Consider the following 125,492-nt stretch of genomic DNA (forward strand, 5'->3'; position numbering starts at 1 on the left):
GCATCGTGGTCGAACCCCGTAGCATGGCATCGTGGTCGAACCCAGTAGCATGGCATCCTGGTCGAACCCCGTAGCATGGCATCGTGGTCGAACCCCGTAGCATGGCATCGTGGTCGAACTCCGTAGCATGGCATCGTGGTCGAACTCCGTAGCATGGCATCGTGGTCGAACCCTGTAGCATGGCATCGTGGTCGAACCCTGTAGCATGGCATCGTGGTCGAACCCCGTAGCATGGCATCGTGGTCGAACTCCGTAGCATGGCATCGTGGTCGAACTCCGTAGCATGGCATCGTGGTCGAACCCTGTAGCATGGTATCGTGGTCGAACCCTGTAGCATGGCATCGAGGTCGAACCCTGTAGCATGGCATCGTGGTCGAACCCTGTAGCATGGCATCGTGGTCGAACCCCACAGCATGGCATCGTGGTCGAACCCTGTAGCATGGCATCGTGGTCGAACCCTGTAGCATGGCATCGTGGTCGAACTCCGTAGCATGGCATCGTGGTCGAACCCCGTAGCATGGCATCGTGGTCGAACCCTGTAGCATGGCATCGTGGTCGAACCCTGTAGCATGGCATCGTGGTCGAACCCTGTAGCATGGCATCGTGGTCGAACCCCACAGCATGGCATCGTGGTCGAACCCCACAGCATGGCATCGTGGTCGAACCCTGTAGCATGGCATCGTGGTCGAACCCTGTAGCATGGCATCGTGGTCGAACTCCGTAGCATGGCATCGTGGTCAAACTCCGTAGCATGGCATCGTGGTCGAACCCCACAGCATGGCATCGTGGTCGAACCCTGTAGCATGGCATCGTGGTCGAACCCCACAGCATGGCAGCGTGGTCGAACCCCACAGCATGGCATCGTGGTCGAACCCTGTAGCATGGCATCGTGGTCGAACTCCGTAGCATGGCATCGTGGTCGAACCCCACAGCATGGCATCGTGGTCGAACCCCGTAGCATGGCATCGTGGTCGAACTCCGTAGCATGGCATCGTGGTCGAACCCCACAGCATGGCATCGTGGTCGAACCCCGTAGCATGGCATCGTGGTCGAACCCCACAGCATGGCATCGTGGTCGAACCCCACAGCATGGCATCGTGGTCGTGGTCTACAGCAAGATCAATGATAGAGAGGAAATTAGAGATCACATTCGAATAAAAGTGAAGACGGACATCAAAAGAAAATGGCAGATAAGAGGAAGTGCGGAACTTATCAGTCAAACAACGTTCCGAGTAACAATATTATAGAAGAACAGATAAAGAAATAGACATTTTTGAACCTTGTATTACGAATCAAAACTGCAAAGAAGATAACGTTAGATCCACAGAAGGAAGGTGTTGTGTAATTATCACCTTCTTGTAAAAGACAGAAATATCAAGCTATTTTGGTTGTGGTTCCACAGGCCGAACGAGCTCTTCATATGAATGAAAACGATTTGCTTCACGTGAGCAAATTCCAAATGTGCACAGAATGTGGAAAGAAAAAGAAATGACAAAGAGGAAGATGAGACATGAAATCCTCTTGTTTTAACAGTTATCATGTCAAACAATCCATCATGACTTGTGCCTCTGACATGAAGAATCAGACTTTCACATTTTGAAAAATCGTCAAAAACACGAACGGCACTCGGTACAGAGCATACCTCCGCCAGGTGAACAGTTTACGTGTTGTATCCCAGAGTAGACAAGAAAATCACAACACACAATCACATTTAATCAAAATCATCCGTCAACAACTCTTTGACATATCCTGCTTTGTATCGTTTTTGGCCCCATCTCCCAATGGTGAAGAATCACTGAAAAAAAAAATCGGATCCAGATCACAAAATTGAATCGATTCTTCCTCGTCAGACACACAACCTGTCCACCAAGTTTCGTCCAAATCCGTCTACAACTTTTTCAGATATCCCGCCATGTATCGTTTTTGGCCCGATCTCCCAATGGTGAAGAATCACTTAAATATTCTAGTAGCCGAATCCGGATCTTCACCAAAATGTAATCATTTCGCCCTTCTCACATACGCTGCATCTCTGCCAAATTTCGTCCGAATCCGTCCACAAGTTTTTGATACATTTTGTTCACAAACAAGCAGACAGACAGACAGACAGACAGACAGTGGTGACAGTGGTGACCTTTGGAGGTGGAGGTAACAAACAGGTTTCTTTTTACTTCTCTTTGTTCTCAACTTTCACGAGGTTGTTATTAGTCCCCTACCGGTGTACACCGGAGGGGACTATAGGTTTGCACACCGTCCCCTCGTCTGTCCGTCTGTCAGTCCGTCAGTCTGTCCGTCCGTCAGTCTGTCCGTCCGTCAGTCCGTCACGCAAAGAACAGTTTTCCGGACTTTTTTTCTAAACGCTTAATGCTAATGATTTCAAACTTGGCAAATGGTTTCCTCATGATAAGTTACAGATCACGTTCGAACTTCACGACGTTTCGATCATTTTTGACAAAGTTATGGCACTTTGAACTTTGGGAATTCTGATAATTCTGATGATCCTTAACTCGGTGCCATTTTAAGTGTTAATTTCATTTAAAAACCAATTTCTCTGCAATAATCAGACCGATTGAGATCAAATTTTCACCTTTTGAGGGACTCGGTCTGTAGAATATTTTAATGGTAATTATGACGTCACAGGTCACGTGGTTCGGCCGCCATATTGTTTTATGTGTAAACACGAAAACCCCTTTTTCTCTGCAACGGCTGAACAGATCGAGGCCAAACTTTGCAGGCACCGTCGCATACCCATGACGAACAAAAAAGTCACCGAGCATGACGTCATGCGTTACATGGTTTCAGAGTTATGACGTTTTTAAGCATGAACCTTTAAAAGCGAGCCACTCCCTCATTTTTGATCCAATCGAGGGGAAACTTCACAGATCTGTTCAGCATGTTAGTCTAGTAAAATGTCCTTTTGGAATTTGCGATAGGGCACGTGGTTTGGCAGATATCGTTAATTAAACGAAAATATCTTTAAAATGGATAGCTCTTGTTTATTCTCGAGTTCTCCTCAAGCCGCACCGCGCGCCCTCAGCCTCGTCTCGCGAACATCAACAGCGCGACACAGCGCGTGCTTTCGGGAGGGGCGGAGCCAAGCCAAGCAACATATACATACACATCGATCATTGATCGTGAACCGGAAAATATCATAAATTACTGATATTTAGCGACTCGAAAGGTTCTTTATCAACAACTTATTTTCTCGTGCTGCTGCTGACCTGTCTGCACGGTGTATAAATCGAAGTCCCGAGTGCGAATCACAGGTGAGCCCATCCTGATGTAATTAGCGATTGGGAACGATTCAGAACCTGTGGGTGAATAACCCTTGGTAATTTCCCCAACAGTTTACCGGACGACAGACTGCCGGTAGGGGACATGTATTGCAGCGCAATACTCAGAATGCTTCTTTTGTATGCAGTGTGTGGCTGCTGGTTGCATCATTTATCTGGAAGCGTGGCTGTGCTGCTGATGCAGTTCCCCTTGTTACCTATAAATAAGTTATTGTACAGTGTTATTGTACAGTGTTGGTGTTCAGTGTTGGTGTTCAGTGTTGGTGTACAGTGTTGGTGTACAGTGTCGGTGTACAATGTTATTGTGCAGTGTTGGTGTTCAGTGTTGGTGTTCAGTGGTAGTGTACAGTGTATAGTGTGAGTGTACTCTGTGAGTGTACTCTGTTGGTGTGCAGTGTTAGTGTGCAGTGTTGGTGTGCAGTGTTGGTGTTCAGTGTTGGTGTTCAGTGTTGGTGTACAGTGTTGGTGTACAGTGTTGGTGTACAGTGTTGGTGTACAGTGTTGGTATGCAGTGTTATTGTGCAGTGTTGGTGTTCAGTGTTGGTGTTCAGTGTTGGTGTTCAGTGTTGGTGTTCAGTGTTGGTGTTCAGTGTTGGTGTACAGTGTTGGTGTACAGTGTTGGTGTACAGTGTTGGTGTACAGTGTTGGTGTTCAGTGTTGGTGTTCAGTGGTGGTGTACAGTGTATAGTGTGAGTGTACTCTGTTCGTGTACTCTGTTGGTGTGCAGTGTTAGTGTGCAGTGTTAGTGTGCAGTGTTGGTGTGCAGTGTTAGGTGTTGGTGTACAGTGCTGTTGTACAGTGTTTAGTGTTGGTGTATGGTGTTGGTGTACAGTGTCGGCGTTGCTGTACAGTGTATATTGTTGGTATACAGTGTTTGTGCGGTGTCAGTGTGCAGTGTGCAGTGTTATTGTACAGAGTTGGTGTGCAGTGTTGGTGTAGAGAGTTGGTGTACAGTGTTGGTGTACAGTGGTTGGTGTACAGTGCTGGTGTACAGTGTTGGTGTACAGTGTTAGAGTGCAGCATACAGTGTTGGTGTACAGTGTTTCATGTTAGTGTATGGTGTGTGTGTACAGTGTTTGTGTACAGTGTAAAGTGTTAATGTGCAGTGTTGGTGTGCAGTGTACAGTGCTGGTGTGCAGTGTTGGCGTGCAGTGTTGGTGTACAGTGTTGGTGTGCAGTGTCGGTGTACAGTGTACAGTGTTCGTGTCCACTGTTGGTGTGCAGCGGTGGTGTTAGTGTACAGTGTATAGTGTTGGTATGCAGTGTTGGTGTTCAGTGTTGGCATGTAGTGTACAGTGTTATTGCGCAGTTTACGTGTACAGTGTTAGTATCCAGTGTTATTGTGCAGTGCTAGCGTACAGTGTTGGTGTACAGTGTTGTTGTACAGTGTTGGTGTGCAGTGTATAGTGTTCGTGTACAGTGTTATTCTACAGTATTGGTGTGCAGTGTTGGCATTGCTGTACAGTGTATAGTGTTGGTGTCGGTGTACGGTGTCGGTGTGCAGTGTTAGTGTACAGTGTTATTGTGCAGTTTTATATTAGTGTTATTGTACAGTGTTAGTGCACAGTATTAGTGCACAGTGTTCGTGCACAGTGTTCGTGCGCAGTGTTTCGCGCGCAGTGTTTCGCGCGCAGTGTTCGTGCACAGTGTTAGTGCGCAGTGTTGGTGCGCAGTGTTGGTGCGCAGTGTTGGTGCACAGTGTTGGTGCACAGTGTTGGTGCACAGTGTTGGTGTACAGTGTTGGTGTACAGTGTTTGTGTGCAGTGTTTGTGTGCAGTGTTTGTGTGCAGTGTTTGTGTGCAGTGTTAGGGTGCAGTGTTAGTGTGCAGTGTATAGTGTTGGTTACAGTGTTGGTGTACAGTGGTGGTGTACATTGTTGGTGTATAGTGTACAGTGTTACTGTACAGTGTTGGTGTACAATGTTTTGTGTTGGTGTATGGTGTTGGTGTACAGTGTCGGTGTTGATGTACACTGTACAGTGTATATTGGTGGTATGCAGTGTTGGTGTGCTGTGTCAGTACACAGTGTGCAGTGTTATTGTACAGTGTTGGTGCACAGTGTTGGTGTACAGTGTTGGTGTACAGTGTTGGTGTACAGTGTTGGTGTACAGTGTTGGTGTTCAGTGTTGGTGTTCAGTGTTGGTGTACAGTGTATAGTGTGAGTGTACTGTGTTGGTGTGCAGTGTTGGTGTGCAGTGTTAGTGTGCAGTGTACAGTGTTGGTGTACAGTGTTGGTGTGCAGTGTTGGTGTGCAGTGTTAGTGTGCAGTGTGTAGTGTTGGTGTGTGGTGTATAGTGTTTCGTGTTAGTGTACGGTGTTGGTGTACGGTGTTTGTGTACAGTGTAAAGTGTTAATGTGCATTGTTTGTGTACAGTGTTGGTGTGCAGTGTTGGTGTGCAGAGTTGGTGTGCAGAGTTGGTGTGCAGTGTTGGTATACAGTGGTGGTGTTAGCGTACAGTGTGTTGTGTTGGTATACAGTGTTGGTGTATAGTGTTGGCATTGCTGTACAGTGTGTAGTGTTGTTATACAGTGTTGCTGTACGGTGTCGGTGTGCAGTGTTAGTGTGCAGTGTTATTGTGCAGTTTTATTGTACAATGCTATTGTACAGTGTTGGTGCACAGTGTTAGTGCACAGTGTTAGTGCACAGTGTTAGTGCACAGTGTTAGTGCACAGTGTTGGAGTGCAGTGTTGGTGTGCAGTGTTGGTGTGCAGTGTTGGTGTGCAGTGTTATTGTGCAGTATTGGTGTACAGTGTTCGTGTACAGTGTATAGTGTTGGTATCCAGTGTTGATATACGGTGTCGGTGTACAGTGTGCAGTGTTAGTGTACAGTGTTATTGTGCAGTGTTAGTGTACAGTGTTCGTGTACAGTGTTAGTGCACAGTGTTGGTGTGCAGTGTTGGTGTGCAGTGTTGGCGTGCAGTGTTGGCGTGCAGTGTTGGTGTACAGTGTACAGTGTTGGTGTACAGTATTGGTGTCCAGTGTTGGTGTTGGTGATCATGTACAGTGTATAGTGTTGGTGTACAATGTAGGTGTACGGTGTTGTGTACAGTGTTGGTGTGCAGTGTTGGTGTGCAGTGTTGGTGTGCAGTGTTAGTGTGCAGTGTTAGTGTGCAGTGTTAGTGTGCAGTGTTGAGTGTTGTTGTACAATGTTGGTGTACAATGTTGGTGTACAATGTTGGTGTACAGTGTTATTGTGCAGTGTTTGTATATTGTGTTATTGTGCAGTGTTGGTGTACAGTGTTGGTGTGCTGTGTACAGTGTACAGCATTGGTGTGTGGTGTACAGTGTATATTGTTTGTGTACAGTGTTATTGTGCTGTGTTGATGTGCAGTGTTGGTGTACAGTGTTTATGTGCAGTGTAAAGTGTCAGTGTGCAGGGTTGGCGTACAGTGTTGGTGTGCAGTGTTGGTGTACAGTGCTGGTGTACAGTGATATTGTCCAGTGGTGGTGTACAGTGGTGGTGTTAGCGTACAGTGCATTGTTTGGTATACAGTGTTGGTGTACAGTGTTGGCGTACGGTGTACAGTGTCATTGTGCAGTTTTTGTGTGGTTGTAGCGACCCATGGGTCCCCCAAGCGAGACCAGCAGCAGAATCTCCTTGCTCCAGCCGGTGACGTCACCGGCGGACAACCTCGGCGCGGGGGTGGCTGGTCACGTGACCACCAAAGCGTGCCGCGCGTGCGGTTATAATCCTTTGCACCTGTCGGTCACGTGACCACCGAAACACGCCTCGCCTGGGAGGCGTGGCTTTCGGTTTCGGTTATGCTTTCTGGTTTGGATATATGTATATGCAGCCCGATAAACGGGCTTTTTAGAGTTCCCGAGTTGGTTTTTACAATAAACATCTTCTCGGACGAGTTTGTGTCTTGCCCGTCACTTCGTCCGTCTCAAGCAAGAGCCCTGCTCTTCACTGGTGACCCTGAATTTACGACGCGCGATGGACACCGCAGTGTCCCTCAAACTGCCCACCTTCTGGGAAGCACATGCCGCCGTCTGGTTCGCGCAGGCGGACTCCCAGTTCGCCCTGCGTGGCATAACGGAGGACGCCACTCGATACCATTACGTGGTCGCCGCGCTTGGCTCCGCGACCGCCGCCCGCTGCCTGAGCTTCCTCCAGAACCCGCCCGCTGACGGCAAGTACGACGCCATCAAGGCACTTCTGCTGGGCGCTTTCGCCCTCTCCCCGGCTGAGCGCGCACGACGCCTGCTCGACCTGCCTGAGCTCGGCGATATGCGCCCGTCCGAACGCATGGATTACATGCTCGCGTTGCTCGGCGAGCACCCCTCGGATTTCCTGTTTCAGGAGCTCTTTCTTCGCCAGCTCCCGGCCCAGGTACGGGTCGCCCTGGCAGGTACGACCATCGTGAACCCCCGTGACCTCGCCAAGGAGGCCAACAAGATCGCTTCGGCAAGCCAGCTCGCCGCAGCGGCGAGCCAGCTCGTCGGGGTGGCGGCCGGGAGCCGTCCCACCCACCCGCCCGACGCCCGCGACGCAGTTTCCTTCCCGGAGGCCGCCGGGCCGGCGCGACTGGCAGCAGCGACGCCGCGTCGCCCAGGCCCAACATGTCGACCGGAGCCCCCGCCGGACCCGACCTGGTGTTATTTCCATGCCAGGTTCGGGCGGCAAGCCCGATCATGTCGACCCCCGTGCACGTTCGGCAAGTCGGGAAACGGGCGAGCCGGCGTTCCCTACCATCAATGAACGCCGGCCGTTCCGGAAACCTGCTGTTCATCGTGGGCCGAGCGTCGGGGCGGCGCTTCCTCTGCGACACCGGCGCTCAGCTGAGCGTCATTCCTGCTTCGGCGGAGGACAGGCGGGCCGCAATTTGCGGCTCCGCCATCCGCACCTTCGGCCCACGCACCGTCGCCCTCAGCTTCGGCAGCCAGCTCTTTCACTGGGAGTTCGTGACGGCGGACGTCCCCATGGCTTTGCTCGGGGCCGATTTCCTGTGCGCCCACGGGCTGCTGGTCGACGGGAAACGCCGGCGTCTCGTCAACGCCGAAACTTTCAGCTCCCTGGCATGCGCCTTGAGCCGTGCCGCACCCACCGAGTTTTCCTGCGCCCCCCCATTGGCGGACGACTTCGCACGCCTCCTTGCGGAGTTCCCGGCCCTCACACGACCGACGTTTTCGGCCATCGCGGTGCGCCACGGCATCGAGCATCACATCCCCACTACGGGCCCGCCGGTGTACGCCCGGGCTCGCCGTCTCGACCCCGCCAAACTCGCCGTCGCCAAGGCCGAGTTCACGGCGCTGGAGCGCCTCGGCATCGTGCGGCGCTCCGACAGCGTCTGGGCCTCGCCGCTGCACATCGTCCCGAAGCCGGGGGGCGGATGGCGGCCATGCGGCGACTACCGCCGCCTCAACGACGCCACTACCCCCGACAGGTACCCCGTCCCGCACATCCAGGATTTTTCCGCCCGGTTGGCGGGGCGCACCATTTTTTCAAAAGTGGACCTGATTCTGGGGTACCACCAGGTGCCCGGCCGACATGCCGAAGACGGCCGTGATTACACCTTTCGGCCTCTTTGAATTCCTCCGGATGCCCTTCGGCCTCAAAAACGCGGCGCAGGCGTTCCAGCGCCTGATGGACGGCGTGCTGCGCGACTTGCGGTTCCTCTATACCTACCTGGACGACATTCTCGTCGCCAGCACGTCCATAGCCGAGCACCTCCTCCACCTCCAGACGCTGTTCGGCCGCCTCAGCGAGCACGGATTGATCGTCAACCCGGCCAAATGTCACTTCGGTGCAGCGACGATCGACTTTTTGGGCCACCGCATCACCCGGACCGGCGCCGTGCCGCTACCGGCCAAAGTCGAAGCCATCGCCGCTTTCCCGCGCCCCCGCTCTGTCAAGGCGCTGCAGGAGTTCCTCGGGATGGTGAACTTTTATCACCGCTTCGTGCCCCGAGCTGCGCAACTCATGCGGCCCTTGTACGCCGCCCTCCGCGGCCAGCCGGCGAAGCGCGACGTCGTCTGGTCCACGGACATGGACGCTACTTTCACTGGCGCGAAACGGGCCCTCGCCAATGCCACGCTGCTGGCCCACCCGGTACCCCAGGCTCCCATCGCCCTCACCACGGATGCCTCCGACTACGCCGTGGGTGCGGTCCATGAACAATGGGTAAACGGGGCCTGGCAGCCGCTCGCATTCTTCAGCCGGCAACTCCTGCCCAACGAGTTAAAGTACAGCACCTTCGACCGCGGCTCCTCGGGCTGTACCTGGCCGTCCGCCATTTTCCCCACCTCCTGGAGGGCCGACCGTTCACGGCTTTTGTCAACCACAAGCCGTTGGTTTTCGCCATGGCCAAGGTCACGGAGCCGTGGTCGGCCCGCCAGCAGCGCCACCTCTCCGCCGTGTCGGAGTACACCACGGACATCCGGCACATCGCCGGGAAGGACAACGCCGTGGCCGACTGCCTTTCTCGAGCCGGCGCCAACGCCATCCACCTCGGCGTCGACTTCACCCTCATGGCAGCGGACCAGGCCACCGACGGCACGGTGCAGGCGCTCCGGGTGGCGGACACGGGCCTCCGCTTGGCTGACGTCCCCTTCGCGGACACGGTCCTGCTGTGCGACATCTCTCAAGGCCGACCTCGCCCCGTTGTGCCGGTCACCTGGAGGCGTCGCATTTTTGCTTCGCTCCACGGCCTCTCTCACCCAGGCCGGAAGGCGTCCCAGCGGCTGGTGGCGGCGCGTTTCATCTGGCATGGGCTGCGACGGGACGTCCGCGACTGGGCCAACGCCTGCACACCCTGCCAGCGGGCCAAGGTCCACCGGCATACCCAGGCTCCGCTGGCTCCCTTCACCGTGCCCGAGCGACGGTTCGACCACGTCCACATGGACCTGGTGGGTCCCCTTACCCCATCGCAGGGGTTCACCCACCTGCTTACCATGGTGGACAGGACCACCAGGTGGCCGGAGGCCGTGCCCCTCACCTCCACCACCACCGCTGACGTGGCCCAGGCGTTCATCGCCACCTGGGTCGCGCATTTCGGCGCACCGGCAGACATCTCGTCGGACCGCGGCCCACAGTTCACGTCCGAACTATGGGTCACGATCGCCCGCACGTTGGGCGTTACCCTACACCGCACCACGGCTTACCACCCCCAGGCCAACGGGTTGTGCGAGTGGTTCCACCGCTCCATGAAGGCCGCACTCATGGCCGGCCTCCAGGATGACGGCTGGGCCGACCGGCTCCCGTGGGTCCTTTTGGGCCTACGCACAGCCCCCAAAGAGGACCTCCAGGCATCCACCGCTGAGCTGGTGTACGGCCAGGCCCTCCGCGTACCGGGCGAGTTCATTCCCGACGCAACCAGCCCCTGGTCCGCCGCGCGCCAGCGCACGGACTTCCAGGAGGCCGCCCGATGTTTCGCCCCGGTGCCCACGTCCCGCCATGGCGACCCCCAATCCTACGTCCCCCCAGCACTCCACTCGGCAGAGTACGTCTTCGTGCGCCACGACGCGCACCGGGGGCCGCTCCAACCACCATACGACGGACCTTCCGGGTTCTACGACGGGACAACAAGTCCTTCATCGTCAGCATCGGCGGCCGGGCAGACCGGATTTCGCTGGACCGCCTCAAACCGGCCGGCCCACATGGACGTCGGCCAGCCGCCACGGCTGGCTCTCCCACCGCGGCGCGGCCGCCCCCCGTCCACTGCACCCCCCGTCCGACCACCCGCCACCACACCGGAAACCCCCCCCCTCCCGCCCCCCCCCCCCCCACGACTGGCCAGGGGTCGTTTCGGTCGGGTCATCTGGACCCCCCTCAGGTTGACCTTCCTGGATCAAGTCCATTCTGGGGGGGCGTGTGTAGCGACCCATGGGTCCCCCAAGCGAGACCAGCAGCAGAATCTCCTTGCTCCAGCCGGTGACGTCACCGGCGGACAACCTCGGCGCCGGGGTGGCTGGTCACGTGACCACCAAAGCGTGCCGCGCGTGCGGTTATAATCCTTTGCACCTGTCGGTCACGTGACCACCGAAACAGCCTCGCCTGGGAGGCGTGGCTTTCGGTTTCGGTTATGCTTTCTGGTTTGGATATATATGCAGCCCGATAAACGGGCTTTTTAGAGTTCCCGAGTTGGTTTTTACAATAAACATCTTCTCGGACGAGTTTGTGTCTTGCCCGTCACTTCGTCCGTGTCAAGCAAGAGCCCTGCTCTTCATGGTGTTGGTGTCAAGTGTTATTGTGCAGTGTTAGTGTACAGTATTATTGTACAGCGTTATTGTACAGTGTTGGTGTACAGTGTATCATGTTGATGTGCAGTGTTGGTGTACAGTGTTATTCTACAGTATTGTTGTACAGTGTTGGCGTTACTGTACTGTGTATAGTGTTGGTGTACAGTGTTGGTGTACGGTGTTATTGTTAGGGTTAAAGTTAAGAAACCTACAGTTAAGACTGTAACTGTAAGCAGTTGGTGCTCTGGCACTGGGTGACTTGAATGTGTGCATGGAATCATGAAATCAGGAGATTACCCAGGCATTTTGGAGCGCAATGTTCAACCCAGTGTCAGAAAGTTGGGTCTCCGTCGAAGGTCATGGGTCTTGCAGCAGGAGACAATGACCCCAAACACACTTCAAAAAGCACCCAGGAATGGTTGAACACAAAATGCTGGACTGTTCTGAAGTGGCCAGCAATGAGTCCAGATCTAAATCACATTGAAAACCTGTGGGGAGATCTGCAAACAGCAGTTGGGAGAAGGCACCCTTCAAATCTGAGAGAACTGGAGCAGATTGCACAAGGAGAGTGGGACAAACTGCCAGTAGAGAGGAGTAGGAAGCTCATTCATGGCTATAGGAAGCGCTTGACTGCAGTTTGTCCAAAGTCTGTGCTACCAAATATTTAGTCGAGGGTGTCAATAATTTTGTCAATGCCATTTATTTTTATTTTCTGATTTAAAAGGATATATTAAGTTCTAAATAAAAAACATAGGTTCTGTAATATTAACAGTGAAATAAAGAATTGTGGAGACCAAATAATTTTGTCAATTTAAACTTATTTTTAGAGAAAATTGTGAGTTATTTGAAAAACGTGCAAGGGTGCCAATATTTTTGGCCACAACTGTATATATATATATATACTAGCCGAAACCCGTGGAACATCCACGGAAGGGAGGATGTGGTGTTTGGATCGAGTGTACCATTATGGATGGCATAGGGGAGCGTTCATGGGATCTTCTTCTTCCGTTAAGCTCCAATTTTTTCTCTTTAAGTTAAGTCCAATCAGTCCTCTCTGCTCGAAGTGCTCAGGCCATGCCTTCCCGCTCTCATACTTTTATTTCCGTTCGGTGTAGAAAGAGATTGACATATCGTTCGTCTGTTTCAGCTCGTTATCTTTAAGCTTCCTTACGTCTCGCCACCTGCTACACCTCTCTGAGTTACGAGGATTAATGCAACGCACCCCGAGTATCGCAACGTCACTCCATTTAACTTTATTAAAATGACGATAAAGACGTTTCCTTATATATCCTAATTTAAAATGTTCAAGGGAATAAAAAGACCATTTGGTTCACACCACCCATGTTCACACCACTCGACTGTCCAATCAGCGGACGGCTCGCTTCGCCTTCGCCCAGCAGACGCCAATACGATGGCGTCGTAAGATGGCGTCGTATCGGCAGTTAATCGGATGCTTTTGGGCCCCAACGTCGGCTAATTCAGATTTTTCGAGTATGGCTGTTCGTGATAAACAAAGAGCGAGGTTCGTAGATCGTAAATCCATGAGTGCCGTGGGCATCGGGTCACTGGGTGCGGCGTAAAAGGGATAACAAAGTCGAGTCCTTACGCTATTATTATATACTAGGGCATGCCCGTACTATATATAAGCTAGGACGTGCCCGTACGTGGGTGCCCGTTCCTTGCAAAAAAAAAAAAACTGCAAAAAAAAAAAAAACTGCAAAAAAAAAACAATGGTTTGGTCCATTCGCAACGACCACAGAACCCCCCCCCCCCCTCTATTTACATGAATGGTTTGGTCCATTCGCAAAGCCAAAGCGAACGACCACAGAACCCCCCCCTCTATTTACATGAATGGTTTGTCCATTCGCAAAGCCAAAGCGAACGACCACAGAACCCCCCCCCCCTCTATTTACATGAATGGTTTGGTCCATTCGCAACGGCAAAGCGAACGGCGAACGGCTAAATCGCCATAGCTCGGTAAGTACTTGTCCGATTAATTTCAACCTTGAAAAGGCACATCCTCGGGTCCCCAGCAATATACCTGGCAAGTTTCAAGTATATCGGACCGGTAGTTGTCGAGAAACAGCTGTCACAGACAAACGTACAGACGTACAAACGTACAAACGTACAGAGATTACTGAATTATAGATAGATACAGTATATAAACTATATATATATATATATATATATATATATATATATATATATATATATATATATATATTATATATATATATATATATATATATATATATATATATATAGATATATGTTTGTAGATATGATAATCGTGAACGTATAAATAAGAAAATGCCTATATTTATTTATTTATTTATCAATCATATACGACTGAGCTTTTCAACAGAACATGCATGTTTGAATGGATTCATAATTAATAACAATGGTGCTTTCTCTGTGCATCCAGTCCTCTGACAGATGCCTGTTCATGGCACATTGAGCCTGGCAGTCAATGCGAACGCATCCCACAAGGTTGTCCTCGCAATGGACGGCTTCGCATCGCTGCGCATCGAGGGTAACTCCCTCCCTCCGTGCCGTGTACCCTCGGCCGCCTACGCCTGACCCGAGTGTTGCTGGAAGGGGGCGCGTACGTCAACGAAAGCAACGATCGTGGAGAGACCCCGCTAATGATCGCTTGTCTCTCGCATCACACGGACCTGCAAAGTGTGAGCAAACTAAGGATGGTGTCATACCTGCTCCACAATAAAGCGGATCCCAAAATCCAGGTAAGAAATGCAGTCGGTATACTAATATGATATCCGGTACCGGTAAGGAATATGGCTAATAGCGTGATGAATAATGTTCGGTATGTTGAACAATAGGAAGTTGAGAAGGTGTGGAGTATCTTGCCACAACTTACCCTACTAATGGACATTATCACCATATCATTGAGATTGAACCCACTACTACAAACCACCCGATACAATTATTCCCACCTTTTGGGTTCGCCATGGGAAATCTTTGGAAAAGTCTTCATGAACCAACTGGCTCGGCCTTACATTCGACCAATTAGGCTAGAGTAGGAATTTGTAATATTTGTTCACAATGCCGGCAATAACTGGCCTACTCTTTATTACTTGCAAAATCGAAGATTTTTCAAGTATATTGGTCGGGTGCGTTTGTGGTTCTGTCTGTCTGTCTGTCTGTCTGTCTGTTTGTTTGTTTGTTTGTTTGTCACCGGCCTACAGGTCACAATTTTCAACCGATCAACATTTCAACAACCAAGCTTCACGAAACTTCACCAAATAGTAGAGTTGGTCAAAAGCAAGAAGCCTATTGTTTTTGGGGTCAAAAGGTCAAAAGGTCAACATAGGCCAAAGGTCACCAACTTTGCTAAATTTCTAAAATCCTCAATTTTCATCCGATTGACTTGAAATTTGAAGAGGACTTGCATGTCTGGTCACTGAATTCAACCACCAAGTATATTTGAGGTCACCATAGGCCAAAAGGTCAACATAGGCCGGATTTCTAAAATCCTCAATTTTCATCCAATTGACCTGAAATTTGAAGAGGACTTGCATATCTGGTCACTGAATTCAACCACCAAGTATATCTGAGGTCAACATAGGCCAAAAGGTCAACATAGGCCGGATTTCTAAAATCCTCAATTTTCATCCGATTGACCTGAAATTTGAAGAGGACTTGCATATCTGGTCACTGAATTCAACCACCAAGTATATTTGAGGTCACCATAGGCCGAAAGGTCAACATAGGCCGGATTTCTAAAATCCTCAATTTTTATCCGATTGACCTGAAATTTGAAAAGGACTTGCATATCTGGTCACTGAATTCAACCACCAAGCGTTTTTGAGGTCAACATAGGCAAAATTTCAAAAAATCCTCGATTTTCATGCGATTGACTGGAAATTTGAAGAGCATTTGCATATCAGGTTACTGAATTCAACCACAAATTATATTTTAGGTAAACATAGGCAAAACGGTCAACATAGACCGAATTTCTAAAATCACCAATTTTCATTTGATTGACTTGAAATTCTAAGAGGATTTATATATATGGTCACTGAATTCAACCACCAACTATTTTTGAGGTCAACATAGGCCAAAAGGTCAACATAGGCCAAGTTTTTTAAAATCCTCAATTTTCATCCGATTGACTAGAAAATTGAACAGCATTTGCACATTGAGGCACTAAATAGGGAAACGAACTATATTGAGGTCAAAAGGTCAAAGGTCAACTCAAGGTCAACCTTCCAAAATCATAATTTTTCATCTGAAAAATCGTCACTTTTCTTCCTATTGACCCGAGCTTTGATCAAGATTGTCAATTTTAATCTTGATGAAATGGACAATTTGCTGTATCAATGGAATTTGGGGGGGGGGGGGGGCGGATTTTGCAAGTATCGTGCTCCGCATGACGTCTTTTTTTTCTTTTTTCTTTTTTGTATACAGACTCGAGGCTCGTATAAGAGCTAACACATTGAACATGAAAACATGCACAGACACATAAAACCTACAATGGAGGGAGCGGGAGACAAGAGGGGGAGAGAGGGAAGCAAACTAGTACAACAACAGTAGAGAACAGGGATGTCGGTAGATCTGTGGAAGGGGGAGGGCTGAGGGAGGAGGGGGGGGGGCACACGGTATAAATCAAATGAACACTTTTAGGAATTTCAGGAAAGAAGTTGGGGATTTAAAGAGGCAAATTTGGGGTGTTTTAACGGGAGTAGAAAAGATCAAGGTTTTGGATGGGGGAAGATAAGAGATGGTGGTGAACAGCTGTTTTAAAGACCTGAAGGGAGGAGAGGGATTGAAGAGAGTGAGGACGTTTGTTCCAGAGGCGGGAGAAAAGAGGAATGAAAGAGTGAAGGTGAGCAGAGAGTCTTGATTTTGCCAGTTTCACCAGAAGAGGGTTGCTGGCAGATCTTATGCGTGCTGCAGGAATATTTGTGGGACAGAGCCCAGAGAGAGCAGGGGGAGCAAGGCCGGAGAGGAGTCGGTAGAAGACAGAAAGACCACCAACCTGTCTGCGTTGAGTGAGTGAAAGGCCTTCAGAATCAGCTTCATCGTTGGAGATTCCAATGATTCTGAAAGCTTTGGTTTCAACAGCGTGAAGCCGAGCTAGGTGTGAGGCAGGAGCACCAGCCCAGAGGAGAGAGCAGTATTCCATTGAGCTGCGGATAAAAGCCTTGCAGGTGGTGAGGAGCTCAGGTGTGCGAGGAAGGACTTCACACGACGGAGGATGCCCAGTCGGCGACTGGCTTTGGAGGCTCTTCATGAAGGACACCTTAGAATCTTTAATGTTCAACTAATGGCAGCAGAAGGTACGCCCAGGTTAACGTCCATCCAATGGTGCCTCACCTCACCTAGCTTGTGGAATACCAGGATGACAGTTTCTAGTTGGGTCGAGATTCTAACCCAGGCTCGACAGCTCAGAGAAGAGTGTGCATACATCAGGGCTATCCCAACAGACTTGTTAAACAAAACTAAAAATACATCAAGGCAGTCGTGAGTCATGGAAAATGCCATGAATGTCACATTATTAATTTGTCACACCGTTTTAGGCCAGTTTATTACCCACAATGAATTATTAAAATATTTAAATAAGTACTGATGCAAGTCCAAAGGCCTGACATGACTTGACTTGACCAGGCTATTTAGTTCACAGTATGATGAAGATCTCCCTCGCCATTTTTACTTGCGAAAATCAAAGATTTTCAAGTATATTGGTTGGTCTTGTACGTTAATACTTGGCAAAAAAAAAAATTTGGACAAGTGTATTGATCACTCCGGTTTGTGTATTTGTTTGTGTGTGTTTGGGTGTGTGTGTGTGTGTGTGTGTGTGTGTGTGTGTGTGTGTGTGTGTGTTTGCTTGTGTTTGTGTTTGTTTCTGTGTTTGTTTGTTTGTGTGTGTGTTTGTGTGTGTGTTTGTGTTTTTGTGTGCTTGTTTGTGTGTTTGCTTGTGTGCGTGTGTTTGTGTGTGTGTGTGTGTTTATTTGTGTTTGTTTGTTTGTGTGTGTGCTTGTTTGTGTGTGTTTGTTTGTGTGTGTTTGTGTGTTTGTGCACTTGTTTGTGTGTGTGCTTGCTTGTATGCTTGTTTGTGTGTTTGTTTTTGTGTGTGGGTGTGTGTGTGTGTGTATGTGTGTGTTTGTGTGGGTGTGTTTGTATGTGTGTGTGTGTTTGTATGTGTGTTTGTGTGTTTATGTGTGTGTTTGTATGCTTATGTGTGTGTGTGTGTGTGTTTTTGCTTGTGGGTTTGTTTGTGTGTTTGTGTGTTTGTTTGGGTGTGTGTGTTTGTGTTTGTTTGTGTGTGTGTTTGTGTGTTTCCTTGTGTGTGTGTGTTTGTTTGTGTGTGTGTTTGTTTGTGTGTTTGTGTGTTTATGTGTGTGTGTGTGTGTTTTTGCTTGTGGGTTTGTTTGTGTGTGTTTGTGTGTTTGTTTGGGTGTGTGTGTGTGTGTTTGTGTGTGTTTCCTTGTGTGTGTGTGTGTGTGTGTGTGTTTGTATGTGTGTTTGTGTGTTTATGTGTGTGTTTGTATGCTTATGTGTGTGTGTGTGTGTTTTTTCTTGTGGGTTTGTTTGTGTGTGTTTGTGTGTTTGTTTGGGTGTGTGTGTTTGTGTTTGTTTGTGTGTGTGTTTGTGTGTTTGTTTGGGTGTGTGTGTTTGTGTTTGTTTATGTGTGTGTTTGTTTGTGTGTTTGTGTTTGTGTTTGATTTATGTGTGTTTGATTGTGTGTGTTTGATTGTGTGTGTTTGCTTGTTTGTGTGTTTGTTTGTGTGTTTGTTTGTGTGTTTGTTTGTGTGTGTGTGTGTGCTTGTTTGCGTGTGTGTGTTTGTGTGTGTGTGTTTGTTTGTGTGTGTTTGTTTTTTTGTGTTTGTTTGTGAGTTTGTTTGTTTGTGTGTGTATGTGTGTTTATGTGTGTGTTTGTGTGTGTGTGTGTGTTTGTGTGTGTGTTTGCTTGTGTGTGTGTTTGTGTGTGTGTTTGTGTGTTTGTCTGTCCGCTCACTTATGCTTGCCTACAGGTCACAAATTTAAACTGATCTTCATGAAAGTTCACCAAATGGTTGAGTTGGTGGTCCGACAGGATTCTATTTATTTTTGAGGTGAAAAGGTCAACATAGGCCAAAAGTCTCAAATGACTCACCAAAAAATTGAGCGCCATATTCGTACGGTCTTCCCGTTTCATCGCTGTACGATTTAACTCAAATTGCAAATGATTTTTGATTTTACAAAATATTCCTCGTCAATGTATCCTTGGTGGTTATAGTGCAGTAATACAAACCGTGATAGTTTCATGCAACACCAATGGCCGAAAGACCCTAAGTTTGCCGGAAATTGGACGAGGTTTGTTCGAAATACCCGAGTGTGGATCGGGCCTACAAAATGTTTACTTTTGTGCTCGGAGCATTTTACAGAGTCCTGTGATGAAACAACCGAGATGGCTATATCTTGTAATTATCTGCTACAATTGAGAGAGGATGCCATCCACCCGATGAAATGGAAGAAGCAGCCGTCGCTTGAAACTGTAAGACAATCACTACCCAGCTACCAGCACATGTACACGGACGATTTAAGTGGTGAATCAAACACCTACACTACATGACCAAAAGCATGCGGACACCCCTTCTAATTAGTGGATTCAGCTATTAGCAGTAGCCACACCCATTGCTGACAGGTATGTATAATCGAGCGCACAGCCATGCAATCTCCATAGACAAACATTGGCAGTAGAATGGGCCATACTGAAGAGCTCAGTGACTTTCAACGTGACACCGTCATAGGATGCCACCTTTCCAACAAGTCAGTTCATCAAATTTCTGCCCTGCTAGACCTGCCCCGGTAAACTGCAAGTTCTGTTATTGTGAAGTGGAAACATCTAAGAGCAACAACAGCTCAGCTGCGAAGTGGTAGGCCACACAAGCTCACAGAATGGGACCGCCGAGTGCTGAAGTGCATAAAATCGTCTGTCTTCGGTTGCAACACTCACTACCAAGTTCCAAACTGCCTCTGGAAGCAACGTCAGCACAACAACTGTTCGTCGGGAGCTTCATGAAATGGGTTTCTATGGCCGAGCAGCCGCACACAAGCCCTTAGAGCACCATGCGCAATGCCAAGCATCAGATGGAGTGGTGTAAAGCTCGCCGCCATTGGACTCTGGAGCAGTGGAAATGCGTTCTCTGGAGTGATGAATCACACTTCACCATCTGGCATTCCAACTGACGAATCTGGGTTTGGCGGATGCCAGGAGAATTATACCTGCCCAAATGCATTGTGCCAACTGTAAAGTTTAGTGGAGGAGGAATAATGGTCTTAAGGGAAATCTTAATGCAACAGCATACAATGACATTCTAGAATATCTAGATGATTGTGTGCTTCCAACTTGTGGAAACATTTTGGAGAAGGCCCTTTCCTGTTTCAGCATGGCAATGCCCCAATGCACAAACCGAGGTCCATACAGAAATGGTTTGGCGAGATCGGTGTGGAAGAACTTGACTGGCCTGCACAGAGCCCTGACCTCAACCCCATCGAACATCTTTGGGATGAATTGGAACGCCGACTGCGAGCCAGGCCTAATCGCCCAGCATCAGTGCCCGGCCTCACTAATGCTTTTGTGGCTGAATGGAAGCAAATCCCCGCAGCAATGTTCCGACATCTAGTGGAAAGCCTTCCCATAGGAGTGGAGGCTGTTGTAGCAGCATAGGGAGGGGGGGGGGGGGGGGGACCAACTCCATATTGATCGCCATGATTTTGGAATGAGATGTTTGATGTTCGGGTGTCCACATACTTTTGGTCATCTGGTGTATGTTGACTTGCCGGCGACCAATATCATCTCCTAGATGTGCTGGCTAACGCCACCATTGCCGGCAGTTACAACAAGAGCACCCGCAAATAATCAACAATTATCAACACAAATTTCTGCAAGTCAAATGAACCACCATCAATGTATAGTGGAGAGAAGGTACGTGTGTATCATCTACTCCTTCGAGAGGATTTGACCTAGGAAGCAAAAACTTTCAGGCCCCCACCACCCAGCACCACTCCCCCCTCCACCATCCCCTCACAATCCCCCATCAACCATTACATTCACAATACCCACCACCATCCCACATCCTCCCCTCCCTCTAGCACCACTCAACACTTCACTGGGGTGGGACATTGACACGGCACAGACACGACATGGCACAGATACGGCACAGCACGGACACAATATGGCATGACCACAGACACAAATGGTGTCTCTGGAAAGTATGAAACGCGACGATCCCATAACATACAGTACATCGTCAGCCTGTGACAGTGGGGCAAAGCATTTGTCGCCCATTTTGTCTGTGGTGTCCGAGTGTGCTTGGGCGATGTCGCCTATCGGGTGATGACGGGTTTTTTCTTTTGAAGTAATATAACTGATTTGTCAATTAATACAAAAATCCCCTATAAACTGTCAATTGAACAGAAAAACAAGAAAGGCGTCATGTAGAGCACGATACTTGCAAGATCCACCTCAACCCCTCCCACCCCCCAACAAAAAAGGTTGCCATGGATACATCAACTTGTCCATTTCATAATATTAAAATTGACGATCTTAATGCTCAGGTCAATCCAATGAAAATTGATTAATTTTCAGAGGAAATTGATGATTTTTGAAATTTGACCTTGGTTTGACCTTTTGACCTCAAAAAGGTTGCTTTCCCAATTCAATGATGCACTATGTAATTGCCCTTTAATTGTCTGGTTAATCGGATGAAAATGGACGATTTTTCAGATGGAAATTGATTTTATATATGTTTGTCCTTGAGTTGACCTTTTACCTCTTGACCTCAAAACTAGTTGCTTTCCCAATTCAATGACTCAATATGCAAATGTTTTTCAACTTTCAAGTCAATTGGATGAAAAATGACGATTTAAGAAACTTCACCTCAAGTTGACCTTTGACCTCTAAGTCCATATGCTTCTCAGTTGTGACTACCTCTACAACTTCGTAACGTTTCATGGTGATCAGTTTAGAATTGTGACCTGTAGGTGACTTCAAAATTCCACTTATCAGTTTCTACATACTATGAGAACCTCCAGAGTTGCTAAGAAGGGTGGAATTAATATCGGAATCTGAGCTCAAAATACACTGTTTGTCTATGCACATGATTGCACAGGTGGATTAATATCACGCGATGAAGCTGATTCTGAGGGCCTTTCACTCACTCACCACAGGCAGGTTGGTGGTCTTTTTGTCTTCTACCGACTCCTCTCCGGCCTTGCTCCCCCTGCTCTCTCTGGGCTCTGTCCCCCAATAATATTCCTTCAGGTCGCACAAGATCTGCCAGCAACCCTCTTATGGTTAAACTGCCAAAATCAAGACTCTCTATTCACCTTCACCCTTTGATTCCTCTTTTCTCCCGCCTCTGGAACAAACTCCCACACTCTCTTCAATCCCACTCCTCCCTCCAGGTCTTTAAAACAGCTGTTCACCACCATCTCTTATCTCCCCCCATCCAAAACCTTGATCTCTTCTACCCCCGTTAATTCACCCCAGATCCACTTTTTTGAAATTCCGACTTCTTTCCTGGAAGTCCTAGCAGTGTCCATGTGTTTTATACTTCTCCCACCCCCCCCCCCCCTTCCCACCCTTTCCCATGCTTCCTCCCCTCAAGCCCTCTCCCTCCCACAGACCTCCCGATATCCCTGTTCTCTACTGTTGTGCTTGTGTGCTTCCCTCTCTCTCCCGATCTTGTCTCCCGCTCCCTTTATTATATTGTTACAGACGCGGTTTTAGATGTTAGTTTACCGAGCGGTTTGGTATTACCACGTCCGAACAGTTACTCCCCGATTAGAACCCGATCCCGCCCGACGTTGACCAAATCGCGCTATGCTAAATCAATGAAGGAAAGGACACAACGGCTGGGATTAATGAAACGACACAAGGGGGTACAGTTCTCAAGACCTCCGGAGGAGGATATAATTGGTGATGCAGAAACGGGTAGATTACACGGTAAGAGGTAAAGCACAGAAAAGATGGGCACTTAGACACAGTCTTATCTATCCCCGACAGACCACAGACAAACGGGACAAGACTGACTTACACGGGGATTGATGGCAGGGAAGGACAGGCAGTCGATAGCGCAAGGTGCAACTTGGCTCAGGGGCAGAATCAACACGGTCCGGTCCAGAGATGCGGGGAGGTATTTCAGCGCTCGGAGGTGGCGTCTTCTCTCTCCAAGCTGAGGGCGCATCTCACGTCACCTCCCTCTTCCTGCGCATGCATCAGCAGGGAGTGACACGCCCTCGGCTCGTTAGCTCCGCCCCAGATGGAATCGGTCCGCCGCTTCTATTGGGTGCGGGGGGTTACCGGGCTCCGCCCTTGACGAGGATTTGACAGCGAGCCCCTGCGTGGTAACCCCGTCGGAGCACATGTTCAATGGCGGCTAACCAAGCCGGAGTGAGGACGCACACTCCCCGCGCCGCCGCCGCTGTTGTTGTTGTTGTTGTTGTACCATGAGGGAGAGCTGCGGGGAGGTATTGGGAGGTCCTAAACTTTCTAACGGTGCCATACAATCACATTCTGGTGCAACGAAGAGTCAGAATTAATGGAAACGAGTCCTTAACTGACATAGACTAAGAATAACTAGCAAGATGTCCTATAGTTGTCTATGTGAGATGCGGTGGACCTGGATGCGACATTTAATTGGGGGAAATAGGGGAAGGTCGGGTCTACAGAGTGTTGTTTACAGAAAATGGGACTAGGGAATGGGGGATTGGGGATAGTTGGGAAGTATTGGGGAAATAGGGGAATATTTACAAGCGGATATGGATGGAGGCCAATCTCATATCCGCAACATTGCACCCTTCTCTACCTCGGGGCGTCCCAACCCGATAAATTTTTACTTACTTTAGTGTGGCACTCAGATGTAGTTCCCTCTACTATTAACTCAACCCTGAGTGCGACAGTTTTACAGATGTTCACAAATGAGTAAATATGTCCCCCTGCGATGTTGCACCCTTCTCCTCACAGAAACACACCCACAGGATAACCGAATCGCGGAAAGAATCCTCAAACTAAACATACAGCCGGTAGGGAGCATTATTTACACAAGACTGCACTGATATCTATATAATTATAAAATTGAAATCTTGCGTGTTTGTGTGTAACATTCGATCGGTCCGGGGGCGTGGCTTACCCCTTTGAGAGAGTAGTAATATCCACCATTTTATTAACTCGCATAGCTTTGAGGCCTGTTTTGTAGGCCCGTGGTGTCTTGCTCTCTCTCCCAGCTTTATTTCAAATCAAATTCGATATATCGTTTCATTTTTCACAGTCGCTAACATAGTTTTAGACTCGGTTGAAAAAAAACGGGAAGAAAATCGCGCCACGTTGATATACGAAAATACACCGCCTAAAATAACAGGCATACAGTATATATCTTCGTTATTTCATTCAACATTATTACCCGGAAGTAAAATATGTTTCAGGAAATTACCGAGAGATATTTCTTCGATTTTTTTTATTATTTATATGCGCATACACTTTAAATAGGTTTATTTGAAATCTTTAATTTTCACAATGTAATTTATTTGTCATTTGATGATCGGCAAAAATATGTTTCAGGAAAGTACCGAGAGATATTTCTTCGATTTTTTTTATTATTACCGCTTCCATCTGATTTCATTTTTATCGATGGTTTTAGACTCGGTAAAAGAAATAATTGAGAACATTCACGCACCCACGGGAAATTGCAGAGATATATTTTAAAAATCGCGCCACGTTGATATACGAAAATACACCGCCTAAAATAACAGGCATACAGTATATATCTTCGTTATTTCATTCAACATTAATACCCGGAAGTAAAATGTTTCAGGAAATTACCGAGAGATATTTCTTCGATTTTTTTATTATTTATATGCGCATACACTTTAAATAGGTTTATTTGAAATCTTTAATTGTCACAATGTAATTTATTTGTCATTTGATGATCGGCAAAACGATAGCACAAAAACAATACTATTTGCAGGAAGAATGTCGTATCAACCCTCCGACGGCGCTACGGACGCGGACAACGAATCACACCTCACGTCTATGGACGCGAATAGCAACATTCCTTCAAGTTCTCGTGCGGAAGCAGTATCTCCGAGGGGTGCTGAAACAGACGATGGGAGATCACGACGTCTTCAGCAGCAACGAGAAAGCCAAAGGAAGAGACGACATGCTGAAACGCCTGAGCAAAGGTCACAGCGCCTTCAGCTGCAAAGACAAAGGGCAAGGATGAGAAGGAGTGCTGAGACGGAGGAGGTGAGAGCGCAGCGTCTTCAGGAGGAACGAGAGAGAGTCAGCTTGCGAAGGGATGCGGAATCTGCAGAGGAGACGTCACAGCGCCATCAAGAGCAGCAAGAAAGAGATCGTATGAGGAGAGATGCGGAATCTGCAGAGGAGACGGCACAGCGTCTTCAGGAGCAGCGAGAAAGAGATAGGATAAGGGAAGTTCTTGAGACAAGGCAGAGAAACGCGCAGAATGCAAGAAATTTCACTTCTGCTGACGTCGGTGCGATGGACAAGATTTGTCCACATTGTAGAGCGCTTCTTTTCCAAGGTGAAACAGCTCATTTTTGCTGCACGAATGGAAAGGTGTCCTTGGGAAATCTGGGACCTTTACCCCATCAATTACACAATCTGTTTGCCGGCGATGGACCCACAGCGAACGAATTCCGCAGGAACATCAGACAATACAACTGTCTATTTCAAATGACATCATTTGGAGGAAGCCAAGTTTCTCCTCGGCATGGTGCATGGAGCCCATCGGTCATAATTCAGGGTCAAATACATCATCGTATCGGTTCCTTCTTGCCAAATGCGGATGAACAACCGAAATTCCTCCAAATTTATTTCTTAGATCCACATGACAGCGTACAGTTGAGGATGCGGATACTCACCAATGCTGGTATTCACCATGATGTAGTTGGAGCATTAGAGACCGTGCTGAGACAAGTGAATCCTTACGTTCACTCGTTCCGCATGGCACGCGAGGAAATAGGCAATTTGCCAGAGGCGTTCGTTCTTATTGATCCCAACAGGAGACCAGCTGGTGAACATGAGAGGAGGTTCAATGGTCAAATCGCTGATGAAGTGGGTGTCGTTGTGAAGAATACTGTCGATCCTCAAGCTACAGCGCGTCACATTGTATTGAAAGCAAGAGGAGGAGCGCTGCAAAGTATTTCTGAGTTGCACCGTTCTTACGACGCACTCCAGTATGTTCTCTTCTTCCCATTCGGAGATGACGGATGGCAGCCCGAAATGAACATGACCAATGGCAGGAGATTGACTGCCATGAAATACTACTCCTACCGAATAATGAACCACGAGGATGAGTTCAACTACCTCCTCAGAGGGGGGCGTCTGTTCCAGCAGTATCTTGTTGATATGGCAGCCAAAATGGAAGGCACAAGATTGGCGTTTATAAGACTGAACCAGGCATCGCTGAGGTCTGCTACATACAGTGGCTTCACTGATGCTCTCAATGACAATGACGATTTGTCCAACATTGGACGCCGCGTACTACTGTCATTGACATTTGTAGGGGGGCCGAGGTATATGATGGAGCGATGTCAAGATGCCATGATGTACGTAAGAAAATATGGTAACGCGACCTACTTCATCACTATGACGTGTAATCCAAAGTGGCCTGAAATCTCCAATAACCTGTTTCCTCACCAAAGTGAGAACGACAGACCGGATCTCATTGCGAGAGTGTTCGAGTTGAAGAAAACGGTGTTCATTAAATACCTCACTGGATCAGAAGGCTTCTTCGGGAACTGTATCGCTCACGTTGTGTGTGTGGAGTACCAAAAGCGAGGTCTCCCTCACATACACTGTTTGCTGTGGCTCGATGAAGCTTCAAAGCCGAGACCACAAGACTATGATCGATTTGTACAAGCTGAAATACCAGATCCCGATGAAGATCCAGAGGGACACAGACTGGTGTTGAAGCACATGATCCATGGTCCATATTGTTCCACAGCAACTGGATGCTGGAAGAATGGAGCATGCAGACACAGATACCCGTGGTCATATGCTCCGTACACACGGTGCGGAGACGATTCGTACCCCATATATAGAAGAAGATCCCCAGAAATGGGAGGATTTGAAGGGCACCAAGAAGGGAGGCAACGACGACCTGTTACAAATCAGTGGGTTGTTCCCCATAATCTCTATCTCCTGAAAACGTTTGATTGCCACATCAACGTTGAAATATGCTGCTCTATAAAGTCGATCAAGTATGTTATTAAGTATGCCATGAAAGGTAGCGATCAAGCTACGTATGCACTGCGCACAAACGACGAGATAACGGAGTACTTGACGGGTAGATACATTGGACCTTCAGAGGCTGTTGCCTCCATTCTTGGATTCTCAGTCCATGACAGGAAGCCGGCCGTTATCCGTTTAGGAGTACATCTGCCAAATGAACAACAGGTATTTTTTGCTGGGAACGTTCGTGAACAAAGAAATAATCCCAATATGGCCAAAACCACGTTGACAGAGTTTATGGATCTTTGCAGACGTGACCATTTCGCTAAGACACTGTTGTACGTGGATGTTCCGAGATTCTATACATGGACCAAGAAGAGATGGCAACGAAGAAAACAGGGCAGACCGGTGGAGGGCAACCCTGGAATGTTTGAGGATGACATATTGGGACGAGTTTACACTGTTTCGCCGCATACTGGTGACCTGTACTATTTCCGACTACTCCTCCACCACGTGAGAGGGCCGACTTCGTTCGAAGTCCTGAGAACGTGTGATAATGTCATTCTACCCACATTCAAAGACGCTTGCAGAGAAATGGGTTTGCTGCAAGGAGACGCTGTCTGGCGCGAGACTCTGGAGGATGCTGAGAGGACACGCCTTCCCAGACCCATGAGGGATTTGTTCGTTGTGCTCCTCACACAAAGTGAAGTCGACAATCCATTGGATCTATGGGAACGTTTCAAGGACGCTATGGCTGAAGATTATCTTCTAGCTCATCGACGATCTGCAAATGATCCCAATATTGCCATCAACGAGCGCCATCATGACTTGGCTCTATCGTATTTGCAGCAGAAACTGCAATTGTTGAACAGAACTGTTGCACATTTTCACTTGCCGACTCCAACGACTGTTCTTCGTCATGAAGGGATTGCCAACATTCACCTACTGAGAGAACTCCAATACGACACGGGGGAACAACAGCGAATCGTAGACGAAAGGCAGCTTCTGCTCAATGATGAGCAGAGAGTTGTCTATGACTTTGCGTGCGGTTGCATCCGCACGAATCAGTCATCAATGATTTTCATTGACGTGCCTGGAGGCACAGGGAAGACGTTTCTTATTAACCTGATTCTCTCTAAAGTGAGAGCGAGTGGAGAAGTTGCCCTTGCGGTGGCCTCATCTGGCATAGCTGCTACCCTCATGCCTGGTGGAAGAACAGCGCACTCAAGGTTCCAAATCCCTCTGACACCGAGGGAAGATGGCGTATGCAACATCGATAAAAATTCCACTATCGCAGACCTCTTTCGAAGTACAAAACTCATCGTGTGGGATGAGTGTCCTATGATCAGGAGAGAGAGTTTCGAGGCTGTGGATCGCACGTTGCGTGATGTATGTGACAAAGACGAGCCTTTTGGAGGGATCTTGACGATATGCTGTGGTGATTTCCGTCAACTTCTGCCCGTGGTGAAAAGAGGGTGTTATGCTGACGTTGAGAATGCGTGCATAAAGAAGTCCTACTTATGGCAGAGCTTTGGAATGTTTCACTTGAGAACTAATATGCGACTGACCGACGGAAGTGGGCAGTTTTCAAGATTTTTGCTCGACATCGGCGAGGATAGAATCGAGAAAAATGCGGATGATGAGATAGATTTGCCAGAGGATATACTGCTGACAGCGAGTGGGCTCGATGAGTGCATCGATACCATATATCCATCATTCGCCAATCCGATGGAGGTTTTTTCAGCAAGGTCTATATTAGTGCCCCTCAACGATATGATGCGAAACATCAATTCAAGATGCATCACAAGGTTCCCTGGTGCTAGCAAGGAGTATGCTGCGTTCAACAGTGTGACTGAGGGTACTGATGCGACGCACTTCCCAACGGAATTCCTAGATGCCGTTGAAGTCTCGGGATTGCCGCCGCACAACCTCGAGCTCAAAAAAGGATCCCCTATCATTTTGATGCGGAACTTGGACCCTCCGAAACTTTGCAACGGGACGCGCATGATTGTTGAGGACATGCTTCGAAATATTATAGTTGCGAGGATCATAAGTTCAACGTTTGAAGGCGAAACTGTAATGCTCCCTCGGATCCGACTAAATCTGTAGGAAGCTGAGGATATCCCTTTGCAGCGCTGCCAGTTCCCCATACAATCCTGCTTCGCAATGACGATCCATAAGGCGCAAGGGCAAACTATGGAGAATGTGCTGGTCTACCTGGAGAAACCGGTCTTCCAGCATGGTCAGCTGTATGTGGCGCTCAGTCGAGGGAAGAGGAAAGAGAACGTGCGAGTTTATGTAAATGGAGGATCGTCGACAAAGAACATCATCATCAGAAGTGTCCTCTGACAACAAAATCGTGGTAGTCCACGGGTCGCGTGTTTTTTCTAAAAAAAAAAAACGTGATCGGAGATAAGGGCCGAAATCACGTGTCACAGATAAGTGATTTAGAACGCTGGAGAGGTGAGCCTTATGGCTTGCTGGCCCAAATAATCTCCCTGATGATGTCCAGCGTTCGCTTTAGTTCTATTCTCATATCTATTCAAACTGACTGACCCAACGGGTCATGGGTCGTCTAGTTTACACTACGATCCAGGACCTGTTCTTTGAGGAACACATGCAGATGTTATGCATAGAGAGAGAGCACGCATGCCAGCATCGATACACCAACCCACGAGTGCTCTGTGGCCCTACGGCCTTTAATAATGTGCAGAGCACCCCATCCAAGCACCAAAAGCACCACCCCATACATACAGTCAGCACCATCCGGTGCACCAATAAAGTGTTCAACAATCACCGGTGGTGTCGCAGCCGGCCGATGTTCTGCCGCTGGTCTTGCCTTGGAGCCCACTTGGTGTTCTGGCTTCCTTAGAAATAAAGAAAGGCGCCAACCGCGTCCATTTCTAAATTGTGGCCGTCAGGGGGGCCAACTATAAGTGGTTCACCTGTATGGCATAGGTGCCACGTTGACCCAGAGGTCCATCCACGGGTGGTGCTTGCCCGCAAAAGAACTGCGGTCCATGGTGGGCGGCCACAAAAATTGCGGTCCATATGGTGTATCGATCCAGGCAGCAAGCAGCGAAAGTACAGGCCCACAACTGCGGAGCCAGCACCTCTCTCTCCTCTCTCTCTGCCCCAAAGCCAGATCCTCGGAGGTGGGAGACAAAAAGAAGACAAGTGAGTAAGGTGGTAAGGGCGCAAAAGTGCACGCAATATAAGGTAATGCACACTGGGGGCACATGGGAACCAGGTGAGACAGGTACGTTCCTACCGTACGCCCCCCCCCCCACCAGGTAACCTACATTGCCCCTCCCTTACCCCTTACTGTATCCACAAAACACAACACTACCCATAAACATCTACTTTACACATCAACAAACGTCCCTACTGTCTTCCCCGTTCCTCCCATAAACCAAATTCGTCTTCTCTCCCTCCTAACCAATCAAATTTGCCATTTCCAACTCTCATCAAAATTTGCCATCACCAATTCATCATCAGTCCCTCCTAGGGAGGGAGAGATGGAATCACCCCAATGTCTCATCCACGTCGTGATGCGTCTCACAAATCCACACAGCAATTCTCCCTTCCTGCAACACCGAACCAAGGAACACAGGTGTGGAGTCATCATCATCACCTCAGGTAAGTGGCTGCGTATGGTGCGACAGGTTCATCAATCCTAACTATTTCCTAAATGACTTTAACAACTTTACATTACCCGGGGTCTTTCCCTGCCAATCCATTGGCCAACTTACACTATGGGTTCTAAAAACCAATTCCCATTGACCAAACTGTGGTGCTTCTCAATTTGGGGTCTCACTGCCCCGATTCAACACTCGGTGCTCTCGCACAATTTCTGGGCTGTGACGTGTAGCTCTCCCAGCAGGTCTACCCACCTGCACACCTCCACCACTGTAGTTGCCACCCGAGCTTACCTGCTCCTCACCCTAACCTAACTAACTGGGGAAGGCCCTCTCGCACTCTCACCCCCTCAGTGCCCTCTCTGGCACGGGCTGCCCGATCCACACCCGGGATCCTCAGGCACCCACTGACACTAACGGCTCCCAGAGCCCACCTGCGGCCTCACCTGGCCGACATCCTCACAGTGGTGGAGTGCCCAAACCAACTACACACACTAACAGGCTACACGCCCAGCCATTTCCACAACACTAATGCACCCATCCACAATACCATTCTGCAACCGCACCACAAATGCCAATCTCCAACCACAATTTACCTATACCCTCTACCTGACACTTACACTACCCGCCCCGGGTACTCGTGAAAGGGGTCCACTCTTCCCCCATCCACACCTTCGCACCATGCACACCACTCCGTACCACTTACTCCATGTATTCCACACACCTTTACTTGCACACCTGTGCTCTCACACCTGGTGCCACCTGCACCCTTCTCTCCCCAAGCGCATTCGCGCTGATCCACAACACTCACTACTCATACACTGCTCCACACACCTGTCCAGTTCTCACACAGCATCATCTCATCTAACTACTCCCCTCTGAAACTTGCGCTTCCCAGTCGTCCCTTTAAACTATTGCGCTCCCATGTCATTATCATCCACACTAATCTACCTGCGTACCCACTACAGGTATCAGGCACTATCTAAACTTAACGTCACCTAATGTCATCTTCTAGGTCCCTACACACAATATCCTAACCCACCCGGGCTAGTTTTCACTGCCATCAACCCCATAATCTATAGCGCATTTGCCCCACCATGGGAAGGGTGGCAGGGATGACACCCTTACCCACCGGGCCCATCGCTCATCAATCCCCCAGTCCTCTGGCACTAATAAGCCCCCCTTATGCAGAGGTACTGGGTCCCGCCTCGGCATCTAAAGCCGAGGCAATCCATGGGGGCGCCTGCTCGCCGGTGTAAGGCCTTCTAATTTCCCGGGGTCTGGCGGGGGGGTGTCTGGGGTCGGCTAACCCGCTCCCCCCTGGGCGGAGTTAAGGACCTCAACCGCCGGGGATCATCCCGGCGCGTGGCTCGACAGTGCCGCGCCAGGTGACCCAGACGGTTGCAGGTATAGCACCTCACCTGATAAGGTGCTTGTCTCCGGAATTCCAAATTTTCCCCCCTGAAGGTCCGAATTGGATTACCCGCTCGTGGTCCACCGCGGGCCACCTCCGGGGCCGCCTGCCATGGTCCAGGTCCCGCCAGGCGCTGGTCCACCAGCCTCCGGACCATGCCCGCCAGGTCAGGACTCACGTCGGGGGCGGGCCCCCTAAGGGGTCCGCCCTCCATCGGGGGTCCCACCTGGCGGACCGCCATTGCGTGACGCTCGCTCCCCCGGGCCAGGGGCCTCGCTGCTTCCCAACGGGCCGCAGCGTCAGCCGCCTGGCTCAGAGTCTGCGGGCGCCACATGGCGAGCTGTTGCCGGAGCTCAATATCCGGGAGGGCCTGGATAAAATGGTCCAGCGCCAGGCTTTCCCGGGAATCCGCTGCCATGCTAGCATGTGCGATCCCCACTGTGCGGCGAATGTCGTGGGCAAGTTCCCCGATGGCTTCCTGGGGCTTGCGTTTTCGCAGCGCGAGCTGAGCTTTAACAAGCTCGCTCTGCTGTTCAACGCCGAATCGATTAATTAGGGCGTTGCGGAGGGCTGGCAGGGTGAGAGCACCCGGTGGTAATGCCGTCAGCACCTCCGCCGCCGCGCCGCGCAATGCGGCCACCAGGTGTACTCCACCTTCGTCCTCACCCCAGCCGTTGCCCTTACACACACAGTCAAACTGCGCCAGGTACGCGCGTAGATCACTCTTGCCGTCATACGGCGCGAGTGGGACCTTGTGGGACCACCTCGTATGCGAGTCGTTGCCCGCCTGCCGGACCCCGTGCGTCGCCCCTTGCGGGGTCAGCGCGGGGCCGAACCGGCCGGGCCCCCACAGTACATTACCCCCAAGGGGCTCTCGTGCCTCCCCTGTCCCTCTAAAAACTACCCCTGTTGGTGTCGATGCATGGGTCACGCTTCCGCAACCCGCTACCCATTCCATACCACCACAACCTTGCTCACTCACACCTCGCACCTCTCCCATCACCGGACCCTCTCGCTCGCACCCTCGTTCCATACCCTCCGGACCAGCCATACACCTCACTCTTGGCCTCTCACGAACATCCGGGTCTATCTCGACCCCCAAGCTTATTAAATCACCTGGCGCATCATACGCACGACCATATTGGTCACCACTTACACCGGGTCCTCTTTCTCTTCGCTTCTCCTCCATCACCTGCGAATCCCTCATCCGGTTAATGAGCACATCATCACGATCCGAACACAGACTTTGGACCAATTCTTTTACTTCCTCCTTTATCTCTTTCTTATCCTCTCTCCGTCGCTTCTTAATTTCGCTCACCCCTTCTTCCACTTCTTCTAATTTCTGCTTCACCTCCTTCATCTCCTCGTGCGCCCCCTTAAGTTCTTCCTCTAACTCCACTTTATTTTTTTCTATGTGCTCCCGCACCTTCCGCTCTTTAACCTCCATCACCTCTACCACCTTGTTCATTTTCCTCGTCAGGTCCTCATGTACCGTCTGACACTCTTTTTTAATTACCCCTACGTCCATTTTCATCTCCTTCTGTGTCGATTTTAAACCCTCTATTACTGCTGTGTTCTTCTTTACCTGGTCCCCCAACTCCTTTTGTCCCACTGTCAGTTGTTCTACTCCCAGCGTCAACTCCTCTATACCACCTTGCAATTTTACAGTCCCCTTTCTCACCTCCTTCTCCATGCGCTCCTTACAGTGCCTCACCTCCTCGCGCACTCCTCCGACCTCCTCACTCACACCTCTTCTGATCTCCTCTCCCATCACTTGCATCTCCTGCCCAGATGCCACCCTCATCTGCTCCATTTCCTCCCTGTGAGCATCCAATTTAGTTTCTACCCCCATTCTGACCCCCTCTATCTGCTGCCCCATTTTTTTAACTTCCCTTTCCGCTTGGTTCCTCATGTCCCTCAATTTGCCTTCCATACTGTTTTCTAACCCCTCTAACCCCTTTTGCATCCCTTCCATTTGATTCTCTTGAGCGGCCATTCTGTTTTCTACCCCCATTAACCCCTCCTGTAGTTCCCCTAATCTATTGTCTAATCCCTCTATTCTACTCCCTAACCCTCCGATCTGGGCCCCCATGTCCTCCCTCAATTTCTCGCTATTGGACCCCATGTCCTCCCTCAATTTCTCGCTATTGGACCCCATCCTTTGTTCTAACCATTGGCTATTGGCCATGTCCTCCCTCATTTTCTCGCTATTCTGGGCCATAAGGGCCTTCATTTGTATTAAAAAAAGGTCCAAATCTACCAGCGGCGCTACTACGGTCGCGGTCGCCGTGGCCATGTGCGAGGCGCCATTTTGCGCGCCCGTAACCTCGTGCGCGAGGACGCTATTTTGCGACCCTGCCACCCTCACTGCTTCGCTCTCCTCATGTCCCTCAATTTGGTCCTGGATCGACCCTGCCTCACTCTCCTCCACCGGAACCCAGCCGTCTTGATCTGCCATAGCGCGACTTTCAAAATTCGGGTTTTTATTTTTGTAAAACAAAATCAAATTTCGCCGTTAATAATTTCGAGCGCGTGAAGCGCGCTTCGGGTCCGATCTCACTCCTCGACACCAATTGTTACAGACGCGGTTTTAGATGTTAGTTTACCGAGCGGTTTGGTATTACCGCGTCCGAACAGTTACTCCCCGATTAGAACCCGATCCCACCCGACGTTGACCAAATCGCGCTATGCTAAATCAATGAAGGAAAGGACACAACGGCTGGGATTAATGAAACGACACAAGGGGGTACAGTTCTCAAGACCTCCGGAGGAGGATATAATTGGTGATGCAGAAACGGGTATATTACACGGTAAGAGGTAAAGCACAGAAAAGATGGGCACTTAGACACAGTCTTATCTATTCCCGACAGACCACAGACAAACGGGACAAGACTGACTTACACGGGGATTGATGGCAGGGAAGGACAGGCAGTCGATATCACAAGGTGCACCTTGGCTCAGGGGCAGAATCAACACGGTCCGGTCCAGAGATGCGGGGAGGTATTTCAGCGCTCGGAGGTGGCGTCTTCTCTCTCCAAGCTGAGGGCGCATCTCACGTCACCTCCCTCTTCCTGCGCATGCATCAGCGGGGAGTGACACGCCCTCGGCTCGTTAGCTCCGCCCCAGATGGAATCGGTCCGCCGCTTCTATTGGGTGCGGGGGGTTACCGGGCTCCGCCCTTGACGAGGAGCTGACAGCGAGCCCCTGCGTGGTAACCCCGTCGGAGCACATGTTCAATGGCGGCTAACCAAGCCGGAGTGAGGACGCACACTACCCGCGCCGCCGCCGCTGTTGTTGTTGTTGTTGTTGTACCATGAGGGAGAGCTGCGGGGAGGTATTGGGAGGTCCTAAACTTTCTAACGGTGCCATACAATCACATTCTGGTGCAACGAAGAGTCAGAATTAATGGAAACGAGTCCTTAACTGACATAGACTAAGAATAACTAGCAAGATGTCCTATAGTTGTCTACGTGAGATGCGGTGGACCTGGATGCGACATTTAATTGGGGGAAATTGGGGAAGGTCGGGTCTACAGAGTGTTGTTTACAGAAAATGGGACTAGGGAATGGGGGATTGGGGATAGTTGGGAAGTATTGGGGAAATAGGGGAATATTTACAAGCGGATATGGATGGAGGCCAATCTCATATCCGCAACAATATGTTTTATGTGTCAATTTTGTTTTTTTGTGATCAATGTTAGCTCTTACATGAGCCTCGATCTTGTATACAAAAAAGAAAGGCTTACCTTAAGGTTTGGGCCAGAGCATGGCTTTCATCAAAAAGGAAGAGGGAAGGACTAACTCGCATGAATTTGCTGCTTTTTAACCCATTTGATCTGTAGTCCCTATTGTGCCTTCTGTTCATGCCCCGTCGACGAAGTCGCCGGAACCATTATGTTTCCAGGTTGTCCTTCTCTCTGTCTGTCCATCCATCCATCTGTGATAGGTTTTCGTTACCACGATAACTTGACAACGGCCAAAGGGATCTTAGTCAAACTTGGTGCAGGTATGTATAATAAGGTAAAGATGAACTGATTAGATTTTGGCGTCACGAGGTCAAAGGCCAAAGATCAGAGGTCATATTAGGTAAAAATCCTGTTAACGCGATAACTTATGAACCAGTGATGGCATTTTGACTAACTTTGGTACACTTTTGTAGAATGATGTAATGATGAACTGTTTACATTTTGGGGTCAAGAGGTCAAAGGTCAAAGTATTAATGGGTCTATAACTTGAGAACGGCGGAAGTGATCAAATTCAAACTTCGTACAGATATGTATTATGATGTAAAGATTAACTGGTTCGATTTTGGGGTCCCGAGGTCAAAGGCCAAAGGTCCGAGGTTATGTCAGGTAAAAATGTGATAACTTGAGAACAGCTGATTGGATTTAAATCAAACTTGGTACGAGTATTATAATGATGTAATAATGTGGGCAGAGGCATATCGGTGGACATCGTGACGTCAAAGAGTGTCGTTGTAGTTTGATCTGTAGTCCCTATTGTGCCTCCTTTTTTGATCTGTAGTCCTTATTGTGCCTCCTTTTTTTGATCTGCAGTCCTTATTGTGCCTCCTTTTTTTGATCTGCAGTCCATATTTTCCTCCTTTTTTGATCTGTAGTCCCTATTATGCCTCCTTTTTTTGATCTGTAGTCCTTATTGTGCCTCCTTTTTTTGATCTGCAGTCCTTATTGTGCCTCCTTTTTTTGATCTGCATTCCATATTTTCCTCCTTTTTTGATCTGTAGTCCCTATTGTGCCTCCTTTTTTGATCTGTAGTCCCTATTGTACCTCCTTTTGAATATTGATCGACCTTTGCGTTTTATTATTCCTGACAGCCCCATTTGTGTAACTCACACACATCCTAGTGCAGTACCTGCAACATCACTTGTTACATCACATTTACATTTTCTTAATCAACCTCATTTACATTTTTTGTTCAGGAAAATGCCAAAACTAATTGGGTGCAAAGGTCCGATTCAACTTTTCAGGCAGTTTAATTTTAGACATTTTAGTGCTGATTTTTTAAAGTATATTCTTATTTTCTTACCTTAATTGGCTTTGATAATTATTATGCCATATTTTTCTGTTTATTTATTTTTTGTGAATAAAATTCCATGCTCACGTAACAGAACAGCATCAGGTTTACAGACAAATAAAGTAGCAAAGAGGGATAGAGAGACAAAGACCTTGCACATTAGTGGCAGAAAGAATGAAAGATGAGAAAGAGCAAACACACACACATGCATGCACGCGCACACATACATACACACACACACACTCACACACACACACACACACACACACACACACACACACACGCACACAAAAGTTTTTTGCATCCCGAGAACAGGTGACTGGTACTTTCTGTTTCTGTCATGCAGAATATACATTTGTACAGTCTGGCTCAGTCCCACCATTTTTTTAATTTAAATTAATTGGTGTCATGTCCTTGATCTTGGGCATTTATTATGATTCGTTTTCCGTCACTGATCTCACTGAAGCTGATCTCTTCTTAGTCATTCCAATGAATGACCCTTTTTTTTTTTTTTGTATACTGAATCGAGGCTCGTGAAAGAGCTAACATTTACTTCACAAACAAATCAACCAGACAAACAAAATACCCAAAAAGAGGGAGCGGAAGACAAGATGGGGAGAGAAGAGGAAGCACACAAACACAACATCCGAGAGCAGGGAGATGTGTGGAAGGGAGAGGGCCCGGGGGGAGGAGGCATGGGAAGGGGGGGGGGGGGGGGAGAAGTATAAAACACAAGGACACCAAGGACTTCCTGGACAGAAGTTGGGATTTCAAAAAAGTGGATTTGGGGTGAAATTAGCGGGGGTAGAAAAGATCAAGGTTTTGGATGGGGGAAGATAAGAGATGGTGGTGAACAGCTGTTTTAAAGACTTGGAGGGTGGAGTGGGATTGAAGAGAGTGAGGGACTTTGTTCCAGAGGCGGGAGAAAAGAGGAATGAAGGAGTGAAGGTGAGCAGAGAGTCTTGATTTTGGCAGTTTAACCATAAGAGGGTTGCAGGCAGATCTTGTGCGATCTGTAGGAATATTTGCGGGACAGAGCCCAGAGAGAGCTGGGGGGGCAAGGCCAGAGAGGAGTCGGTAGAAGACGGAAAGACCTCCAACCTTCCTGCGGTGAGTGAGAGGCCCTTGGAGTTAGCTTCATCGCGGTAGATTCCAATGATTCTGAATGCTTTGGTTTCAACAGCGTGAAGGCGAGCTAGGTGTGAGGCAGGAGCACCAGCCCATAGGGGAGAGCAGTATTCCATTGAGCTGCGGATGAAAGCCTTGTATGTGGTGAGGAGCTCAGGTGTGCCAAGGAAGGACTTCACATGATGGAGGATGCCCAGTCGGCGACTGGCTTTGGAGGCCAGATTTGAAATGTGGTTTTCCCAGGAAAGATCATGGCAGATAGTGAGACCCAAAAGCTTGAGTGACAGAACTTCTTGGAGAGGATTATTCAGAAAGTGGATGGGAGGGTTGTCCAGTCGGTCTTTTTGGAGAGACATCGTAAGAGTGTGAGATTTGTCAGGATTGAAAGACATGTTCCACTTGTTTGCCCAGTCTGTGATTTTGTCAAGGTCTGCAGAGAGTGAGGAGGCTGCAGACTGCCGATCTGAGGGATGAAGAATGGAGCGACAGAGAGTAGAGTCGTCAGCAAAGAGATAGAGAGGATTTTCAAGAGAGTCAGAGAGATCATTGATGAAGACCAGAAAAAGCACAGGGCCCAGAACACTGCCTTGGGGAACTCCAGCCTGAACAGGAGGAGGAGATGAGAGAAACCCATTCAGGGCCACATGTTGACTACGACTAGAGAGGAAGTCCGCCAGCCATGCGTGGAGATTTCCATGGATACCAAAAGAGGAGAGTTTGGTGAGCAGAGCAGGGTGCCAGACCGTATCGAAGGCACGTGATATGTCAAGGGAGACTGCTCTAATTTCCTGTTTGGCATTGAGGACCTCCATCCATTGTTGAGAAAGCAGAAGCAGCATGTCCAGAGTGGAGTGTCCAGGTCTGAAACCAAATTGATGATCAGAGATCAAGCCATTGGAGAGGAGGAAAGATTTCATATCTGAAGCAATGATGGATTCCATGACTTTGCTGATAATTGGGAGAAGGCTGATTGGTCTGTAGTTGCTGGGATCTGTTTTTGCACCTTTTTTGTGCAAAGCGGTGATGTTGGCAGATTTCCAAGCAGATGGAAGATGACCTTGAGCAAAAGAGAGGGTGAAGAGAACAGAGAGAGGGAGTGAAAGAGCGGAAGAACATGATTTTAGGACCCGTGGGCTGATGCCGTCAGGTCCAGTTGCAGAATCAGAGTCGAGGGTTGACAGAAACTTTTCCACCTTGTCAGGAGAAAAGGACACAGAGTCCAGGAGCAGCTGGGTACGACTGGGTACGGTGGGTACAGAGAGGGATGGGTTTGGGACACAAGATTTAGAGGCAAACACAGAGTTGAGGCATTCAGCTTTTTCACGTGCGGAGTCAGCCGTGTGGCCATTTGAGGTGAGGGAGGGGATGGAGGGGGAACAAACACCAGAAACAGATTTGACCAGATGCCACCAGGATTTGGAAGAGGGAGACAGATAAGAGAGTTCGGTCCTGAGAACGGAGAGATGTTGGTTCCTGGCTCTCCTGAGGGTGGACACACACTTGTTTCGGGCTTTGTGAAAGGAAATGAGATTTCCTTCCGTTGGATTTGCTCTCCAGGAGACGAAAGCAAGTTGTTTCTGGGCAATAGCCTCACCACAAGAATCCGTGTACCATGGATGGGAGGAAGGGTATGACAACTGAAGACGAGATGGGATAAATCTGTGCATGAGAGAGAGCAATTTACTTTGGAAGAATTCCCAGGATGAGTTGATGTCAGAGGCAGTAGAGATGGGAGACCAGTCCAGATGATTGATGGCTGCTTGAAGACCGTGCCAGTTGGCCTGAGTGAAATGCCAGACTCGTCGATGCTGAGGAGGCTCTCTGAGAATGGTCAGAGAGATGTCCACTTTAACAAGCACATGATCAGAAGAGCCGATTGGAGCAGAAGAAGAGCAGCAGACATTTTCAGGGAAGTTAGTCATAACCAAGTGCAGAAGAGAAGATGCTCCGTTGACTGAGATCCGGGTTGGGAAATTGACAGATTGTGTCAGTCCCAGTGAGTCGCAGAAGTCCTTTGCTGAAGAGCCATGGCTGGTGAGAGAGGTACCCACCCCCAGCCAACTGGCATGGTGACAGTTGAAATCACCACATATGAGGAAGAGAGAGTTCGGATGGGTCGATAGAGGTTGGTCCATATTATCAGACAGCGAGATGTAGATGGAGTCATCACTGTTTGGTGGACGGTACAACACACATATGAACAAAAGGTGGGAGCGAAGGGGAAGCCGTAGCCAAAGGTATTCCTGGGGGTGAGGTGGAGAGAGGGCAGTGCAGGGTGAGTGAGGAAGAGAGTTTTTTATAAAGATAGCAACCCCACCTCCAGGACGAGGCTCAGGTCTATCATACCGGAGGAGGGAGTAACCTGGGAAAGATACCAAAGGATCAGAGACATCATGAAGGAGGAAAGTTTCTGTTAAGCAGATCACGTCTGGTTTGTCAGAAGCAACCTGTATGGAGAGATCAGTTAAGTTTGAGCGAAGGCCCCGGATGTTTGAGGTCCATACTGTTAAGGAAGAGGAAGGGGGAGCATCGGATACAGAACGGGGGGGGGGGGGGGTGGTAGGGTAAGATGTGGAAAAGGAGGAAGAGGTAGGGAGAGCTGTTGAAGGTGTGTCAGAGATTACAGAATAGCTTGGAGAAAGGGAAGAATGGGGCAGACAAAAGGTTTGATGGTGATTGGGTGAGGCGCAGTGAGGTGTTATTTGAGGAGGGGGAAGAGTGAGGCAGAAGGTTGAGGGAGAAGAAGGTGAAAGTGGAAGGGGGAAGAAGCGGGGAGGACGCTTTGAGGAGGAGGGGTGAGAGGGGAGTCTAGGAGGGGAGGAGTGAGGGAGAGTCTCGGAGGGGAGGGGAGTGGGGGGAGTTTAGGAGGGAAGGGGCAGGGGGGGAGATTTGAAAGGGATGGGTGATGGGGAAGATTTGGGGGGGAGGGGCAAGGGGGAAGATTTGAAAGGGATGGGTGATGGGGAAGATTTGGAATGAAGGGGTGAGATTGGATTTTGAAAAGTGTACGATTAATGGGAAACGAACATTTATTGCAAAATGAGTTTCTTGAGACATTCGAGTCAAAAATACATTTGAGGACACGGAAGGATGGGTGGAGTTCTGGAGAGATTAGGGAATGAATGAAAGATGCACTGTAAGAGATGGAATTTTTTTTTGGAATGAATAGATTTGGTGAGCAAGTCGAAAGCATCCTTTTATAGAAGAAGAAGAAAAAGGTGTTATAGAATATGACAAAATAAAGTTATTCAGGGGACAGATGAAACATTTTTTAACAACGTGATCACATGATCACGAACAACGTGGTCGAAGAACGAACGAACAAATAAGAAAGAAACAAACGGATAAGAACAGGGAAGGAAAAAAAAAATTTTTTTTTTTTTTTTGAGATTTTAAAACAAGGAAGTATGGGGTGAAAAGACCGTGAAAAACAGAGACCGAAAGCAATTTGCAGCGCGATCGAAGAACCGCTGAGACAAAAAAAAAGCCTCAAGCCAAGGGCTGACACGGTAGCCTACTAGCACTACACTAGGCCTCAGAATACACGATACGAAAAAAACGACGATTCTGTACACAGGTATGAAAAACCAACACCGAGAAACCTATTAAAGTCACCCCAATAGGTACATACACCGAAAGAAAGATACAGATTCGCCAAAAACACAATTGTGAAAAATTACTTAACTTCGAAAGCGTGCGCGCGGGGACAGCTTTGAAGAGACGTGACGACCCTTCTTTGTCTATCCCCACTCTGTCCAATTATTTTTTGTATTTTCCTGCTCTTTGGTCATTCTCCCAGGTGTTGGTGTATATTTCATGATATTTCTTTTTATATACTTTTTTTGTTGTTTTTTTGCAATTGCTGGGGCTGTATTTGTTGCTTTTTCATTTTCCTGTGCGGCATCTTCTATTCGCACCTGTTTTTTTGAAATTCTTTGCAAGGTGAGTTGGGGATACTTTTTCAGGTTTGTTGTGTTCATGTTTGTTTACAAATTACATCCGATAGTCTGTTGAGCATTTCACATGCTCAGCTAGTCCTACACTGTTTCTCTGTGCACCTGGTTGAGTTCCATCAGGCCGCTCCCTCCCTCTCGTCTCGGCATTCTCGGGATGCACTGGTTTTTGTAAAACATTTTGTGGATAGTAAGGAGTTTTCTTTTTTTGATGTCTAACTTGTTGACTTCCACTTGTGGCTAGTTTACTATTCCACAGCTGTACTGGAAACTGATACTGCGAGTTGGTTTATGGATTTGATTTTGTTTCTTGGGGGTGAGATATGTTTTCAGAATCAGCTTCGTTTCTTCTACACAGGTATTCTTCGGTAATTATTTTGTGTATTTTTTATGACAAATTTGGTGGCCCATTCCTACTCCAAGGTATTTGTATGATGCTTCGTTGTCTAGCTCCCATATTGTTGTATCTAGGTGGATTTTATGTCGTCCATTTTTGTTGATCTTCCTTGTATAAATGTGCAATTGGCACATTTATCTTGGCCAAATTCCATTTGGATGTCGTCAGAGAAATGTTTCACTAATTTCAGTTGTTCTGCCAATTTCGGTGCAAAGAGGTTTAAATCATCCATGTACTTCCTGAAAAACTCTCAGACTATTCTCTCTTTCTTCACTTTTCTATCAATGCAGCTCTTTTATTTAAGGCCTTGCCTCAAAGAGGATTATATAGCCCATAACTGGAGCCTTCAACATTAAAAAAAACATGAAAAACAAAACAAATGTTTCATATATCGCAAATAATCTAATGGAATATAATGTGCCATACACAGTATACATAAACTATACACATGAACTGCAACAAGGTGAGTTTACATGCTCTCCAAGAGGAAAATATTTTAATCACATCTATGAAATCCAATTCACATTGCAACTTATACTTGAGACTCAACAATGCGAGCCACGAGAGACAATCTTGATTCACTGTTGTTCTTAGTCTGTTCTTTATGATCTTTATCTTGGGAAAAAGACCATTTTTAAAGAAGTTAAAAAACAAATCTGCTTTTCATTCCAAAAAAAATCGATAATCGCCAATTATCGTCATCCTGCATGATGATCATCATTCAATCATGGCTCCCAAGCGCAAGACCAGTGCTGAAGATGCGTCGACCTCCAAGATGCAGAAGATAGTGATGTGCCTGAGCCAGAATGTGGAGCTGCTCAACCGGCTGTTGAGAGGAGAGAGTGCGGCTTCTGTGGGCAGGCATTACGGCGTCAACAAATCCACTGTTCGCTACATATGGAAGAAGGAGAAGGAGAAGGCGATTCGTGAGAAAGCTTCAGCAAGCACTGTATCAAATACGAAGGTGGTCACCCATGCCCGGAATGTCCACATGGAAAGGATGGAGAAGATTCTCAGAATATGGATCGAGGACAACACGCAGACGAGGGACTTCATGCTGAAAACCATGATTCTGAACTGTTCCCTAAACCCATCGAACTGTTCCCATCGAGGATGAGTTGGACACCATTCCGAAGGTTTTTGAGGAGGAGGAGGCGGACAGTGATGAGGAAGATGTGCCGAGGTCCAACCTCACAGACCAGTTCCTGGGCATGTTGCTGCAGGACATGCGGGCACTTGCCGACAGGGTGTTAGATGCTGACCCAGTTGTGGAAAGGGACCTCAAGTTCAAGAGGGGCTTGGATGATGTGCTGCTCCCGTACAAAGAGCTACATCAAAATGCTGGGCAATCTGTCAGGCAGTTCCCCCATTACCCATTTCTTCAGCCCTGCTCCCAACACCTCAAGACCATCAACACCCTCTCCTGCATTGCTCTCAGTGTCCTCTCAGCATCCTCACCTTCTCCTACCTCTCCTGGCTCTCCCTTAGTGCACAAATTTGCTGCACCATCATTTGGATCGCCCTCAAAGTTCGAGGAATTCATGGGATTTTTATTCATCACCATCATAATCATCACCATCATCATTTAAAAGTTGCATGTTCATAAAATAATATTTTTTAAACGGTACATGATGGTATTGTGTTTTTTTTTACTCTCACGGTACGGTATGGTTAAGCACTTTCAATAAACTGTAAGCACATTCCTTCAATAAATTGGAAATAGTACCTGGTGTTGTCGTTTTTTCAAATTTGTACACATTTTTTGTGAAACTCTAATCATGTGCATTTGCGGTCAAAAACATTTTAAGCATTAAAAATTTCCCTCTATGAATGAGCAACCGCCGGGAACAAATAACGTATCCCCCTTTTTCCCTATTGAAACAATGTCACGACATACATTCACAAGATTTTCATCGATCATCGTGGATTTTTGTCGACATTCACTGGTTTTGTCTCGCCATTTCCGGGACTTTCATCGACCTTCGCGGATTATCGTCGACATTCTCGGGATTTGCCTCGCCATTCGCGGTTTGGTCATCACTATTCGCGGCTTTTCACGACTCGGGAACCTATCCCCCCTTTTTCCATTGATACAATGCCCAGGTATTCGCGGATTTTCCAGGAACATATCCCCCGTGAATAGTGGGATGATATTGGGATATGAGGATATTGGGATGAGGAGATATGGACGATGAGGAGATGAGGATGAGGATATGAGCACTTTATATATTTACATACATATATATATATATATATATATATATATATATATATATATATATATATATATATATATATATTGTTACGGACCGCGGATTAGATGTTATATTTGCCGAGCGGAGGCTCCGCGACCGAACAGTTATTCCCCGACTAAAACCCGATTTACCCCAAACTTTGGTCGTATCGCGCCGCAGCTGCTCAATCTGGAAAACTCTAAAGCGACCGAATGCAAAGAGGAAGAAGACGTACAGAAGAGTAACTGGGTTTATTATTATTCACACATATAAGCAAAAAGAAAGCAGTCACGTTTATTTACAGGGGACATGAGACGCAGATGACACAGTGAAAATTACTAGCTTACCTAACAGGCTTAACTTATTCCCAGGGACAAGACAAAAGACAGACTACGAACACACTTACACGGGGAATGATGATAGGGATGGCAGGTGGATGGCTGGCGGGATAGGGAGGTCCAACTGGTCCTGCAGCACGATCGGCTCGTTGGGCAGCCGCCGTTCCTTCGCGGCCCTGCTCCAAACTGCCGTCCAGGCCCCACGCTGCTGTGGCTGCAGTTTCGGTGGCTCGAGCTGCTGTAGAGGCAGTTTCGGTGGCTCAAGCCGCTGTAGATGCAGTTTCGGTGGCTCAAGCTGCTGTAGATGCAGTTTCGGTGGCTCAAGCTGCTGTAGATGCAGTTTCGGTGGCTCAAGCTGCTGTAGATGCAGTCTCGGTGGCTCAAGCACACAGCTCAGCTCTGACGACCCAGCTCTTGTCTCCTCCCTCCTTGTCTCAACTCTGTCAAAGCTCATCTCCTGGACTCAACTCCTTGGGGAACGCCCCGCCGTGGGTTATATAGGCCCCGCCCCTCAACCTTTGCGAACCTCCCCCAAACGTTCTCTCTCCGCCCTCTCAAGCCAAACCCCTTGTTCATGGTTGGTCGAGTGGGGCTGGCTCACTCCTCCCCTCTCTGACGAGGTGGGGACCCGCCTTTCTTCCCCAACCCTGCCTCGTGGCCAATGGTGGTTGAAGAGAAAACCGCCCAAAATGCAGTTGGCCATCGAAATGAAATGAAAGGGGACCTATTCTTATTTCACTTGGTACAATGGAGTATTTAAGTTAATGGGAGACACAGCCTTACCCTAAGACACATAATAAGATATAAGCTATCGAACAGGGGTATTCTATGATTGGCTGACGTGGATGCTTTATGGACTAATTACCGAGACGCCCTTTTTACCTTTACACAACTCCGGAGGCAGGAGGCGCAGAATAAACAATAATAATAATAAAGCACACAATAAAAAAAAACACAATCCTCATATCCGCAACAATATATATATATATATACAGTATATATATATATGTGTGTGTGTGTGTGTGTGTGTGTGTGTGTGTGTGTGTGTGTGTGTGTGTGTGTGTGTGTGTGTGTGTGTGTGTGTGTGTGTGTGTGTGTGCGCGCGCGCGTTTCAAACCACCCCAACTTGATGCTGCACGACCTGTTATTGATGCTGCACGACCTGTTAGTGACAAGCAGCGTCTGCCACTTGAACGCATTGTCTCGACCCTGTTGATCACCAGTACAGGTCATCCTGGCGAGCCCATAATAAGGAGTAAATCTGGTTCGTCCACTCTGCTTTCATGTATTTGTGACCATACATGTCAGTCATCAAAGCCTGAGAGCCACATGGATGCCATCCTTGTTTGGAGGTAATCTGTTGGCATAATTACTGTGCAGGACATCAACGTCATGTTGCATTTAGGCTCAGAGTTACTTCTCAACAAGTTACTTCTATATATATTGCTGTGGTTTTGGGAAACCGCTGAGAAGTAATGGCAACCACCATACAGGTCCCTTAGAATAGTTATTTCATAGCAGAACATTATCTTAGTCCCGTTACTTTTTATGGGTTATTGTGTCGTTACGTGTTGGGGAGGGAAAGACAGGCCTTATAAGGGATAATTTTCCAGGCAGTGCATGCAGGCTTAAAAGCACACCAGCCAAGTGCGTGCTTAAATTTACCTGTCATGCTGGAGTCCACGAGATGGGGTAGTCTTATGTCCCACCAGTCAGGGCCTGAGGAACTTTGAGAGGGCTTGTGAGGGGAGGGTGACAAGCTCCACCAATCGGCAACCCGGAAAACACCCACCCTTGCCAGGGCTTAACAAAAAGGCATGGCAGACTTGATTCTTTCTCTTTCTCTTTCTCTTTCTCTTTCTCTTTCTTTCTATTTCTCTTTCTCTTTCTCTTTTCTCTTTTCTCTTTCTCTTTCTCTTTCTCTTTCTCTTCACATGTGCATGACACTCTTGGTCGGACCCTTTCTCTTCTCTTCACGTGCCTGCATGACGCTCTCTGCTGGATAGAAAGCCCTTGACTTTGTTCCCTCTCACTGGACATGTGCATGATGGACTCTATTACTCTGCACAAGGCCACGACATTCTCTATCTCTCCATGTGTATTGTCTCTTTCCTGCACAGTTCCCGACGCGCTCACTCTGCCGAGTTCCCAACATTTTTTACCTGCTCAAGTTTGTGCTGAGGATTATTTTCCTGCTCGTCTTCATGCTGGAGATCACCTGCTCATTTTGGGGACTGCCATTTGCCAGCCTGGTGCTCGATGGTGAGGTCCAGACAATGGTCATCACGAGAAGCATCTGGTAAAATCGTAACCATTTTGCTAACAGAATCCCAACTTCGTTCCCCTCCCTCTCCCGTGAATGTGTGATGGGCGCACGTCTTGTGTTTATTCGTAGTAATCGTCATAAGGCGTAAATGAAGCTAAGTTTCTGCCTCTTCTCCTTTTTTCTTTCCTATCGATAAGTTGCACTGTAAATACTTGTAAATAAATCTAATCGTTAAACGTTTCCTTTCCCTCTGTCCATGAATGTCTTTTCTTCCATTGGTCCGCCATTGCTCACACCCAGAGTAACGATCGGCCGTAACAAAATTAGCATAACCCCAGCAGGTACAAACGGTTGCTCAGCTGTCTAAATTTCCATCCAGTAACAAAGGAAAGTGGTACACCGCTGGAGGGAAGGTACTTTCCCCAATTTAAACCGTCAAGTGGTACAGGTAAGCGGTGTTAGACGGTTGGACCCTGCTATTGCGCGATGGACCAATTGGCGTTCGTAGTTGCTGGTTCGCAACCTGCTGAAGTACGAACTTATTTGTGCGCGGCAGCCTCAGGTCCGGGAAGTTCGGGAGGGAATGGAGGCTAACCCCCTCATCGTAGACCTGAACCCTGGGCCATAACAATATATATATATATATATATATATATATATATATATTGTTACGGACGCGGTTTAGATGTTATTTACTGAGCGGTGGTATTGCCGCGACCGAACAGTTATTCCCCGACTAGACCCCGATTCCACCCAGACGTTGACCAAATCGCGCTATGCCAAATCAATGATAGAAAGGACACGACGACTGGGAAAGAGGAAACGACGCAAGGGGTACAGTTCTCAAGACCTCCGGAGGAGGGTATAATTACAGGGAGAAAAGGGGGTAGATTACAAGGCAGTGAGGTAAAGACACAGAAGAGATGGGCACTTAATTACCGTCTTATCTTAGCCCAGACAGACCACAGACAAACGGAACAAGGCGGACTTACACAGGGATTGATGGCAGGAAGGGACAGGTAGGTCGATAGCACAAGGTGCACCTTGGCTCGGGGACAGGATAAAGCACGGTCCAGAAGATGCGGGGAGGCCTCACAGCGCTCGGAAGGGACGTCTTTCTTGCTTCAAGCTCAGCGCACATCTGACGTCACCTCCCTCTCCCTGCGCATGCTCAGCGGGGAGTGACACGCCCTCGGCTGGTTGGCTCCGCCCCACTGGGGCCGGTCCGCCGCTTCCATTGGGTGCGGGGGTTACCGGGCTCCGCCCTTGACGAGGAGCTGACAGGGAGCCCCTATTTGGTAACCCCGTCGAGCACATGTTCGATGGCGGCTCGTTGGGAAGGCCTGGTTCCCTCCCAACACCCCCTACCAACCAAGCCGGAGTGAGGACGCGCACTTCCCGCGCCCGCCGCTGCCGCTGCTGTTGTTGTTGTTGTTGTTGTTGCTGAACCGTGAGGAAGAGCTGCGGGGAGGTATCGGGAGGTCCTAAACTTCCTAACGGTGCCATACAATCACATTCTGGTGCAACGAAGGGTCAGAATTAATGGAAACGAGTCCTTAACTGACATAGACTAAGAATAACTAGCAAGATGTCCTATAGTTGTCTTACATGAGATGCGGTGAACCTGGGCACGACATTTAATGTGGGAAATAGGGGGAGGTCGGGTCTACAGAGTGTTGTTTACAGAAAATGGGACTAGGGAATGGGGGATTGGGGATAGTTGGGAAGTATTGAGGAAATAGGGGAATATTTACAAGCGGATATGGATGGATGCAAATCCCATATCCGCAACATTGCACCCTGCTCTACCTCGGGGCGTCCCGACCCGATAAATTTTTACCTAGTTTAGTGTGGCACTCAGATGTAGTTCCCTCTACTATTAACTCAACCCTGAGTGCGACAGTTTTACAGATGTTCACAAATGAGTAAATATGTCCTCCTGCGACGTTGCACCCTTCTCCTAACAGAAACACACCCACAGGATAACCGAATCGCGGAAAGCATCCTCAAACAACATACAGCCGGTAGGGAGCATTATTTATACAACACTGATATTTACACTACGATCCAGGACCTGTTCTTTGAGGAACACATGCAGATGTTATGCATAGGGAGAGCACGCATGCCAGCATCGATACACCAACCCACGAGTGTCCTGTGGCCCTACGGCCTTTAATAATGTGCAGAGCACCCCGTCCAAGCACCAAAAGCACCACCCCATTACGCACAGTCAGCACCATCCGGTGCACCAATAAAGTGTTCATAAAAATGCACAATTAAGTGTCCATGGTCACCGGTGGTGTCACAGCCGGCCGATGTTCTGCCACTGGTCTTGCCTTCATGGAGTGCACTTGGCCTTCTGGCTTCTTTAGAAATAAAGAAAGGCGCCAACCGCGTCCATTTCTGAATTGTGGCCGTCAGGGGGGCCAACTAAAAGTGGTTCACCTGCATGGCATAGGTGCCACGTTGACCCAGAGGTCCATCCACGCGTGGTGCTTGACCGCAAAAGAACTGCGGTCCATTGTGGGCGGCCACAAAAATTGCGGTCTATATGGTGTATCGATCCAGGCAGCAAGCAGCGGAAGTACAGGCCCACAACTGCGTAGCCAGCACCTCTCTCTCCTCTCTCTCTGCCCCAAAGCCAGATCCTCGGAGGTGGGAGACAAAAGATGACAAGTGAGTAAGGTGGTAAGGGCGCAAAAGTGCATGCAATACAAGGTAATGCACACTGGGGGCACATGGGAACCAGGTGAGACAGGTACGTTCCTACCGTACGCCCCCCCCCCCCCCCCACCAGGTAACCTACATTGCCCCTCCCTTACCCCTTACTGTATCCACAAAACACAACACTACCCATAAACATCTACTTTACACATCAACAAACGTCCCTACTGTCTTCCCCGTTCCTCCCATAAACCAAATTCGTCTTCTCTCCCTCCTAACCAATCAAATTTGCCATTTCCAACTCTCATCAAAATCTGCCATCTCCAACTCAACATCAAAATCTGCCATCACCAATTCATCATCAGTCCCTCCTAAGGAGGGAGAGATGGAATCACCCAATGTCTTATCCACGTCGTGATGCGTCTCACAAATCCAAACGGCAATTCTCATTTCCTGCAACACAAAACAAAGAAAACACAGGTGTGGAGTCATCATCATCACCTCAGGTAAGTGGCTGCGTATGGTGCGACAGGTTCATCAATCCTAACTATTTCCTAAATGGCTTTAACAACTTTACATTACCCGGGGTCTTTCCCTGCCAATCCATTGGCCAACTTACACTATGGGTTCTAAAAACCAATTCCCATTGACCAAACTGTGGTGCTTCTCAATTTGGGGTCTCACTCCCCCAATTCATCTCCCGGTGCCCTTGCACAATTTCTGGGCTGCGACGTGTAGCTCTCCCAGCAGGTCTACCCACCTGTACACCTCCACCACTGCAGTTGCCACCCGAGCTTACCTAGCTCCTCACCCTAACCTAACTAACTGGGGAAGGCCCCTCCTGGCTCTGTCACCCCTCGGTGCCCTCTGGCACTGGGCTACCCGGGTCCGTCCTCCGGATCCTCGGGCCCCATCCACAACTACCGGCTCCCAGAGCCCACCTGCGGCCTCACCTGGCCGACATCCTCACAGTGGTGGAGTGCCCAACCATTCACACTCATACTAACAGGCCACACGACCAGCCAATTTCACCACACCAATGCACCCATCCACAATACCATTCTGCAACCGCACCACAAATGCCAATATCCAACCACAATTTACCTATACCTTCTAACTATTCTTTAAACTACCCTCCCCGGGTACTCGTGAAAAGGGGTCCACTCTTCCCCCATCCACACCTTCGCACCATGCACACCACTCCGTACCACTTACTCCAACTCTCTCCCACCACTCATTCTCTGCTCCATATATTTCACACACCTGTACTTGCACACCTGTGCTCTCATACTTGGTGCCGCCTGCACCCTTCTCTCCCCCAAGCGCATTCGCGCTGATCCACAACACTCACTACTCATACACTGCTCCACACACCTGTCCAGTTCTCACACAGCATCATCTCATCTAACTACTCCCCTCTGAAACTTGCGCTTCTCCGTCTTCCCTTACACTCAGCGCTCCCACGTCATTATCAAACACTAAGCTACTACGTCCCCACTACAGGTACCAGTCACTAACTAACCTTAACGTTACCTAATGTCAATCTCTAGATCCCTAACAATATAACCTAACCCACCCGGGCTAGTTTTCACTGCCATACACCCCATAATCTATAGCGCATTTGCCCCATCTGTGAGGGATGGTGGATTGGCGATCCCATCACATGGGGCATCTCCCACTACCAATTTTGCACATCAAATTTCAACAAATCAAAAATTTGCCAATCACTACCCATCATCTGCCAATCATTACTGCCAAACCTTTGCCAATCATCAAATTTTGTTTTTCTAATTTCGGGGCCAAAACACTATCCTCGTCATTACAGTCTACTTACTACTGCCTATCGGTGCGCCAATTCACTTCTAAAGCTCGGCTTCGTACAGCCAAGCCATGAATGCGGGTTGTTTGGTGCCAGCGGCTGGATACGTCCCGCATTCGGTGCAGGGAAGGAGGTTTACCCGGGCCGAGGTCCCACGCACCATCTCGGCACGGAGCCATCCCATGGCCCGATCTCGACCTGCCGGAAATGCCTCAACAAAAAGTGGTCGCCATGACGACCCTTCCTATCGGGCTGCCCGCTCCGCCTAGTGGAGCATGGACGCGGCCGTTCAAAGCGAGGCCCAGCGTGGATCGCATACGGCGGTCCTTTCGAACCCGCCGTGGCTCGGATCCCCGCTGGTTCTTGCGGCAAGCGAAGCCCGGCACGCACCGAGGGCCCGATTCGGCTATAAGTCGCTCTAACCGCTAACCCGGTTACCGTCGATGCCTCACCTGCATGCTTACACGCATACGCTACCCCTTTCTTGCTCATACATCCAGCCGTTTCCCTGCTCTTGGTCATTGCACCTTCTCTTACACACCCAGGTACACTCATTCCACTCACAGACTTGGTCACACACCTGACCACCGAACACCTTGGCACACATTCTTCGCTCGCACACCTCACCAACACACCTCTTCGCGCCCCCTCCTCGGTCACCTCCTCTGTGACAATCACTGGTGTGCTCTCACTCGCACACCCAACCACGTGCCTCACGACCAACTCAAGTGTGCATTCCCACACACGCTCTACCATTCCAGGTGTGCATACTTCCATTCCAGGTGTACATCCTCGCTCACCTGTCACAACCAACTCACGCTCCGTGTCACTCTCACTACTTTCACCTCCATTCTTGACAGCGCACTCACCCTTACTCTCGACAGCGCACTCTTTCCTCATGCACCCGTCCGTTACACACCTTTCTTGCGCACCCTCTTGCGCACACTCTTTCGTTACTTCCTCCGTAACACTCACCACAGGTGTACACTCTTCCTTACTTTTGACAGCGCACTCTTTCCTCATGCACCCCAGAGTCGGACTTTCTCGCACACCTCCTTTTTCGCACACCAGACCTGTCGCACACTTCACCAACGGCCTCTCACGAACACCCGGGTCCATCTCGACCCCCAAGCTTATTAAATCACCTGGCGCATCATACGCACGACCATATTGGTCACCACTTACACCGGGTCCTCTTTCTCTTCGCTTCTCCTCCATCACCTGCGAATCCCTCATCCGGTTAATGAGCACATCATCACGATCCGAACACAGACTTTGGACCAATTCTTTTACTTCCTCTTTTATCTCTTTCTTATCCTCTCTCCGTCGCTTCTTAATTTCGCTCACCCCTTCTTCCACTTCTTCTAATTCTGCTTCACCTCCTTTATCTCCTCGTGCGCCCCCTTAAGTTCTTCCTCTAACTCCACCTTATTTTTTTCTATGTGCTCCCGCACCTCCCGCTCTTTAACCTCCATCACCTCTACCACCTTGTTCATTTTCCTCGTCTGGTCCTCATGTACCGTCTGACACTCTTTTTTAATTACCCCTACGTCCTTTTTCATCTCCTTCTGTGTTGATTTTAAACCCTCTATTACCGCTGTGTTCTTCTTTACCTGGTCCCCCAACTCCTTTTGTCCCACTGTAAGCTGTTCTACTCCCAGCGTCAACTCCTCTATACCACCTTGCAATTTTACAGTCCCCTTTCTCACCTCCTTCTCCATGCGCTCCTTACAGTGCCTCACCTCCTCGCGCACTCCTCCGACCTCCTCACTCACACCTCTTCTGATCTCCTCTCCCATCACTTGCATCTCCTGCCCAGATGCCACCCTCATCTGCTCCATTTCCTCCCTGTGAGCATCCAATTTAGTTTCTACCCCCATTCTGACCCCCTCTATCTGCTGCCCCATTTGTTTAACTTCCCTTTCCGCTTGGTCCCTCATGTCCCTCAATTTGCCTTCCATACTGTTTTCTAACCCCTCTAACCCCTTCTTCATCCCTTCCATTTGATTCTCTTGAGCGGCCATTCTGTTTTCTACCCCCGTTAACCCCTCCTGTATTTCCCCTAATCTATTGTCTAATCCCTCAAATTTGTTTCCTAATCCCTCTATTCTACTCCCTAACCCTCCGATCTGGACCCCCATGTCCTCCCTCAATTTCTTGCTATTGGACCCCATGTCCTCCCTCAATTTCTCGCTATTGGACCCCATTACCCCCATTTGCTCACTCTGAGCCTCTATACTGTTTTTCAAACCTCCAATTTGGTCTCCCATTTGTCCCATAAGGGCCCTCATTTGCAGGAAAAAAAGGTTCGAATCCACCAGCGGCGCTGCTACGGGCGCGGGCGCAGTCGCCGTAGCCATGTGCGAGGCGCCATTTTGCGCGCCCGTAACCTCGTGCGCGAGGACGCCATTTTGCGAACCTGCCGCCCTCACTGCTTCGCTCTCCTCATGTCCCTCAATTTGGTCCTGGATCGACCCTGCCTCACTCTCCTCTACCGGAACCCAGCCGTCTTGATCTCCCATAGCGCGACTTTCAAAATTCGGGTTTTTTGTAAAACAAATCAAATTTCGGTGACTTGTAATTTTGAGCGCGTTAAGCGCGCTTCGGGTCCGTATCTCACTCCCGACACCAATTGTTACTGTAATAACACAATTGGTGTCCAAAATTTGGGCTAAATAAATTTAGTCCCAGGTTCGAATCCCACTCCTGACACCAATTGTTACGGACGCGGTTTAGATGTTATTTACCGAGCGGTGGTATTGCCGCGACCGAACAGTTATTCCCCGACTAGACCCCGATTCCACCCAGACGTTGACCAAATCGCGCTATGCCAAATCAATGATAGAAAGGACACGACGACTGGGAAAGAGGAAACGACGCAAGGGGTACAGTTCTCAAGACCTCCGGAGGAGGGTATAATTACAGTGGTGGAGAAAAGGGGGTAGATTACAAGGCAGTGAGGTAAAGCCACAGAAGAGATGGGCACTTAATTACCGTCTTATCTTAGCCCAGACAGACCACAGACAAACGGAACAAGGCGGACTTACACAGGGATTGATGGCAGGAAGGGAGAGGTAGGTCGATAGCACAAGGTGCACCTTGGCTCGGGGACAGGATAAAGCACGGTCCAGAAGATGCGGGGAGGCCTCACAGCGCTCGGAAGGGACGTCTTTCTTGCTTCAAGCTCAGCGCGCATCTGACGTCACCTCCCTCTCCCTGCGCATGCTCAGTGGGGAGTGACACGCCCTCGGCTGGTTGGCTCCGCCCCACTGGGGCCGGTCCGCCGCTTCCATTGGGTGCGGGGGCTACCGGGCTCCGCCCTTGACGAGGAGCTGACAGGGAGCCCCTATTTGGTAACCCCGTCGAGCACATGTTCGATGGCGGCTCGTTGGGAAGGCCTGGTGCCCTCCCAACACCCCCTACCAACCAAGCCGGAGTGAGGACGCGCACTTCCCGCGCCCGCCGCTGCCGTTGCTGTTGTTGTTGTTGTTGTTGCTGAACCGTGAGGAAGAGCTGCGGGGAGGTATCGGGAGGTCCTAAACTTCCTAACGGTGCCATACAATCACATTCTGGTGCAACGAAGGGTCAGAATTAATGGAAACGAGTCCTTAACTGACATAGACTAAGAATAACTAGCAAGATGTCCTATAGTTGTCTTACATGAGATGCGGTGAACCTGGGCACGACATTTAATGGGGGAAATAGGGGGAGGTCGGGTCTACAGAGTGTTGTTTACAGAAAATGGGACTAGGGAATGGGGGATTGGGGATAGTTGGGAAGTATTGAGGAAATAGGGGAATATTTACAAGCGGATATGGATGGATGCAAATCCCATATCCGCAACAATATATATGTATGTATATATATATATATATATATATACATATACATACAGTACCACCGAGTATACATATACTTGTGTATTCACACATTTCCTTATTTATTATCTGTTTGTTTGTTGAAAATTTGTGTTTTTGTTGTTGAAAAATTGTGCACATTTCTGACTATTTGTGGATATAATCTCCTCTCAATAACTTTGTGAACACCCCATCATGCATTTCGGAAAATGCAAAACTTTCTCATCATATGATTCTGCTGCTTCTTGTGGAAGTTCATCAGCAGTGTTTAACTCTCAATAACAAGAAAGATGAAGATAAGAAGGGGAAGGCTTTGGAGTATTATAAATTAGTCACAGGAGGTTCCATCACATTGGAGTCATGGAACCATATTTGAGGTCAAATCAACAATGTTCATCACATCGGTTGACATTCGAAAAGCAAATATTTGCCATTAGTTTTGATTTTCTCACTTGTAAACTCCTCCTCCTTTATTAAAGGATCAATCTTGTTTAAGTGCCTTACATAATACATGACGACAACTTTGTCAGGTGCTGAAGCTGAATGATAAATAATTAATGAAATCTCAGCTTGTAATAGTTTTGTGGCAATCAACCAATGGAGTTGGGTGAGGGAAGATACTTCCCTGTAGTTGTACTTACTCCTGCATCAATTCTATGTATACTGAATATTTTTTCCATTCGGAATGACCCACTACATATCGTCAACCATTTGGTGCAGACGTTCCGTATACTGAACTTGCAGCCAGCACCTAAGAGATGATGTGTAATGGGGGTGGTATTATGGGAGTGTATTTTGTCCATACCTTACACTCCTCTTCTCTTCTCTGAGCATCTGACATGAACCCTTCCACATATGCAGGACAAGACAGGCCGTACCGCCCTGATGCACGCATGCTTGCATAGTGCTGGCACTGAGGTGGTGCAGCAGTTGCTCAAACATGGGGCAGATCCAAGCCTAGAAGACCACTCGGGCCGCTCAGCACTGCGATATGCAGTGGAAGCAGATGAGCGTGACATCTTGCAGGTACCGAATGTCATCACTATTCGACGATATTGTCCTGCAATGCATGTTGGTTTTGTGATTATTATAGTTTTTGTTGTTGTAATATAGCCCTGGACAGCTGTTCTCTGGAACAAGTCCGTGGCATGGAGACAGTTGATCGATCTCCCATGAGCGACCCAGAGATCCCCCACATCCTGGATGGTGTACCCCGGCCTTCACAAAGTCAGGGACATGACAGAATTAGAGAGAGAAGAGAGAAGAGAGAAGAGGGAGTCACAAGAGGGAAAGATCTGGTCCATGGGGATGTGTTTATTGCTGACCGTGACCACGCTGCCCTGACAAATCAGGGGAGCAGGAAATAATGGGGAAGATTTGGCCCCTGACAACAGACAGGGGTGAAAACTCAAGGTGGTGGAGGTACATAGATATATCGTCCTTCAAACACTCATTCACAAAAACAATTTCTGATTACTGTCTGTAGGTTGCCATCAATTTAACAACAGTCATTGATTACCTGGGCATCTTTCTTCCTGATTTCCCAGCAAATAGTTTCCAATCTGACTACCTGGTTAGAAACACCGACCCCAGCCACAGCATTCATCCAAGGAGCACGTCTTACTTATTTGTGGTACTCACTCCCTCACTATTCATATCGACATAGTCACGTGAAAAAGTAAGTACACCCCATGTAAAGTTTTGACTTTTTCAACATATTTCAACATACAGCTATTTGATCTTCATTTCAACAATATTGATAGATAAAGGTGATATAATATAACAAATATCATGAAACATTTACATTTTGTAGTCCATTGTATAATTTAAATAAACATAAATGCAAATTTCGCATGTGGAAAAAGTAAGTACACCCCGACATTTATCACTACTTCAAATACCTAAAATTAGAATCAGGTGCACCAGCTCAGGTGAAAATGATTAGAACATCGTTAGAGAGGATCTTGGAGGAACCTGTCTTATTTAAACCTCAGACATTTAGTTTGGTTTGCTCTTTGTTGTTGAAGTGTGCGGCGTCACCATGGCGAGATCAAAAGAGCTCTCTGATGCCTTCAGAAAGAAGGTTATAGATGCCTACGAGTCTGGGAAGGGATTTGAAAAGATCTCCAAACAATTTGAAATCAATCATTCGACTGTCCGGAAGATCATCTACAAGTGGACAAGATTCCAAAAAACTGCCAACTTGTTCAGGCCAGGCCACCCCAGCAGGTTCAGCCCGAGAGCAGACCGCAAGATGCTGAAAGAAGTCTCAAAGAACCCCAGAATTTCATCACGGGACCTACAGATAGCTCTTGCCACTGTTGATGTCAAAGTGCACGAGTCTACCATTATAAAGTGGCTGCACAAATTTGATCTACATGGGAGGTGTGTCAGGAGGAAACCCTTGCTGTCCAGAAAGAACATCAGGGCAAGACTAAAGTTTGCCAATGAACACCTAGGCAAAGACCAGCACTTCTGGAACAATGTGCTCTGGACAGATGAGTCAAAGGTAGAGCTATTTGGCCACAGTACCAGAAGACATGTTTGGCGAAAACCAAACACAGCATTTGACCACAAGAACCTGATACCAACTGTAAAGCATGGTGGTGGAAATATTATGGTTTGGGGCAGCTTTGCTGCATCAGGGCCTGGGCAGCTCACCATCATAGAATCCACATTTAAATCTTCATTGTACCAGAGGGTGCTCGAGGATAATGTGAGGCCATCTGTCGGAAAGTTGAAGCTCAACCGAAGGTGGACCTTGCAACATGACAATGACCCTAAACATACCAGCAAATCCACCAAGGAATGGCTGAAAAGAAAGAAATGGAGGGTTCTGGAATAGCCCAATCAAAGCCCGGATCTAAATCCCATCGAGATGTTGTGGGGGTATTTGAAACGAGCTGTGCATGCAAGAAACCCCTCAAACATGGCACAGCTGAAAGAATTCTGCATGGAGAACTGGGCAAAAATTTCTCTCAGTCGATGTCAGAGACTGGTAGACAGTTATAAGAAACGACTACGTGAGGTTGTTTCTGCCAAAGGGGGCAATACCACCTATTAGAGCCAAGGGTGTACTTACTTTTTCCACATGCGAAATTTGCATTTATGTTTATTTAAATTATACAATGGACTGCAAAATGTAAATGTTTCATGATATTTGTTATATTGTATCACCTTTATCTGTCAATATTGTTGAATTTCACGAGCCTCGATTATTATGTATACAAAAAAAAAAAAAAAAAAAAAAAAAAAAAAAATGAAGATCAAATATCTGTATGTTGAAATATGTTGAAAAAGTCAAAAGTTTACATGTGGTGTACTTACTTTTTCACGTGACTGTACATCCCTGCTTGGCCTCACAACTGTTATGAGAAAATAGTTTTGATCTTACCAGACGAATTCTTACCAGGCAAATTTCAAGAACAGTCTAGTTGTTCAAAAACCAAAAAACACCCACACCTGGCTCACTCTTTAAAAGACGGTCTCCCGTTAAGCACTCAAAATACCTGTCACGCACTCACTCGAGTGCTTGCCACACTGTGCCCATTTATATATCTTCAGCTGAGAAATGCAGCCGCAATCAATTATTTCAAGATCCGCTAATTTCTTGGCAAGACCACTCGACAGAACTAAATCTATTTTGGATTGTTCAAGGTCAAGTTATACAGTCACGTGAAAAAGTAAGTACACCCCATGTAAAGTTTTGACTTTTTCAACATATTTCAACATACAGCTATTTCATCTTCATTTCAACAATATTGATAGATAAAGGTGATACAACAAATATCATGAAACATTTACATTTTGCAGTCCATTGTATCATTTAAATAAACATAAATGCAAATTTCGCATGTGGAAAAAGTAAGTACACCCTATGAAATGTTTTTTAAAAAATCGTTTTAACATATGTGGACATATCAATATTTGATCTTCATTTAAACAGTATCTATAGATAACGGTGATCTAATTTAATGACAAAAATGAAAAATTGACTTTGCAATAATTTATTCAACAAAAAATTGTTGCACAATTGCATGCACAGCTCGTTTCAAATCCCCCCACAACATCTGGATGGGATTTAGATCCGGGCTTTGATTTGGCCATTCCAGAACCCTCCATTTCTTTCTTTACAGCCATTCCTTGGTGGATTTACTGGAATGTTTCGGGTCATTGTCATGTTGCAAGGTCCACCTCTGGTTGAGCTTCAACTTTCCGACAGATGGCCTCACATTATCCTCAAGCACCCTCTGGTACAATGAATAATTCATAGTGGATTCTATGATGGTGAGCTGCCCAGGCCCTGATGCAGCAAAGCTGCCCCAAACCATAATATTTCCACCACATGCTTTACAGTTGGAATCAGGTTCTTGTGGTCAAATGTTGTCTTTGGTTTTCGCCAAACATGTCTTCTGGTACTGTGGCCAAATAGCTCTACCTTTGACTCATCTGTCCAAAGCACATTGTTCCAGAAGTTCTGGTCTTTGCCGAGGTGTTCATGGGCAAACTTTAGTCTTGCCCTGATGTTCTTTCTGGACAGCGAAGGTTTCCTCCTGGCACACCTCCCATGTAGATCAAATTTGTGCAGCCTCTTTCTCAAGGTAGACTCGTGCACTTGACATCAACAGTGGCAAGAGCTACCTGTAGGTCCCGTGATGACATTCTGGGGTTCTTCGAGACTTCTTTCAGCATCTTGCGGTCTGCTCTCAGGCTGAACTTGCTGGGGCGGCCTGGCCTGAACAAGTTGGTAGTTGTTTGGAATCTTCTCCCCTTGATGATGATCTTCTGGACAGTCGAATGATCGATTTCAACTTGTTTGGAGATCTTTTTAAATCCCTTGCCAGACTCGTAGGCATCGAAACCTTCTTTCTGAAGGCCTCACAGAGCTCTTTTGATCTAGGCATGGTGACGACGCACACTTCAACAACAAAGAGCAAACCAAACTAAATGTCTGAGGTTAAATAAGACAGGTTCCTCCAAGATCCTCTCGAACGATGTTCTAATCATTTGCACCTGAGCTGGTGCACCTGATTCTAATTTTAGGCATTTGAAGTAGTGATAAATGTAGGGGTGTACTTACTTTTTCCACATGCGAAATTTGCATTTATGTTTATTTAAATTATACAATGGGCGACAAAATGTAAATGTTCATGATATTTGTTATGTTATATCACCTTTATCGATCAATATTGCTGAAATGAAGATCAAATAGCTGTATGTTGAAATATGTTGAAAAAGTCAAAACTTTGCATGGGGTGTTCTTACTTTTTCACGTGACTGTACATATATAGTGAGTGTGTGTGAGTGAGTGGGTGAATGTGTGTGTTTTTGCATGAATTAATTTTTGCATGAGTGTGTGTGAGTGAGTGGGTGAGTGTGTGTGTTTTTGTATGTTGAGTGGTGTATGTTGTAAGGGTAGGTGGTTGGTTGGTTGGTGGTGTGTGTGTGTGTGTGTGTGTGTGTGTGTGTGTGTGTGTGTGTGTGTGTGTGTGTGTGTGTGTGTGTGTGTGTGTGTGTGTGTGTGTGTGAATGATCTGGTGTGTTTTGTTGGTGAGTGGTGAAGGGTATAAAGGTGGGTGTTTGAGTGTTCCACCATGTTTGTTTGGTGCTGTGGATTCTGGATGCGGAGGTGTTGTTGTTGTAGTCTGCGTTCGCACTGGCTGGGGGTGGGGGTGTGTACGCATCCAGGTGTAGTTGCTGCATGTGGATGTGTATGTGCCCCTGCTGGCCCACCTTAGCTGACCGTATCGAGGTTGAAGGGCCGAAACGGGATGATGCTGAGGACCTCGACTGAGGACCCGGTCAGTGCGGCACACTTGTGACCAGGTGTGTTTTGAACTTATATATACATATATATATATATATACATATATATACATACATATATGTACATATATATATATATATATATATATATATATATATATATATATATATATATATATATATATATTGTTACGGACACGGCTTAAGATGTTATGATGGGCCGAGCGGAATGGCCGCCGTGTTCGCACAGTTTACCCGATTACCCCCAACTCACCCGATTCCACTCGAACGTTGGCCAAATCGCGCTACGCTAAATCAATGAAGGAAAGGACACAACGACTGGGATAAATGAAACGACGCAAGGGGTACAGTTCTCAAGACCTCCGGAGGAGGATATAATTAGTGGGGGAGAAAAGGGGTAGATTACAAGGCAATGAGGTAAAGACACAGAAGAGATAGGCACTTAGACACAACCTTATCTCTCCCAGACAGACCACAGACAAACGGAACAAGACTGACTTACACAGGGATTGATGGCAGGGAAGGACAGGCAGTCGATAGCACAAGGTGCACCTTGGCTCAGGGGCAGAATCAAACACGGTCCGGTCCAGAGATGCGGGGAGGTATTGCAGCGCTCGGAGGTGGCGTCCTTCTCTCTCCAAGCTGAGGGCGCATCTGACGTCACCTCCCTCTTCCTGCGCATGCTCAGCGGGGAGTGACACGCCCTCGGCTCGTTGGCTCCGCCCCAGATGGGATCGGTCCTCCGCTTCTATTGGGTGCGGGGGTTACCGGGCTCCGCCCCTGACGAGGAGCTGACAGCGAGCCCCTACTTGGTAACCCCGTCGAGCACATGTCCGATGGCGGCTCGTTGGAAAGGCTTGGTGCCCTCCCAACACCCCCCACCAACCAAGCCGGAGTGAGGACGCGCACTCCCCGCGCCGCCGCCGTTGTTGTTGCTGTTGTTGTTGTTGTTGTTGCTGAACCGTGAGGAAGAGCTGCGGGAAGGTATTGGGAGGTCCTAAACTTCCTAACGGTGCCATACAATCACATTCTGGTGCAACGAAGAGTCAGAATTAATGGAAACGAGTCCTTAACTGACATAGACTAAGAATAACTAGCAAGATGTCCTATAGTTGTCTACGTGAGATGCGGTGGACCTGGATGCGACATTTAATGGGGGAAATAGGGGAAGGTCGGGTCTACAGAGTGTTGTTTACAGAAAATGGGACTAGGGAATGGGGGATTGGGGATAGTTGGGAAGTATTGAGGAAATAGGGGAATATTTGCAAGCGGATATGGATGGATGCCAATCTCATATCCGCAACAATATATATATATATACAGTATATATATATATATATATATATATATATATATATATATATATATATATATATATACATATATATATATATATATATATATATATATATATATATATATATATACAGACTTGGCATTTAATATGGAATCTTTTTTTTTTTCTTGACTTGGGTTTACTTTCTCAAGTCAGTATATCAATCTAGTGAGTTTCTTTTACACTTTCGTGATTTATTTGTTAAAAGAACCATGTCACTGATTGTCTGTCGCAGCAAGAAGTCAACAACAGGATTATATCACTGGTGGCGTGGCAAAATGTACAGACAGGTGCATTTGATGATTGGCTTCACAATCGGGTATACAAGGGTTGTTGCGTTCTGTATTAGTGGAAAACAACTGCTGCACGTCTCCAAAAGTTATTGCCGCTTCCTCTGGAGATGGTCCGTCAACTCGACAATGCTGTTTGTCATGGAGTGGTGGCTTTACGAAATTACGGCATGAAACAGCGTGCTATTTCTCGGCAGTATGGCATCACTCAAGGTCAGGTGTCAAAGATCCTGAAACGAAATGCCCAGAGGGGTGTCCCTACTCCAATACCGAGGCCAGGACGTCCCCACAGAACCACAAGGAGGGATGATCGCCAGCTGCACCGGTTAGTCCGCAATGGCCGTACCAAGTCAGCTAATCGGCTTCGAGCTGAGTGGCAGCAACTGACAAATGTGCCTGTATCCAGAAGGCTAGTCAACCAACGACTGGTTCAAGCAGTCTATCGTGCCAGGCGTCCCCTGAGAAAGCCACGCCTGACCAGACAACACCACCAGCACCGATTGCAGTGGGCCAGAGAGCACCGTCAATGGCAGCCAGGACACTGGAATCACGTGATCTTCAGTGACGAGTCCAGATTTCTGGTCTATCGTCAAGATGGTCGCGTCCGAGTGTGCAGACAAGTCCATGAAGCCTACAACAAAGATTGTATAGTGCCAAGAGTCCAAGCTGGAGGTGGTGGGGTGACCGTTTGGGCTGCTTTTCATGCAGGGGGCAAAACTGACCTGGTTGCTCTGAATGGAAACCTGAACCAGTTCAAGCACAGGGCCATTCTGGAAGAAACATTGCTTCCATTTGCTCATGCAGCCTTTCGAGGAAACTTTGTCTTCCAAGATGACAATGCACGGCCTCATCGTGCTCGCATGATCCAACACTTTCTTGCTGACCGTGGTGTAGAGCATATGGAGTGGCCTGCCATGTCCCCGGATATGATTCCGATAGAGAACTTGTGGGCAGAATTAACGCGTCAAATCGACCACTTGGACCAGCAGCCGACCTCAGTGCATGAACTGCAGCAGGCTATTGTCACTGCATGGCAAGCAATTCCTGTCCAAACCTTGGCAAATCTCGTGAACAGCATGCCTCAACGTGTACGTGCTCTCCTGAATGCTCGTGGGGGTTACACGAAGTACTGAACTGTAATTTTACTGTCCGTAATCCCAGTCGTAATTTTACTTTTGCTTTTGTTAAAAAAAATTTGGCTAATGTGCAAAATAAAGAGATACTTCTGGAAAACGTACAGAAGTTTAACACAGTACTGTCCATGAATTGAGTTCGATATCAGTTTACATCACTTTCAAGGATCAATTTATTTGTTTTGAAATGTCAAATGTGGTTTTTGTTTCTTTTAAAGGTCACATTAACAAAATCTAGAATAATTTCAACATAATTCCAATGAACTTTTGGTTCTAAGACATCTTGAAACGTAAGTTCACCCCCACAAAAAAAAGATTCCATATTAAATGCCAAGTCTATATATTTATATATATATATATATATATATATATATATATATATATATCAGTATCTGTATGGTATATATATCATAATGACTGATATGAAAACCAAACAGTTCAATCTTGGTTTCATCAGACCATAGAATCCTGTTTCTCAGTCTGAGAGACCTTCAGGTGCTTTTTTGCAAACTCCAAGCGGGTTTTCATTTGTCTTTCACTGAGGAGAGGCTTCCGTCTGGCCACTCTGCCATAAAGCCCAGATCGGTGGAGTGTTGCAGTGATGGTTGTCCTTCTGGAAGTTTCTCCCATCTCCACACAGGATCTCTGGAGCTCAGCCAGAGTGACCATCGGGTTCTTGGTCACCTCACTTACCAAGGCCCTTCTCCCCCGATTGCTCAGTTTGGCCGGGCGGCCAGCTCTAGGAAGAGTCCTGGTTGTTCCAAACTTCTTCCACTTAAGAATTATGGAGGCCACTGTGCTCGTGGGAACCTTCAATGCAGCAGAAATTTTTTATCGGCTTCCCCATATCTGTGCCTCGACACAATCCTGTCTGAGCTCTGCAGGCAGTTCCTTCGACCTCATGGCTTGGTTTTTGCTCTGATATGCATTGTCAGCTGTGAGACCTTATATAGACAGGTGTGTGCCTTTCCAAATCATGTCCAATCAATTTGAATTTACCACCGGTGGACTCCAATCAAGGTGTAGAAACATCTCAAAGATGATCAAGAGAAATGAGAGGCACCTGAGCTAAATTTCAAGTGTCATAGCAAAGGGTATGAATACTTATGTCAAAGTGATATTTCAGTTTTTTCTTTTTAATAAATTTGCAAAACTTTCTAAAATCCTGTTTTTTCTTTGTCATTATGGGGTATTGAGTGTAGATTGATGAGGGAAAAAATGAATTTAAACGATTTCAGCATAAGGCTGCAATATAACAAAATGTGAAAAAAGAGAAGGGGTCTGTATACATTCTGAATGCACTGTATATGTGTGTATATATATATATATATATATTGTTACAGACGCGGTGGTGGATGTTGGTTCACCGAGCGGTTTGGTATGACCGCGCCTGCACGTTTACCCGATTATGCTCGAACGTTGCCGAGTCGCGCTACGCTAAATCAATTGAGGAAAAGGACACAACGGCTGGGTTAAAATGACACGACACCAAGGGTTCAGTTCTCAAGACCTCCGGAGGAGGTTATATTAGGGCGGAAGGTTAGATTACAGGAATGAGAGGGACAGCATAGAAAGACAGGCACTTAGACACACTTATCTTATTCCCTGACAGACGACAGATAAACAGGACAAAACTGACTCACACGGGGATTGATGGCAAGGAAAGGCAGAATCGATGGCTCCAGGTGCACCTGGGCTCAGGGCAGGATCGACCCGGTCCGGTCTAGAGATGCGGGGAGGTCGCAGCGCTCGGATGTGGTGATTGTCTTCTCAAGCTGGGGGCGCATCTGACGTCACATCCGGTAAGTCGCCGCGTATATCCGGCGGGGAGTGACACGCCCTCGGCTCGTTAGCTCCGCCCCAGATGGAATCGGCCCGTTGCTTCTCATTGGGTGCGTGCGGGGGGGGTTACCGGCTCCGCCCTTGACGAGGGGCCGATAGGCAGCCCCTTCTTGGTAACCCCGTCGGCGCACATGGGTAATGGCGGCTAACCGAGCCGGAGTGAGGACGCACACTCCCCGCACGCCGCGCCGCGCCCCTCTGTTGTTGTAGTTGTTGTTGTAGTTGTAGTTGTTGTTGTTGTTGTTGTTTGGGGAAGAAGATGGGAGGAGGTATGGGAAGGTCCTAAACTCACTACTGGTGCCATATAATCACATTCTGGTGCAACGAAGAGTCAGAATTAATGGAAACGAGTCCTTAACTGACATAGACTAAGAATAACTAGCAAGATGTCCGAAAGTTGTCTACGTGAGATGCGGTGGACCTGGGCACGACATTTAATGGGGGAAAAAGGGGAAGGTCGGTTCTACAGAGTGTTATTTACAGGCAATGGGACTAGGGAATGGGGGATTGGGGATAGTTGGGGAGTATTGGGGAAATAGGGGAATATTTACAAGCGGATATGGAGGCCAAAATGCCATATCCGCAACAATATATATATTGTTGCGGATCTACCACCGGCCTTCTCCCCTCCTTACCAAGGGGGGATTAGTCCCCTTGTCTTTGACTGACCAGGCGCGACTCGAGGCCTATGACGTCCTTTCCGGACAGCGCTAAATAGGGTTGTAGGACCAGATTCGCTATTACCTAAGTACTAGCGCTGTCCTTAAATGAGGAGATAAGCCTCGCACGAATCGCATGTGTTTGTGGATACGCCGAGCGGTAGCGAACACGTGATCCGAGCCGTTAGCAATTACGAGACCCCGATCCGAGCGGTTCTCATTCGTGCCACGCTTACCCAATGGAGAAATCACAGAAGCGGTCGAATTGGGAAGAAAAGGAATAACAAGATTTATTCACACTATTTACAATGCTTCAGCAGAAGAGGACACAGTGCAGCCTTTATAACAGTCTTAACTTAATCCCAAGACAAACGGGCCCGTCTCACACACAGACACTCACACGGGGATTGCAGACGATGGTCAGCACATCCAGGGATGGCGTCCGGGCAGCTCTCTCCGGTCCCCAGCTCGTACCGCGAAGATGGATCCCGTAGCAGGCAGCAGGAGCTCTCTGCATGTCGGTGGCGCACACGGGATAATACGGGGCGAACGGTAGGGTCTGGGCTCTGGCGTGGGCTCTGGCTCTGGTTAATACTGGCGGCTATTGCCGCGTTCACTCGCGTGGCTGCGTACGTAATAGGCGAATAGCCTCGAAGCGTTAACACAATGCAGTGCTTGCAATGCGCTCCTTTCAATTCCTTCTCTCTCGTGCAAGTCCTCACTGCAGTCCTCCAACAAAGCGCAATTCCTTCAAGTCCTTTCGCCACTGTCGTGTGCACACGAGCCCTCCAAGTTCCTCTTAGTTCTTCTCTCGCACGTAAGTCTTTTTATTATGGCTTTGTGCGATCGCTTTTATAGGTACGCCCTGCGAACCTTCTAGCACTTGCCCGACGCGCCTTACCACACCCTATCACGCCATGCCCTTAGAGCCCTGATTGGCTGGTGGCCCTTACCGTCATCGGCTCTGACGCGCTGCCTTGACGTCGCCCCACCTCGACCCCGCACGCCTCCCTCTTCTTAGCCCTACCTCGTGTTACTCGACTAGTTTCGAGTGAACAAAGGGCAGCGAATGCTGCTGGCAGCCAAAGCGTAACAAACTGCTGTGGGTAGCCCAAAGCGTAACAAAATGAGGGATCAGCCAATTAGGGCATGGGATCGATTTTGCCCATAGATGGAATTTGGAGGGTGCACAAAAATGAGAGGACCTAAACTCATGGCTTTACACAACGCAGATATTACGAGGGAAATGGCCTGTACTCACACATACTATGACAACTAATACTCTAAGTGGGCCGACGTGGTGCTTGTGGACTAAGTATGGGGGGCAAACCTTTAGCCTTTAATGATGTCATGTACAAATCTCAAAACCGTAGCACTGCCCCCCTCCTTCGCCAGGCTCGTCCCCGAGCGGAACTCACACAGGTGAGAACGACCGGTTTTGAGCAAGGTTCAGGACCACTCTTTAAATTCCATGTGACACTTAGATGTGGTTTCCCTCTACATTTAACCTAACACCCTGTATGCGACAGTTTTACAACACTAAATATGTCCCACCTCCTGCGTTGTGTACTAACTAACAGACTCACACCCACAGCTAACCGAATTGCGGAAAGAATTCATTCTCAAACTACACATAAAGCCGGTGGGGAGCATGTTATTTACAAGACTAAACTAATTATTTACATCTCTATAACCCAGGACCTGTTCTTTTGTGGGAAGAAATTTTGGACAGAAGAAAACACAATGCAATGCACTAATACACCAAAAAAAAACGCACGAAAATGCACAATCACATTTCATAATAAATGTTGGCTTTTGCTGCTTGGCTGCTGCTTGGCTGCTGCTTCTTGCGTCTTCCTGCTTCGTCTTCGGTGTGCCATACTAAAACTTGAAGTCTTCTTTCCTGACACACCAAAGTATAAAATGCACAAACCTTGTCCGTTTTTATTTGCAGGGCCAAATCATAGGTGGTCCGTCTGCATGACATTGACGCCACTTAGAACCAGTGGTCCGCAGGTGCAAGGTAACGTTTGCAGCAAATGTTTGCTCAGCAAAGGTGCCAGGCCACAGAACGTGTGGTCCATTCGGTGTATTGGTGCAGCAACAGGTAGCAGGAGTACCGCACAAGTGTAGCAACATGCCGCAGCACAGTTCATGGTTCCTGCACACTCCCCTCAACAAAAAAAATAGGTCCATGGGTGGGGAGGAAAGACAAAGCAGAGTTAGCGGAGGAAAAGGGCGCAAGGGTACACATCAATACAAGGCGATGCAACATGAGGGGCGCGGGAGAGCGAGCAGAGAAAGCCCGTCCCTAACCGTCCGTACCCCCCCCCCCCCCCCCCCATATCAGCCAACACTACCCTTGCCCTTCCCTGTATTTACACTTGACAAATTCGTCACTACGTCTTGTCTCCCATATCCCCCTCTACGCCAAATTCGTCATCCAATCCCTCCCAAGAAGGAAGAGATGGAATAATCACAATGTCACATTCACGTCATGATGCGTCTTTACCACCCAAATCGTTCACAAAACCTGGTGTGGAGTTCCGTCTCCCTTGGTGAGTGGATGTGGATGGTGCAAAGAGATTTCTCATCCTAACTATACTCTAATAACATTAACTCCTTTAAACTACCCGGGGTCATGCCCTGCCAATTGGCATCTTTAAACTATGTGGTTCTAAAAACCAATTCCGATTGACCCACCCTGTGGTGCCCTCCAAATTTGGGTCTCACTCCCCAATTTTTCTTACTGTGCCTTTGCACAATTTCGGGGCTGGGTCGTGTGGCTCCACTAGCAGGTCTAACTACCTGCGCACCTCCACCACTGAAGTCGCCACCCGAGCTTACCTTGCTCCTTGCGACTACCCTTAACCGGGGAAGGCCCCTCCTGGCTCTCTCACCCCTCTGATGCCCTCTCTGGCATTGGGCTACCCGGGTCCTTCTCCTGGATCCCCGGGCCCCACTGAACACTACTCTGACTCTAACTGGCTCCCAGAGCCTACCTGCGGCCTCACCTGGCTGACAAACTACCAGTGGCAGAGTGCCCCAATAACCATACGCACCAACAAAGCCCACATGCCCAGCCATTCACTGACTCATGCACCCATCCAAGCAGTTCTTTGCCACTACATGCACCACAGGTGTCAATATCCAAACAATTTACCTAAGCCCTCTACCTAACTTTAAACTACCCTCCCCGGGTACTCGTGAAGGGGTCCATCTTCCCCCAACCACTCCTTCGCACCATGCACTCCACACCACTCATTCCACACCATTTATTCTACACACCTGTTCTCCACTTGCCCCCCATGCAAGTCAATTCACTCAACACCATTCTATTTGTCCTCAATACACCACTTATACACTTTTACACACACACACAGCATCATCTAACTAACTACTTCCCTCTAAAACTCATGCTTTCCCGTCTTCCCTTACACTAAGCACTTCCCTCGTCATTAACATCCATCTAATCTGACTACGTCCCCTCTAACCGTACCAAAGTCACGACTTAAATCTCGTCCCTATTGTCATTTCTAAATCCCTAACAATATCCTAGCCCGCGCTCGGCTAGTTTACACTGCCACCCCATAATCTAAAGCTCATGTGCCCCAAGTTGAATGGTAAACTGCCATTCGCCAACACGATGGCTGTCTGTCCACTACTCTTGAGCCTCTCGGTGCAGCAATACATTTTCGTCACAGCTCGGCTTTGAAAAGCTGAGCAATGCATGCGGGTGGTTGGTCTCCTGTTGGTTGGGTCCGTCCGGCATTTTCGATTCAGGGGAGGAGGCATACTTGGGCCAAGGTTCCAGGCGCCATCCCTACGCGGAGCCTTTCGGTCTCCGGCACGATGGCCCAACCTCCCCCGGTCGGAGCACCGCGCCCGCCAGGGGGCGAAGCTCCGACCCCTCCTTCCTCCCCTCTAACCGTGCCGTTTGCCTATTTTGCCACGGCACGGCACCGACCATACAGGGCGGGGCCCGGCACGAATCGTGCACGCCGCCGCGGCAACGATCCCCGCCGGTCCCCGCAGCACACAAAGCACCCCGCGCACTGAGGACTCGCGTCGGCTATCCGTCACCCTAAACGCTGCCCCAGTCTGCGTCGATGCCCGAGTCGCATTCTCACACCAAGGCGCTCCAGCGCCTCCCATACACTCCCTGCATTTGGTTGTCGCATGCTCTCGTGCATTCCCTTCTCTTGCACACTCAGGTGCACACCACTCAGACACACTCACGCCATTCGCACACTCCCTTATCACACACCCTCATGCACATCCTGGTGCACTCATACCACTCACACACTCCGTTACACACTTGGCCATCACACACACTCTTTTGTTACATCCTCGGTAACTACCACGGGTGTGTACTCTCGGGGTACACACCCACTCAGCACACACTTACCCATGGGTTTGCACTCTCTGGTTGCACACCCAATCACGCGCTCTGGTGTGCACTTCCGCACACTCTCCTCAGCCATCGCACACTCTGTGTCGCACTCTTCACACATACACTCCGTTGTGCATTCACTCTCACTCCCGGTTTCACACTTGCGCGTGTGCGAACGGCACCGAAGTGCGCCATTCACTCTCGTACACCTCCCCACGGACCTTCCACGAGCGCCCGTGTGACGTTGCGATCCCAAGCGCGTGAATTTTTTTTTCGCACCAAACATTTTCACGCCATACACGCTCCTACTCACCTTTGGGATTCTCTTCTCTGCCAACTGCACCTGCAAACTTTCATTTGGGTTAGGCAGCATGACATCACGGTGCGAACACGGACTTTGCACATATTCCATTTCCATCTCCGATTTAATTTCTGCTTCTTTCGTCTCTTCGTCCACAATTTTCACTATAATTTTTCCATTTTCATTTTCCTCGACGACCGCCGGTGCTAATAAAATTTTCTCTTCTAATTCGGCGGCCGTCGGCTTTTCCATACCCCGTGCCGTGATTTCTACCCCGGTCAACTTGGCTGTGCTCTGCTCAAACTCGCTTTCCACGTGTTTCTCACGTCGCGCTACCCCGTCGTGTACCTTTGCGACTTTCCCGCTCGACCTGCGCCCTATGTCTTTCCCGATCTTTTTTATATGGCCACCTATTTCGTTTTCAAATTTATTTAACCCGTCTTTCATTTTCCACGCACCTGATGCCAGGTGTTGGGCTAGCGGCTAGGGTGCCAGCTTAGGATGCCTAGGATCCTGGGTTCGAATCCCGGTCGATCGCTGAATTAACGCCAGGGGGGTTGACTCAGCCTGTCATCCTTCCGAGGTCGGCTAATTGAGTACCAGTTCACTGGTAATTCCCTGCTTGTCGTAAAAGGCGACAAAAAGGGTTGGCGGCAGGAAGGGCATCCGGCCGTAAAAACATTGCTTCAAAAAGGGGACCAAAAAACAACAACAACCACGGTCCCCGAAAAAAGGCCAATCCCCGCTTTGCGGGGGAAAATGGCCTCTAAAGGTGTTTTTTTTTTTTTTTTTCATTTCCCGGGTGGTTTTGTCCCCCAATTCTTTCAATTGACCCCCATTTCTTTCATTTGATCGCCCAATCGCTCTCCCATTCGGCTCAATTCCCATTTCGACTCTGTCATGCATGCCCTGATTTGTGCCATAAAGACTTGCATGTCCATAACCCCCACTTGCGAGGCGAGTGCGGCCCTCGCCGCCATGTGCGAGGCGCCGCCATTTTCTACTCCTGCTACCTCTGCTATCACACCCTCATCAATTGCCTCTTCCATTCCTTCCAATTCTTCCCGGGGGTCCTGGGTTATTAACTCTTCTCCCTCTACCTCATCAGTTGCCCCCACCAGCATCCGACCATCTTGGTTATCCATGGCACGAATTAAATTTGGCTTTTAATAATTAAATTTTGGCCGCTCGTAATTTTGAGTGTGTTAAGCGCACTTCGGGTCCAATCCCACTCCCCGACAACAATTGTTGCGGCCAATATGCAAAATTGGTGTCCAAAATTTTGTCTAAAATTTTTTAGTCCCAGTGTCCAAATCCCCACTCCTGACTACCAATTGTTGCGGATCTCTACGCTGGCCTTCTCCCCTTACCAAGGGGGGATTAGTCCCCTTGTCTTTGACTGACCAGGCACGGCCCGAGGGCTATGACGTCCTTTCCGGACAGCGCTAAATAAGGTTATAGGACCAGATTCGCTATTACCTAAGTACTACCGCTGTCTGGAAACGAGGAGATAAGCCTTGCACGAATCACGTGTGTTGGTGGATACGCCGAGCGGTAGCGAACACGTGATCCGAGCCGTTAGCAATTACTAGACCCCGATCCGAGCGGTTCTTATTCATGCCACACTTACCCAATGGAGAAATCACAGAAGCGGTCGAATATGGAAGAAAAGGAATAGCAAGATTTATTCACACTATTTACAATGGTTCAGCAGAAGAGGACACAGTGCAGCCTTTATAACAGTCTTAAATTACTCCCAAGACAAACGGGCCAGTCTCACACACAGACACTCACACGGGGATTGCAGACGAAGGTCAGCTCGTCCAGGGATGGCGTCCCGGCAGCTCTCTCCGGTCCCCAGCTCGTACCGCGAAGATGGATCCCGTAGCAGGCAGCAGGAGCTCTCCGCGTGTCGGTGGCACACCCGGGATAATACGGGGCGAATGGTAGGGTCTGGGCTCTGGCGGTTAATACTGGCGGCTATTTCCGCGTTCACTCGCGTGGCTGCGTACGTAATAGGCAAATAGCCTCGAAGCGCTAACACAATGCAGTGCTTGCAACGGGCTCCTTTCAATTCCTTCTCTCTCGTGCAAGTCCTCACTGCAGTCCTCCGACAAAGCGCAATTCCTTCAAGTCCTTTCGCCACTGTCGTGTGCATGCGAGTCCTCCAAGTTCCTCTTAGTTCTTCTCCCGCACGTAAGTCTTTTTTTTAGGGCTTTGTGCGATCGCTTTTATAGGTACGCCCCGCGAACCTTCTAGCACTTGCCAGACGCGCCTTACCACACCCTATCACGCCATGCCCTTGGAGCCCTGGTTGGCTGGTGGCCCTTACCGTCATCGGCTCTGATGCGCTGCCTTGACGTCGCCCCACCTCAACCCCGCGCTCCTCCCTCTTCTTAAGCCTACCTCGTGTTACTCGACTAGTTTCGAGCGAACAAAGGGCAGCGAATGCTGCTGGCAGCCAAAGCGTAACAAACTGCTGCGGGTAGCCCAAAGCATAACAAAATGAAGGATCAGCCAATTGGGGCATGGGATCGATTATGCCCATAGATGGAATTTGGAGGGTGGCGCAAAAATGAGAGAACCTAAACTCATGGCTTTACACAACGCAGATATTACTATGGAAATGGCCTATACTCACACATACTATGACATAACTAATACTCTAAGTGGGCATACGTGTTGCTTGTGGACTAACTATGGGGGGCAAACCTTTAGCCTTTAATGATGTCATCTATCTATAATTCCAGTAATCTCTGTCTGTACGTCTGTACGTCTGTACGTTTGTTTGTCTGTGACCGCTGTTTCTCGACAACCACGGGTCCGATATACTTTTAACTTGCCAGGTATATTGCTGGGGACCCGAGGATGTGCCTTTTCAAGGTTTCATATTAATCGGACAATTACTTACCGAGCTATGTCCAAAAAACGATTCAACCAATCAGAGAGCAGCGAACGATCGCGTGTGCCGAACGTGGCGGGCACACTCTGCCTCGGATGGCACATTTGAGAGCGTATTCATTTATTTCACGTTTGCAAACTATGTTGGCGTTAAACTATGTTTTACAACTAATAAAAACGAATTTGCGATTCATTCGCTTTCCTGCGCGTTTGTGCACGCGATGGCGATTTCTTTACCAAACTCCGGAAGCCGTTCGCTTTGGACCAAACCATTGCATGTAAATAGAGGGGGGGGATTGTCACCACTCGCAAGCCGTTCGCTTTGGACCAAACCATTTCATGTAAATAGAGGGGGGGGATATAATTTTAGATATAGATATAGTACGGGCATGCCCTAGTATGTACAAATCTCAAAACCATAGCCCGATATATATTTATACAAGCTGAAAGCACCCGGCGTTACCCGGGTTATTTTTGAATGAATTTACTACTATTATTCATCTTTTACTTGCGGCGGTAGAAGATTGACTACTATAATTCAGCTCAGCTTTTAATTGCGAAATGGGCCCAGCCCGGCCGAAGCGGCCTCAACCGGCCTCACCACCTGACCTAAAACCTTCCCGGGGCCCATCCCGAAATTTTTTGTATTGGAGGTTTCCTCCTATTTGTCACCGTTCAGGAGATTAGCTTGCACAGACAAACAAACAAAAACTTTCCTTTATAATAGAGAGAGAAAAGAAGAGAGAAGAGAAGATATATATATATGACTCCATGGTAAGATCTCCAACCTTTAATTGAACAAACAATGACTCAACGTTTCGATTAACAACATGTGACAAAGCCACACGCCTCCGTTCATCTTCCTCAAGAGTGATAAAATCATCTGAATATATATATATATATATATATATATATATATACAGACTTGGCATTTAATATGGAATTTTTTTTTTTTCTTGACTTGGGTTTACTTTCTTAACTCAGTATATCAATCTGGTGAGTTTCTTTCACACTTTGGTGATTTATTTGTTAAAAGAACCATGTCAATGATTGTCTGTCGCAGCAAGAAGTCAACAACAGGATTATATCACGGGTGGCGTGGCAAAATGTATGGACAGGTGCATTTGATGATTGGCTTCACAGTCGGGTATAGAAGGGTTGTTGCTTTCTGTATCAGTGGAAAACAACTGCTGCACGTCTCCAAAAGTTATTGCCGTTTCCTCTGGAGATGGTCCGTCAACTCGACAATGCTGTTTGTCATGGAGTGGTGGCTTTACGAAATTACGGCATGAAACAGCGTGCTATTGCTCGGCAGTACGGCATCACTCAAGGTCAGGTGTCAAAGATCCTGAAACGAAATGCTCAGAGGGGTGTCCCTACACCAATACCGAGGCCAGGACGTCCCTGCAGAACCACAAGGAGGGATGATCGCCAGCTGCACCGGATAGTCCGCAATGGCCGTACCAACTACCAAGTCAGCTAATCGGCTTAGGGCTGAGGGCTGAGTGGCAGCAACTGACAAATGTGCCTGTATCCAGAAAGCTTGTCAACCAACGACTGGTTCAAGCAGGCTATCGTGCCAGGCGTCCCCTGAGAAAGCCACGCCTGACCAGACAACACCGCCAGCGCCGATTGCAGTGGGCCAGAGAGCACTCTCAATGGCAGCCAGCACACTGGAATCACGTGATCTTCAGTGACGAGTCTAGATTTCTGGTTATCGTCAATATGGCCGCGTCCGAGTGCGCAGACAAGTGCATGAAGCCTACAACAAAGATTGTATAGTGCCATGAGTCCAAGCTGGAAGTGGTGGGGTGACCGTTTGGGCTGCTTTTCATGCAGGGGGCAAAACTGACCTGGTTGTTCTGAATGGAAACCTGAACCAGTTCAAGTACAGGGCCATTCTGGAAGAAACATTGCTTCCATTTGCTCTTGCAGCCTTTCGAGGAAACTTTGTCTTCCAAGATGACAATGCACGGCCTCATCGTGCTCGCATGATCCAACACTTTCTTGCTGACCATGGTGTAGAGCATATGGAGTGGCCTGCCATGTCCCCGGATATGAATCCGAGAGAAAACTTGTGGGCAGAATTAACGCGTCAAATCGACCACTTGGACCAGCAGCCGACCTCTATGCGTGAATTGCAGCAGGCTATTTATTGTCACTGCATGGCAAGCGATTCCTATCCAAACCTTGGCAAATCTCGTGAACAGCATGCCTCAACGTGTACGTGCTCTCCTGAATGCTCGTGGGGGTTACACGAAGGACTGAACTGTAATTTTACTGTCCGTAATCCCAGTCGTAATTTAACTTTTGTTTTTGTTAAAAAAAAAAAATTGGCTAATGTGCAAAATAAAGAGATACTTCTGGAAAACGTACAGAAGTTTAACACAGTACTGTCCATGAATTGAGTTCGATATCAGTTTACATCACTTTCAAGGATCAATTTATTTGTTTCGAAATGTCAAATGTGGTTTTTGTTTCTTTTAAAGGTCACATTAACAAAATCAAGAATAATTTCAACATAATTCCAATGAACTTTTGGTTCTAAGACATCTTGAAAAGTAAGTTCACCCCCACAAAAAAAAATTCCATATTAAATACCAATGCTGTGTGTGTGTGTGTGTGTATATATATATATATATATATATATATATATATAAATATATATATATATATATATATATATATATATATTGGTTTCTCTGAGTTATTTTAGATAAATATTTACTGCCAAATAGACATTAAGAGTCACACAAAAAAAATCCTTCTTGTGTTGTGTCCTTAGGCATTCCATAACAGTTTGCTTCCACTTTACTTACCTTTGCTGCAGGTACTCCTCGATGCATGTCGAGCATGTGGCAAAGAAGTTATCATCATCACAACAGAGCGAGCGCCAGATCATGCATCCAAGCAACCTTTAGGTATCCCATCACCTCCAACTGAAAGTACTGGTGAAGATGAACAGGCCCCATGTGCTTCTCTGTCTGACATTAACCTCGGGGCCTCATGTCAAGAACTGTTCAACTTCACCAACAACCCTCCTGTCAACCCTTGCCCCCCACTTCACCCCGCTGCTAGAAGAGGCCCACTGCGTCATGGAGGGTTCTTGCCTCAACTAAAGCGTCTGCGCTCTGAACCCTGGGGGCTCATTGCTCCATCAGTTGCTTCTGCTAACAGTGGTATTCCTCCACTGGTACCAAGCATCCCTGTCAATGAAGAAACTTCAAAAACATTTCCCTCTGAGGGTCAGCTTCCTACTCACGGTAATGAAGTTGGATCATCAACTCGGGTAAGATCTGCAAGATCACTTATATGGCAAGAAAGCATGAATACGGGCAACTCAGGATTGCTGTACACACCAACACCATTATTAGGGTACCCCGGAGTCCCCGCAGCAGCAGGTGTGAGTCGTTCAGCCCCCGTTTCACGTAAAGGCTCCTTCGAACCGAGCTCACCGAGACATGAAGCAGAGAGGAAATACACGGACGAACCAAGCGAAGAATGTAGTAGTGGAACAATGTCACCTTCAGCTTCATTCAGGTAAGAGTTTGTGAACCTACTGCTGTTGTCTTTCTTTTCATAGCACATTCAGGTTGTGCTAAGAATGTAGTGATGATGTTCCAAACTACCTATTCACCAACTGCACTTTTCTCTTTTTATATTTTGAAATTTTTGAAATGTTTTTTTTTAAATTAAATGAAATAAAGCTTATGGAAGAGTGAGGTCAAAGGGGTGCAGCGGGGCAAGAGGCAGGAAATGGATGAACAGAAAACGAGGATGAAGAGGAAACGCAGCAACAAACTGGAACGAGAGTGTTCATAGAACACTTAATAGTTGTATTACAGTCTCGAGAAAAAGGACATGGGAAGGATCTTTTCAACTCTTGCTTTTCGGTTCCGAACACTGTCTATTTTGTCTGAATCTCGATATTCAATCTCCCTGCCCAAGTCCGACTAAACTGGAGATTTGTGGAAGTGCCAAAAAGGTGATGTCCTCAAACATGTAATTCAACTGAAATAAAATAAAGATTTTAAAGGCTGTAGAAATTTTTTTGGGAAGTTTACCGCCATTGATGCACCGTTTTTTACACCAACTTCTTTAACATGTTAAGTTAGGTTTTCGTGCCTGTTGTTTGTATCCATTATGATATCCCTAAAAACAACCAGTTTCCTGTTTGTAATGATTTTCAATTAAATTGTATGACTGCCAGACAGATAGACAGACTAAAAAACAAGACCGAAAGTCAACAGCGGCGTAGCCAGGCTTGTTTGATACTTTAGTTGAAGAGGATAGTATGACCTAGGTGGAGATACCGGTTAGCAAACAAGAAAGAGCAATCAGAGATTGCAGACCCTCGCCAGGATGTGTTTTCAGTGGTTTTTAAGGCTTTTGCGTTAAAACAAATATGGCGGCCAAACCACGTAAACGGTGACGTCATTATATATATTTTTTCTCCACAAATTTATCCCTAAATTATGCTCAAGAAATTTCATCTTGATCGGATGAAGTTTTGTACTTGTCGAATTATGACGTCATAATGGAGGGACCTATGATATTATCATTAACATATGTTAATCCACATGGAGAATTCTTTACAATGAGCCATGTCTCAGGTTTTTCTATGCAGTGCTTTCGGAGATAGAGGTGCAAATGTTTTCGTTTTTTCCAAGATGGCGGCTGAAAAACGTGACTGATGACGTCATCATTTTTTTTTCTCCACCAATTTATCCCTAGATGATGCTCAAGAAATTTCATCTTGATCGGATGAAGTTTTGTACTTGTTGAATTATGACGTCATAATGGAGGGACCGATGACATCATCAACATATTGTTGCGTTCCAGGTGAACATGCCTGGGGACGAATAGCTGATCGAGCTGAAACTCCGAGGCGTTCAGTCAAATATGGTGGACCTTCTTTGTATGCGCGAGGAGTAGTGGAGAGTGACGAGGTTTACCTGCATGGCGTAGGCGGCACAGGTGGTTTTCCGAATCACCGACAGATAAACCGGACAGGGCGAGGAATTAAAATGCAACAATACCGGGTTTAATGAAAGAAATGCCGATAACAAAATAATTCACAGTAAAACTAAAATCCTAAATGGAGCGCCCCCACACATACTCGTAAAACAACACAAGGGGATATAAAAGAACAAAAGTAAAAATGTGTTCATGTGGTGCGTTTGCTCAGTACTCAGCTTTGATCGGCCCTTGAACCCCATTGGTCCTTGAACGGGTCCCTGGTCCGTGCGCGGGAAAACACACGCCTTGGCGCCAAGTTTGTTCACCCGCCAACCACCGAACGTGAAGCAGGCAGGGCCTCGTTTCGTCATCGTCCCACGCTCCACAAAGCACGCGGTCTCTCCAAGCTCACACGGTATGGCACACAGCACCAACAAACCAGGGAAAGGATCCGCCTGCTCGCACCAATTGCCCAGCCAGAGACCTAAGAGCATGAACTGTGAGTGCTTTTCATCAGCTCGGGACACCAAGAGGGGAAGAAGAATTTTTGCGACTGTTCGCTACGAGATTCCCAGCGCAAGAGCGTATAAAACCGTGACTGTTCACTTTCAAATCCCGAACCAAGAGAGAGAAAATGCCAAGATACCATTCTTTTGTTCCCCGGGCTCTTAGGTCATCCGATGACACGCGCGTGCTCCAATCCAAGAGTCCATCTCATCGTTCTATGGCTGTCCTGACCAATCATTCTTCGTGGGGTGGCCTGATGGCCACTTACTGGCCTTTGTGATGATCTGGTCGGTGGTATCATTGGTGGTGCTCAATGTCCTGTTTCTGGGTACTTTTATTTGGTGTTATTAGTACATGCCGATTGATTGGCGGGTAGTGTTTGTGTAGTGCAAGTCATAAGGAACAGAGGAGAAATCACAGAGGCAATTTACATACAGGATATTTACTCTTAACCCCTACCTAACTAACTTAACCCCACCCCTCGCCATGGGGACAAAGATACGACCTTACACGACATCCGGCCTGACTTATGTACAACAAGGTGGCTACATGACATATGGAGCACACTACCCTATACAATCCTACCTGGCCCTAAGGTAATTCATTGCCTACCGCCTTATAAAAAACCACCACCTTTCAAGGCCATTTTTCCCCGCAGAACAGGGGTTGGCCTTTTTCGGGCACCGTGGTCCCCTTTTTGAAGCAATGTTTTATGGCCTGATGCCCTTCCTGCCGCCAACCCTGTTAGTCGCCTCTTGTGACACACAGGGAATTTCCAGTTAACTGGTACTCAATTTGCCGACCTCAGAAGGATGACAGGCTGAGTCAACCCCCCTGGTGTTAATTCAGCGATTACCACCTCATAAATGTAAAATATTTTATTCCCCATGGAGAGTCTTTTCAATGAGGCATGTCGCAAGTTTTTCTGTGCAGCGCTTTCGGAGATATCGAGGTGCAAAGTTTTTCGGTTTTTCCAAGATGGCGGCCATACCACGTGACCTATGACGTCATGATTATAATTTAAAAATTATACAGGTGGAGTTGCACCTATGGTGAAAATTTCCTGTTAATCGGACCAACGGTTGCAGAGAAAGTCATATTTATTATGTGCGGACAAACAAACAGACAGACAAATGGACTCAAATGCAATACCCTCTCCTCAGGTGAGGGTAATAATGTAAGTATGTCATCATTTTGAAGTACTCTAAGTCTCTAAGCTGTTTGTTACCATGGAAATGAAGAGATTGCATTGAGACACTGGTTTATTCTACATGTTTTGAATCAACAATGAACCAACCATACACCACTTCAATCCAGTAACCTTGCAATCATGACAAACGGCTTACAGTGATACAATTATATTTACTATATTACTATTATTAACGTTGTTATTATTATTACGAAAACAATACTACTGTATTAAGAAACCTGGGCGAATTTGTCCAAAGCTGCCTGAAGGTTAGGCATGAACTATGGTGGCATGAAGCCTAAGGCCTATATGTACTGTGTCGTTCGAAGACCCTAACGCTGATGCTTTTGATATTTCATGGTCATTTTAACAATCGGTTTGTTTGTGTTTCACACTGAATGAAAAACGTAAAGGTAGAGCATGGTGATTGTGATATATAACTGGTTCGACGATATGTTCGGCCTGAACGGCATAGGAATCAAAATTGGGGTGTGTGAAGTCATCCGTCGTACCGCCGTCATGCATCACATCACCCCTGTCATGTGACCAGAACCTCAGCTCTGATTGGTGGATGTTTGAGGGGACATACATACATACATACTGTTGCGCGAATCCCTCGGTTAATACCGTAGGATCGCGGATGACCGAACGGGCTTTACTTGAGGCGACGATCAATGACGGATTCGACTATAAAAGCACGGGGGGAAGAATGAAGAGGAAGAACCGGCACGCGCTTACCTGACGCCCCGACGGTAGATCCAATCCTGGAGGAAATGAACTCAAAACGGACACGGGATTTGGAATGAAAGAAAATAATAGAAGGGTTTATTCAAAATAAATATCAGGACAGGGAAACGCGGTGATAAACTAAATTCTAGGTTGGGACGTCCCCACTCACGGATTTCGGATACGAGACAAAGGAAGAATGAAAAAAAGAAATGTCTCGTCGTGTACTGGTGAATGCGAGCTTATCTGTCTGGCAGTGTAGCGTCGTCTGAAATCGACGGTTCCAAGCGCACAAGCCCGCCGCAGCTCCGATTTCGGCAGGAAGCAGGCTTCGATGCGCCCCTCGTCAGTCGCACACGAGGTCCCGTTCGCTCACAGCACCGAGCCTCGCTCCCAGCACCAAAAGCACCATGGAGGACCAAAAGCTTACCACGAAGATTCAAAAGCACCAATAGCACCACGAAGATTCAGGGACGACGACAACGACCGCCAGGGAGGACGCAGGGCAGAAGAACCAGCCAAGCCGATCACCGAACACGCAAAGCACAAGCACCGAACCCAGGACGAAGAGCGTCAAACTCAGAGGTGCCTCATGAATCAAGAGCGAAGAGCGATCTCCAAGAGTCCAGCGCAGAGAGAGCCAAAAAGGCCGCGAGCGGGACGTTTTTGTCACTCGCCCTGTGACGTCAGTTCAGGCGCGTTCCCAATCCGTTCTTCCCTTCTTTCCGGTCTTTCCCGCCTTCCGACGTCACCAGCGTCTTCCTCCAACTAGCGACCTGTTTCTAAATGGTCGTTTGGTGCCTTCTGCCCTGATTGGCTGAATCTTTGCGCCTTCCGCCTCAACCAATCACACGTTCCCTGGGCATGGCTATAGCCTGCCTTACACGATGTTTGACGCCCACGCCGGCGTTGTACGCGGCCGCTTCCTGCTTGTCTTTCCAGTGCGTCTTTTTGTAAGGGAGGGGATTTAATTAATGTGTGCACTAAGGAACCTATTTAAGCGTCTAAATGAGTGCGTTGCTATAATGGACACTGGATTGGCGACAGAGAGAACGACAAACGAAGGAATTTTACCAATAATCCCTGTACAATTTAGCACGCCCCGCCCCCATGTGACGGGGACACATACAACTTATGCCGACATCCGGGCTACACATAGAACTTATTACAGGTAGATTCCCTATCACGACAGTCGACGAGTACCTACCTATGCAGATCCACCTGGCTCTAGATATTCCTCTACCCCCCCCCCCCCCCGCCCCCCGCCCCCTGACATAATAATACATACATACGGACAGACAAACACTGTTCTAGATGGCTTCGCCCTATGGGCTATGCCGTAAAAATTACCTTCCTCCTCTGTGGGCATGTGCACGGTCAGGACGAGATTCTGTACAATTTACCAAATTCAGAACCAAAGTAGTGGTAAACTGCAGGTTGGTGTTCTGATTTGTGTTCTAGTGTTCAAAATATAGAATTCTATTGAAATATGGTTGTTCCTCTATCATAGACTGATGTTAGACAGACAGACAGACAGACAGAATGAACCAATTGCCTAACGCCATTTTGTGCTACGCACTTGGGGGTAATGAGGCAGACAAGAGTGCAAAAACACCCATGAAGGCACAAAACGAGACAAAGAAGTACATGAAATCAACCAATGAGCAACATTTACCAAAAGCTGTTAACACGTCACAATAATGGAACAGCTATCCTGAGCTTTAGAGGACAGCCCATCAAAGGAGACAAGATGTCTGCCCATGAAGGAACCCCAAAACATTGCACTGCAAAATGGACTTCATATGAAGATACATGATTTATTTATTTTTTCCAATTCATTGGATCTCCATCAAATTGCAACTTCAATGCAATCTCAATTTAGAGATGATACTTTGCATTGTGGTGAAAGTTAGTCATACCAGGACAACCCACCCATCCCCCACCCATAAGGGACATCCCTTGTGTTCTGGCTCATGAGTAGAACATCAGGACAAGCCAACCTGCTACTGCACACAAAAAATACAAACAAATGTTTTTCATACTTACACCTAGTACGGTTCGACCTGCTTTTCCAATTCGACCCCAGCAGCACGAAACAAAGCGGCCATAATAGAGGGTTTCGCGCCATTTTCCAGCAATAGTACAATGGATTTAGATATCTTTTTTTTATCCTACATTTATTTAATCAATTGTTCATCAATACAAGTGTAATTTTATTCGTTAAATGGGACTGTCCACCAAAGGTGCGGTTAGTTCTAATGAAACTCATGACAGGTGTTCCTTATAAAGACACGCTACTGTACTCTAGAGTTGAATATTCTAAGGAAGTAAAACCCAAACCTAAATCCTGCGTCGCAACCAATTCTGGCAACAAAAAGTAATTACACAATTAATACATTCAATTACACAATTAATACATTCAATTACACAATAATTACACTAATTACATGATACAGTAATTAATTACACAATACAGTAATTACACAATTACACAATACAGTAATTACACAATTACAATTACATTTACAATTTACAATTACAATTTACAATCACTTACAATTTACAATTACAAATTTTAATTTATAATTTACAATTTAAAATTTATAATTACAATTTACAATTACAATTACACAATACAGTAATTACACAATTACATTTACAATTACAATTTACAATCACTTACAATTTACAATTACAAATTTAAATTTACAATTTACAATTTAAATTTACAATTTAAAATTTATAATTACAATTACAATTACACAATACAGTAATTACACAATACATTAATTAATTACAGTAATTACACACTTACTAAACGAGGTATTAATTGGGCATCATTTGCTGTTTGCATGAACCCATTGAGCACCTATTATTTATTTATTTTACCCTGTTATTGCTTGAGCAATTGAAAGCTGTTAATTCGTGTTTTTGATCTAATGGGTTGTGATTATAATTGTAACTATTGTGACTAAGAACAATGTATATTTTTTCTGTGTTCAAGTTTGTACCCGAAGGATGCGGCACGCTGGCTGAGCCTGCCAGTCGAAGTGATCAATGGCGAGCCGGGTTCTGGCTCCCTCCCGAGCTCGCCCGATCTTGAATGCCTGCGGCTTGCCCGGAAGAAAGCGAGCCATTCTCCTCTCATCTCACAGTTTGACTCCCGTGAGTCAGTCGAAGCCAGTTCTCCCCGTCTTAGCAGGTAAGACGCTCGTTCTCTTAGATATCGCAGCATCATGAACTTTCAGGTGATTGTGTTTGGAATGGCAGGGAACAAAATGGAAAGGGACAAACACCCAACTGTATAGTACAGTAGAGGTGAGAGCGAGATGAAGGGGACACTTAGTGGTGAACAACCTGAATGAAACACAGCAGGAATGGGGAAGTGCAGATGAAACAGAAAAGGAACAAACTAACCGGGTCCTCTGGGTCTTTTGGGTCCTCTGGGTCTTTTGGGTCCTCTGGGTCTTCTGGGTCAGCAGGGACGTTTGGGTATTTTGGGTCCCCAGGGACTTTTGCGTCCTCGGGGACTTTTGGAATACTGGGTCTTTTTGGTCTTCGGGGTCTTTTGGGTCCTCGGGAATTTTTGGGTCTTTATTCTTATGATTGGTACTTATATTTATTTTATTTTATATATATATATATATATATTTGGTGCGTATATATATATTTTTGGTCTTATGATTCCTCAGGGACTTTTCCCAAAAAGTCCTCTGGGTCTTTAGGGGTCTTCGGATCTTAGGGGTCTCAAAGGGTCTTCAAAGGTCGAAAGGGTCTCAGCAGTTTAAAGAGTTAAAAGGTCCATTTCAATAGTACGTAATTAATTAATAGAAGTACGTAATTAATAGACACAAAAGTATGCCTCACACACACACACACACACACACACACACACACACACACACACACACACACACACACACACACACACACACACACACACACGCCTCATCCATTTACAGTAAGGGAGATGAGAATTACGTCATTTTCGTCAGAATGATGCAAACCAGAAAGCAATCAATACCGGCTCTACTTCTTGTCCTCCTTCATATTCAATTGAGACGGTTTGCTGTTATCACCTAAGATGGTTTGCTAAACGTCTGCTGCTCTTCTTCTGCTCCAATCGGCTCATCTGATCATGTGCTTGTTAAAGTGGACATCTCTCTGACCATTCTCAGAGAGCCTCCTCAGCGTCGACGAGTCTGGCATTTCACTCAGGCCAACTGGCACCGTCTTCAAGCAGCCATCAATCATTTGGACTGGTCTCCCATCTCCACCGCCTCTGACATCAACTCATCCTGGGAATTCTTCCAAAGTAAATTGCTCTCTCTCATGCACAGATATATCCCATCTCGTCTTCAGTTGTCATACCCTTCCTCCCGTCCATGGTACACGGAATCTTGTGGTGAGGCTGTTGCCCAGAAACAACTTTCCTTCGTCTCCTGGAAAGCAAATCCAACGGAAGGAAATCTCATTTCCTTTCACAAAGCCCGAAACAAGTGCGTGTCCACCCTCAGGAGAGCCAGGAAACAATATCTCTCCGTTCTCAAGACCGAACTCTTATCTGTCTCCCTCTTCCAAATCCTGGTGGCGTCTGGTCAAATCTGTTTCTGGTGTTTGTTCCCCCTCCATCCCCTCCCTCACCTCAAATGGCTACACAGGGTTGACTCAGCCTGTCATCCTTCTGAGGTCGGCTAATTGAGTACCAGTTCACTGGTAATTCCCTGCTTGTCATAAAAGGCGACAAAAAAGGGTTGGCGGCAGGAAGGGCATCTGGCCGTAAAACATTGCTTCAAAAAGGGGACCGAAAAACAACAACAACCACGGTCCCCGAAAAAGGCCAACCCCCGCTTGCGGGGAAAAAATGGCCTCTAAAGGTGTTTTTTTTTTGGTTTTTTTTCTCAAGACCGAACTCTTTTATCTGTCTCCCTCTTCCAAATCCTGGTGGCGTCTGGTCAAATCTGTTTCTGGTGTTTGTTCCCCCTCCATCCCCTCCCTCACCTCAAACGGCTACATAGCTGATTCCGCACGTGAAAAAGCTGAATGCCTCAACTCTGTGTTTGCCTCTAAATCTTGTGTCCCAAACCCATCCCTCTCTGCACCCACCGTACCCAGTCATACCCAGCTGCTCCTGGACTCTGTGTCATTTCCTGCTGACAAGGTGGAAAAGTTTCTGTCAACCCTCGACTCTGATTCTGCAACTGGACCTGACGGCATCAGCCCACGGGTCTTAAAGTCCTGTTCTTCCGCTCTTTCACTCCCTCTCGCTGTTCTCTTCACCATCTCTTTTGCTCAAGATCATCTGCCATCTGCTTGGAAATCAGCCAACATCACCACTTTGCACAAAAGGTGCAAAAACAGATCCTCGTAACTACAGACCAATCAGCCTTCTCCCAATTATCAGCAAAGTGATGGAATCCATAATTGCTTCGGATATGAAATCTTTCCTCTTCTCCAATGGCTTGATCTCTGATCATCAATTTGGTTTCAGACCAGGTCACTCCACTCTGGACATGCTGCTTCTGCTTTCTCAACAATGGATGGAGGTCCTCAATGCCAAACAGGAAATTAGAGCTGTCTCCCTTGACATATCACCTTGAGTACCAGCTTGCTGGGATGAATGATCCCGGTGTGTACCCCGGTTTAGAATAGGTACACTGTATCCCTGCACATCGTAAGAAGCGACTAAGGGTTGGCGTCAGGAAGGGCATCCGGCCATAAAAACATTGCCTCAAACAGGGAACCATGATTGTCATGGGGCCCGCAAGGCTCACCCCTGCTCTAGCGGGGAAAATGGCCTTAAAACTATCATTCATTCATTCATTTCCCTTGACATATCACGTGCTTTCGATACGGACTGGCACCCCGCCCTGCTCACCAAACTCTCCTCCTTTGGTATCCATGGAAATCTCCACGCATGGCTGGCGGACTTCCTCTCTAGTCATAGTCAATGTGTGGTCCTGAATGGGTTTCTCTCATCTCCTCTTCCTGTTCAGGCTGGAGTTCCCCAAGGCAGTGTTCTGGGCCCTGTGCTTTTTCTGGTCTTCATCAATGATCTCTCTGACTCTTGAAAATCCTCTCTATCTCTTTTCTGATGACTCTACTCTCTGTCGCTCCATTCCTCATCCCTCAGATCAGCAGTCTGCAGCCTCCTCACTCTCTGCAGACCTGGACAAAATCAGACTGGGCAAACAAGTGGAACATGTCTTTCAATCCTGACAAATCTCACACTCTTACGATGTCTCTCTGAAAAGACCGACTGGACAACCCTCCCATCCACTTTCTGAATAATCCTCTCCAAGAAGTTCTGTCACTTAAGCTTTTGGGTCTCACTATCTGCCATGATCTTTCCTGGGAAAACCACATTTCAAATCTGGCCTCCAAAGCCAGTCGCCGACTGGGCATCCTCCATCGTGCGAAGTCCTTCCTTGGCACACCTGAGCTCCTCACCACATACAAGGCTTTCATCCGCAGCTCAATGGAATACTGTTCCCCCCTCTGGGCTGGTGCTCCTGCCTCACACCTCGCTCGTCTTCACGCTGTTGAAACCAAAGCGTTCAGAATCATTGGAATCTCCCACGATGAAGCTACCTCCGAGGGCCTTTCACTCACTCACCGCAGGCAGGTTGGTGGTCTTTCCGTCTTCTACCGACTCCTCTCCGGCCTTGCCCCCCCCCCCCCCCAGCTCTCTCTGGGCTCTGTCCCCCAAATATTCCTACAGGTCGCATAAGATCTGCCTGCAACCCTCTTATGGTTAAACTGCCAAAATCAAGACTCTCTGCTCACCTTCACTCCTTCATTCCTCTTTTCTCCCGCCTCTGGAACAAACTCCCACACTCTCTTCAATCCCACTCCTCCCTCCAGGTCTTTAATACAGCTGTTCACCACCATCTCTTATCTTCCCCCATCCAAAACCTTGATCTTTTCTACCCTCGCTAATTTCACCCCAAATCCACTTTTTTGAAATACCAACCTCTTTCCTGGAAGTCCTTGGTGTCCTTGTGTTTTATACTTCTCCCACCCACCCCCCCTTCCCACGCCTCCTCCCCCAAAGCCCTCTCCCTCCCACACATCTGCCGATGTCCCTGCACTCAAATGTTGTGTTTGTGTGCTTCCCCTTCTCTCCCCATCTTGTCTAACGCTCCCTCTTTTTATATATTTTGTTTGTCTGTTTGATTTGTTTGTGTGATAAATGTTAGTTCTTTCACGAGCCTCGATTCAGTATACAAAAATTAAAAAAATCAGAACCTGTTCATAACGACCATGAGAAGGACTTGAAACATTGCGACATCCTGAGCCTGAAAAGGAATGAAAAAAGCAAATGACATTTTCTGTTTACAAATCATAAAGGGCAGCTCATCACGTCGGGCGTTCGGCAAATGCAGCAGAATTCTTAACCACTGCACTCACTCTATTTACCTCCCTGTTCTCCACCCAAAGTGCATTTCTAATAAATAAATGGCCTCTAATCAAAATGTTAAGGTTGGCAAGATAGCCTCGGCCCTCTAGGTATGCAAACTCGACTCAGGTGTTTAACCCGGTAGTAAGGGAAACATATGAAAATCTGTTAACTAAATTGTTACCAAAAAATTTCTTCACCAATATGTTTGTAAAGGTGTGTAATAACATGTGTTAAAATGTTGAAGGTCAACTCCCGTGGGAAACCCAGAAAAAAAGCTGTTGAATTCGGGTACCGAAAAATTATTTTCGAGAATTTTTATTTTTTTAAATCGGCCCTTAAGTAACTTATGAGGGGTCAAATAAGGGTTTTTCATGATTCTGAGTTGATTGTTAACATTTATATTTCACCACAGACACTCCTTTGTGGAAAAATAATTTCTAAATATATCTCATTTTCTACTTTGCAGGACATGGAGTCTAGCAATATGGATGAAGACGTTACTCCACCTGTGCTCAATTGTTTCATCTGTGCACGCTCGGATACACCAGCTGAAAGGCTCATACAGGCAACTCCAAAGGGATACTCGACTTTATTGAAACAAGCAGAAACTGTCGAAAATGTTACTGTTGTGGAACGTATGAAGGAGGCTCAAAAGGAAGGAAAACTGAGGTACCACCAGAAGTGTAAAAATGATCTGTACAACAACTTTGTTGCAACCACCAAGAAGTCAGCTCAAGCATCAAAGGCAGAGAAAGAGTCATCAAAGTTGAAGAGAAGACGCACTACTTGTGAGTTCAGTTCATCAACTGCCTGCAGTTCTAGAAGATCACAGTCAGTTGACCTCCTGTATAAGGATGTATGCATTCTTTGCAACCAACCAGCCCAGCTCTACAAAAATAATCCAGCACAAGCTAGAAAGAAATACAGAGTGCCAGATAATTTGACTGCAGATACACTGAAGGCAAGCTTGCTGAAGACAGCACGGAGTCGCGGGGATGACTGGGACACTGAAGTCACTGGACGCCTGGAAGGGATCAACGACTTGGTAGCAGAAGAAACACTGTACCATTTGCGATGCAAACTTATGTTTGCGAGAGGTGACAGTTTGTCCAAGACTGATGAGGAAGGAAAAAGGAAGAGAGCACAGAGGAGTATTGATGAGGAGCGAGAGGCAGTTTTTATTGAATTCTGCGAATGGTTAGACTCAGAATTAGAGCATGGGGTAATGAACATGGACCAAGTCCATGAAAAGCTGCAGGAGTTTGATCAGTCACCAGAGAAGAGCCTTTCTTATTCAAAGCATTGGCTAAAGATAAAACTTCTAGAGAAATACGAAGACACCTTGTATTTCACAACACAGGAAAGAAGGGCAGATGTACTCTGTCTCAAAGATGGCACCGACAATATTCTGCGAGTGCATCATGCTAATCTTGACCATGGAGATGAGAAGACTCAGATCATAAAGACGGCACTCAAGTTCATATCCAATGATATTGCCTTGATTGATTTAGGTCCAAAGTCATACCCCACCACACACAGTATGACTGACATCGATAGTCAGCTGACACTTGTTCCTGCAAGCCTTCAGATGTTCTTGAGACCGATTGTCAAGACAGACGAAAGAGTTGCCGTTTGGGGGCAGAATTTTATTAAGGCCTGTTGACCTCGGTCTGGAGTATTGCCACACCAAATGGGGCTTGCCATACAACTTGATCATAGATTTGGGTCAAAATGGATGCTCAACAAGTTCCACCGGCTGGGATACACTGAGTCTTACACGGAGACACAAAACTACAAATACTGCTTCCTTAATAGTAGGAGTGGAGATGATGTTCCAGATACTTCTGGCACTCTTGACACCATTGTGGAGGAAACCGATGAACAGATCAATGATGAGGTTACGGTTGATGCTGCGCTTGAGGATCAATCAGTGATGACAGCCAAAGTGCCAGCCAGTGAAAGTGAATTGTCAAGTAATGATCAGGTGGTCTTTATGGAGGTTGGGGAAACAAACAATGCAGTCACTCAGTTTGTTGGAGACAATATAGATTTAAACATTGTCTCTATTCACGGAAACACTCCCTTTCACTCAATGGGTTGGATCGAAGTCACCTCTCCGGCACCACCTTTGCCAGATCCACAGACAACAGCAGCTTTCCCCCGGGTGAAGTTGAAGGCACTCGACAAAGCTAAGATCCTGAGATGAACTGAAGTAAAGATTATTCCATTTATGAACAGGAAACAGATAGGAACGAACGCGATCATGTTTCTCCCCCTCGCTGAGCTTTCCTCCTCCCTGGCTCATGATCAGCCACTCCTCACTCCAGGTGACACACTCTGGGCAGCGGGGTGGGTGATCAAAGCCAACGATCCTGAGTTCCCACACTCCAAATGGAATGGCTGGATGAAGAGAATCCATGCTAATGATGCAAAGCAGAGCACACAGATCGACCCCAGTGACTATGGATGGACAATAGGTGTGCATGGGTATGAGCCAGTTCCAACACTGGACCCCACGGCTCCTGAGGAGCTATTTGCAGCTCACGAGCTGTAATTGTCATGGAGATTGCAGCAACCGGCGATGCAGCTGCAAGAAGAATGGGGTCACGTGCATCTCGGCCTGTGGAGTCTGTAATGGCATTACATGCAGAAACTGCAGTCATGATGTTGTCGAATCTGAAGAAGACATAGACAATGACTGTTGAAACTTCTGACATTGTGAATGAGAAATAACTCTTGAGTATTTTATATGTATGTGAAATAAAAGCTACTTTGTGTGTAAATGTAAAAGTGAAAATATAAATGTTAACAATCAACTCAGAATCATGAAAAACCCTTATTTGACCCCTCATAAGTTACTTAAGGGCCGATTAAAAAAAATAAAAATTCTCGAAAATAATTTTTCGGTACCCAAATTCAACAGCTTTTTTTCTGGGTTTCCCACGGGAGTTGAACTTCAACATTTTAACACATGTTAAACACACCTTTACAAACATATTGGTGAAGAAATTTTTTGGTAACAATTTAGTTAACAGATTTGTGAAATATCTCATAAAATGCCCTTACTACGGGTTTAAATCTCGACACAGATACAAAATATCATCCTGGTATTTCAATGTTGGGTGAGGCATCAATGTGGGCACTAGTTGTTTGGTGGGCATTGAACGCCCCATGGTGTCTTTCACAAAAATTAGGTGATTCTTTTTTCTTTTTTTTTTCTTTTTTCACCCCTGTCTGTGTTACCTATGAAAATCGAAGATTTTTCAAGTATATTGTTTGATTTTTTTTTTCCTTATTTTGTCTGTATGTTTGTCTGTATGTCTGTCTATTACTTGGCAAAAAAAAAATTTTTTTGACAAGTATGTTGATCACTCCGGTTTGTGTGTTTGTGTGTTTGTCTGTCCGCTCACTTATACTTGCCTAATGGTCACATTTTTAAACTGTTCTTCACGAAACTTCACCAAACAGTAGAATTGGTGGTCCAACAGAATCCTATTTATTTTTGTGGTCAAAAGGTCAACATAGGCCAAAGATCAACCACTTACTTCAAATTTCTAAAATCCGCATTTTTCATCTGATTGACTTGAAATTTGAATCGGATTTTCATGTCAGCTTACTGAATTCGACCATCAATTATATTTGAGGTCAACATAGGCCAAAAGGTCAACAACCTCGGTGATATTTCGAAAATCTTCAACTTTCATCCGATTAGTTGGAAATTTGAACAGGATTTGCAAATCCGATCACCGAATTCAACCACCAAATAATTTTACGGTCTAATTTGTTTTAGGTGCTCTGCACGACGTCTTCCTTGTTTGTTTGTTTGTTTGTCTGTCTGTGAACAGGATATATCTCAAAATGTTGTAGACGGATTCAGACTAAATTTGGTGGAGAGGTTGGGTGCGTGACAACAACGAAATTATTAGGTTTTCGTGAAGATCCGGATATGGATATAATAATTTTTAAATGATTCATCACTACTGAATAAAAAAAACCACCTTTAGAGGCCATTTTTCCCCGCAAAGCGGGGGTTGGCCTTTTTCGGGAGCCATGGTTGTTGTTGTTTTTCGGTCCCCTTTTTGAAGCAATGTTTTGCGGCCGGATGCCCTTCCTGACGCCAACCCTTTTTGTCACCTTTAACGACAAACAGGGAATTACCAGTGAGCTGGTACTCAATTAGCCGACCTCGGAAGGATGACAGGCTGAGTCAACCCCCCTGGCGTTAATTCAGCGATCGACCGGGATTCGAACCCAGGATCCTAGGTCATCCTAAGCCGGCACCCTAGCCGCTAGCCCAACACCAGGGTTTACACTACTGAATGATGGGGCTAAAAGCGATACACACGATTTTGATACACGATATATTAAAAAAAAGTTTTCAACGAATTATGATAAAACTAGGCGGATGAGTTGGTTTGGTGACAAGAAGAAGGCAATTCGATTTTGGTTCAGGTCCGAATTCAGATCTGACCAATCAGTGGGCTATGAAACATAAACTCTTCAGCCTGGCGGAGGTATGAGCTCTACCAAGTACCATTCTAGTTTTAACATGCTTTTATGCCAAAAACATTGAACAGTAAATGCAACAATGAATTTCACTATTTTTATGGTTCCTCATTGGCTGTGAAACCTTTATGTCACATGCCTTTTCACAGCCAATCAAGGACTCCCACTGGCAAAACATTTCAGTCCATCTATCGATATGTATAAAGACGAGTGGTCTGTGTGTGTGTGTGTCCAGTTTTTGTGTCCACGTTTTATTCAGAGATGGCTGCACGGATCTTCATCAAACTTTCAGAGGTTCATCACTGAGTGCCTGGGAGTGTTTTAGGCCAATATATATATATATATGAAAAAAAAAGATCGTTTTTTTGGAGTAAAAAAAAACAAACAAAAAAAAAACGCTCGATAGGGCCGAAGCCTTTTAAAATTAATAACAGTTATATACAAGTACACATTCGCATAAATAAATACAAAACAATTACCAGACATTTGAATACAAATAAATCAAACAATTCCGGAAGTGTCCGAATTTGGTAGTATGGCTTCTTCTTCTTCCACATCTGCATCACACTTAACCTTCCCCTCCTCCTCCCCTTCCCCCTACTCCCCTTTCCCACCTCCCTGCCCCTTCGCCCTCCCCCTCCTTCCCTCCAACCCCTTCCCTCCCTCCCCTCACCGCCTCCCCTCTCCCCCCCATCCCCTTCCCCTCCCCCCCTACTCTCCCCTCCCCCGCCCGGCAACGCCTGGTGCTTCTGCTAGTTAAAAATAAATGTGAATTAATTAGGTGCATTTACTGCATAATGATTTTCCTTTTTTAAATTTAGAATGAAAAGTGAAAATTTCAATAATAATGAAATGGTATAACTTTAAGTTAAAAAAAGGAAGTCACTTTCCTTAAATATTTTGTTTCTACATGGTCATGGATAGTAATGATATCTCGTTACCACAGGGACAAACACCCGCTACTGGAACGCCGTGGATCAGGGACCATCCTGGTTGATCGCATCTCACAGACCCGCCCTGGATTCCTTCCAGCCCTTAACGTAAACCTCACCCCACCTATCCCTGACATTTGCAGCCGGAATCGAACTGGGACATCTAACGGTCCTGCCGTTCTTTCCCCGGTTGCATTGCCAAAGAGACACATATCACCTGAGCCGACACCTGGTACGGGGAGGCGAGCACGCAAGACCCTGTTAAGACGCCACTCCATGCAGGTGGAACAGATGAAGCAGCTGGTCAGTTATGGTGACCTCCCAACATGATTTCTTTAGAAGATACAAACATGATACAAAATGTAGACTATAGAAGTAGTTTAAATAATTCAAATAGACTATTTGTGGCTTTCCCGAGCAGCATGATTAATGCCCCTTTTGGAATTTTTGAAAATAGTGACGTCATCACAGTTTGATGTATCGACATACCTATCAGTACAAACGGTAGATGCACTAGCTGTTCAAAAATATATAATTATCCTCCATTTCTCTTTTCCAATTATCCTCCAGAAAAAGGGAAACTTTAACAAAACGTTTTCAATAGACCTTCTGTAACTTCTCTACCTACACTTCACTTTTCTCATTTCAGAGAATGCGGTGTTTTGTGATGTTTTGTTTAGTGGTTCGGTCACAACCCCGCAACGAGAAATAGTGGCCAAAACACACAACTTTTACAGAAGTGATATCAGAAAAGCATTTACTCACTGGATGATACATTTACATGATCATGTCACTTGCATTTCGGTTAAATTTGGTCATAAATAGAGAGACCGTAACACTTCATATTTGGTTTCTATGTCAGGCCTATGTAGATTCCTTTCAACCGTGTTCTCTTTTTCATCTGTGTTGCCGTCCAAGTATTTTCCAGCTTGTCCTTTCCAATTTGGGAATATCTATACTATAGTAATGTCACCCGGACCCTTCCGGTTAACACCAGGGACCGCGGATGGACCAAAACGGACTTACTTGAGGCGACGACCAAACACGGATTCGACTATAAAACGGGGGAACAGAAGAAGGGAAGAGGAAGAAGCGGGAGCGCGTAACTGTGGAAGGGGAATGAACTCAACCGGACACCAGAGTTGAAGAGAATGAGAAATAATAAAAGGGTTTATTGTAATAAGGATCGGGACAGGGAAACGCGACGATAAATCCAATTCCTAAATTGGGATCACACACACCAAACTCAACAACAGGACACAGGGATGAATGAAGAAAAGAAATCGTCGTGTAATTGTGAATGTAGGGTGCAGTCTTATCTGTCCGTCGTCTTGCAGTGTATCGTCCAATGGTGCTCCAAACTCCGGTGCGGAGAAATCCTCCGTCCGCCTCGCACGCTTCGCTAGGCCCGAGCCAATGCCCTCGCCGTTTGCACACGAGGTCCTGTTCACCACTCGAAGCACCGAGCACCACTCCAAGCACCATGAGCGAACCGTCAGCCCGATGAAGAGAAGCGCAGGGACCAACAGATGTCGTACAGCTTGTGGTGTAGCTGACGGCAGCCACCTGGCGGTGGCCCCTTCTGGCTTCTTCCAAAGTCGTTGTAAGGGGATAGGGATTTAATTACTGTGTGCGCTAAAGGGCCTATCTTAGTCTTTATATGGGTATGCATTGCCATAAGGGACAAAGGTTTGATTACCAGGTGTGACACACAAGGGCTGTTATCTTTAATCCCTACAACTACCTAGCACACGAACATCCTGGTATGTTCACAGGTATACTCCTTAACCGACAAACCGGACTAAACACACAGAACTTATTACAGGTAGATTCCCTATCGCGACAGACGAATCATGTTACCTATTCAGATCTACCTGACTCTAGATATTCCTCTGCCCCACCGACATAACAGTAATATCTACTTGTCCCTTGAGTTTGACATCTGGGACGTCACAAAGGCAATGGCCGTGTTTCAATGGGCATCACAAGACACACAGCTCTCTCCAAGTTAACTTACTCACCTAACTGACCTTTCCAGTTAAGTGGATACCAAATGGGATTGATGATATTACATACCCCTGTTTTGTTCCTTGTTTACATCGACAAACTGCCCATGACACTCTTCGCTATGACTTACTTGTTGGAGGATGACACTGATCGTCCGGCTGCGATTCGCTAAACTGGAGGATCGGCAGGGTCGCCAAAAAGGCTTGGATCGTAAATAAATCTGGCCTGAGTGTTTATGTATAGCCTGGTGTTGGCTTAATGGTTTGGGTGCCGGCTTGGGATCCTAGAATCCTGGGTTCGAATCCAGGTTGATTGCTGAATTAACACCAGGAGGGTTGACTCAGCCTGTCATCCTTCTGGAGGTCAGCAAATTGAGTAACAGTTCACTGGTCATTCCCTGTGTGTCGCAAGAGGCGATTAACAGGGTTGGTGGCAGGAAGGGCATCTGGCCATAAAACATTGCTTCAAAAAGGGGACCAAGGTGCCCAAAAAAGGCCACCAATGTGCCCAAAAAAGGCCACCAATGTGCCCAAAAAAGGCCAACCCCTGCTCTGTGGGGAAAAATGGCCTCTAAAGGTGGTTCCTGAGTGTTTATGACCATAACTAGTAAAAGCCCTTCAAAATGATGGTTGGCACAATTTATTCTACAGTACAACCTCGTGGGTGTGCCAAAGTCTGAAGCCTCGGCCTAGTGTCAGGTGTGCTTACATCTTCTTTATTTATTAGACATCCTGCGGACGTAAATGAACACTCGTTTTACTCTGTGCACACGTTGCTTATTACGTGCAGAGAATTTCACATCCCTGTACCTCGTATTTATTGTTATTTAAAAAGTGCATCCGTACACCGCCCATGAGACCCGGTTTGCAAGCCACCGTCTACAAGTCCAATAGAAGAGACATAATTACCCTTTTATGGAAAATGTTTTTCGAGTTTGTTTTATCCTCAAAAATAGACCATAGTGAACACACATTTGTGTTAAAAGATTGACCTTTAAAACCTACCCTGATGAAGGGGGACAGACAAACACACAAACGGTGTTATTTTGCACAATTTCTGGAATTGAACCCCAATTTTTTTACATTTGTTCAAGTCTTTTTAGTGTCCCGACATCTTGAATCTGAAATCTGAGTATGGAATATTTACATGGCTCAATGCATTAGGTTATTCGAAGATGTCCAACATCGGATGATTCGGTGTCTCAGGAACACAGAGTATCTGATAAGGTGCATCTCATGGCTTCTACCTCTAAAGCACAGGTGATTAAACAGGACGTGACCCAGAGTTTTAATATTGTTTATCACATTGACAACATGAACCCTGTTTCGTTGTTTCAAAGGCAGGCCTTATATATGAGGGGACACACTGATGACCTAACCTGGGGGCACTTATTAATATTTGTCCTGAGGTTACGAATTTTCGACTTTTTTATTTTCTTTTATTTTGTTTCCGACTTCCGTGAACCACTTTGTTCCATCAAACCAGAGGCTCTTCAAATTGAAGAGCTGCTGTTGATATCGGATATCGGTACATCCAATTCAATCATTGCAGCCAGATTTTCAAGGGCCTGCGACGGTCGGCCAGATGCCACAATGTTCCGCAAAGAGTGGTCCCATCATATTCCGAGGAAAACCTGTTCCAGAACGTCTGTCCGTTCATGTCAAAAATACAAAAAGTTCACAACGTTGGGAGGCTGCTCGAAGTGTAAACCTCCCCCCAAGCTTTGTCTTGCACGTCTTAGTATTTATTGAACAGTTATTTTTATTTATGTGTCATCTATATTGTCCTTAATAAAATAATGTTTAAAGTGTGTGAAGCTGCAATCTTTGTTGCCACTGCATGGAACTGCGAGGTAGCGTCTACCATTCATTGAAGGTGTGAACAAGGACCGCCCATGGCATTTAAACAGGCCAATCAGGCTACTTGATGGTTCTGGGGCTATAAAAGCCCGAGTATTCAGACCCCACCCATGGCATTTAAACAGACCAATCAGGCCACTTGATCATTCTGGGCTATAAAAGCCCGAGTGTTCAGGCCCCGCCCATGACATTTAAACAGGCCAATCAGGCCACTTGATCACTCTGGGGCTATAAAAGCCCAACGGATATTCAGTAAGTCCACCAAAGACTGATAAACGTTCTGATTGAGTAGTTTTGGCTGATGGGATGGTTGAGCGGCACACACTCACCTCTAAGCTGTCTAACCTGGGTTTGAATCCCAACACAGCTATAAACTGCTATCCTGGAGTTTTCCAGGCTGTGATTTATCAATGTTCGTGCCGTCCCTCGGATGAACGTTAAATTGGGCATCCAGACTGCCGGCATTAGTTGTTGGACGTTAAAGATCTTACGGTGTGCTTCGTGAAGAGGAGGCGAGATATTGTCGGCACCTTGAACAAATTCAAAATTTCTGCCCGAAACCTCAAATGAGTCAGACCTGGCCAGCCAGTTTGTGAAAGACTTGGGCCAAAAACTCACCACTCCCCGCCCCCCCCCCCCCCCCCACCCCTCTCCCACACACCATCTTCCCGACCAACCCCCAGAAGAGCGTGTGAATAAATGTAGCTGATAAAGAATAATAGTTACAAAACGTTACAAAAAATATTAGTTTTCACGAACATAATTTCTTCAAAATACATCTCAACCAAACCATTGAATGTCTGCACAAAGCAAACACCATTTGACAATAAAGGAAACTTCAATGAGGTTCATTTTATCAATGGAGGGTGGGAGGGATTTCATTTTATTAATGGAGTGGGAGGGGATTCATTTTACCAATGGAGGAAGGGAGGAGTTTCATTTTATTAATGGAGAGTGGGAGGGGATTCATTTTACCGAGGGAGGGAGTGGTTTCATTTTGTCAATGGAGGGCAGGGTTTCATTTTATTAATGGCGAGTGGGAGGGGATTCATTTTACCAATGGATGGTGGGAGTGGTTTCATTTTATTAATGGAGAGTGGGAGGGGATTCATTTTACCAATGGAGGGAGGGACGGGTTTCATTTTGTCAATGGAGGGCAGGGTTTCATTTTATTAATGGCGAGTGGGAGGTGCTTCATTTTACCAATGGATGGTGGGAGTGGTTTCATTTTATTAATGGAGGATGGGAGGGGTTTCATTTTACCAATGGAGGATGGGAGGGGTTTCATTTTACCAATGGAGGATGGGAGGGGTTTCATTTTACTCATGGTGGGAGGAGTTCCATTTGTCAGCTTTAGGATTGTGTTTGAATATGCACGATATGGAGGGTCGTGCTTGTGACAGAGAGGGATTAAAGTGAAGGAAACATGTGTGAAACGTCTTGTAAACATCCACCGGTCACATCTCTGTAAAGCAGCAAAGAACGAAGCAGAAAGCCAAGGGAGTCTGCCAGGCAAGGAGAAAGGGGGGGGCGGAGCTACGATCATCTCATGGAAGAGGGTGGAGCCCAACACCTGGAAGGGCGCTCTGAGGAGATTGATTTGAGGAGAAGGGAGGAGGAGCCTGAAAGAGCGGGCTTGGTGTGCTGAGGAGATTGATTTGAGGAGAAGGGAGGAGGAGCCTGAAAGAGCGGGATTGGTGTGCTGAGGAGATTGATTTGAGGAGAAGGGAGGAGGAGCCTGAAAGAGCGGGATTGGTGTGCTGAGGAGATTGATTTGAGGAGAAGGGAGGAGGAGCCTGAAAGAGCGGGATTGGTGTGCTGAGGAGATTGATTTGAGGAGAGGGGAGGAGGAGCCTGAAAGAGCGGGATTGGTGTGCTGAGGAGATTGATTTGAGGAGAAGGGAGGAGGAGCCTGAAAGAGCGGGATTGGTGTGCTGAGGAGATTGATTTGAGGAGAAGGGAGGAGGAGCCTGAAAGAGCGGGATTGGTGTGCTGAGGAGATTGATTTGAGGAGAAGGGAGGAGGAGCCTGAAAGAGCGGGATTGGTGTGCTGAGGAGATTGATTTGAGGAGAGGGGAGGAGGAGCCTGAAAGAGCGGGATTGGTGTGCTGAGGAGATTGATTTGAGGAGAAGGGAGGAGGAGCCTGAAAGAGCGGGATTGGTGTGCTGAGGAGATTGATTTGAGGAGAAGGGAGGAGGAGCCTGAAAGAGCGGGATTGGTGTGCTGAGGAGATTGATTTGAGGAGAAGGGAGGAGGAGCCTGAAAGAGCGGGAATGGTGTGCTGAGGAGCTCAAGGTTGGTGAGGAGAACTTATAGTCAGGTTCACGATGTATTTTGTTCAAGTTTTATGGAGATTATCAAACCAGTACCGTAGGTACATTTTTCAGAAGCTTATGGCATCTGGAATATGAAAATCAATGTTTACATTTGCGGAGATGCCTGCATAGCCGCCATTTTGGATTTTCAAAATGGCCACCATAACAAGAAATTCCAAATATCTCAGCTTGTAATTGACATAGAAACTTCATTCTAAATGCTAATCCTGTGTTTCCAGGCCCAAGGAATCCAAAGCTTATTTCAAATTCGTGATTATGAACACGAAAAACCAAGAAAAGAAGAAGTTTGTGAAATTATGTTTGTATTTTCATGAAAAAAGGCACACTCGAATTGTTGGTAGTGACAGCATACGTATAGACGTATTTCCTATCTGAGTTTGACACATTATTACACATCATCATCACTCTCAGTGTCATATTCAACATCACAGTCTGCATCGTTTTCACATTCTGTACCGCACAAGTTCTGCATAAGGCAAGTTACTCCTTCTGCATGAACATGTCTGTGTAGACACAGTTGGTTTTGCAGTGGCATCGGACCAAGTCGATCATGGCTTGTGGGGCAGGAGGAACCTTTGTGGTGACTGGCAGTATTTGGCCACTTTTGTCCTGGTAGTAACCAAATTTCAGGTGGTCAAAAGGCTGTTGCTGCATAACATTGGCATGGCACCTCCTCGGCTTTGTGACCGCACACGCTGAATGTGTTCCTCAGGTAAGTTGTTGCTTTCAGCTAGGTGATTACAAAACAGAAACTGTGATGTATGCAACATCTAGACCACACCGTCGACAACACATAACAAGCGGATACGGATGTACACGTCACTTCCAGGTTGGCGGGCCCGGGAAGCGGTGTTGTGCTTGCTGCTCGCACAATAAAAGCCCCTCTGAATTGAGCAGAATTGGTGTTCTTTTGGTAGAACAACACAGATACCATCTTAGATCAGGGATACTTGCAATGTGAATACCCTTGGGACGGTAGGTTGAGCACACAAATTTAGCCAATACGTCTTTCACCTCCTGTATTCGGTCACCTTCCTCCGGTAGTTTCATCAGTGCTCTGACTATTAGTGCATTTCACCTTTCATATACTGCTGAAACCATCTTGTTTTGCCTATTCCTGAGAATTTTCCGACATTGTCTGCTCCAGTGAATTTGTGGAATACAGGTATAGCTTGTGTCCTTTCTTTGCCCAAAGCTCTCTGTTTTCTCTGTTTGTTTGTTTGTCAAAAAGTTATGGACGGATTCGGACGAAATTTGGCCGAGAGGTAGCGTTTGCGACAAGGACGAAATGATTAGATTTTGGTGAAGATCCGGATTCAGATTTGGCTACTAGAATTTTAAAGTGATTTTTCACCATTAGGCGATCAGGCCAAAAACAACATAGCAGGATATCTCAAAAAGTTATGGACGGATTTGGATGAAACTTGGACAGGTTGTGTGTGTGACAAGGAAGATTCGATTCAATTTTGGTGAAGATCTGGATCCGGATCCAGCTAGTATAATTTTTAAGTGATTCTTCACGATTGAGTGATATGGCCAACCAGTTGGAGGTACGCTCTCTACTGAGTGCCGTTCTAGTTTAGTCTTTTTCAATATTTAGGCAATTAATGTACTTCCAGTTGGTTCCTTTGAAGGCCATTGTGTTGAATCTATCATGATCTCACTGCTTACATCAGGGACGTCACAAAGTGTCAATTTCATTGGGACACTTCCACCAAGTGGAGATTCTGCCATCACGTGCACCTTTTGGTTGAATCCTCTGTCTCGTTTCCGTGGTTTTCCCGAAGACCAGGTAACCCGTCCTCTACAGTCTACGACTCGGACGTTGTGGTCTAAATTCCTATCTATATATGATAGCGTGTCATCTTACCAATTCCTGCGAATGGCGTAAGGTTCCCAAAATGTGGAACACTTCTTGCTACAACGTCCTATGTACAGACCTCACCTTTTCCACTGTATGAGAGAGATGGAGATCAGTTGGTTAGGTACATCGGATACACTCTGCTGGTTGAATCACAAGTACCCTCGACTCTGCAAATCGGTTTTGCGATTCTTTAAAGAAATGGGTTTCAGGGCACCTGTGAAGGAAGCTTCAATCTGAATCCATCGTCACTACAACATGCGCGCGGGGGAGGGATAACGAGGCCATTACATGAACGGACAGACGCGACGAACGTTTTTCGAAACCACAAACAAATAAACGTACAAGACCCAGGAATTGAAAATGCACAAATAATGACTTTAATGAAAATAATGCAAGGAGAACAAAACGAATGGTAAGGTAAAACTAATTCCTATATTGAGGAGCCTCCATTCAGACTCGCATACAACACAAGGGGAAAATGAAAGTAAATGGGTCTATAAGAGTCTGCAGGAACTATAAGAGTCTGTCAGCTGCTGCCGAAGTATTTAGGTGCGTGCCCTATGTAGAGCCTACCAGCTCTGAAATTGCCATTTCAACTCAAAGACCGGGGACCCGCCGTACCAATTCACAAGACCTGAATACCTCGGTTCGGAAGTCCCAGTTTTCAAGTTTGCAGTGCTGAGCACCAGTTCAGAGCAGCAAGAGACCGGAGGTAGAGTGACTGAGAGTTGCGGCTGCGGGTCGCGTTGTCGACAGCCAAGGACCATTTGATGATTGCTTCACTATTGTGTTGAATCACAAGTTTCCCACAATTGTTCCAATGCAGAATACTTTGGATCTCCAACGGTGTGTCTGTCTATCAGGAATGCTCTGATCGCGGTCGAAATATCATGAACACAAGCATGACCATTTTCTCATGATTGGTTAACTGTCCATGTTCCATCCGGGCTGCCTGCTTACCCCCCAAACGCATCTTAACAGTCTCTTCCAATGATGCAGCGAAGTCTGATTTTTTATTTTTTTGCATACAAGAGCAAGGCTCGTGTAAGAGCTAACATCAATCACACAAAAAAAACGGACACACGAAACATACAATAAAGGGAGCGGGAGGCAAGATGGGGAGAGAGGGAAGCACACAAGTACAACAGCAGAGAACAGGGACAACGGAAGCTTTGTGGGAGGGACAAGGCTTGGGGGGAGGAGGCATGGGAAGGTGGGGGGGGGGGGAGGGAGGAGTGGGAAAGGTATAAAACACATGGACACTGCTAGAACTTCCAGGAAAGAAAGAAGTCGGAATTTCAAAAAAAAGTGGATCTGGGGTAAATTAACGGGGGTAGAAGAGATCAAGGTTTTGGATGGGGGAAGACAAGAGACAAGATCTTGCTGAACTTTCACTCACGTGTTGCTCGTTATGAATGGATATTTAACACTTTCTTTGCAGAATGTGAAGTGCACAAAGTAGACGCACATGAAAACACCATTTTGAGAATTTCCAGAAAATCATATGAAAGAAAGCAACTTTAACGTAGAACGTCACTTGGTAGAGCGCATACCTGGCCAGGCTGAACAGTTTACTTTTTATATCTCACAGATAGGCCAGATCCGCATCAAAACCTAATCGGCTTGTTATTGTCATCGAACCAACTCATTCACCAAGTTTTGTCATAATCCGTCTTAAGTTTTTGAGATGTCGTGATATATATGGTTTTTGGCCACATCTCTCAATGAAGAATCACTTTTAAAATTCTAGTGTTCAGATCCAGATATTCACCAAAATCAAATCAATTCATCCTTGTTTCATCCAAACCCATCCATAACTTTTTGAGTTCCTGCTCACAGCCAAACAGACAGACAAGCAGCAACTACAATCGTACACGGAAGCACAAGTAAAAAGCTACAACACGCAACGCTACCAGAAGTTCGTAAGACAAACACACCCCTCCCGTCCCCCCTCCCCCGCCCCGCTCATTTTACAATTAAAGCGTGAACATCCGTGGCAGCGATCTGACTATTTCACATAGTCTCAATTTACAGTCTAAACATGTCAACCATGATTTATGATCAAAAAGAAATGAAAATGGATTTAAGCCTCCACAAAATTGTTGAAAACAACAGTGTTTAAATTTACTCAGTTTGCAAGCCAAAACCCACAAAATGAATCATAAAACTTTTTTTATTTATAATCAATGTATCAAACATCTTTATTTTTAAGAAACCAACTACATATTACATATGTAAAGTGAAGAGAATAAGGGGGAGGGATGTGAGCTTGGAACCATGGCAAATATTATTAATTGCATAACAGGTACAGGGGTTAAAGGGACACAATCATTAAATTATTTTGAAGAGATATATTTTAGACAATGATATCCCTCACCCATAAGCACAAAATAAAAAAATTAGAAGAATAATAAGCTGTATAATCATGTTTTCACTTCAGTTATGCAAATGAGCTACTTCCATTGTGCAAGTTTATGCGTTGTGGTTGAAAAACCTCGAAACAAAATTCAACATCAAAACGTATGTTCATTCAAAATATCGTGTTGTTTGCAAAGACCACTTTGAGCCATCAGTGTTCATATTTGATGAGCAGGTGATCACTACCTGGGAAACAAGCCTCGGAAATTCCTCAAACACGATGCTGTACCGACGAGCTGTTCTTTTTTTGCTTTTGAGCTGCCGTTAGCTGTCAGTGTGCTGCGGGTCCGTTTGTGCAGAACAATAACATTTATATGGAAGACTGTGCGGTGCAAAATCTGACTTGCTCCTGCAAGATCGATTGGCTATCTTTTGAGGATGCAAACTGGCCTCAGGGCATAGGACAAACAAAGCCACAATGAGCCACAGACCAATAAATAGACCTGAGGGCACTTCATAAACTGATGAAAGATTCCCATATCGATACATTACTAACATAATTGCCTTCGCCAATTTCGAGACTACTTTTGTACATGAGGCAATTTGTCAAATTGCCTTCGCCGATTTTGAGAATCCTTTTGTGCATAAGGCAATTTTTCCAAAAATAAAAATCGTGTTTTTTTGGATCTAAAATGAGTTTGATCGTCATGAAATTTTCTGGAGATGTTGGGTATAGTTAGGCATTCTTAATAGTGAAGACAAAAATGTTGGCAAACAACGATCAAAGGCAATTATGTTAGTTACGTATCGATATGCTGGTCGAGTTATCGTGATCTCCAGGGATTCAATACAGACACAGAGAACCACTATAGCAATTTTTGGCAAACAGGACAACTAATTGGTCCAGCAGTGAAACAACAGGTAGGCTCTGCTAGTATTCTAGTAATATAGATAACTACTTGAGGACTAGCTCTGAGCTTGGCTCACATGGGCTTGGCTTCAAATCAACAGGTAGCTCTCGCCCGGTAATTGTCGGTACGGCATCGTGTTTCAGCAAGTTCTGAGGCTTGTTTCCCAGGTAGTGATCACCTGTTGATCAAATACGAATGCTGACAGCTTGAAGTGGTCTTCACAAACAACACGATATTTTGAATGAACATACATTTTGATGTTGACTTGGGGTCTTCCTAGTTTTTTCAAACACAAAGCATATGATCAATGATGATCTTTTCATGGTTCGGGGATGCAAAAAACGACTTCCGAGTTCTGTGGCCAAATTTATCGACGATTCAAACAGTTAAGAGCTTGGCACATCGGCATTTTGAATGCTACAATAACTTGTGGTTAAATGCAGGAGTACACGTTTGTCAATGCGTTGTGCCCCTGTGACGTCACACGAATCGACGGAAGTAGCTCATTTGCATACGGAAGTGAGAATAGTCTGATTTTAAAACACGAGTATCTGTCTTATTATTCTCCCAGAATTTATTTTTTTTCCCCTAATATGTCAGGGATATTATCGTCTAAAACATATGTCTTCAAAAAAATTCATGATTGTGTCCCTTTAAGGTAGAAACGTTTATACAAATCACAGAGGTAACTATAAATTCTTTCTTTAACAATATTTTTTTCTGCTTCCTTTGGTTTAATCACCTCCTTAGAGTGAAGACACATATGCTCATCACAAATAACAGACACAACCAGTCAAGGTAGAAGCCAAACAAAGGGACTAGCAGGGTATGCATTACACAGTTGCAGTACTATAGCTTACTACATAAGGGAGAGGTGGGGGAGGTGTTAGGGTTCATTCATGCAAGCAGAACCTGGTTCCAAACTTGAATCATTTATAAAGGCCCGGCAGGCCACTGATGAGTGCCACCAGCTGCCTTCCCCCTACCATAAAAGGATTACAGTAGAAATGTGGAACTTGGCCAAGATACAAGCAAATGAAGGGTCATTGTATGCAATGACCCTTAAAAAAGGTAAACAAATGCGAGCACTGAGCAGCCAAGAACAATTTAAAAATTGAAGCAACACTGCCTGAAAAGCACCAGGAAGACCGATATCTAATCCCAGCCGAGACCACTCAAAGGACGAGAACACGAGATACGAGTGACACTAAAATGGTATACAACATGGAGGCCAAAATTTAAAAATTTACATAAACTATGTTTATGACTCCTTTGAAGAATATCGTCATGTTAAAGGAGAAGAATATTGCTCTATTACAAAAAGCATTGTGACAAAAAAAGAAGAGTTATTAATTCACAACAGTTTTCTTTTTTTAGGGTGTTACTGCCACCATCACTGGGAGTCAAATTTTGGGAGATATCAAACGTGTGTTGTCCCATTACTTTTGGTCACACAGCATCAGCAAAGCGCTTTGGAAACCAATTTTTTTTGGAAACTGAGATGGGTTTGAATGGAATGAGCCAAGCGAGGAGAATTCAGGGAGCTACAGATGACGCACGAAAATTTTACCTGAACGTGTGAAATTGTGAGTTTTCATCTGCAATGCCCCGTCTGTCCATTATAATACCATTAATATTCAGTCGTTAAAAATAAAATAAATGCTCCATGTGTGTAAACATGTGCACATTGCTCTCTGCAGAAGATCAAGAATACCGACAAGAAAATAAAAAAATAATTACATTGTCACAATGCTGGATCAATCACAATGGCTTACGGACGGATACTTGGAGTTCTGGGATATTGTTCTCAATATATCCGTTATGTTTGTTCATCATCAGTCCGGATCTGGTTGCCTTTTCCGATCTGTACCATGTTACAGCTAGAGATGTTGAATATTCGGATGTTTGGAGGCTCCGTTTCAGCCGAAACTCCCTTCAAAACAACACAAGAGTTCACATTGTAAAAAATATAAAGGAAAAAAAACAACTTAAGGGTATCCATCTAAAAAGCTTCTTTTCCTCCCTTTAAAAACATTATGTGTACAAAACGAATATGGATGGGGAAGACAGTGGTAGAAGGGAAGTAGAGCCAGAGATTTTCTGTTTCAAAAAAGTGCCTTTTCCGTTTCCAGAAAAACTAAAATTTTCTCCAAAGCTTCATTATGATAATATGGAGAAGACAAATTTAATCATTTTGTCAAAAAGTCAAAAGGTCAAAGGTCAGCATCACCTAAAAGCATCAATTTTCATCCAATTGACCTGAAATTAAAATTTACCATTTGTGTTTTTGTTATCAAATTTTAAACAAACCATTATTAGGAGAATATGGAGAAGACAAATTTATAATTTTGTCAAAAGGTCAAAGGTCAGCATCACCTAAAAGCATCAATTTTCATCCAATTGACCTGAAATTAAAATTTACCATTTGTGTTTTTGTTATCAAATTTTAAACAAACCATTATTAGGAGAATAGGGAGAAGACAAATGTATAATTTTGTCAAAAGGTTAAAAGTCAGCATCACCTAAAATCATCAATTTTCATCCAATTGACCTGAAATTAAAATTTACCATTTGTGTTTTTGTTATCAAATTTTAAACAAACCATTATTAGGAGAATATGGAGAAGACAAATTTATAATTTTGTCAAAAGGTCAAAGGTCAGCATCACCTAAAAGCATCAATTTTCATCCAATTGACCTGAAATTAAAATTTACCATTTGTGTTTTTGTTATCAAATTTTTAACAAACCATTATTAGGAGAATATGGAGAAGACAAATTTATAATTTTGTCAAAAGGTCAAAGGTCAGCATCACCTAAAATCATCACTTTTCATCCAATTGACCTGAAATTAAAATTTACCATTTGTGTTTTTGTTATCAAATTTTAAACAAACCATTATTAGGAGAATATGGAGAAGACAAATTTATAATTTTGTCAAAAGGTCAAAGGTCAGCATCACCTAAAATCATCAATTTTCATCCAATTGACCTGAAATTAAAATTTACCATTTGTGTTTTTGTTATCAAATTTTTAACAAACCATTATTAGGAGAATATGGAGAAGACAAATTTATAATTTTGTCAAAAGGTCAAAGGTCAGCATCACCTAAAAGCATCAATTTTCATCCAATTGACCTGAAATTAAAATTTACCATTTGTGTTTTTGTTTTCAAATTTTTAACAAACCATTATTAGGAGAATATGGAGAAGACAAATTTATAATTTTGTCAAAAGGTCAAAGGTCAGCATCACCTAAAAGCATCAATTTTCATCCAATTGACCTGAAATTAAAATTTACCATTTGTGTTTTTGTTATCAAATTTTAAACAAACCATTATTAGGAGAATATGGAGAAGACAAATTTATAATTTTGTCAAAGGGTCAAAGGTCAGCATCACCTAAAAGCATCAATTTTCATCCAATTGACCTGAAATTAAAATTTACCATTTGTGTTTTTGTTATCAAATTTTAAACAAACCATTATTAGGAGAATATGGAGAAGACAAATTTATAATTTTGTCAAAAGGTTAAAAGTCAGCATCACCTAAAATCATCAATTTTCATCCAATTGACCTGAAATTAAAATTTACCATTTGTGTTTTTGTTATCAAATTTTAAACAAACCATTATTAGGAGAATATGGAGAAGACAAATTTATAATTTTGTCAAAAGGTCAAAGGTCAGCATCACCTAAAAGCATCAATTTTCATCCAATTGACCTGAAATTAAAATTTACCATTTGTGTTTTTGTTATCAAATTTTTAACAAACCATTATTAGGAGAATATGGAGAAGACAAATTTATAATTTTGTCAAAAGGTCAAAGGTCAGCATCACCTAAAATCATCACTTTTCATCCAATTGACCTGAAATTAAAATTTACCATTTGTGTTTTTGTTATCAAATTTTAAACAAACCATTATTAGGAGAATATGGAGAAGACAAATTTATAATTTTGTCAAAAGGTCAAAGGTCAGCATCACCTAAAATCATCAATTTTCATCCAATTGACCTGAAATTAAAATTTACCATTTGTGTTTTTGTTATCAAATTTTTAACAAACCATTATTAGGAGAATATGGAGAAGACAAATTTATAATTTTGTCAAAAGGTCAAAGGTCAGCATCACCTAAAAGCATCAATTTTCATCCAATTGACCTGAAATTAAAATTTACCATTTGTGTTTTTGTTTTCAAATTTTTAACAAACCATTATTAGGAGAATATGGAGAAGACAAATTTATAATTTTGTCAAAAGGTCAAAGGTCAGCATCACCTAAAAGCATCAATTTTCATCCAATTGACCTGAAATTAAAATTTACCATTTGTGTTTTTGTTATCAAATTTTAAACAAACCATTATTAGGAGAATAGGGAGAAGACAAATTTAGAATTTTGTCAAGAGGTCAAAGGTCAGCATCACCTAAAAGCATCAATTTTCATCCAATTGACCTGAAATTAAAATTTACCATTTGTGTTTTTGTTTTCAAATTTTAAACAAACCATTATTAGGAGAATATGGAGAAGACAAATTTAGAATTTTGTCAAAATGTCAAAGGTCAGCATCACCTAAAAGCATCAATTTTCATCCAATTGACCTGAAATTAAAATTTACCATTTGTGTTTTTATCAAATTTTAAACAAACCATTATTAGGAGAATAGGGAGAAGACAAATTTAGAATTTTGTCAAAAGGTCAAAGGTCAGCATCACCTAAAAGCATCAATTTTCATCCAATTGACCTGAAATTAAAATTTACCATTTGTGTTTTTGTTATCAAATTTTAAACAAACCATTATTAGGAGAATATGGAGAAGACAAATTTATAATTTTGTCAAAAGGTCAAAGGTCAGCATCACTTAAAAGCATCAATTTTCATCCAATTGACCTGAAATTAAAATTTACCATTTGTGTTTTTGTTATCAAATTTTTAACAAACCATTATTAGGAGAATATGGAGAAGACAAATTTATAATTTTGTCAAAAGGTCAAAGGTCAGCATCACCTAAAATCATCACTTTTCATCCAATTGACCTGAAATTAAAATTTACCATTTGTGTTTTTGTTATCAAATTTTAAACAAACCATTATTAGGAGAATAGGGAGAAGACAAATTTATAATTTTGTCAAAAGGTCAAAGGTCAGCATCACCTAAAATCATCACTTTTCATCCAATTGACCTGAAATTAAAATTTACCATTTGTGTTTTTGTTATCAAATTTTAAACAAACCATTATTAGGAGAATATGGAGAAGACAAATTTATAATTTTGTCAAAAGGTCAAAGGTCAGCATCACCTAAAATCATCAATTTTCATCCAATTGACCTGAAATTAAAATTTACCATTTGTGTTTTTGTTATCAAATTTTTAACAAACCATTATTAGGAGAATATGGAGAAGACAAATTTATAATTTTGTCAAAAGGTCAAAGGTCAGCATCACCTAAAAGCATCAATTTTCATCCAATTGACCTGAAATTAAAATTTACCATTTGTGTTTTTGTTTTCAAATTTTTAACAAACCATTATTAGGAGAATATGGAGAAGACAAATTTATAATTTTGTCAAAAGGTCAAAGGTCAGCATCACCTAAAAGCATCAATTTTCATCCAATTGACCTGAAATTAAAATTTACCATTTGTGTTTTTGTTATCAAATTTTAAACAAACCATTATTAGGAGAATAGGGAGAAGACAAATTTAGAATTTTGTCAAGAGGTCAAAGGTCAGCATCACCTAAAAGCATCAATTTTCATCCAATTGACCTGAAATTAAAATTTACCATTTGTGTTTTTGTTTTCAAATTTTAAACAAACCATTATTAGGAGAATATGGAGAAGACAAATTTAGAATTTTGTCAAAATGTCAAAGGTCAGCATCACCTAAAAGCATCAATTTTCATCCAATTGACCTGAAATTAAAATTTACCATTTGTGTTTTTATCAAATTTTAAACAAACCATTATTAGGAGAATAGGGAGAAGACAAATTTAGAATTTTGTCAAAAGGTCAAAGGTCAGCATCACCTAAAAGCATCAATTTTCATCCAATTGACCTGAAATTAAAATTTACCATTTGTGTTTTTATCAAATTTTAAACAAACCATTATTAGGAGAATATGGAGAAGACAAATTTAGAATTTTGTCAAGAGGTCAAAGGTCAGCATCACCTAAAAGCATCAATTTTCATCCAATTGACCTGAAATTAAAATTTACCATTTGTGTTTTTGTTATCAAATTTTAAACAAACCATTATTAGGAGAATAGGGAGAAGACAAATTTATAATTTTGTCAAAAGGTCAAAGGTCAGCATCACCTAAAAGCATCGATTTTCATCCAATTGACCTGAAATTAAAATTTACCATTTGTGTTTTTGTTATCAAATTTTAAACAAACCATTATTAGGAGAATAGGGATAAGACAAATTTATAATTTTGTCAAAAGGTCAAAGGTCAGCATCACCTAAAAGCATCAATTTTCATCCAATTGACCTGAAATTAAAATTTACCATTTGTGTTTTTGTTATCAAATTTTAAACAAACCATTATTAGGAGAATATGGAGAAGACAAATTTAGAATTTTGTCAAAAGGTCAAAGGTCAGCATCACCTAAAATCATCACTTTTCATCCAATTGACCTGAAATTAAAATTTACCATTTGTGTTTTTGTTATCAAATTTTAAACAAACCATTATTAGGAGAATATGGAGAAGACAAATGTATAATTTTGTCAAAAGGTCAAAGGTCAGCATCACCTAAAAGCATCAATTTTCATCCAATTGACCTGAAATTGTAAGAAGTTGCATAATGGGTCACTGAATTGGTTCACCAATCAAATGCTAGAAGCTGATTGTTTTATTGAGATCAAAAGGGCAAAGTTCAAGGTTGCATAAAATCACCACTTTTCACCCGATTGACCTGAAATTTAAAGAATTTGCATATCGGGTCATTGAATTGGTTCACTAATCAAAAGGTCGGAGTCGATTGTTTTTTGTTTTTTAAGATCAAACGATCAATTGTCAAGGTTGCATAAAATCATCAAATATCTTACAATTGACCTGAAATTGAAAAAATTTGCATATTGGGTCACAGACTTCGTTGACCAATCAAAAGCTAGAAGCTGATTTTTTTTTTAGATGTACAGCTCAAAGTTCAAGGCTGCATAAAATCATCAATTTTAATTTTGCAATTTTTAAACCGTTTTCATTCTTTTGAGCATAAGGAAAAAGCAGAAGAAGACGTCTGAATGCAAACGGACGCGGACTGGCTTTGCATTTTCAGATGCTTTCTAGTTTCCTTTTTATCTGCAAGTAGTCAACACCCACTCCCTCCAGGAGCAAGAGGATTTGTTCTCAGAATTGGCATCGCTTAACAACCCGCAATACCCGTTAAACAGAGGTCAGTGGTTCAACCACTTGCACTATTCCACATGTGCAGGTGAAAAATAGCAGGTCATCTCCCCACACTCGGAGGGGCAGCAGGGAGGGGTATTCAACGCCCAAGACCTGACCATGGATGCCCCAGTCATGATTGCAAAATTTGATGAAGGTCATTTTGAATAAATGTGAAATGAAGGCCGTTTGAACAGAATATAGACATCGCCTTCTTTTATATAGAAAGGAAGGATCTACAACAATCCATTTTTTTCCCCATGTCACTTTCAGTTTTCCGTTTCAAGTCACCGATACCATGAATTCCGTCCTCTTTCCAAGATTGCATAAAATCACTGGCTCTGGGGAAGTGACGGAAGGCAAATGAATGGAATATACGAGGGAAGCGCAAAGAAACATTTGTATTGCATGTAATCTGTACTGATCCATGGCTAACTAGTCGCGCTAACCAATTTTTGGTCCAATGAAAAAAACCAACATCGAGACCCGACTTTCCCCAATTACAATGTGCCAGACATTTTCATATACTGCATAACGCCTCCTTGCAGGTACATATACCTGAAATGTGATGTGTGGTGTTTAACAAACAGTTCGTAAACTTCATACAATGTACCTCTTTATTCGGCAGACAGTCACCTTTTTCTTTTGCAGCATTTCCACCATCCTTAGATGCGCAGCTCTTCATCAATAAATCGGAATCCTCTTCTGATCCTTTCAACCTTGTTTTATTTCCAGAAGATTCCCTCTTCGCCTTGGCGTCGCGATGTGACATTAGTGTTTCCGAGAGCTTTGCTTCTTTCTCTTTCAACCAATTGTCATAGTGCTTTTTAACTCTCTCCTTACTCAACGTGATTTTGACTTGTTTCTTAAAGTACTGCCGTTGTTCATCAAGTGGGTTTATAACTTTGAGTGAGAAAGGGACTTTTCTTATGCGATTATGCAGGGGCAAGAAAGGAATTACCACGTTGTGACTGTTTTTATTCTCAATGGCAGCCATGAGAACCGCTTGTGTGATGAAGTTTGTCAACGTAGAGTTGAAGTTGCTCGTCAACAGCAACACACCGAATGCAGAGTTATCGATGGCTTCTTCGAGGGACGAAAAAAAGGCTTTACCGGCGATTTGAAAATTCTCACAAAACACAGCTCCATGTCCCTCGGTCAACTCTTCCAAACGATCTTTAGTCCTCACAGCAACTTCGGAATCGTCTGGGTGATGCAAGACCACAAAAGAGTAAAATTCATCAAAACATTCGCGTTCCCGCTCTTCTCCATGTGTGGACGGAACAAAAGGGATGGAGCTTGCGGTGCAAGTATCTGGCGGAGAAATGCCAAGAGATTGCCCCGGTTGTTTTTGCTTGGCATATTGTACAAAATCATCGACGAGATTTGTTTCAGGTTCCTCGCCCTTGAGTGCTTGCCGGCAGTCAACAGTCAATCTGATGGGTGTGCTCGACTTGGAATCCAAGTACGAGCCCTGAGAAAGAGTTGCTCCAGATTCTGATGGTTTTGAGTCAGCATGAGGTTGTTCGTTGTGCATTGTGGGTGTCATGCTAATTTGGATTTCAGAAGAATGGGTCATGGGGCTCTGTGAGCGGAGTGTCCTGGGTTGTTCAGATTTAGGGATGCCTATGGCATTGGAGAAACAGTGACTTTCGCAGGCTGATGAGCTGTCTTTTGTGCTCTCATGTTCCCCGCTACTTTTAATTAGCAGAGTATCTTGTAAAATATCATACTGCCGTAAAAAGCCCTGAACTGTATGATCTTTGATGCAGTGTCTTGTTTCATCTTCAACTTGTTCAATAACGAGGTCAGCTAAGGCCTTCTTCAAGTCGAAGCAGTCATCAACCTTTTCTGTGCAGCCCTCAATTACGTTCCTTGCCTTATCGTTAAAACCAAGAGAAAGCAAAGCACAGGCCCTGAGCAGCTTCGCTGATCTTGCATCCAGTGGGGCTAATTCTTTAATCATCTTGTGCAAAACTACCACAGGCTTGTTTTGAAGTTCATCCAAGATGCTCTGAGGAAAACATTCCATGATGTTGACCCAGGTGTTCGCTCTCAGCCACGTCGGCCTTATGAGCTACATGGGGCGAGGAACATCAAGGCAACTGCGTTTTGCACAAATAAGAATGTTCAGCTGTCCAGACCACGCCCATTTTTAAGAGGTGTAGTTGAAGAAGCAATCATCTTTTGGATGTTTGACCTGAAAAAAGTTTGGCATAAGTAAATAAAAGCATGACTCATCCAGTTGCATGGGCAATCTATCATTCATAGTGCGGTATAGTCTAGTTTTAAAAGATGAATGCATGACGAGACAATGAAAACATTGCATATTTGAATGAGAACACCATAATGGCCCGAGTCCAGGATACGACTGTATAGCAGAGGCACCTTTGTACTTTGAACATTTCATCGACACCTCCTGTTATGACAATATCTGCTTTTGCAGCAAAATGCTGTTTGTTTTTGAAGTTAACATTAACTGTCAAATTGTGCATCTTGCAAATTGCCTTTATCTCCAGGTTATCCGCAAATACACCAGGTTGCCCCATTTACTGTATGCCCGATATTGGTCTCTTGCAACTAAACACTACACACTGTGCAACTACATATTGCCCCCCAACAGGATTATAAGGTGATCTATAGCATCCCCCCCCCCCCACCCCCTTCCCCAACCCACCCACCCCAACAGAAGGGTATGACGATCTTTAACAACCTCGAATGAGGAAGCATGTTTTTCTTTGCGGTACCGGTAGATGAAAGTATGAGTTGGAATGCACTTCCCAAATAAGCCTGTTTAGTTCACCTTAAATATGAAATTTGTAGTAGGGTCACCATTTTAAATAATCCATTTCAATTCTTCAGGAAATTTTCTTGTTGCCTGTGTCGGTTATTGCAAGTTCACCACTAATGTCAATGCTGTGCAGATTAAAGTGATGCTTGAAGTTGTAAAACCAACCTCTGCTCGCCATAAAAGTTTCCATGGAATAATTGCCAGCCTCTTGTTCTTGTATACAACATGCATTTTAAGCCCATTTTCCCTGCAAGAGCGGGGGTTAGCCTTGCGGTCCCCATGACAATCTTCTCCATTTTGCCCTATTTTCTGCATCTCCCCTTGTTAACCCCCTTGTCCGCAGTGAAAGACACATGAAAGCCCGCTTGGAGTTTGCAAAAAAGCACCTGAAGGACTCTCAGACTGTGAGAAACAAGATTCTGTGGTCTGATGAAACCAAGATTGAACTGTTTGGCTTCCGTCTGGCCACTCTGCCATGAAGCCCAGATTGGTGGAGTGTTGCAGTGATGATTGTCCTTCTGGAAGCTTCTCCCATCTTCACACAGGATCTCTGGAGCTCAGCCAGAGTGACCATCGGGTTCTTGGTCACCTCTCTTACCAAGGCCCTTCTCCCCCGAATGCTCAGTTTGGCCAGACGGCCAGCTCTAGGAAGAGTCCTGGTTGTTCCAAACTTCTTCCATTTAAGAATTATGGAGACCACTGTGCTCTTGGGAACCTTCAATGCAGCAGAAATTTTTTGTGGGCTTCCCCAGATCTGTGCCTCGACACAATCCTGTCTGAGCTCTGCAGGCAGTTCCTTCGACCTCATGGCTTCGTTTTTGCTCTGATATGCATTGTCAACTACGAGACCTTATATATATATACAGGTGTGTGCCTTTCCAAATCATGTCCAATCAATTGAATTTACCACAGGTGGGCTTCAATCAAGGTGTAGAAACTTCTCAAAGATGATCAAGAGAAATGGGAGGCATCTGAGCTAAATTTCAAGCATCATAGCAAAGGGTCTGAATACTTATATCAATGTGATATTTCAGTTTTTTCGTTTTATAAATTTGCAAAAATTTCTAAAATCCTGTTTTCTCTGTCATTATGGCGTATTGAGTGTAGATTGATGAGGGAAAAAATGAATTTAAACGATTTCAGCATAAGGCTGCAACATAACAAAATGTGAAAAAAGTGAAGGGGTCTGAATACTTTCTGAATGCACTGTAGGTAGCGGTATATACAAATAAATAATGGTTACCAAAAAACAAACCAGGGTGGCCTGAAAGTCGCTTTAGCCGTGGTAAATTTCTCACACCTCCTTCCCTTCAAATCATTGAGAGATCAAATCATGTGTTCCATGACTTGTGGTTCCGATCCCAAAATAATTTGACACGCCTCATTCCCAGATATTCTTACACAACACACGTGATGAATATGAAACTTATGCAAGCAGTTTAAGAAGTTCTGTCACTCAAGCTCTTGGGTCTCACTATCAGCCATGATCTTTCCTGGGAAAACCACATTTCTAAACTGGCCTCCAAAGCCAGTCAACAACTGGGCATCCTCAGTCGTGAGAAGTCCTTCCTTGGCACACCTGAGCTCCTCACCACATACAAAGCTTTCATCCGCAGCTCAATGGAGTACTTCTCTCCCCTCTGGGCTGGTGCTCCTGACTCACACCTAGCTCGTCTTCACGCTGTTGAAACCAAAAGCTTTCAGAATCATTGGAATCTCCCGCGATGAAGCCGATTCTGAGGGCCTTTCACTCACTCGCCGCAGGCAGGTTGGTGGTCTTTCTGTCTTCCACAGACTCCTCTCCAGCCTTGCTCCCCCAGCTCTCTCTGTGCTCTGTCCCCCAAATATTCCTACAGGTCGCATAAGATCTGCCTGCAACCATCTTCTGGTGAAACTGCCAAAATCAAGACTCTCTGCTCACCTTCACTCTTTCATTTCCCTTTTCTCCCACCTCTGGAACAAACTCCCTCAGTCTCTTCAATCCCACTCCTCCCTCCAGGTCTTTAAAACAGCTGTTCACCACCATCGCTTATCTTCCCTCATCCAAAACCTTGATCTTTTCTACCCCCGTTAATTAACCCCAGATCCACCTCCAAATTAGCTTCTTTCTTTCCTGAAAGCCCCTGTAGTGTCCATCTTGTTTATCCCATGTACTCCGACCCAGCCCTCTCGCTTCCACATATCTCCGCATTTCCCTGTTCTCTATTGTTGTTGTGCTTCCCTCTCTCTCCCCCTCTTGTCTCCCACTTCCTTTTTATATGTTCTATATGTCCTTTCAAGGAGAATACAGTATACAGCAAGGAAGTTTCAACCACGTGAAGCAGGAGCTCTTTCTTACACAAGCCTAGACTTAGTATACAAACAAGCACCATAGTTGAGTAGAGGTTGTGGACGAAAGCACAGACTACGTCCACAAAATATAACCCCCAAACTACTGGGTGACATCCCATCGGGGAGTAAAAAACAAACAAGACTAGAACGGCACTCAGTCGAGAGCATACCTCCACCTGGTTGGCCATATCACTCCATGGTGAAGAATCACTTTTAAAATGATACTAGCTGGATCCGGATCCGGATCTTCACCAAAATTGAATCGATTCTTCCTTGTCAGACACACAACCGGTCCAACAAGTTTCGTCCAAATCCGTGGCATAACTTTTTGAGATATCATGCTATGTATCGTTTTTGGCCCTATCTCCCAATGGTGAAGAATCACTTAGAAAAATTAAATAATTCTCATATCCGAATCCATATTCAGATCTTCACCAAAATCGAATCGTCCTTGTCGGACACCCAACCGGTCCACCATGTTTGACCCAAATCCGTCCACAACCTTTTGAGATATCCTGCTATGTCTCGTTTTTGGCCCTATCTCCCAATGGTGAAGAATCGCTTAAAAAATTATAGAAGCCGGATCCGAAACCAGATCTTCACCAAAATCTAATCATTTCGTCCTTGTCACATACACTACATCTCTGCCAAATTTCGTCCAAATCTGTCCACAACCTTTTGAGATATCCTGCTATGTATCGTTTTTGGCCCTATCTCCCAATGGTGAAGAATCACTTCAAAAATTCTAGTAGCCGAATCCGGATCTTCACCAACATCCAATAAAAATTCGAGTAGCCGGATTCGAATCCGGATCTTCACCAACATCTAATAAAAATTCTAGTAGCCGGATCAGAATCCGGATCTTCACCAACATCTAATAAAAATTCTAGTAGCCGGATCCAAATCCGGATCTTCACCAACATCTAATAAAAAATTATAGTAGCCGGATCCGAATCCAGATCTTCACCAACATCGAATAAAAATTCTAGTAGCCGGATCCGAATCCGGATCTTCACCAACATTTAATAAAAATTCTAGTAGCCGGATCCGAATCCGGATCTTCACCAACATCTAATAAAAATTCTAGTAGCCGGATCCGAATCAGGATCTTCACCAACATCTAATAAAAATTCTAGTAGCCGGATCCGAATCCGGATCTTCACCAACATCTAATAAAAATTCTAGTAGCCGGATCCGAATCCGGATCTTCACCAACATCTAATAAAAATTCTAGTAGCCGGATCCGAATCCGGATCTTCACCAACATCTAATAAAAATTCTAGTAGCCGGATCCGAATCCGGATCTTCACCAACATCTAATAAAATTTCTAGTAGCCGGATCCGAATCCGGATCTTCACCAACATCTAATAAAAATTCTCGTAGCCGGATCCGAATCCGGATCTTCACCAACATCTAATAAAAAATTCTAGTAACCGGATCCGAATCCGGATCTTCACCAAAATGTAAAAATTTCGTCCTTGTCACATCCGCTATATCTCTGCCAAATTTCGTCCGAATCCGTCCACAACTTTTTGATATATTTTGTTCACAAACGGACAGACAAACGGACAAACAGACAGACAGACAGTGTTGAAAACATAACCTCCATCCACCTTTGGTGGCGGAGGTAACAAATCCCAAATATACAAAGCGAAACATTCAAAGAAAATAAAAGGTAAACCTTCACGAAACTCCATTGGTACTCTCGTCGACGCTACACTACCCTACTCTACATTACACTATGCTACCTCACAGCAAGGTACACTACGCTACACTTCACTACCCAGTACCCCACACTACACTACCTCAAGGCAAGGTACTCTACTCTACACTACACTACGCTACCTCACAGCAAGGTACACTGCTCTACACTACACTACGCTACCTCACAGCAAGATACATTACTCTACCCCACACTACACTACCTCAAGGTAAGGTACTCTACTCTACACTGCTCTACCTCAAGGTAAGGTACTCTATTCTACACTACACTACCTCAAGGTAAGGTACTTTATTGTACACTACTCTACCTCAAGGCAAGGTACTCTACTCTACACTGCCCTACCTCAAGGTAAGGTACTCTATTCTACACTACACTACCTCAAGGTAAGGTACTTTATTGTACACTACTCTACCTCAAGGCAAGGTACTCTATTCTACACGACACTACCTCAAGGCAAGGTACCCTACACTACTCTACTTTACCTCAAGGCAAAGTACACTACTCTATTCCACCTCCAGGTAAGGTATGGTAAGGTATTCCACTCCACATGAAGGTAAGGTACGCTATTACACTCTACTCTACTTTAAGGTAAGGAATGCTACTTTGCCCTACCACACCTCAAGCCTCAAGGTAAAGTCTCAGAACGCTACTCGACTCCACCATAAGGTAAGGTACGTTACTCCACCCCACGACACGGTACCCCATTACAAGGTATACTCTCTTCTACACCTGGGTGTCCTGTTCATTCATTCGTCCTTTGCAGAGCAAAACATCGTAAGCCACCAAAACGTGTAACGCACCTGAGTTTATGAAGTAAGGAAGCTCCTGCTGCAACTACTGAAATGCATCACCACAACCACCACAACAAAAAAGGAGACACGTGTTTATTTTTTCCCAGAATCTTATCGATCTCGAAATGTCATATTTCCGGATGTAATCGCGCGGTATTTAGATACCTGGTTCGTCGATTTTCAGGTGACTTAAGAGAAAAATAAGTCAATACAATAACAACAACAACAACAAAGAATGGAAGTTAACAAGCAAAATACAGTTGTTTCAAACTCGATCTGCACAGTGAAAAGTATTAATGGGCGCGTCACCCAACAAATTCTTACGTCACGACATCGAGCCCGCCCACTGGTGGGCGGAGCTAGCCACGTGGCTCAACGTTCTGCAGGGGTCGGTGTGAATTTCAAAACCTGACAGTGCCCCCTTTGAAGTGCCACACGGTCCACAACCACACACCTTTGGGCAGGAAGAATCCTGGTGTGTGTGTGTGTGTGTGTGTGAGAGATTTGCGTGTGTGTGTGTGTGTGTGTGTGTGTGAGAGATTTGCGTGTGTGTGTGTGTGTGTGTGTGTGTGTGTGTGTGTGTGTGTGTGTGTGTGTGTGTGTGTAATGTGTGTGTGTGTGTGTGTGCGTGTGTGTGCGTGTGTGTGTGTGATTTGTGTGTGTGCGTGTGTGTGTGTGTGTGTGTGTGTGTGTGTGTGTGTGTGTGTGTGTGTGTGTGTCGTTTAAGACATTGTCATGTTCCTTAAAGACCCCAAATACCCCAAAGACCAAAAACACCCCAAAGACCCAAAATACCCGTGAAGGCCCTGAGGCTCAAAAAGACCCTGTGGATCCAAATGGCCCCAAAGACCCAAAAGACCCCGAAGACCTAAAAGACCAGGAAGATCCAAAATACCCTGAAGACCCTAAACACCCTGAAGACCCTAAACACCCTGAAGACCCTGAAGACCACAAAGACCCTTAAATACCATGAAGACAGAAAAGACCTGCGAAGTCCTTCCTTGGCACACCTGAGCTCCTCACCACATACAAGGCTTTCATCCACAGCTCAATGGAATACTGTTCTCCCCTCTGGGCCGGTGCTCCTGCCTCACACCTAGCTCGTCTTCACGCTGTTGAAACCAAAAGCTTTCAGAATCATTGGAATCTCCCACGATGAAGCTACCTCCGAGGGCCTTTCACTCACTCACCGCAGGCAGGTAGGTGGTCTTTCTGTCTTCTACCGACTCCTCTCCGGCCTTGCTCCCCCAGCTCTGTCTGTGCTCTGTCCCTCAAATATTCCTGCAAGTCGCACAAGATCTGCCAGCAACCCTCTTATGGTTAAACTGCCAAAATCAAGACTCTCTGCTCACCTTCACTCCTTCATTCCTCTTTTCTCCCACCTCTGGAACAAACTCCCTCACTCTCTTCAATCCCACTCCTCCCTCCAGGTCTTTAAAACAGCTGTCCACCACCATCTCTTATCTTCCCCCATCCAAAACCTTGATCTTTTCTACTCCCGTTAATTCACCCCAGATCCACTTTTTTGAAATACCAACTTCTGTCCTGCTTGTCCTAGCAGTGTCCATGTGTGTTTTCACCTCCCCCACCCCCCTTTCCCATGCCTCCTCCCCCAAGCCCTCTCCCTCCCACAGATCTCCCGATGTCCCTGCCCTCCATTTTGTTCTCCAGCTCTCTTTATCATATGTTTTATGTGTCACTTTGTCTTTTTGTGATCAATGTTAGCTCTTACACGAGCCTCGATATATATAGGACCCTGAAGACCCCGAAGACCCCAAAGACCCCAACGACTCGAAAAACCCAAATCACCCCAAATACCCAAAATACCCTTAAAGGCCCAGAGGACCTAAAAGACCGTGAAGACCCAAAGGACCCTAAAGACCCAAAAGACCCTGAAGATCACAAAGACCCTTAAATACCCTGAAGACCCAAAATACCTTGAAGACCCCAAAGACCCCAAAGACCCCAAAGACTCCAAAAACCCAATACACCTCAAAGACCCAAAATACCCTTAAAGGCCCAGAGGATCCAAAAGACTCAAAAACCCAAAACACTTCAAAGACCCAAAATACCCTTAAAGACCCAGAGGAACCAAAAGACCCTTCAGACCCAAAAGCCCTAGACCCTAAAGAACCAAAAGACCCTGAAGACCCTGAAGACCCAAAACACCCCAAAGATCCAAAACACCCCAAAGACCCAAAAGACCCCAAACACCCAAAACACCAAAAACACCCAAAACACCCTGAAGACCCAAAACATCCTGAAGACTCCAAAGACCCTTAAAGACCCTTTAGACCCAAAATACCCTTAAATACCCCAAATAACCAAAATACCCCAAAGACTCTTAAAGACTCAGAGGAAACAAAAGACCCTTAAGACCCAAAAGCCCCTGAACGCACCGAAGACCCAAAAGACCACAAAGACCCTGAAGACCCAAAACACCCCAAAGGCCCAAAATACCCTTAAAGGCCCAGAGGATCCAAAAGACCCAAAAGACCCAAATGGCCCTGAAGACCCAAAACACCATGAAGACTCAAAAGACACCGAAATGGTCAAAGATGCCTATCCCTCTGAAACGACGCGTGGTGAGGCGCACAGAGCGTGCCGAGTCACGTTAGTTAGACTAATTCTGAAATCATCTCTCTCCAATTAACAAAATCAAAGCTATTAACCAACTTGCAGTACCGGTATTCCAGCATAGCTGTGCAATTATAAACAGGCCACAAAGGGAGCTCAACAACTTAGACACCAAAACAAGGAAACTTCTAACTATTCATAAACTATTCTCCCAAAACCAATGCATCCCGAGGTTTTACTTGCTGAGACAAGAAGGAGGAGGCGGTCTTATGGAGCTTAACCAAGTACATAGAACAGCGTGTGTAGGACTAGCGGAGGATGTGAAAAGCTCAACAGACTATCGAATGAGATTTGTACACGAACAAGAAAACAACAAATCAGAAAAGGTTTCCCTAATCCATTTAGCAACAAACTTCCCAAACAGGTGCAAGTGGAGGATACTACACCAGAAAACAAAACAGAAACAAATACAGCCCAATGATCGCAAAGAAGAAAAAGGAAAACTACAAAAATAAATATCAGCAGATATATTCTGACAAATGGGAGAAAGACAAAAGAGCAGGAAGATTCAAAAAACAGATGGACAGAACAAGGATTGATAAGGAAGGCTCATTGGAATGGCTAAGAAGAGGCCAAATCAATTGGGATGGAGAACGAGTCATCATAAATGCCCAAGACCAGGGACACTCCACTAATGGCTTCAATAAAATGGCGGAATTGCGCCAATCGGACAAATGCAGGTTTTGTGGAGTAGAAACAGAAAGTATACGAGTCACCACCTTCCGGGATGTAAAAAAAAACAACTCATGTCAGAACAGTTGTACACAGAAAGACATGACAACGTCTGTAGAGTAATCCACTGGCAGATCCAGAACAATCATGGAAACACAAAGCAAACTCGATCCAAGAAAATGAACACATAGCGCTCACGCATGACAAGATGATCCCATCATGTGTGGACATTGCAGGCGGAGCATTGCGTCCGGACATAGTGCGTAAATACAAAGAGGAAAGGACGGCATTGTTTATTGAGGTTTCGGTTCCCAATGACTTTGGACTAAATGCTTCAGAGACCAAGAAAATGCTCAAATACCAGGAGCTGAAAAATGAGGTCAAGATAAATTGGGAATTGAAGAAAGCTGGAATTGTACCAGTGATGATTGGAGCAACAAGAATGATGAAGAAAACCTTTAACCGAGGAACCATTCCTGGGAATATCATGATAAACGAGTCACAAGTGGAGACGGTCAGAGGTTCAGTGAGGATTCTAAAAAGAACCCTCGGGACGAAGCTGTGAGAATGACGTTTCACAATCTGGTTCATGAATAATAATCCTTTACCGAAAAAGGAGGTGAAGATTTTGACTTCTGGGAGAACTTCCCCCCACCGCATAAAACCCACGTATGGAGATAACACCCAAGGTGTTCAAACTGCATCCAATGTGTGCTCCACGTGGTGGCGCCAACACACCGGAGAAACTTCTCAAGAGCGAGAAAAAACTTTTATACAGTGTGGGATAATGTTATTAATAATAATAATAAATAATAATAATAATAATAACAACATGGGGTCCTTTACAAGGAACGTTTGAAACAAGAGGAGGTCATTTGACCCATCAAATAAAGAACTGTGCTACCATTATGGTGGTATCCCCCATATGACCAATTTTTTAAATGTTGAGCATCAAGCACGGAAGCAGCACGTCACTCGTCCAGGTATCGAACTGCCGACCCCCCCCCCCCCCCACCCCCCCCCCCAGACTCAGAGACAAAGCTGTGACCATGAGACCAGCGAGGTTGTGGGTTCCCTTTTATACACAGCTCCTTTCCTATTCCATCTCCACGCACTACATGACGTCATCACGCACCTGCTTTTGCAAAAACGGTATTTATATTTTTTTGATTAATCAATTCGATTGATTATTTAATTATTATCTACTTATTAAGTACTTATTTATTTCCTTTCTCATCTTGGCAATATCTCAGGCACCTTTTGAGCTCGGAAGCTGATATTTGGACATGACAATGACCAAGTGATTTGGCTGTAAATGGTATTTTTGCTTTATTGATTAATCAATTAATCGATAAATTATTTAATTATTATCGACTTATTAAGTACTTATTTATTTCCTTTCTCATCTTGGCATTATCTCAGGCACCTTTTGAGCTCGGAAGCTGATATTTGGACATGACAATGACCAAGTGATTTGGCTGTAAATGGTATTTTTGCTTTATTGATTAATCAATTAATCGATTAATTATTTAATTATTATCGACTTATCA

General features: G+C 45.7%; 2 protein-coding genes across 6 annotated transcripts; one reads left to right on the plus strand and one right to left on the minus strand.

The window, feature by feature from the left end:
- Positions 1 to 13,973: 13,973 nt before the first annotated feature.
- LOC137436080 (ankyrin repeat domain-containing protein 34C-like) lies at positions 13,974 to 94,631 on the plus strand. The gene is given in 6 exon segments (XM_068129795.2): positions 13,974 to 14,024; positions 14,027 to 14,215; positions 56,276 to 56,440; positions 76,887 to 77,596; positions 84,442 to 84,639; positions 94,292 to 94,631. Coding segments are annotated over 6 exon segments (1,629 nt in total). The 3' UTR covers positions 94,608 to 94,631.
- A 9,868-nt stretch (positions 94,632 to 104,499) lies between these two features.
- LOC137436412 (uncharacterized) lies at positions 104,500 to 120,937 on the minus strand. 5 transcript variants are annotated; one of them, XM_068130172.2, is made up of 3 exons: positions 120,643 to 120,737; positions 113,610 to 115,196; positions 104,500 to 107,546 (listed from the first exon to the last, which is right to left on the minus strand). In XM_068130172.2, the coding sequence occupies exons 2-3, from the start codon at positions 115,026 to 115,028 to the stop codon at positions 107,433 to 107,435; spliced, it is 1,533 nt and encodes a 510-aa protein (XP_067986273.2). In that variant the 5' UTR covers positions 115,029 to 115,196; positions 120,643 to 120,737; the 3' UTR covers positions 104,500 to 107,432. The 5 variants fall into 5 exon arrangements, with proteins under 5 accessions (XP_067986273.2, XP_078642523.1, XP_067986274.2 ...); XM_078786397.1 differs by lacking the exon at positions 120,643 to 120,737 and adding an exon at positions 120,325 to 120,432; XM_068130173.2 differs by lacking the exon at positions 120,643 to 120,737 and adding an exon at positions 120,799 to 120,937 and having other exon boundaries at positions 106,320 to 107,546.
- Positions 120,938 to 125,492: the final 4,555 nt, after the last annotated feature.

Source organism: Myxine glutinosa, chromosome 11, assembly GCF_964187855.1.
Source record: "Myxine glutinosa chromosome 11, kmMyxGlut1.1, whole genome shotgun sequence".
Classification (NCBI taxonomy): Eukaryota; Metazoa; Chordata; class Myxini; order Myxiniformes; family Myxinidae; genus Myxine; species Myxine glutinosa.

Bases quoted from the DNA above. Each gene is read 5' to 3' on its own strand.
- LOC137436412 (XM_068130172.2), bottom strand. From the start codon at position 115,028: ATGGAATGTTTTCCTCAGAGCATCTTGGATGAACTTCAAAACAAGCCT. The intron at 107,547-113,609 runs GTACATTGTATG...GTTGTTTTGAAG, and splicing joins ACTGTCTGCCGAATAAAGAG to GGAGTTTCGGCTGAAACGGA.